Consider the following 144,179-nt stretch of genomic DNA (forward strand, 5'->3'; position numbering starts at 1 on the left):
TGTCATGTGTACAATTCTTGTCAGATATGTATAAAACTTGTCATAGGTTTACATATTTATCATTGGCGGATCCAGGGGGGGGGTGCGGGGGTTCCAACCCTTTTTTTGGACGATCAATGCATTTGAATGGGGACATATAGTTGGAATCCCCTTTTTATAATGGCTGGATCTGCCCCTGGTCATTAATAATATACACAGAATTATGGCCCTTGGAAATATAAAATGATGGAGAATTATAGTCAAGTGTTATCAAAACTTTATTTCTCAGACATTTATTTAAAAGGTTTTAAAGAAAAAACAAGTTATAAATACACCCTAATATGCTATTATCCTTTGACAGATAAAATATGTGCAAAGCGACAAACATTGGAACTCTATTATTTTTTGAAATAATGACAGAATTTTGTTTAATGTTTAGAGATACCTTTGAGCATAAGTGATGCTGCTTTAAATGATTAATTAGTTAATTATTGTTTGTTTGTTTATTGGCCAGTTGCAAATATTTCATGTATTGCTGTTATGATCTTGTTGTTTACCCAGATGATCATCAGGAAAATTATTGTAAAAATTAACATAATATTTGAACAGAAGGTAAGAACCATATGGTGGCTTTTGTGGTTATATGCTCACATTCACAGTCTCTCCTTTATGTTATGTTGAAGATCATGATGGGTCTCACACCAAAAAAAAAAGGTTTTCTGTTTCTACATGTAACATATGGTATATAGGATTTTAAAAGGGGTTTGAAACTGCATGGTAGGGATTTGTTTGGTTTGGATAATGTGACTGGTAATGCTTCTCTATTCGAAGTCAGACATCAACAAATGTTGTCTGCTCTATGGTCCGGTTGTTGTCGCTTTGACACATTCCCCATTTCCTTTCTCAATTTTATATCTTATTTCTGTCTAGTGTAAAGCAGTCTTTATATCTCATCAACAAGTGCCCATCAATCATGTTAATAATTGTTGGAAGACTTTCTTCAGATACTAGTAGTAAACCAACCACACAACAGTGGTAATCTATATTCAGTTGCTTAAACTTGTGGTCAGAAAGGACAGGAAAAATAAATCTAGCTTGATGCACAAGGATAAGCATTTGAAATATGACCTAAACACCTGAAATGTTCACACAAAACAAAACCTGCAAGATTGATACCCAACAGTTCCCAAAGTATGTAAAGACAAGTAAAGCAACTGATATGCATCAGTGGCGGATTCAGGGGGGAGGGGGTTAATCGACGACCAATCCTTTTGAATGGGGACATATGGACCATTCCCCTTTTTATCCTGGGTTGGAACCTCCTTTTAGAAATGGCCTGGTTCGCCCCTGTGCATAGTCTGAAAGTGACCAAATAATGCAACAGAACAATAAATATCAACATTTTCAAGAAAATGGTATGATGGAGTTGCTGATGTTGACAATTTTAAAAATGAATAGAATAAAATTGAGAATGAAAATTGGGAATATGTCAAACTTGATGTCAAAGAGACAACAACCCGACCAAAGAGCAGATAACAGCCGAGGAAACGTTTCGTCTAAAAAAACAACTTTTAAATACTTTCCTGTTATCTTTGCCACTATAATCAATCAACAATAGGACACATTTAAGAAAAACAATCATTAGTATTGGGCAGAGCCAGGTTATCATTAGTATTGGGCAGAGCCAGGTTATCATCAGTATTGGGCAGAGCCAGGTCATCATCAGTATTGGGCAGAGCCAGGTTATCATCAGTATTGGGCAGAGCCAGGTCATCATCAGTATTGGGCAGATCCAGGTCATCATTAGTATTGGGCAGAGCCAGGTTATCATTAGTATTGGGCAGAGCCAGGTTATCATTAGTATTGGGCAGAGCCAGGTTATCATAAGTATTGAGCAGAGCCAGGTTATCATTAGTATTAGGCAGAGCCAGGTTATCATTAGTATTGGGCAGAGCCAGGTTATCATAAGTATTGAGCAGAGCCAGGTTATCATTAGTATTGGGCAGAGCCAGGTCATCATCAGTATTGGGCAGAGCCAGGTTATCATTAGTATTGGGCAGAGCCAGGTTATCATTAGTATTGGGCAGAGCCAGGTTATCATTAGTATTGGGCAGAGCCAGGTTATCATAAGTATTGAGCAGAGCCAGGTTATCATTAGTATTGGGCAGAGCCAGGTCATCATCAGTATTGGGCAGAGCCAGGTTATCATTAGTATTGGGCAGAGCCAGATTATCATTAGTATTTAGCAGAGCCAGGTTATCATTAGTATTGGGCAGAGCCAGGTTATCATTAGTATTGGGCAGAGCCAGGTTATCAGTAGTATTGAGCAGAGCCAGGTTATCATTAGTATTGGGCAGAGCCAGGTTATCATTAATATTTAGCAGAGCCAGATTATCATTAGTATTGAGCAGAGCCAGGTCATCATTAGTATTGGGCAGAGCCAGGTCATCATCAGTATTGGGCAGAGCCAGGTTATCATTAGTATTGGGCAGAGCCAGGTTATCATAAGTATTGAGCAGAGCCAGGTTATCATTAGTATTGAGCAGAGCCAGGTTATAAGTATTGGGCAGAGCCAGGTTATCATTAGTATTGGGCAGAGCCAGGTTATCATTAGTATTGAGCAGAGCCAGGTTATCAGTAGTATTGGGCAGAGCCAGGTTATCATTAGTATTGAGCAGAGCCAGGTTATTATTAGTATTTGGCAGAGCCAGGTTATCATTAGTATTGAGCAGAGCCAGGTTAATTATCATTAGTATTGGGCAGAGCCAGGTTTTCAGAAAGGATTCATTCAATGCATGGAGTATACACCACTTAGCAGAGCAGACCGTCTCCCCTAGATCCGCCATAGCTTTCTTTGCATTTATACAACAACAAAAGAAGGATTGGAGAATTCGTTCTTATAGATTGTTTTTGGATTATCTAATTGTTCATTAAATATGACCACTGTTACTAAAATAGAAATAGTAAAAAAAAAAATTGTAGATACATAGAGATATTCAAACTTATTTTCCGAATGTTGTGATTTGCTGAAAATATATTGATAATCCTGACTAACATCTCAAGCATGTAAGGCTGCTAAGTAAAAGTGGATTTGCTGTTTAGGATCTCAAACAGGGAACGTTGGAGAAATATGGATCGTATCTTTCTAATGTAAAACTACTCGGGCCTTGAATGAATATGATAATTGTCTTGAGCATGATCTTCATATTGACACTTTTATTTTAAAACAAATTAATAGAAGGAAATGTATTGAATACACCAATGAGACGTAATGTTAAGGGCGAAAAATAAAAAAAATATCTTTATAACAACAAACATTTCTTCAACAACAGATGGGTATAATTTATATTTACAATGTGTCTAGCTCCAAATCGTTCCGAGTCAAAAATAGTGAAAAATTTTTCAATAGAAACCAATTAAATAAAGATGTCACCATCACAAAATATTCAAGATGACAAATTAAAAAAAAAAGCACGTTTGTCGCAATAACTATATCAAAGTTTAATATATGGACAAGTATCATAAGTCCCCGATTTGCTCCAAATTTTCTCCTTCTTTAAATGCAGTATATATAATTGAAGATTGCCGAAACTGTTTGCGGCATTAGGATAATCCATTAAAATTTGAAAAGACAACACTTTAAAGTAGTTTGAAAAAAAATTATGTACATATCATCGGTGCACATGTAATCCCCCAGTCAATTCACTACTTACTGTTTCTTTTTTTAAAAGTCGTTCAGTTCAAGTTAAATCATTTGATTGCTTCATTTATGATATTAGAAATGCAATCTTAGCAAATAGTGAGATTATTAAGAATTGAATGCTTCTTTTCGTAAATTTATTGGGGTGTAAAAGCGTTGACCGAAGTACATTTTGTGTGAAGCGCGGAAGCGCTTCATTCTAAAATGTACGCACGGTCAACGCTTTTACAACCCTATAAAGTTACAAAAAGAAGCATTCAATACTTATAATTACATTTTTAGCTATGATCATAAAAACACGAATTTTATATATTTTATTATTTAATTCACCTGTGCACTTTACTGTTGGAACACGTGTTATCATGAGTGAAAAGTTGTATTGAGCAATGCAGCTGCTTACGGAATAACACGTGATGTGCAGTTAGCCAATCAGAATAAAATATTATAATGAAACATACATCTAATGTAATTATCTAGTAATGGTATTTTCTCCAAGATGTCGTTAAATGAAATTGGATACCTAGCTGCATGTATCATACTTTTCAATAAAATCACTGTTCAAAATACTTCCTCCTGAACTATTGAAAACTATCATTCGGCATTGACAATAATATTTTGGCGCAAATTATATACATCCATTCGGCTAACGCCCTCAATGTGCATCTAATACATAATAGTTAAATAGTCTCATCATATATAAAAGGCCGGAGAACGTAATAAAACTTCTGTATACTCAGTCAATTCATAAACGTCATAAACTCATATTCGTACCATAGTTGTTTTTTCCTGGTTGCTTTTATAATGTGGAACCCCGGTTCCCCTTTAGTTTGATCTTGTAACTGTCCGTGTGCTATCAGAGACATACACTCTGAATGAGTTATATCGGGTGATAAACAAAATATAAGCAACAGGGAAAAGTGAAAAGGAGAACCAGCTATACTTAATTAATTAACAATATTTATCGTCTTCAAATTTATTGAAGCTCTAAATAAATGTTATCATCATTTTTGTAGAGTTTCCTGGTGTTCCATTAAAATAATATTGTAAATTTTAAATAAATCATACCCCACCCCAAGCGCTACTAAATTAACTAGTGTCAATATTTATTGTCTTCAAATTTCTTGAAGCTCTAAATAAATTTCATCATCATTTTTATGAAATTTCTTGAACTCATTTAAAATGATATATTGTAATAATTAATAATCATATTATTACATTGTTTACAATATTCAATTAATCCGTGTTCCGCCTCTATTTACAATGATTGGTTGATCAATTTCTTTCAAACACGCCTACTAGAGGTTGATAACCACAGCACAAGCTGTAAACAATATCAATACGCCAGGTGAAAATAGCAAAGGAAAGTGTTGATTTTCATCCATAAGGGCCACATATCATCGATCTTTTTAAAATTTACTGGAGGATTGTGAGTATTTAAATTTCCGATGTTTTTAAAGCAAATATTGCGAATTTTGGAGGAAAATAAATCGGGTTTCAAATTTTCTCTTTTTCACTTAAGAATATGTAAAATATATACAAATCATTGTCCTATCTCACTATACACATCATTGAGCAGACTTGAAGATATCAATGTGCCAAACTGCAAACAGCAAAGCCCAATAATTCTATATGAATCCCAATTTCACCCAATATACCCCCTTTTTAAACAGACTGCATCCCAAAATAAAGATGAAATTGATCAGTTCGCATTTCAATATTAATAGCAATACCTATTTATTTAGTTGGTAGGTATGATTATGAGGTGCATGTAGTAACAGTAGTTTAGATATGATGCTCTCTATGTTAAGTCTCAAGAAGGACATCATACATTAAGTTCTAAAATTGTAAAACTGTATGGATGAATGCAAGAACACATTATAAAAGTGAAAATAAGATACTAAAGCAAATAAAACACAATAACATATATATATGTAATAGGGTAAAGTTTTCAAAACATCTATGGCTTACTGTGTATTGGGAGACGATAGAAATAAATGCTGTTGTAGAATATTTAGATCATCAATTTTGCTCGATAAAACAATTAAGCCAAGTTTATAGTATGCTTTTGTTTTAAGATATTTATTTGTATTGTAGTCCTGTCATATAATGTTGTCATTCTAGTGTTATATTTAACATTGCCATTATTGCGGGAGGTTTGGCTAGCCACAACACCAGGAGTCAACCCACGACATTTTTCTAAAAATGTCCTGTACCAAAAATGGCTATTGTTATCTTATAGTTCGTTTCTGTGTGTGTTGCATTACAGTGTTTCTATAGTGTCGTTGTTCTCCTCTTATATTTGATGTGTTTCACTCAGTTTTAGTTTGAAATCGATTTATGAATTTCGAACAAAGGTATATACTGATCTATACTACTGTTGCCTTTATATATCAAATAATTTGACAATTTTCATCCCTATGATTTAAATGAAAATGTAATGAAACAGAATACATTCACAAAAACACGTTATTGTTTGGACAAAAACAAATATTGGTACCTATGTTCTTTATCTTTTGATTAGATATGATGTTGCATTGATTACCGTTAATAGACACTTTAGCAATCAAAAACTTATCTGACAAAATGGTTTCCTTTTCAATTCAATTTAACACTGTAGACAGTATACATTTTATGTAAGAAAATTCAATATTTTTTAAAATACAACTTAGCATCAACATAGTTGCCTCCGTTAGGAATGAAACAATAGAACTATTTTGTGTACATCCGGAAGTCAAGTAAGATTGAATATTAATCCGCGAACTAAAGGTGAGAGGTGAGTGAGACAATCTTGTCGCATGTTGCATTTGTTTTGATTTTATATTGAAATGCGGCAGTGCGCTGTAGAAACAGCAAGACAGAGGAGTGATACAGTTTCAAAATGTCCACGAACTGTGACTTGACACTGCGCCTTTTAGGTGCGATATGGAATCGAAACAGTGTTATGTTTTTTCTTTGGATTCTGGTGACATTTCTGCACACCTGTTGCAGTTCAGCATCCGAAGTTAACAGGATTATAACTAACAATGAAATAATTGTGCCACACGGTAGATCCTTTTATGTGAATCCAGACTCTCACTTGACTATACATCAAAAAAGGGGAGAACAGTGTTCTGTAACAGTTCTTCAAAATGACCCATTGTCACAGTTACCTGGGAAACTGTTTCCATCTGAATTCCCATGCAATTTTGGACCTAAGGATGTAAAATATACACACTTTGGATCAACTTTTCCCAGTTTTGATAAAGTGCGCCTACTCATTCGCATTGATTCTAGTTCCAATACTCAAATCATTCCAGTAACCTTATCTTTTCGTATCTCATTTCGTCTACCGTTCCAGGTTGTGCTTAGAAATCTTCCGTTAACTATAGAACATTATTCAAGAAGTAGTGATGCAATAAGAGATTTAAATACTCAATTTAATTATGACAGGGATAATCAGATATGTAAAGTAAGTGTTTTGTCAGGAATGAAAAATTTACCACGTTACGGGTATGTTGTAAACAACGCCTCATCAGTATCATTCATTGATTGTGATCAGTTTTTAAAAATGAACTTGCAGTACAAACATACATCAAAGGTAAATTCACCAAACAAGGATTATATTCCATTAGTTTTAGAATTGTTAGAAAGAGATGGAACTTTAGTTAATCAGGAATATTTTTTAAAAGAGGTGGAAATAAAAGATGGTTTACCCAATTCTGCTCCTCGTTTAAATCAGAAAGCTCGTCTAGCAATAGAAACAACCAAAAATGGTATTAATCAGTTCATCATGACTGCAATTTCACCCAAAATACTGAGTGCAACTGATGCTGAAACTGTGAGTGATAGACTAATTTTCAATGTGACGCACCCTTTAGGACCAAATGAAGGTGAAATTGTAAGTACAGATGACCAGAATATTAAACTACATTCTTTTTACCAGAAAGATATTATTGATTTAAAAATTGCTTATAAGCCACCAAATGATGATTCAAACATTCCAAGAACATTTGAATTAGGTTTGGAAATAATAGATGAAGAAGGCTTAAAATCCAATCCATTTTCATTAATGATAATAGTTCATCCAAAGCATACATTGGCACCTATAGCAACAAAAAATACTGGACTGCAACTGTTTGAAGGTCAGTCAAGAAATATAACTTCTACACATAACTTACAAATTTCTGATGAAGATGATCTCAGCAAAGTAAAGATTTCTGTTGTTGATGGAACAAGACATGGCAAATTAGTTTTACCAGGCGGGAGACAATATTTTACACCAAATGATCTCAAATTAGGGACAGTTATATATCTACATGATGGCAGTGACACTCATAGTGATAACATAGTTTTCCGTATGACTGATTCTAAACACACGGTAGAATTTTTATTTCCGATCATTATTTTTCCAGTAGATGATGAACCTGCTACTCTTACTGTCAACATTGGCCTTGAAATAAAGAAAAATGGAATGGAGCCCATATCACAGTTTGTTCTCAGTGCATCAGATATAGATAGTGATGATTCTTCTATTCAATTCATTTTGCTACCTCCCTATTCTACAGAAGGTATTATTTTAAAGCGTCAATTTGAAATTCCAAATGACATTCAAAATTGGCAGAACATTCATGGAATATATCAACGTCCTGTTGACCGATTTACTCAAATGGACATCTTAGACAATAAACTGTTTTATCGACATGTAGGACCACACCATACATCAGTAGTAATTGATAAAATACAATTTTCTTTAATGAGTGGAGAAAAAATAAAAACAGTCTCTGAAACATATAAATTTTTAGTGAAGATCTATCCAGTGGATGATAAACCACCTACCATTGGACCAGAGACACAGCTCAATTTTACTGTCACAGAATTTCAGGTTACACCTTTTAAACGTAAGAACTTATTTTATATCGACAGCGATACTAATGAATCAAAGCTAAAATACCACATCACAAGGTCACCATTTGACCAGGACTCTTACGTACATTTAGATGCTGGACAAATAGTTATGTGTGATCAACTTAACGTAGCGGTCAACACTTTTGAGCAAGCAGAAATCTTCCATCAAAAGATTTGTTATCGTCCTCCATCTTCTGAGCAAGGACTGACAGAGCGTAGAATACAGTTTTATTTTGAAGTAGAAGATTCAAGTGGTAACATATTACCTAATCAGCATTTCACAATAACTTTAATTCCAGTAAATAACCAGCCACCCATTGTGACAAATATGGGCGCAACTGTTTTAGAAAATCAGCAAGTTGTGTTGAACACACAGGTGATTGATGTTCAAGATCCAGATTCAAATACAAACATGATACAATTCACATTGATAAAACTACCAGATTTTGGAAGCTTACTTAAAGGACAACAATTTTTAGATGTGTCCGACACATTTTCCTATGCAGATCTGTTTTCTGGGACTGTAATTTATCAGAGTAAGGATAATGATGAAAAAAGTGATTTGATTAACCTTGAAGTAACAGATGGTGTTCATGTTGTACCCATAGGGGTGCGCATAACTGTTAAAAAAAAGGAGAAAAAACCAACACTTGATTTAAATGGAAAAAAGAAACTAAAATTGGAATTTGAAGTGAATGAAGGAGGATTTGTAGTTTTATCTTCTGAATATATTAAGATTAAAAATGTAATTGAACCAAAAGCGATACAGTTTCATGTGAAATCTAGAGCAGTAGAAGGTTCGGTTGTTTTAGGGAATTGGCCGACAAATCAGTTTACATACCAAGATGTTCTGGACAAAAAAGTACAATATAAACATCAGGGTTCAGATGTGGGATATAATGGTAAAAGTGATAGATTTGTCTTAGTATTGCATGGGAGGGACATGGTAGGAGAAAGACCAGAGATAACTGTTAATATTTACATACTCCCAGTAGACAACATCACACCAACAATATATACTACTGAAACGTTTACTGTATACGAAGGTGAAAAGGAAAGATTTTTACCTACTCATTTAGATGTTGTAGATCAAGACACTAAAGATGAAAATGTTCAGTGTATAATAACAACTCAACCTACCAAAGGGTACATTGAAAATATCTCGCCAGCTCCGGGATCGGAGAAATCAAGGGTCGGCATGTCGGTCACTGCATTTTACATTGAGGATGTAAGACTCGGTCACATGAATTATGTCCAAAGTATTCATTTTGGTGAAGAGCCTAAACATGATTCATTTGCCTTTAAATGTACAGATGGCGTAAACATATCACCAGACGCAGTTACATTCCACATATCTATTTATCCCAAAAATGATGAAAGTCCCAAAGTTTTTATCAGGGAATTTATCGTTATGGAAGGAATGGAACTTAAAATAGATTCTCCGATCTTGTCAGCAGTAGATGAAGACGTTCCATCCGATGAAATAACTTTTATTATACGCACATTTCCTCAGCATGGACAGATAGTACAACAAAGAAGAACCGGTATCATTCCTATTACTCAGTTTACAAAGTCTGACATTGTAAGATCGTCCACAATAATGTACCAACATGATAATACAGAATCGTTTGAAGACTCCGTAGAATTCATTGTCACCGATGGGCTTCACAATGTAACACAGAACATTCCTATTATAATTATCCCCGTGGATGATGAAACACCAAGACTTACAATACATACTGGACTTCAGATTGACAATATTGGTGACAGGAAATTGATCAGTGATAAAGTCCTGAAAGCAGAGGACCTGGACTCACATGATCCAAACATTACATTTATAATACGTAGACTACCATCACAAGGATATTTTATAAAAGATAAAGGTCATGATAGAATTGTCAATATGACATATAGTGCAAATTTTACTCAGTTTGAAATAGACAGTCAGCAAGTTTATTACATTCATACAGGCACAGAAGGTAAACGTGACATCATTAAGTTTGATGTTACCGATGGATTGAACCCGTTGATAGACCAATACTTCTATATTACTATTAAAGGCATGGATTTGAACTATCCTGAAGTTTACAACAAAGGTGTAAAGCTTCCAGAAGGTGGCAGGATCAAACTAACAACAGATTTCTTACGTGGAAAAGACATTGAAAGTCCCGATGCTCTACTCATTTTCAGAGTGACAAAAATTCCATCTCATGGCTTTATCTATAATACTGACAACCCGTATCAACCTATAACTTCATTTACACAGTTAGACTTAGCTGGGAGTAAGGTTTGTTATATACACAATGCTAAATCAGAAATTAAAATGGATTCTTTCCAGTTTGAAGTTACAGATGGACACAATTCTGTTAAAAGGACATTTAGAATTGCCGTTACAGATGTTAATAATAAGAAACCAACTCTTGTGTTTGATACATTATTTGTTGCAGAAGGAGGAAACAAATTGATATCGCCATTTGAATTAAAAGCTGTGGATGAGGATACTATAGATGTCAATATTGAATTTGTGATAACTCAACTTCCACTTCATGGAAATATTCTGTACAATTACTCCAGAATCATTACTATGTTTACAAATGAAGATATAAAAAATAACTTGATAACATATCAACATGATGGAACGGAAACCTCAAAAGATGCTTTCTCCTTCACGGTTACTGATGGAGTACATTCTGACTTTTATATTTTCTCCAACATGGAGCATTCTACCAAACAGCCTCAGACAATACCTATTGAAATAATGCCAATGGACAATGGTATACCTTACCTTAAGATCAACAGTGGCTTGAATGAACTGACCCACTTAGACCAGAATACCATTGGTGCAACCATTACCGATCGGATGTTGTCTGCTATAGATAGGGACAGTGAAATAAAGTCCCTGGTGTACGAGATTACAGTCCAACCAACACATGGTTACATCCTGGTCAACAAAGTAAAGACATCGTCATGGACACAGGGTAAGTTAGTCATGTTAAGTGTCAAGGCTTGCTTATTTACTAACTGTAGAAAAGGGGTACTGTAGATTCATTAATATTCATTGGATACCAATTTTCGTGGATGTCATGGGTACAGGCTAGGGGAACCATGAATTTAAACGTCCAAAAAATTACATTTTTTTAAGAATGTATGCCATATCATGTACATGTACATGCGTATGTAGCCTTTCCAAAACCAAGAAATTAAATATCCGAATATGCAATTTTAACCTCAATCCACAGAAATTGGTTTCCACGTTACAAACTAAATGAATCCCCAGTAAATATATGTAGGGAATCTAATTAACTAAGGGTTTGGTTTTACAATTTTAGATACAATGCTGTCTGGTAATTTTGTTCATCCCATTATATGCAAATACGGAGATGTGATATGATTGCCAATGAGACAGCTCCACCAGAAACCAAATGTTATAGAAGCTAACTGTTTTAGACCACTTACAGTGCAGCTTCTCAACAATGAGCAAAACCCATATCACATTGTGAGCCATAAGAGGCCCTGAAATGATAGATTTAAAACAATCCAAGTAAGAAAACTAACAATTCTGTTCATTTAAGTCTACATGTACATGTATAATTATATTGTGCATGTCAGAGGCTCAGGTGGATTTAGAGGGAGGGCCCTTTTTCCCGGAAAAATTTGGTTGATTATATAGGGAATCACTGAAGCATGACTGGAGCAGGCCCCTTCTCAGGCAGTCAGTGGTCCCCCACTTATGAAAATTTCTGGATTTGCTACTGCATGTATGTCTACTTAACATGCTTAATATAATAGACTCATCAGACTGCAAAAAACTACTGGACAACAGTATGATAATCTATGGTAGGGGCCTAGGCTAGACAGGATGATATTTTTATTACTCAATGAACAAATATTATCATTGTTAAGGGAAATAAGTAACAGCATGATTATTTATTTTCAATTATACTGCACAACTATTTTCATCATAAAGCATGTTAAGTGGGTCAGTTTATGTAAAATTATTTTCAAGCTGTCTTTGGAAAGATAAAATTGTGTACAGTAAATTTGCCAGTTGTAGTGTCATGTTATGATTAATTTTAAATTAAAATAGAATAAGGAACATCCATTGGGACATATATATACATTGTAGAACATGTCTTATCTTAAACCTTCAGAAAAAAAATCTTCACTATAATCAGTTGCTTTCTTTGACTTGGATATGTTACAGGGAATTTGTGAAATCAGTGATTTTGTAAAATCACTGAAATTTCAGGGAATTTGTAAAATCACTGAACTGATTAGTGATTTTATAAAATCCCTGATTTTGACTAGTGATTTTACAAAATCCCTGAAATAATTAAGATCTTTTTTACAGATTCACTGATTAAATTCAGGGAATTTGTAAAATACATTCATTCATTTTTATTAAGAATTTCTGTGAAAAAAAGACTACAACAGTAACACTCAATAAGTTTGAGGTTAATCTAGTCTTTATTTTAATATTAAGTGAGCGGTTTTCATACACAAAACAACTGACATACTGTAGAACAATGGCTCAGGCAAAAATGTCTTGAAATCAAGAACAAACATACAAAAGTTACTTCAAATAATTGAGGTAAAATTAAAGTGCAAAATATGGAACCAGGGAAAATATGATAAACATTTTGGAATATTTTGCCAATGAGCCACAGAAAGAAGACAAAACAAGCTCTTATCACTACCGTGTTTGAAAGAGAGTTACTGATCAAGAGTATCTTAATGCTGCATGAAAATTGATATATAAAAAGCAAATATGTGTTGTATTATTAATTTGCTGCCTACAAAATAACATTTATATTCACAAAACAATAATAAAAAAAGACAACAGAAAATATTGGTAATAATACTTTGTTTTGTACTTGCATGTTTATGAATAGGTTAATCTAACCAAGCAAAAATAAACAAAGTTTTATCTACTTTGGTCATTTATCAGACACATGTTTTCTATCACAAAGTGGTATAACTTTGAATAAGTTTCTAAAATTTCTCAACTCTTTTAATCCAAATACAATAAATATTTTGTTGATAAATGAAGGTATGAAGTTCTTCAATGTGGAGATTTGAAAAAAAATGTTAAAAACAAATGCATCAGATGAAGATGTTTTAAAAATATTATGTATGTCTTGAAGACATGTATAGCATAGTTAGGAAAATTCACATATCAATAGCTTATAGTGGTAGGGATGTCACCCAAACTTGTCTTGCAAAAATAAGCAAATTCAGAGTGGTCTAAATACCCGTTTAATAAATATGCCTTTTAGTCATTATCATTATACACAAGTTCTAGCTCATAGTGTTTATTAAACAAATATATTTCTAAATCATTAGTGATCATTCATTTGGTCTATCTTTATATTAAGAAAAACACATTTCTAATAGCATGTTTTACTTTATTGTAATCAGGGATTTTACAAAATCCCTAGCTCTATTTTCAGTGATTTTGTAAAATCCCTAACAATTTCAGGGATTTTACAAAACCACTGAAACTGTTAGTGATTTTACACAATCACTGATTAGTCCAGTGATTTTACAAAATCCCTGATTTTACAAATTCCCTGTAACAGATATATCAGTATATATATATGTTATACATTTGTATAACAGCAAAAGCAAATCCTTATCATACTCTAAAGCAACATTGTAGGAATTTGTAAAACAGGCCCGTAGCCAGGAAATTCCAAAGGGGGGGATTTGGACCCACAAACTCGACTTTAACAGTCACAATTCGAACAGAACGTTGACTTTAGCAGTGCTTATTTGTTTTTGAACCCCCCTAGCTACGGGTATGTAAAAGAAGTGCTTTTTTAGCACAAAAGTAATATTGTTAAGATACATGTGCTTTGATCTACTGGAAACAAGTGACCTTTGTGTCTACAACTTTTGTGATAAAAATTGAAACAATTAATTTTAAGCTTTGTTTTTTTTTTGTTTTTTTTTTGTTTTGCATTCAGCTATACATGTTTAGTAACATACATTAAAAAATATATTTAGATTAAGGTTTCAGAATTCTCAAGGAAAGTTGAACCTATTTATGAAATTATGAAATTACTTTTTCTTTTTAGCAACCTTTGGTTACATAGCTCCTGTCCTTTGTAGGTCGTCATAATCAATGGGTTTTAAAATATTTGGCGTTTAAATGCATTCCTATTGTAAAAAAAAAAAATGCTTTAATTTGGGTTAATAAAATAATATTTAGTTTTATTCCATTGTAAATAGTAAGATGTTCTTTTGGTTTTACATTTAAAATAGATATCGAGTTAGAATAGATACATGTATACAGTAACCCAATAACACCAAAACACCAAAGATATGGATAAATGTACATATGTAGTGACTAATGTGCTACTGTTTGAAAGTTTTAAATTCAGTTTGGTTTAATTTTATAGTTTAATAGTAATATAAGTATATGAAGCAATTGATGCTTGTCTTTATGTGTCAGTTTTATTAGCCTTTTGATAGCAGCTTTACCTCTCAGATAGTAAATAAAACAGCAGAACCTTTTACAACTTCTTATCAATACTCTAACCTTACTATGTTATCAGTACACTCTCCATACAGTTTACTGCCTATGTCTATGTAAATAAACACAGCTTTATGATAACCAACGACCCTTTAATTACTTACTACTTACAAAGTTAATCACAGATATAAAACAGTACCTCCTTTGACTTACTTCTTTATTGTTTTGAAGTACTTATAGTGATTACTATAAACACATGGCATAGACTTTCAGTACACTTTTTGTATACAGTAATATGGGTGGATCTTTACTATTGTGAGAAAAACAAATTACTCATATTAAAATGGGAAAGGTTTTAGAGGAATATTTAGGTGGGTCATAGAAGGGGTACATGTACTCCTGCTCCAAAAACCATTTCTCCCTTCATTTGATCAGTTAAATAATTTTTAGGGTAAAACAAATAGTTATTAAAACAATTTGATTGCAACACATGTACTATATGTTCTCACTTCCCATGTAAGCAATATGTAGACACAGAATCTGTACTTTCAGCCCCCCTTTTGTGGAAAAAATTGTGGTTCACTGAGTTGATTATTTTGGGAATTAATGAAGCATGACTGGAGCAGGCCCCTTCTTAAGTAGTCAGTGGATATTTCTGGATCTGCCACTGTAGACCATATACATAGCTATTAGCTAGTAATATAATGTCAAATTGACGATTTTATACAATAGACTGTTCAGTCCCTAGATCTTAAATATCTTCTCCTGTCTACATGTAAATTGAATCATTGTCTGGGATTTCATTAAGAGCATTGATTGAGTAGTATTATTTAAATAAATAACATTCAGTAAATTTCTCCTATAATTTTCAAAGGATATTTTTAATATCAAAGAGTAATAACACATTAGTTTTAACCACATCAAAACAACATATGTTTCTTCTGGGAAAACAATTGTAATTTTGAATGATTTTTCATTAGGAAATGTCACTCACAAAAAATATCAAGACACCCTACTAATATCACATCATTATATCAGGAGTTGCTTTAACTTGTGCATGATGCACACCATGTTAGTAACAAGGGGGGATAATCAATATTTTAGGCAACATGGTACTTTTGTGATCTATCCATGTGTACTAACCATGAAGACATGATAATATATTATTTAATTGTAAGTGGTTCTGTAATCCCCTGGGAGACATGTCACCATCTGTCTGTACTGCAGTCAGCTGAGACAGTAAACAGCTGTTCTCTTGTTACTTTATTGTTAATTTATTGGTGCAAATCATTGCTTTGTTTTATGCTTACTGTTGCTTTTATGGTCTCTGGTTTTCTTTTGATGTTTGTAGAAGTTACTTTATTTTATTTGTGTCTTGCTGCTGGTTGGAAGATTTCAGGCTCTTCTATTATTTTTTTTATTGACTTTTAGATTATCTTTTCTACTTTCAAGTGAATTGATGTTTTAATCAAGCTGGAAGAAAAATAAAGATGAGCAAATCATATGTTAGTATTTAGGCTAAAAAGATCTCAAAACTGATTTATTTTAGCAGTAGAATATCAATAAAGTACTAATTTAAAATACTCATTGTTTAAAGGATTACCTTCTGAACAATGAACAAGAGATGAAATTACAAAAAAAACTGTTGAGCTCTGCCAATTTAATCTAATTGATCAAAATGCATACAAATTTTGTAAACTTTTCTGTTTTAATTGTCATCATCTGGATATAGGTTATATTATTGTTATTTTATCCATATGGAACATGTGTCATACAACACAAGTGGCGTCCAGTATGAATATAAGTCTGAGAGATGTGTCATGCTTTGGAGTCTTGTCAATGAGACATGTTTGGAAATTAACTATCCCAGTAAAACTATTATCTTATATTGACATACATCAGACAAGTTTTAATCTTAATGTGAAGAAATTAATTCAATGATTGATTTTGCAGTTGGGGAAATGGACAAGACACATGGTATTGATCATATTTACTAGAAATGGACATTTTATAAGCAGTTATGATTAATGAATATTAAATGAAATGTGCATTGGGTTGTTTGATTCCAAATAGTGATAAGGTTAACATGTATTTTCCATTTTCAATGTATTTATCCTGTTGGTTTTCATGTTTTCTAAGATCTAAGATTATTTGCAAGTTTTTTTTGTCAAACTTAAACTTAAAGCAGTTCTCAATCTATATCAATTATAAAGTTTAATGGACAAAGATTTTTCCATTTTAGAATAGATATGTTTTGATTATTATTCAATGAAGTGAGACAAGCTGTCGAATGCGAATTATTCTTTTATCTATATTCTTAGACTCTCATTCTTCTAGATCTTGTACCCTGGTCAATTTTTTTCTTTTTTTTTCTTGTAAACATGATCGATAGTTTGCATTTGGAAGTATTACAGAGTTGGATCCAGGGGAAGGGTTCCATGTTTTTTTCAACGATCAATGCATTTGAATGGGAACATATTGTAACTGACAGTTGTCATTGACTTTAAGTTTGTTCTGGCAATTAAGGTGTACACATCTTAGCAAGAACTTAATAATATTCATGTTTAGACAGTATTTAAAGGATATTAGATCTGTGAAGTGTGAAGGTTTTGCCATGAGACCATCTGTCACATTTATTTGTATCATTATAAACTCGGACATGACCTTCACCCTTGACTTCAAGGTCAAATTATTATTGTTTAAGCAAAGAAGCTCTTCTTTGCCAGAACCTTAGATTTGACTTTTGTGGAATCATTTGGTTGATTATATAGGGAATCACTGATGCATGACTGGAGCAGGCCCCCTCTTATGAAAATTTCTGTATCCACCACTAAACACAACAATGTTTGTGTGGTATAGACGTCCATTTTATCTTTTGACATTCAGGGATGCGATAACGGATCTTCTTCCCAAAATTCACAAGGTTAACAGCCCTGGTAGACTACAATCAACCATCCGACTGAGGGACTGAGAAAATCTCGGGAATTTGTTGAGTAGGAATCTTGAGTGCAGATCATTGTGATTAAAAAAATAAGAATAAGAAATAAGTACAGATTAAACTTTCTCTACCCTCCCTTCATCATGTCAATGATCCATTTTTCTCTAAATTGGACATAAACATTTGGAGAATGACAGACAAGATTCATTACATCTGTGAACCCCAGCTGTGTAACAATAGTCCAATATCACCTGAGGTTAAACTTTTAGTCAGGACTGGTGACAAAGTGACCATTATAGAGACAGGATCTATTATTACTTTGACAACATAAATTATTGACTATTGCCTTTCTTCTGTTTAGTGTCTGTGTGAGTTTTATTGAATTATTGTTTGTAAAATTGATTTCCACCAAGTTGAACTTGATGTAAGCAATAAACATTTTCTCAAAGCAATTTGAACAAGACAGTGGAATTGTAAGACTATGGAACACAATTACAGTTATTTTTTTCATTCCCTTTAGTGCTCTGACTTAACTAGATTTATGATGGGACTGTTGCAAGAACAGGAAAATAAGAAAAGTCCCATTTGATTGTACCTTATATAAGTGTGAATTTAGATATATATCACTTTGACCATTTTTGAAAGAAATGTTGATTATTTTGATAAAGTTATTTCTGTGATTTCTGAAAATGCTGCAAGCCTGTCAAGTTTCAAAAATAGAAATTGAAATACCTGGGTATGAATTCTAATTTCAGTGGTGCTTTTTCTGTTGATTATTTTATGGGAGGCCTAGCATAAGTATAATATTTTGATTTTAATTCTATGTATTGTCTTCATTATAACAACATATGTTTTATTTAGAAAAAGTACCATCCATATTTACAAAATTCTACTTAACGAGGAAAACTTAAAGCACTCAATGTTCAAAACAAGTCTAAAATGATGTCTAGAAACAAATAGTTTCAAAACTTCATCAACCTTAAAAGTTCATCCAGTCCTTAGTCATTTCAAAGTATGATTTCATTTTCAAAGGTATTTTCATTGCAGGGGCTTGAAAATCTTTGTTAACAAATTAATGTATTTTACATTTCTTATGATTAAGTTTCTTTTCCAAATATTTGTATTTTTGTTAGACAATTATTTTCCCTCTAGCTGTTAATGATTTTTGGCAAAGATAAGGATTTTACCTTCAGATTACAAAATGGATTACGCAATAGTCTTTGAGAGGAAAAAATTCCAAGGATTTTAGCTACCTATGGTTAAGTGCAAAAAGCATGTTGTAAATGAGGAAAGCACTCATATTTTATCTTATTATGAAAATAATATCAAAAGAATTTAGCTTTACTATAAGATTTGTTATAAGGAGTGTTTCATTTAGCATTTTCGAAAGAAACTAAAAGTGCAATTCACAGATCATAATACATTTTGTAAATTTACAAATTTGTATACAAGAATTTTGAAGAGATATATTTTACAAGTCACACCAGGAATATGAGAGCACAAAGTGCAGTGACAGAGTATAACAGTTTTTTGAATGTATCGATACCGAAAACGTACTAATCCAAAAATAGATATATTTCTAACAATGATCATCTGTTCAATTTTATGTCAGTTGCACTTTTAACAAAAAATTATTTAAAGTGGTAGTATATAAAATGTATTAAAAGTAAACAGATATTGAGAAAAATATATCAATCGACAAATTTTAAAATTAAAACCACGGTTTAAAAAATAACAGACCTTTCATTCATTCATTCATTCATATCTTTATTTCCTCTATTAAGAGATTCAATGAACAATCATATATTTAAACAGATCAAATTACAAAAGTTTTCAAAACACGATAATAACACAATATAACATTACAATATGTACATAACAAAATAAAGTTCTGTGCTTATTTATATAAATGAAGAAAATTTTTACAAAAATTGCTCTCACTAACGACGGTTCATGCACTGGCACATTAACTAATCGTTGTTCTCAGTAATCTACTATAAGCAGCGACACAGTGTGCAACGTGCACACGACAAAGATTATGAAAACTGTCGGTGTCTATATTGCTTGTTGTTACGTGCTTCCCCAAGAGAATGCAATATAACTCTTCATCGTCGTATGAATAAAGTTCCACAAATAAATGCAATGGAAATTTTTCCATTATAAACTCCCACCACATATCTCTGATTAAATGAGTTCCGCTACAGCTACAACATGCATGTACATATACATCTAAAAACTGAGTGTTACATAATTCACATGTACCTCCAGTGGTATTTGGAATGTCGGTTAGCAGTTTTGTAATATAATAGGAGTTTACGATTTCTCTGGATGAATTAGAACTTTTCCAGAAATCTGGAACCCTAACCGATAGGTGAACACTTCTAAAACGAGAAAAGTTATTATCGTTATGTAAACGCCGAGTCCATTCGTCAGTTTGTACTTTGTCAACTGTATTTTTCACTATAGCTTTCCAAGATTGCTTCGTTGGAAAAACTCCCTCTCGAAAAAAGTCAAGCATATAGGAATGAAGGCTATATTTATACAAAATGTTCATAATATCAGGAATGAACCCATGATGATTGCGTTCATTGTCAATTAAATAGGTAAACAGACGCACAAGAAATATTTTCTTCGTTAGGAAGTTGTCATCAAGACTACACAGTTTTTGCAAGAAATATAACTTCTTAGTCTCTATAGACGAGGTAATAGTATGAAGTCCAAGTATACTTTGGCACATATCTGATCTCGTAGACGTTTTCAAGTCCAAAATACGCTTGACTATAAAGTGCTGAAATCGATTCAACGCAGCAATGTCGTTTGACTTTAAACTAGTCCACATTTCACAACCATACAGAACAGTAGGTAACACTATAGATTTAAACAGTTTAAGTAGAACGCATGGGTGTGTTGACTTGTCGCAAACACCGTTGAGCGCAAAATAAGAGTTCTTGCCTTTTCTACATGCATTTGATGTTCTTTCTGTCGATCTGAATTTGGAATTCAGCGCAATGCCTAAGTGAGTGTATTCTTCAGCTACCGGTAGAACACTGTTCGCAATATGCCAGTCGTATGTTACTCGAACTTCTCGTGGGTTTAAGGAAAATTGCATAACGCAGGACTTTTTCGCGTTGAAGCAGAACCTCCATCTATGGGCATAGTCAGCACATATATCTAACATACGCTGGAGACACAACGGAGTTGTGCCAATACATGAAATATCGTCAGCGAGAGCAGGAGAGCAGCTAGCTATATGATAAACACCAGTTTTTTTATTACATTTTTCAAGATCAACCAACATATCGTTTATAAATACTAAATATAATAAACCAGATAAAACCCCTCCTTGTCTAACCCCTTGTAATACAGGAAAGAACTCAGACTGACACTGGTTTACAATTACTGAACTCATAGTATCAATATGACAGTCATTAATAACTGACCATAATTTGCCTGTTACACCTATTTTATACAATTTAAACATAAGACCAATTCGCCAGACAGTGTCAAAAGCTTTCTTACTGTCTAAAAAGGCAACAAAAATTTTACTGAATAATTCTAGGTTATGATAAATTGTTTCATGTAAATTAAACGATGCAGTTAAGCAACTAAGGTACTTTTGAAATCCTTGTTGTTGGAGATTCGGAATGTTCTTGTCATACAACACGAATTCAATTAACCGAGCTTTAATAATACTTTCAAATAGTTTCAAAACACAGGACAGTAAACTAACTGGTCTATAATTATCGGGTGAAGTTTTGCACTTATTTCCACCTTTGAAGATAGGAACAAGGAGGCCTAGTTTCCAGTTCTTTGGTATACGTCCTAATCTGACGATGAGATTGCATAAGACCGTTATACACTTCACAACAGGGCTACCTCCGTGACGCAAATGCTCGTTTTGTACTCTGTCATGTCCGGCAGCTTTTCTATATTTTAGCTGACCAATCAATTTAGAAACTTCTTGTTCAGTGATCAATCCACCAGGTAAGTATCCACCTTCAACACCACAGGTTTTAATAATGTCTTTGTATACGCTCTCGATCGAACACTTAAACTCATTGTCAAAGTTATCACTTTCTTTTGGTTGGTACAGCTCATGAAAATACTCAGCAAAACAGTTTGCTACAGACTCCGGAGAACTGTACACTTTATTTTCATACACAATCTCGGGGTATATCTTGGAGGAACGACCTTTAAAACGTTTTATTTGTTTCCAAAACAACCGTATATCGCACTCTGCGGTTTCATTTAGATCATCATAACACTTTTGCATATACTGTTCATTAGCCGCTTGCTGTACACGTCTAAATTCGGACTTTGCTCTTTTGTATATTCGATAAGAGTCAAAATGCATTCCTCGAGGTTGACCATCTAGAACCCAAAGTTTACGCATTGACCTTTCATTGTCGTGTGCTCGTTTCACATCTGCGTTCCAATACGGTTTGGTGAGTGGATTAAATCCGCATTTCGGAATTGCGATGTTCGCAGCATTATGCAATGTGCTAACGAAGTCGTCAAATATAGTGTCAATATCAGCAAAAGAATAAGAGTTCATTTTATCAATTAATATTTCCACGGGGTCAGACAATAGTTTTTGGTATTGATTGATCTGTGCGTCAGTTACCTTATGCCAAGCTGGTAATTTGTCGCTGGAGTTAATAACACGATGTGGGGTGGAGTCCGTCTCAAACTCAATCACTACTGGCAAATGATCGGATGTGCTACTTATTGCCCCTTCATCAAGGATTTCATAGTACCTTAGTTTTCTATATATAATTTCATTACACAAGATATAATCTAACATTGTTTGTTTAGTAACATACGTATACTTTGGCCCTTTACTTTGTATTTTACCACCAGCATACAACAAATGATGCCTAGATACAAAATTTAATAACTCTTTTGATTTATAAATATTTGAGATAGATCTGTCTTTATGTAAGCAGCTAGCATTTAAATCACCTGCAATTATACAATTACCATAAACACTATAGTATGCATATAAACTCTCTAGTATACTCAATTCAGTCTTGTAATTTTCAATAGAGTCATCAGATGGTAAGTACGCACCAAAGATAAAAAGTGAGCCGTAAGACTGGTTTTTAAGTTCAATACCAGCTATTCTACTGGAGTTAATGTCACTTATTTCATTTACAGAAAACTGAAGCGAGGTTTTGTATAATATGGCAATACCACCCTTACCATGATAAGCGTTATACCCTATGGGTAATGCATCAGCTTTACTTATACATTTGTACCCTTTTTCTATAGTAGATAAATAATGTAAAGACCTTTCTTTTAATTTATGTTCAGATATAATACAAATATCACAATCAGTGTCCTTTAACAAATTACTAAGACAAATAGTAGAGGACATGATACCCCTGACGTTCCATGCTACTAACTTAATACTAGACATACAAAACAAAATGAGAAAGACATTCATGAATACTACAACAGTTGAAATACTAGTTCTATTCATTATTAAAGTTTTTTTATTTTTTCGCCTTGTTTCTGGTCGTTTGGGGCCTCGGAACCTCGTTGATACCACGCCTCGTTACTGAGCCAGCACCTACAACGCACACCATTTGGCCAAAAGTTTTCACCTTCAATAATATTAGCACAGTTTTCGGATACATTCAACTTAGCTGACACATAGCGCAAGCTATTCCGCGATTGAAACAATCTCAAGTATGTCACTTGCACGTTTCTACTCTCTAAATATGTCATGATTCCGGAACGGGTTGACTTTGAATCAATTCCTGATAAGTAATACCTTGCGGACCTTTTCCGTGAGACACCAGTAAAGAAATTGTCATCAGTGGACTGAACTGCAGCAGTGGCACCCTGCAAGCGAACGGGTATTTTGAACGTCGTTGGTTCATCATTTTTATGACTGTCGTGTATATTTGCAGGGACATTTGTACGGAGTGTGTCATGTGTTTGTTGTGAGTCTTTAACTGTACCGTTATAAATCTCCGATTCGGGTGATCGCATTTGTAAACTATAACTATGAGTTGTATTATCAGTAGAACTGACCGGTATGCTATCTGGGGTAATGTGTGGGTTCACTTTTGTTGCGTACGACTGTTGACACGACATTTTTAGTTCGTTGAAACTTTTTTGTGCACTTAAAAGTAATTTGCTATGTCGTATCTGTTCACTGTCTATCTGTTTAATTTTTTCCGAATACATGTTGAAATCAAATTCACCAATTGCTTTTGATTGTTGATTAAGTAATTTTAAGTTTGCTTCATATTGTGTGTATTTACGTTCGCTGAATACTAAATGTTTACACAGTCTTTCGTTTGAGTCTTCTAATTCTCGTCTTAACTTCTCATTATCAGTTTGTAATTTTTCAATCACTGTACGGTTAGCTTTACCTAACTTTTCAACTTCGTTTAACCTATCAATAGTCATATGAAGAGTTGTTCTTAATTCGATAAGATGGCAATTCAGTGGTAATGTAGTAGGTTCGCTAACAGATTTAGGTCTTTGTCAGGGTTTTGTATTAATATAAGTATATTTCATATTTCATTTTTGTGAGAAAAAAAATGTTACCGATTGAATCAAACTTCTTTAGGAAAGTCTAGCATAAATTCTACTATTTCTTTGTTTGTAGTTTATTATATGATCGATATATAAAAAAGCTGTTAAAGCATTTAACAAATAAACATTTGTAACATTATAAAGTTCATTTTTTAAATGCAAAGAGCCTTGACTAAATGTTCAGGAGCGATATTATTATTTTAAATGTCAAAAACTTCGATCAAAAGCACTGATAATGTTCTAATTTTGAATTTTAAAGTTGTGATTAATTTGAGGAATGTAGGTCAGACAGTATATTAGGGACAATCAAAATATAAAGCACATTCTAAATATTTATATTTACTGAATTTATACCATTTGTAAGATGCTTTAAAATCTGAGCTGATATCCTGTATTTATTCTGCTTACATTAGACTTAAAATAGGACTAAAATAACCGAAAGAACCCCTCCCTACATTATTGAAGAATTTCATTTGAATTAACTATATCATGCTGTAAGTAAGAAAAACAAACTTGCTCTCATGGGTGTATCTAATACATGTACATGTTGTCTATAAAGAGGAATATTTTGTAAGTCGCATACCAACGAAGGGGACTTTATGTTTGCACTCTGTCCGTCTGTCAGTCTGACAAATCAGTTTTCCAGACTTTTTTCTTCATGCTTGAATATAATGATGTGATATTTGGTGTATTGTTTTATCATGACAAGTTTGATATTCACGATTTTGGCTTTTCTCCTTCTTCAGTTAAAGCCCTTTCCCTATAATTAAATTTTTGATGACACACTTAAATTAATTACTAGATTTCTGTTCAAAGGGAAATAACTCAATTTTTTTTCAAATCTATTCATTTATTCACATTAGAACAAATTTACATTGGTTAAATAACACAAAGAACTATTGATATTATGAGTTATTTATATTATGATAATGGAATTGAGGACTTGAAAGAAGTGTTAATATTATAAATTGAATCATATTATAATGATAATGGAATTGTATGATAAAATGGGGACAAAAACATGTAAATAGGGGAGAACTGTAATGCATGTTGTGATGTTTTTATGCCCCAATTTATACAATTGTAGAGGGGCATTATGTTTTCTGGTCTGCCTCTGTTCCTTCATCCGTTCATTCATCCTGCTTCAGGTTAAATTTTTTGGTCAAGGTAGTTTTTGATGAAGTTGAAGTCCAATCAACTTGAAACTTAGTACACATGTTTCCTATGATATGATCCTTCTAATTTTAAAGCCAAATTCAGAGTTTTTACCCCAATTTCACAGTCTACTGAAAATAGAAAATGAAAGTGCAAGTGGGGCATCCGTGTACTTAGGACACATTCTTGTTCATTATTGGTTAAGTGATAAATAACATTGTGAGAGGAGATTACATAACTCCCAGTTTAATTTTTGCCTTATTTTTGCCTCCGTACTAAAAAAGTAGAATGTTTTTATGTTATTGAAGTAGTCCAGATATTGTTTTATTATGATGATAAAGGTGACTTTTTATTTCTAACCTTAGTTGTTTGCTGTTAAAAAAAATTTGCAATGAGAGTTGAAGCTTAGCACTTAAGAGCCATAATAAAAGGCAATTCTGAACTTTTTTCATGAATATAAGGACATGTGGTATACTTCAACACAATAACAAAAATACAACACAAAACACAGAAAAAAACATCTTCATGCAAACACAGGAAGAGAGATATGAATTCAAAATATTCAGTAGACAATTAAAAGAAAAATGGTCAATCACTAATTTAATTTTTAAAAACTCAATCTTGTAATTAGTTTATTTCTTTTAAATTTAATGAAAATAACGGATTTCTATTTTTGTCATATCTCTCGAAAAAAATGAGATGGCATGTATAAGGGCAGGTGCTTATCTATAAAGAATAAATATATATACCAATCACTATAAATACTCAGAATTAATGACATTGATTGCTTGATGAAGGAACTAAGTGCATTTTGCTTACAATGTATGTGCAATTACTGATGGAAAAGATGTTGACAATCATAGGTACATGTACATATACAAGTCTTTATATCTCTTTGATATTGACAATGAATCATCCTCCCATTCTTGAACCCTATATTGTATAGGATCAAGAGTAGATATAAAAGTGTTGGTTTCCCTTCTTACATTGATTATAATTATTTTTTGTATAGCTTCATCACCACTTAAACTTCATAATCTTAATTTCTTATACAATGGCCTCTTCAATCTCAACACATCTTAGAATATTTCAGATCATTTGTTTTTTTTTCTTCAACTAAGTTGAGGGAGACTTTTACAGGACTCCTGATGTCTATGTCATGTACATGGTGGGAGACAACAGACCTAGATAACATTATAAGATATCATTGTGTAGATGTGTCTGAGATAGGCAGACCATGGCAAATAGACCCTTTTTACAGGATTCAGGTCTTTGATAAAGTTTTTAACCTTTAATATTGATGTCCAGTAACTATTGAGTTACCTACAATCATATAGTATGGTGTAAAGACATCAGGTGTACTCTATTATAGCTAACTTATACAGCTTAATGGTATGGTTTGATCATTGTTGAAGACCTATGGTGACATAAACAGTGGCGGATCCAGGGGGGGGGGGGGGTTCCGGGGTTGGAACCCCCCTTTTTTTTTGGCCGATCAATGCATTTGAATGGGAGCATATAGTTGGAACCCCCCCTTTTACTCTGTGTTGGGAACCCCCCCTTTTTAAAATGGCTGGATCTGCCACTGCATAAAGTTGGTGACATCTATTCTTTTACAATACTGGAAAATAAATGCACTTTAAGACAATCCAATTTGTACCACTTCTATCATCCAGGTGGGGATGTTTGTCTCCTACACATGGTTATAATTATATCTTTTATCACATTGTTGGGGATGCAATTAAATGTTGATTAGGTATAGACTTTTACTTACATTCTGTCTAATAGTTTTTGATTAATTTATTATTATTCAGAAGGATCATTAATCAAAATTATGTAACTGACTAATAGCAAACAAAATGTGGGATGTATATGTTCTTAAAGTAAAGCATGACATAATATTAATAACAAACAAACTTGATTAGAAAGAGATGTTGGGTGGTGAGTGACAAGGTAACAGAAACAGGGTGTGAGATGACTGAAAATATCATGTCAACAAATTCTTAAAAGAAGCAACAATAAAGGAGGCAGATGCCTGACTAAACATGACCCCTGTTGTGTTCACTTATCACAACACTAACCCAGTGCAGAGATTTAGGACCAGTTTAAAACATGACTTATTACAAGGATGGTACTGTTGTTTGACCATTATCAATGATACCAATTAAATCCCTCCTATATACTTTTATCCCTCCTATATACTTTTGGAATGCTTACCAACAACAAAGCATTAACTCCTACCCATTTGACATGGGACCATTATATCCCATGTATTGCTCATGCTTATCATGGAAAAGACTTGTGCTAAATTTAATGTTATTTTTCTGCTTTATGAATGAATTCCCAAAAGGGAAGTATAGTATTATAATATCCTCCCCTTTGTCATGTTTGTGGAACGAAATGCAAAGATGTGTTTGCTTAAATCACTACTTATAATTCTTTGTCCATAAAAATTCCCACGCATAATAGTTGGGAAGAGTTTGTAGGCCTAAATGGATCTTGTCTTGAGATTGAAATCAGTTAGTGATCCTAATTTGTTATCAAATATATCTTGAATACCTGTTACCCTGTTCTAACAGAAATGTATTAAGTGTTTTTTTGGTCTTCAATTATTTCTGTTTATTTGTACTTGATCTTGAGAGTTAAAATGCTAATTCATTGTAGTCTATGTTTGCTGTCAAGACCAAATGTCATACTTGCAGAATGCTCATCACTAGGTTGTGGAATACATGTTGCACACAAACATATTTTTTTATTGCAAGATGCTTGCTTCATGCTAGTGACATGGTAACTGAACAGCCTAGCTTAGATAAACTAATGAATGAACTACTAGCAATATTTAACAACTACTTTCCATTAAACACCCATTGAGTGTGCGGCCATTGATGATTTGTTTTTCTCAGCTGCTTCTTTAAATTCTTTTGTCATTTCTGTGATGTCTTGACTCCATTATACCCATCATCTATAGAACTTTGTACTGTGTGCCGTCAATAATTAATTTGTGGAATTTTAGTATTTTTGTGTGCATGTGCAGTTTTGATTAATTTCCCACCTTGCTCTTAAGGGATCATTAGTGTTTTATTTAAGATAGAAAGTTAACAATACCTTGAAACCGAAGCGAAATTACGTTAAGTTTGAACATTTTCTTGCTGTATTTCCAAAAAATAACTGAAAATAAGTATGTAATTGAAAGTCACACATATATTGTACTAAATGGCTTTTTTTAAATTAACTTTTATTTATATAATTGTTCTGTAATTAACAGAGCCCTTACAGAGGGCAAACAATTACAGACAATTAAACTGCACTTACAAATATTATGAAATTTTGTACTTAAAATAAACCACTACATAATCCCCTGACTCTACTTTGTTGAACTCAAAAGAATAAACACATGTCTATCAGGTTTTATTTGTGTCATTGGTGAATACTTTAATTTTGTTCATTATGAAATGTTGTATATATATTTTAAAATGTAGTGACTTTGAGCATCACCATTTGTAGATCCAGGGGGCAGTGGTGTATTGAGTACACATTTAAACTTGCCACTTTCCAAAATCTTGAATCCACTCCTGATCACTGAAGAAACTTCGATTGATGAAATGTATATCCAATGCAATGAAATTGGTACTGTTTAACAAAATGTTATCATACATCCAGTTTATCAATTATACATATCTGAAGTGCTCATCCATTATAGAGTTTGATACATCAATAGAAGTCAGTGTAACCAAAAGTCAATTTAAGACTATAGTATTTAGAAATTAATATGATTATACTTCATATAAATGATAATCTATATTTTATTTTATCCTTTTATTTTATCCTTTTAATTTCAGATGACATTAACAAGAGAGCAGTAGAATACATTTTGAATCCCAATGAAGATGCCACCAGTGACATATTTTTCTTCAAAATTAAAGATCAGGGTAAGTTTTTAATGTAGCAATTATAACAAAGAATGAAAAGGATGACTCTTGGTACATACAGACAAATAGCACATTTGACTTAATTTAACTCCCCCCTCCCCTTGTTCTCAAACAAATAGATGGAGAGGCAACATAAAACATTATATAATAAGGAGGTTAGGTAATACATGTATATACAATTACCCTACTTTCCAACAAGGTCCAAATGACAAGAATGCTAACAGGCCTAATAATAGGCTAACAATAAGGAGAGCCCAATAGAATATAGTAAGCTTTATAAAACCCCAAAAATATATCCCATAAACTAATTCTGTACATTGTCATTGGTTTGTTCACCTCAAACAGGTCTTGTAGTAGATAGCAGTAGTAATTCCTTAAAATATGTGTATGCTGTCCATTGTACAGACACTCTCTCCTTATAGTATAAGAACCCCCCTTCCTTTAGAAAAAAAAAAGATTAATATTGATTGGGGGGGAGATTGGAAAGTGATTACAGATAATGAGACATATTCTTAAATCTATCTAAAGAAAAGGCCCTAAAATTTGGAAAGAGGTTCAATAGAAAGCATTTTTGTTGAGCCTTTGACTTCAGTCGAAAAAGCGAGACATAGCAATCCTACATTCCGTCAGCGTCCACAAAGTTTCACTCTGTGGTTAAAGTTTTTGAAATTTTAATAATTTTCTTAAACTATAATGGATTTGTACCAAAATTTGGACAGAAGCTTGTTTATGATCATATGATACTATGCACCTATTGTCTATGTACTAGGGTTAAAAATAACTGAATGTACCTATTCATTGTCTATGTAGGGTTAATAATATCTCCATGTCTATGAAGAGTTGTACCTATTGTCTACAAGGGTTAATATGTTTGTCATCAGTAGATGATTGTTATTATCTTGCTACACTCAGATACCAAACAGTAGCAATTCATCATTCTCTGATTAAGTTTGTTTTTAAGGCTAATTAACGGAATTATGATGACTTCCACAGATGCACGTCCCCCATGTGGTATGTGCAGAATGGAAGATGCATCAACGCTTGTGAATCTTATATTCTACAACAACAGGGTTTTGTTTCAAACATCTGTATTTGTGCTGTTATGTTTTGTAAAGAAATATTAATCATGTTTGTTGGTCACAGGTCATTTGAATAATTGGTTAGACAGGTGCCCTTTGTTGGATTTCTGTATCTGTTTGCTTTTAGGTTACAGAATTAAAGTAGAATGTCAAGTTGCTCCTTTCATAATATTTACTTTTATTTTAAATTCGAAAAACATTTGATTTTAACAAAAAGTTTTCCAAGTTTTCCAAAAAAAAATCTTGTTTGTTTTTGTTGGGGGTTTTCTATTTCTACAGTATTTCTGTAGTTGTGATAAAAACGAGATATGATAAAAAAAAAATAGCAGGTATGTATTGAAACTAATTCTGATAGAAATTATAACCACAAGAAGATGAATCAAGTACTTTGTTAATAAAATCTAAGATGCAGAGGCCTACTAAAAAGTTTGTGTAAATATAAAATCCTTTATATAGAGATATGTTGTTTAGGGGGAATCACCTACATTGACCACTTTTATCTAAATTTGCCATATAAATTTTTGTGTCCTGTAGTATGAAAGAACTAGATAAAAAATACTGGAGGTGCAGATCCATGCAGCAACAAGGCAGGGACTGACAAGCCAACATTAGATTGGAGTGGGGATACTGGTACTTGTAAAAAGTATGCACGTATCATGGAGGTTTATAGGGGAGAATTTTTCCCCTTTCTAATTCTACATCTGTAAAGTGACAGAACATGTCACTGAAGTGCAGAACAAAAAATCCTCAAAGGCAATAAAATGTTGTAATGATCAGTATTGTTTGCCAAATCTGATAAACTGTTGAGTTATATCAATCACAATGTGCTATTACTTAAGAAATCAATTGTTGCACAAACCACATATTTTTATTTTCCTATTTCTGCCAAAATATCTTTAAAAAAAGTGATGTATTGTATAGAAAACAACAAGGTATAATGAATAGAATTTCTGCCAAAATCATTTTCTGCATAATTTAGTGTTTTGTTTTTAAAACCATGAGGTGAAGTACGTTTTGAGTATTTTTAAGAGTACATAAACTGGGCAGCTGAAAGGTTGATAGAAGAAGTATAATCTATGCCTAAAACATCAATCATATCATGTATAAACTAGATGACGAGGTGATGAAATATTTTATTAGTATTTTATTCCAAAGTAAATGTTTTACATGAAGAATTTTGCTTGAATGCCAAAACTAATGTCATTGATAGAAATCTGTGGTAGGTATTGGTTGGAATGATAAATGACATCTGGTTAATTCATGGAAAGGTCATTCATGATTTAGGCAACATGAATACACTAAGCTGGTACCATATAAGTATGTTGACACGTCCACATGCAAGATGTCATGTAATATTGGATATCCTGCACAATGACAGCATTTATTCTGCTTTATAGTGAAATAAGTTGAATCTTATACTTAGGAGATAACTGTATTGTATTTTAAGTTTTTGTCAATTGATGCCATGTAAGAAAGTGACGTTATCCAATCAAAATGAAGGTTACAAACGTTGTTGCATTAGAATTAGTTATTAATAATTCAATTATTCTCCGCATGGTATAGCAAGTATTGTCCAGTATAAGGCTGTTCATGGTTTGAAGTTCTATTGCCTCTGTATTGATCTTTAACCCTTAGACTGCTGCATTGATTTCTATTGTACTTTTGTGTAATGCTGAGTAAAATTTTAATCACTGATGAAATAAACATGTTCACTTACAATTGCTGTATCTTTGTAAATATTGAATATTCATCAATAAAAGTTATATAAAAAAGTATTGTTAGATTCTGTATTTTTAATTTATTTTATTTTTGTGTGAGTCTCTGGTCATGTTTTACCTGTACAGGTGCGAAAATAGGTAAACAAAGGTAAACTTATTTTTTCATGTTTTATTAAACGATCCATCAATGTAAAAGTATCCATGACTTCAGAATTGAACCAATATAGTTTAAAATCTCTTTTAAGAACTAAGTTCCATTGTGATTATCAAAAAATAAAAGTTTCTTCTCAGACCAACGGCCTTTTTTATGCAAATATTTTCCGGTATTTTCCTCCAACTTTCACTGCGCCGACTTTTACTTCCATGTACAAATATATTTACACGACAAGTTCATTTTTAAAGCTTTCATCAATATATAATCTTGACAAACTTAAAGTTCGGGTCTATCGATGTTAGTCAATATTGATTCACATTTGAAAGGCGAAATGATAAACATCGCAAATCCTGTTTCATGTCATCCATTTTGAACAATGTCTGGGAATCCCCGTAATTCTCGCTTTAAAAGTCTTCTGTTTGCAGTTTTGATAGAATACTTCCATTTCTGTCTATTATATCTTCGGTTCTCGTCCAAATCCTTTTAATCGTCCGCCGCTGTTAAATCGTTATCATTGAAATACTTCTGAACGTGTTGGCCATTTCTCCAAACAATGTCCGCCATTTTGTCACTTTTTTCATCAAAAATTTTCACTTTCGGTTTATCGCTTATACCTGATTAAAAGTCAAGAGACACTCGAAAGAACGCAGATTTTAAGCCAATCAGAATCCATACAAGTCGAAACTGCCGCAATCTCATGAATATTGACTCCGCCCATTCCATGGTAACTGTGTAAACAAACGAGTACGGAAAACGACTATAGTCGCGAGTAGCAGTAGCGGACTGTCTTATCGGAACGACAATAGTCGCGCGTAGCAGTCTAAGGGTTAAGTCAGAGATAGCTTTTTGGCCTATGAGTTTGAACATCCCTCTGACATTTCTTACTGCCTTTTTAAAGAACTAGTGGGTCAGTGCAACTTGAAATAGGATGTTCTGTGTTGAAAAAAAGAATATGAGTAATGCTTTAATACAAATTTTATAATAAGTCTGACATAAACTCATGGTTTTTATACAACATTTTAGGAATTAGGGGCCAAAAAGGGCCCAAATAAGCATTTTTTTTGGTTTTCGCACTATAACTTTAGTAAAAGTGAATGGAAATCTATGAAATTTTAACACAAGGTTTATGACCACAAAAGGAAGGTTGGTATTGATTTTGGGTGTTTTGGTCCCAACATTTTAGGAATTAGGGGCCAAAAAGGGCCCAAATAAGCATTTTTTTTGGTTTTCGCACTATAACTTTAGTTTAAGTTAATAGAAATCTATGAAATTTTGACACAAGGTTTATGACCACAAAAGAACGGTTGGGATTGATTTTGGGAGTTTTGGTTTCAACAGTTTAGGAATTAGGGGCCAAAAAAGGGCCCAAATAAGCATTATTCTTGGTTTTCGCACAATAACTTTAGTTTAAGTAAATAGAAATCAATGAAATTTAAACACAATGTTAATGACTACAAAAGGAAGGTTGGTATTGATTTTGGGAGTTTAGGTCCCAACAGTTTAGGAATTAGGGGCCAAAAAGGGACCCAAATAAGCATTTTCTTTGTTTTCGCACCATAACGTTAGTATAAGTAAATAGAAATCTATGAAATTTAAACACAAGGTTTATGACCATAAAAGGAAGGTTGGTATTGATTTTGGGAGTTTTGGTCCCAACAGAATAAGGGGTCCAAAGGGTCCAAAATTAAACTTTTTTGTTTGATTTCATCAAAATTGAATAATTGGGGTTCTTTGATATGCCGAATCTAACTGTCATGACTGTGAATGTAGATTCTTAACTTTTGGTCCCGTTTTCAAATTGGTCTACATTAAGGTCCAAAGGGTCCAAAATTAAACTTAGTTAGATTTTGACAAAAAATGAATCAGTTAGGTTCTTTGATATGCTGAATCTAAAAATGTACTTAGATTCTTGATTATTGGCCCAGTTTTCAAGTTGGTTCAAATCGGGGTCCAAAATTAAACTTTGTTTGATTTCATCAAAAATTGAATAAATGGGGTTCTTTGATATACCAAATCTAACTGTGTATGTAGATTCTTCATTTTTGGTCCTGTTTTCAAATTGGTCTACACTAAAGTCCAAAGGGTCCAAAATTAAACTTAGTCTGATTTTAACAAAAATTGAAATCTTGGGGTTCTTTGATATGCTGAATCCAAAAATGTACTTAGATTTTTTTATTATGGGCCCAGTTTTCAAGTTGGTCCAAATCAGGATCTAAAATTATTATATTAAGTATTGTGCAATAGCAAGTCTTTTCAATTGCACAGTATTGCGCAATGGCAAGAAATATCTAATTGCACAATATTGTGAAATAGCAAATTTGTTTTTAATTAGAGTTATCTTTCTTTGTCCAGAATAGTAAGCAAGAAATATCTAATTGCAAAATATTGTGCAATAGCAAGATTTTTTTTTAATTGGAGTTATCTTTCTTTGTCCAGAATCAACTTAAATCTTTGTTATATACAATATACAATGTATATTCACTTTTTACTACCAACTGATAAATTAAACTAATCTTTACCATTCAGTGATAACAAGCAGTTTTTTTACATCTTAATATTTTATGATGTATTTAAATGAGTAGTTATTGTTGCAAACTCCATTAGAAATTTTAATTGAGATTAGTTTTGGAATAAGGGAAAGGGGGATGTGATTAAAAAAATTGGGTTCAATTTTTCTCATTTGAAATTTCATAAATAAAAAAGAAAATTTCTTCAAACATTTTTTTTGAGAGGATTAATATTCAACAGCATAGTGAATTGCTCTAAGAGAAAACAAAAATTTTAAGTTCATTAGAACACATTCATTCTGTGTCAGAAACCTATGCTGTGTCAACTATTTAATCACAATCCAAATTTAGAGCTGAATCCAGCTTGAATGTTGTGTCCATACTTGCCCCAACGGTTCAGGGTTCAACCTCTGCGGTCGTATAAAGCTACGCCCTGCGGAGCATCTGGTTATAATATAAAAAGAAAGTATTGATGTTTATATCTACTGTCTTGTCCTTGTTTATGACTATACACTTGTAGATTATGATATGTAATGGGTTTTGCTCATTTTTGAAGGCCATACATGGACCTGAAATTGTTCACATCCTTGCCCTTTGGTCTTTAGGGATAGTTGTCACATGGCAATCATGCTACATCATTTTATATGCGTAGTTCTAGCACTTGTATTCTTTGCCAAGTTTCAGTCACTAAGACAGCTAAGAAATTTTACAATAAAGATTATAGCACACAAATTCCCAACAGGCAATGATTATCATTGTGAAATAATTGACAAAACATTTATTAACCTGCACCAAAACAAACTTGCTTGATTCTTTTCTTAGCTAATTTATCATTTCTTAATACTCCATCAGTTTATGTCTATGAATGCATGTACTATTTGTTTTTTTACCTCATAATCGGAGGAAAAACAATCAAACTTTCTGCTATGCTTTTGAATGTACTACATAACATATGTTATGTCAGAGGTTTTTAATTTTCACCACACGTTTATCAGCAGAATAGAATCATTAGAATGTTATTATGAGGTACAGGTCTGCCATGCTTTGTTTTATTTCAGCAGGGGGAGTCGTTTGAATATATTTTTTTATATGATAAGTTGTTGTTTAATCACCTTGTAACAAGGTGTTAGCTCTCATTACTTACAAATCCTCAAAATTAATTAAACAAATACAAAAAACATCATGTTTAAGTCAGATATGAATCTCTTAGATCTTTTTTGGCAGTTGGATTCATAAAATTAAGTACAGCATATGTAGTTTTAATGGGTTCAGCAGTTGTAGGGATATAATAAGAATTTGATTGCTCTTAGTTGAATGTTACAATTTGAGGGAGGATGGTAGTAGATTGTTGATAGTATCCATGGGATGTCTTGTTTGTGTAGCCACAGAAGGTATTGATGAACACTTTACCGAGATAGATGGTATTATATATATAATATAGTATTCCAAGTACATTTTCTTTGATCTTGTCAATCCTGTTATTTTCATTCTGTTGATACACTGTGTTTTACAGGATCTTAAGTAGGTGTCGCTTGTATTTTTAAATGATTCTTATTTAGGGGTCACATTATTATATCTTGGCAGGTGTCTGTCTGTATGCATTTCACCAGCTCAGTACATGGTACTGGCATGAAAAAAAAAATGATATGGTTTAATAAAATTTGCTTTTGGAAATAGTTTGAAATGTTTGCATATTGATGTATCTCCTCTAATCAAAGCTGTATGTGAATCCCTGTCTTGGTTTGGGCAATACCTTTATTAGATTTCAAAGCAAGGTCCCTGAATATTGAAAATTTTGGAAAATCCATGAAATTTTAAAGTTAAAATTTTTTGTTAAGAGAAATCCATGAAAAAGAAACTATATATATATACATATAAAAAATATATGTTTGAGCAACTCCTAATTTAGACTGTCTGTTAAGAAGTTTTCAAATGAAATTTACAATTTTTTAGCGAAAGAGGACATAAAATGACATTTGAAATTCTAATCTGTATACGTATGAACCCATGTTTTGTTTTTCTGTATGCGTTCACAACTCTTTTATCCATAAGATTGATGTGTAACACATTGTACTAGGGTGCAAAAGCAATGTTTTTTTAATAATACTTCCATTCCTAAGTTAACCCTGTAGTATAATTTACTGACTAAATTAAAAAAAAATGTTTGCATACAATCAATATGGAAAAATTTTTGCGATTTCAGGAAATGGGGCATACAAATAATAATGCTATTAAAATGGAAATTTATCATTTTGTTATTGAGAAACCTTTTCCAACGTTTATGATCAGAATATCTCAAAAATTAAGAATTTTCAGTACTTCATAGGTTTTTTTCGGAATTTATATTCATCCTAGATTTTTTATGATCATAAGAAAGTATCCAGAAGTAAATTTTATAAAAATAAAATTCCATTTTTTCCGTATTTTACTTATAAATGGACTTAGTTTTTCTGCGAGGAAACATTACATTCACTCTGTGGTTAAAGTTTTTAAAATTTTAATAACTTTCATAAAGTATCCTTGATTTGTACCAAACTTGTTTTGTTTATGATCATAAGATAGTATTAAGAAGAAAATTTTGTAAAAATAAATTTCCACTTTTCCGAATTTTACTTATAAATGGACTTAGTTTTTTTGCCAGAAACAAAACATTCACTCTGTGGTTTAAGTTTTTAAAATTTTTATAATGTTCTTTAACTATCCTGGATTTCTACCAAACTTGTTTCTGATCATAATTAAGATATTATTCAGAAGTAAATTTTGTAAAAAAATATTCACTTTTTCTGTATTTTACTTATAAATGGACTTACGGTAGTTTTTCTTCCAGTTAACATTACATACAGCCTGCAGTTTAAGTTTATAAAACATTTATTAGATTTATAAACTATCCTGGATTTTTACCAAACTTGGAAGCTTTTTTCAATCAAAAGACAGTATCAAGAGGAAAATTTTTATTGATGTTTTTCCTCATTTTTGTTGAGTCTGCAATTAACAGCAGAAGTAGGCTAGACACTGGGTTCCACGGAGCCCTTACAACTTTGTCTTAAACATGTTAAAAGACAAAAACCATAGTTTTGTTGAATATAGTGTTATTTTATTTGGCTTGGTTCACTTTTTTGCTTGGAAGATAATTTTCTCTTCTTTTGATATTTTCTATTATTCAACAGTTGGTTTTTATATTGTTATCTACCTGGGAGTTACCTATAGTCAATTGCCTATAGTTGTAAGATCTATATTCTTTCAGATTTATGCAGGTTTTATCATAACTTTTTTCTTTCTAAAGCTAATAAAACAATTTAAACAAAGTGGTTTCAAATTAATTTATGTTCAATAAATGCCAGAAATATCTGTTCAGTAGTTGAATAAGTATCACATAAAAATTTGTTCTAAAAGTGTATCTCTTCATTTTGCAAGAGCCATTATGTTATATTATACATAATGGTAATTCTGGCACTGATATGATTTTAAAAGTAGACTTAAAATAGTTATGTTTATTATGTTAAAGTACATACTATGTCTGCTTTATTCCGTTCATAATTCTGTAAATTAGCATAGGCATAGATTTAGTAATTTGGTTAAAGGACTGATGGGAATGATATTAATTAAACTCTCTTCCAGTCGGAAGTATTTCATACATTTTTAGGACAATGATCATGATACAAACATAAGATAGGACACAGACACAGGCTTTTAAATACTATGTAGTAATTGAAATAGTATCTAGTGTTTCTTGCTGAACTTTCTAGTGTGAAATATGTCATGCATGTTCAAAACAATAAGTGGATTCATTTATTTTCAAGGGTATTTGAATTTTGTTGGATTGCTGAAAAATAACATTTTCATGAATATTTAATATCCTGTTTTTACCAAAATCTGCACATGAGCCTATAGTTAATTTGATTGTGTACTTCTTTGTGAATTTGTGATTCACATTTACACAAATTCCATAAAAATAAGTATCTAACAAATAAAAAAGTATCCACAGAAATTGGATTTGTTTTTGTATATTCATTCTACGTGTATTAAAAACACTTAGAATATTTTGTATGTCCAAAGGGGTTTCATGTATTACCTTTGTTAGTAATACTCTAAGCCAAAAACAAGATACAATGGATGTTTAATAACTTGAAGAGCAATAAGATCAACATAGCCAAATCTATCTAAAAAACGATATTATATAAACTTGGAATTATTTTCAATTATTGAATTTGCATAATTTCTTGTGCTTGAATAAATCTTTAATAAATTTCATGTTTTATTCTGTATATTAATGTTTTTAGCAGCAAATGACACTTTCCATACAATGTATTGATAGTGTTGGTGCACAGTATAATCTATTGAACATGTGCTACATGTATCTTCTTTGTAATAGAAAGTGTTGTGCGCAGCACAGAACATTAAAATGCAGAATAAACATGGAATTTATTAAAAATTTAAAGCACAATTAATTATGAAATTCCAAAATTAAAAGTAATTCCACGTTGAAATAATAGCCTGTTTATCAACTGAAAATGTTAAAAAAAGTAATATTATATATCATTGTCAGAAGTTAATCCCTGAAAACTGTTAACTTACATGTATCCTTTTTAAAAATTCATTATAAAAATTAAATTTTGGGAAAATGTGAACTTGAAATATAGCTTATTTTTATTGAGATATATTGTAAAGATAATTTAACCTGAAATGTATAGAAGAAAGGAAATATATGATAATAAATAGAGCTAATAATTTGAGGTTTCAGACAGTTTGGGATTAAAGAAAGAGGCACTTTACTATTATGATTGACATCTATAATTCTTATGTATCTTTGGTTAGAGATTAACTTTAAAATTTATGTTCATCTTAATGTGACAGGTGCCATTTTTAAAGATGAAAAATATTTAATTTCAAATAATTTTAAATATACCTATTTTATTTTCCTGATAGGTGTCCAGTGATGAACTTAGAACAGTAATAAAGACGTGGTGGTATCACTTTATCACAATTACTGTGAAATATAGTTGGTATCATTACTGATATGACTTTCATATCTCCAATGATATCTTGTAAGACCATCAGAACTGTTATAATCTTACAGATATTTTGTATAGTTTGTATTTTATATGAAAGATTATATTCTGATAGATAAGATTGAATGTTGTACAATTGTGCAGTTATTTATGAAGATAAGGAACTATGCCTCTGGTGCCAGTTTGATGTTTTTTTATGCTTTTCATTCTGTTTTGAGGTTTTTTTGTGTGAGGTCTGATTGAGGAAGTTACTATTATTTATTATCATATCTTGTCACAACTATCTTGAAATAGTTAGGAAAGTGTTGAATGAAACTTTACACCCATGTTCATACTACATTTTCTTATCTTACCTATTTCTTTTATTTCCTGGTCATGAAAGATCCATGAGAACTTGTTTGGCTGGTTTTTAAGGTGGATGTCATGTGATGACAATGATTGATTGGTGTTTAATTTCTAGGTCCAGTGACGAATATTACATGCATCTTAGGACAAGAACATGTTAATTTGACATGGATATGAACTCACATTGTACTTAACCTAAACTAGCTGAGTCAGATATTTTGTAAACTCTAAAGGCACATCTGAGCACAAACACTTGTTACCTAACTTTAGTGGCGGATCCAGAACTTTTCCTAAAGGGGGGGGGGCTGACTGACCTTAGGGGGGCCCACTCCAGTAGTCATTCATCAGTGATTCCCTATATAATCAACCAAATTTTTCCCACAAAAGGCTCCGCCTATGTTTTTGACACAATATTCTGGATTCAATATAACTTATAAGTCTTGTTTCTGAAACTCTTAAATGCCATTCCCTGTGTTAAGCAGGGAAGCAGCAGATACCAGAGGTAGATCTAAGGGGTGGGGGGCCAGGTTTTTGTGGGAAAATTTAATCTGCTACTGGATGCCTATTTTCAAGTCTGCAATTGGTTACACCCAGGTTGAGATTGGACTTATGATCTCTTACACTTGTGTTGATCACATTACAAGGAGACCACTCAGACCACTTAGACAGACGATTATGTAATAACAAGTGGAACTTTACTTTATATTTAAACTAAAATGATACAAACATAATTTTCGTTGTTATTATATAATAACATCAGTGGAAAAGAAAAGTAACTGAAGACAAATAGAAAGCAGAATTTTAAGTTTACCTTTGGTTAAATTCAAAAAAATAAATTGACCTTTAGGAAGATTAAAGAGCTGTAAATGATGATGTTTGATATAGTGAAACACTTTTGAAACAAAATATTGTCAGCAATACAAGATCTGATTTATATATTTCATGTATACCAAATCTCTATGATAGAGGAAATAAAGTTATATATGCAATAATGACTGAATTAATAAATTAAATTTTTAGAGGAATTTTTTGAAATAACACTTCTTAAAATAATTTCATTGATTAGAGAAAAAAAATGAGTGTTTATTCATTGCAGCAAATATATAGAGGAAGAATATTATTAAAAATTACTACATTTAGAAGAATTCAAATGAAATGCTGAATGCTCATTTCTTCCCTACTTTCACTTTGGCCAAACCACTATTTTCATTTTCATCCGTCATTGTAATGATTTCAAATATATAGGACCCCTTTAATAAATAACTTTTCAAAGCAAACAGTAGCTAGAAAAACCAGATCGTAATACCTTATAAAATACTCCGAAACTATATTCATAGACTATGAAGAAAGGGTGGTTTGAGGGAAGAAACGAGTCTATGATGCAATTATAATGAGCTATTCATGATTATATATTTCTCATGAGAAGTAGTTTATTTTTCAGTTAATAGTATCATATTTTTGTGTCTGTATCCCACATCAAAGGATGTAATACTACATCATTAGTATGTTTCTTTTCACCCTACATTACTTTATCATATCCAATCTACATTGTTTATAAACAATGGTAACCCTAGGGTCAGATTTAATAAACTCAAGGGTCATCAAAACCTCATAATACACATATGTAATCCACAGGTGAAAAATATATGCCCTCTCAGGTGTTCAAGGGTTATTTAAAGTCATTAATAAATAATAATTTGTTCGTTTGATGTGTTTTGTTTGTTTTTCATGTCATTGCTGTAACAGCAGAGATTAATTCCCAGGTGTAATGTATTATGTTTTACTGATCTCCCAGATCTCCATGGCTTTGGATATCTAATGTAGAAAGACAGGAGAAATTTGACAAGCTTTGAGGTACAAAGCTGACTGATATACTGCTGAAGTTTATAAAATTCTCTTTCCAAGTGTTTATTTGCATTCTTGACATGAAGCAAATATTTAGATGTTTTGATAAGGAGAAATGATTATGTTAGGTAATCCATGTTATTCTCTTTTTCTTGAACAAAAAAAAACTTCTCAGAAAATAATGAAGATTTCAAGATGCTTGCCAAAATATTATCAAATAGTTTAAATCAAGTCAAACTCATGTTTCATTGTTTAGGGTGTTTTGGGTTCAGGTTTTAAGTCGGTGTAGAGTTTCTGAGAGTTGGAGCCAATGTTGAAGTAAAATTATTGTCTTAACCAATCAGCATGATTAATTAATTACTTCACCTGTTCGTGATATATTTATCAAGGTGCATGTAATCATCTTAAATTATTGGATGTTTAACAAAAAAAACATAAAGATAACAGAATAGGTGTTACTAATTGCTGATGGAAGAAGTTCTGTTTTTAACCAAACAAAACAACAGTTGATTCACCTCAAGTTTTCAAAGCTGAATTAATACACATTTTGTAATGTGTGGCCCTTTAGTAGCTAACTTTATGTATGGTTTTGCTTATGACTGTGGTGCAAATCTCATTTTGTATGGATGTTCAATATATGGTCTATTTGAGGTCAAACTACATTATAAGCATATACCATGCTCATTTAGGCTCTAAATTTAAGACACATTTTAGATGAATTCTTCATAGAGGAATGCCACTAACAAGTTAAAGCTACTAGGGTCAATAGCCTTAACAAACCTTATGGGTTTTGCATCTATGACATTTGGTCTCTGGTGGCAAGTTGTCTCAATCTCTCCACATAACAGTATCCATATTTTTATCATAGGTAGTCTTGGGGACAGGAACATTTTTTTACTGTCCCCTTTTTTGCCAAAATCCGTTATTTTTTCGTTTTCTATTAATTTCAATTATTTTCGTGTCACTGATATATCACTGATATATTTATTATATCCACTAGTGACTGCTGTGGAAAGTAAACTTGGAATTGATATTAAATAGCAAATACAAGTTATTTGTAGTGTATTTATGTTCTAATGATACAAAAAAACACGAAAATAATTGAAAAGAATAGAAAACAAAAAAAAAAACAGATTTTGGAAAAAAAGGGGAGAGCCAAATAAAATTTGTCCTGTCCCCAAGTACCTATGATTTTATTTGTATTGTAAAGAGAAAATTTTATATGAGTTTTAATTCACACTAATTTAGCCACATATCAATCTGTAATCATTACTGTTTTGTTTTCAGGAGGAAACCACTTATCCAACCAACCATTTACCATACAGTGGTGTTGGGTGTCCTTCAAACAGTCAGAGTACCAAGTATCAGAGAACAACAAGTATCTAGAAATCCAAGTACAGAGAAGAGGATATCTAGGGGAAACTATCTATGTGGGTAAGAAAAAAAGATTTTTTTAGAAAAGAAAAGCAAATAAAAATGCAAGAGAATGACTTCAAAGAAATCTCTTTCATACACGATATTAAAAGAAAAGAAATGTTGACATTATCAGCTGTTCCATCTAACTGCTCTCTTTCAAGTGTAATCTATCCAAATGTGTCTTTAATATTATATCATATGCATCTCAAGTCATAATCTTATATTGTGTCATCATAGATTTTATGCTACATTGTATAACCAATGTTTCCTGTTTTTCTCACAAAAAATACCAAAAAAACAAAATTATACTATTTGCAGCAATGATGTTAAGATAGTTTATAGAAAAAAGAAAACAGCACATCTCAATTATTTTCACAGATATGTGTCGAAATTCAGTATTTTAGAATTTAATGTTCATGGATGTCATTATGTTTTGAAGTTATAGGAGAATTGATCCCATGTGTGCCTCTAAGAGGCAGCTTTGAAAATCTATGTTGTATAATACTGAATCATAACCCAAACATTATCAATTATAGATGTCAGTGGTGAATAGAAATGATCTAATAAAATAGCATGTTGAAATATTTTGATTGCTAATCTTCATCTTGAAGAATTTACTGATAGTAATATGTATGCCTAACAGCTTGCTTTTATAATCTAGAAACACACAATAACTGTGATGGTAAGGGGTGGATTCATGTGGGGTGTGGTAGGCATGTCCCTCTTCCTACACCACCCCTTAAAAGTTGCAAAGCATGGGGTGTCCTCGGCTTAATATAGAATATTTCGAAAATTTTACCTCATAAAATGTTTAAATAATTGAGATTGAGTTCCCCTTACCTAATATCCTGGATCCACCCCTGATGGTTACTTCATTTAACATCATTATTAATGATAAGTGAATATTGTTTTAATACTTTATATGATATGTCATTACAGGTATTACAGCTGAAAATGGAACAGCCAGAATTAATGAAGATGTTGGACGTTGGTATGCACCAACCATACAGTTTAATCCAGGTAGGAATAGCATGAAAAATAAGATGGAATGAAAGTGTGGCTTTTAAAAACTAGGTGGATTAAATCAAACATGTGATACACTGTCCTTCATATGTGTGAATTTATGCTTTGTCAGAGGATAGGGAAAGGATTTAAGTGCTTACAACCATGCTAAACATGCATAACCCTGCCACATTCTTTATGTGGTGTCCCAAGTCAGGAGCCTGAAAGCCAATAGCAGTTTGTCTGCTATTTTTGTTTCCCGGTATTTAGGCAGTTGATATTCATATTTGAAAAGTTTCACATTTTGTCATGCAAGGGCCTTTTATAGTTTACCTTACAGTATGGACTTGGTCATTGTTGACGTTCTACAAATATATAAGTATAAATTGTTATTATTTCTATTCCTTAATGACAATAAGAGTTTGATGTCAGAAGAGACAAACAATTGATGGCCTTGGGCTGTTTTCTGCTCTTTGGTCGGGTTGTCTCTTTGACTCATTCCCCATTTCCATTTTCAATTTTAACTTTTATTATTTATAGTTCTTTCTTAATTTAAAGTTATTTATACTCGCAGGACAAATGGAAAAGACATGGAAGATTCACTTGATAGATGATGAGCGATATGAAGGAACCGAATACTTCAACTTAAAGTTAGATAACCCTGTAATGACTGTAGTAGAACAACCCAAAGAAGCCAGGGTCGTAATAAATGACAAAGAAGATGGTATGATTAATCTAAAATTAACTTGATATCGCTGTTTATTTGAAATTTACGGGAGAAAAAAATAGTGATTCTTATGAGAAAGATCAGCTGTAAGAGAAATAAGTAGAATAGATAAGATTGATTTATCCTACATGTTTAGTAGCAACAAAAACTTGATATATCAAAAAGTGTAATTTTTTTTAGAGGTTATGTAAGATGCAGATATCTTGTATCAACATGCTAAAAATAGAAAAGACAGTATGCAGCTTCTTGTTGCACTTTATTAAAAGTCAGAACAATTTTTTCAATTTTGTGTAAAAATAAAGTTTGGCTCTAAAAACAATTGGGATGTGAATGATTAAAACAGTCTGTCTGCAAATGTGTAATTAGAAGCATGAAAATAATATGCCAGGCAGACAGGGCACAGTTTTCATCTTCTCAATGAATGATTGAGAAAAATATTTATCTGTTTTCTTAAAAAAGAAATAAATATCAGGGCCATCTTTCAAATTGGTAGAAAATGAAACTTATCTTATTCTAAAAATCTTATTTAAGTTGGACTAATCCAAAGGGGTTTATTTAGTTTATATAGTTCATATAAATAATTACAATCAAAGAAACTAAGTCAAATTAACAAACTGAAGGTAGGCAATTTCTATAACAATTTTTCATAAGATAACACCTGAATTAAAATTTGAAAACATTAGAGCTATTAAAAAAATTCGCCATTACAGAATCAAACATGTTGAAAGACTACAGGTTATTATAATCTCATTGTTTGTACACCAAACTGAAAATAACATTACATTATTGGTTGCATTTTTCATTGTTTAGAACGTTTTAAAGCTATCACAACGTTTTGGTGTATGCTTTTAGAAATAGTACCAAGAATGCATTATATTCTTAAACAGCTAATAGGTTCTGTGTATTTATATTTTATAGAGTCAGTGATATCCTTCACTAGTCCTGAATACAGGGTAGCAGAAGATATAGGAGAGATTATGGTCCCTATAAAGAGAACAGGAGATCTGTTGGATGAATTAATGGTCGTCTGCTGTACCAAGTCAGGTAAGAGATTATGGTCCCTATAAAGAGAACAGGAGATCTGTTGGATGAATTAATGGTCGTCTGCTGTACCAAGTCAGGTAAGAGATTATGGTCCCTATAAAGAGAACAGGAGATCTGTTGGATGAATTAATGGTCGTCTGCTGTACCAAGTCGGGTAAGAGATTATGGTCCCTATAAAGAGAACAGGAGATCTGTTGGATGAATTAATGGTCGTCTGTTGTACCAAGTCAGGTAATAGATTATGGTCCCTATAAAGAGAACAGGAGATCTGTTGGATGAATTAATAGTGTTCTGCTGTACCAAGTCAGGTAAGAGGTTATGGTCCCTATAAAGAGAACAGGAGATCTGTTGGATGAATTAATGGTCGTCTGCTGTACCAAGTCAGGTAAGAGATTATGGTCCCTATAAAGAGAACAGGAGATCTGTTGGATGAATTAATGGTCGTCTGCTGTACCAAGTCAGGTAAGAGATTATGGTCCCTATAAAGAGAACAGGAGATCTGTTGGATGAATTGATGGTCGTCTGCTGTACCAAGTCAGGTAAGAGATTATGGTCCCTATAAAGAGAACAGGAGATCTGTTGGATGAATTAATGGTCGTCTGTTGTACCAAGTCAGGTAAGAGATTATGGTCCCTATAAAGAGAACAGGAGATCTGTTGGATGAATTAATGGTCGTCTGCTGTACCAAGTCAGGTAGTCATAAAAAAAAGACTCACCATATCAGTTGTAATTTTAATGAGGTTTGTATGATTTATGAGCTGTTAATTAATAAAAGTCAATAATTAATTCTTACAATTTGTATCCCCCCTCCCCCCTCCATTATACCCTATCTTAGACAACAGGGGCATGCAGTGTTACCCTTTACTGTCGTTTTGTCTTTCTGTACATCCCATGTTTGTTTACACACTCTAACTTAAGTATTATGAGAAACTCATCCACATTGCTAAAAACTAGAACTCACAGACATAGTTTGAAATTTTGGCAATGAGTCACTCACTGTGCTAGAGTAAGACTCCTTTAAAACTTGGAACATTGAAAAAAAAAGTTTCCACAGTCTTGATTAAGTTTTCTTCATCTTGAAAACCAAACGTTGAATTTAGGAAGGGAGCCACTTACAGCTCTAGGTTATGCCCCTTTATAACTTGAAAAATTGCAATTGTTTTCATTTTCTTACTCTAACTTATGTTTGCCTCCTCCAAATTTTATAAAACTCAAACACAATGGGAAGAACCACAGCACAATTTAGAATTTGTGTCTTTAGTCATTTTCTGTTCTAGAGTTAAGTCCCCTTTTAACTTGGAAAATAGCAAAGCCTGGGGTTGAAGTCATAAAACTTTGCTCAGTGCTCGGAGCACAAAAAATCATGCGCGAAACATGAAATCAAGTATTTTGATTGGTTGATTCTCAAGTCTGAGTAAAAAAAACGTGCTCGAGAGTTTTATGACCACAAGGCCTGAGCGTAAGCATTAATTTCCTCAGACACACTCATCTTATATATTCCCAGTTTTTCTTGAATAAACCCTTGTCTTGTTTAAACTATCATCAATTTAATGTTCAAAAGTTGAAATGAAAATAAGAGTGCACTGTTTTATCTTTTAATTCTGTATTTTTTCCACAAAACTACTTTGTCTTGAGATTTGTAATTTACCAAGATTACAAGATAAAGTTAAAAGTAACAAATATTCAAGCAATAAATAATCCAAACTCCCTGATATAAATTAACTTCCCAGATAAACATGAACCTCTTCATGAAATTCAACAATGACTAGACTTCATGTAAGCTATCTTCTTGTTGACTCAATATCAATTAAGGAGGCTATAAAATTCTAAAGATAACATTACGCTATCAATTAAACATAAGTACCTATCTTTTCCTACATGGTTCTGATGTTGATTTCATAGTAAAGCAATGTCATAATTGAAATTTACATACATTAATTCACCAAGAAATTGATTTCTTCTAACAGTTTCTTTGATTTTTATATGTGTATCACAAGTATATGCTGACTGTTGACCTTCAAGGTTAATTGATACATTAAGGAAATGGAAGTCTGAAAAACCCACTTGAATTAAGTAATATGAAAAGGATTATTAATACAAAACAAAATGGATGATTACATGATTAAACTACTATATTGGCACTTTAGGTTAATTACCTGACACTCAAGCTTGTATATTGAGAAAAAAACTATGCCAATGTACGTAATTGGAAGGGAAATATTAATAGAGATTCTTAAGTTGTTCTGATTGCTTATTGAATGAAGTCAGACAAAACATATAGGGGATAGTCCCAGATACCCAAAGTAAAAGTTATAAAACAACAAGGTTTAGAAGGCACACCTTATGTTTCTGACTCCTTAAAAAATGTAAAATAATTTTACAATCCTTTGGTTGAGGTTGTTATGGATTGATTATATTTTGGGATGAAAATTTGCCTACAGAATATCAGCAAATTTTCACTGTTTTGTTATTTTTTTTTATTTCTCTCTTAAGATTCAAAGAATAACACATTATGCATAATTTTTATATCAAAAATTTATTTTGATGTGTTCTTATACTAGTAAATTGTATTTATGTCACTGGTATATTACAACATTTTCAATTAAGCTCTCAGTTAGTAATCTGATCATAGTACACAAAAGAAGCTGTGTTTGATAATTTGCATCTTTTGAATTAAAATTAAGAAATTAAAATTAAACATGCTAAATAACCTGTGATTTCAGTAACAGCAACAGGTACGACAGGAGATATGATAAACTCTGGAGCTGATTACATCTCCCGTTCTGAGGATCACCACAGTACTATCAGGTTTGATGTCGCGGAGGATACCAAATATTGTAAAGTCACCATTATAGATGATTCTATGTACGAGGAGGAGGAAAGCTTCCATGTGATACTGATGGAAATAATGGGAGGCAGGGTCGAGGGTCAGAACTGGACATCTGTTGTCATAGAGCCAGACTCTGTCGATGGTAGGTTTTGATTGGTCACAATTTTGGAAAACAATGAAGAAATCAATGGTACTGTGATTAGAAATAAATTGCATGTATTTTCCTCAAAAACCCAGAAAGAGTTTTTTAGACTTATGATATTTAACGGATTGACATACTGTGGATTCTCTTTTGTCATAGATGCAAGTTTTTGGCAACCTAATACATTTTAGTAGCTATTTAATTTCGTGGTTTTGCCAAAGTCTGCATACAAGCTTAAAGAAAATGTGTCCTTTGTTGAACATTAAAATTCTTGGTCCACCTGTACCCAAGATATCCATGAACATTGGTTTCCAATAAATGATAATAAATCCACATCTGTCTATTGCTGTATAATGTCATTGACCTCTAGTTGTCTTTAAGAGTTATATGTGTCATTGGGTTGCTGCATCATTGAAATGTACCAAAACCCCACATCTTCTTTAAAACAAAATGTTAGTTGTCAATATATCAAGGATTGTAGTTGTGTGTTATTATTTAACTCCCATTTTATATCATAAAACTACTATTATTGTTCATTGAAAAAAATAATGAAATGATTAATCTTAAGAAAGTTGATTAAGATGTTAGAAATCAAAAGGTTTTATGTTTGTATTGGCAGTAAAGGTGAAGCTCATATAACTTTAATATATCTTTTTACATTTCTGGCTAGGTTAAAACACTGATATGCATTCAGAAGTAATACAACAACAATATAAAAGAGATTCAAATAATTTAATTGTTATCAGAAATTATATACTTGCCAGGAATACTTCTAGATAGATTATCATATAAATTCTTTAGTTAAAACAATCCAGTTACAAAGTGCCACTTTTATAAAAGGCACTTTTATTTGTAGTATGTTTTGTATATTGTCTAAAGTTAAAGTTATATAATATCTGCCAACTTTAAAGAAGTACTTAATAAAATACTGGAAAGTACAAAGTTAACAGTATTCACTTAATAAGTTAGATATAGAACTCTAAACCACTTTTACACTTTTCAGACATACATATATTTTTTTTTGTGTCTGCATATTTAAAAAAAATTGGTATGTAAATTGAGTAGTAATGACAGGTTAGGCTCTTGGTCAAATAACATAAATTTTCTGAAGACTTGTATCTAATTAGGGCCCTCCTAGTGGCGGTTTGCCCTACAGTGATCAGTCTCTCTGTTACTCCGTTAAAAATTGTGTCCGCTCTGTATCTAGAGAACCGTTGTAATTTTATATTATATACTTGACATGTATATTATCCAACACAACAGGATGTGTCATAATGTATTTACAACTTAATAGGTCAAAGGTCAAGGTCAAAAACTTTGGTGTCAGTTGACAACCCCAAGTCCTATACTAAAGATCGTTTTGCACTATATCTTGAGAATAGTTATGATTTCAAAGTTTATACTTGACATATATGATAACCAATACCAGAGTGTGTGTGGATTTGTCATTTTAATTAAATTGCCAAATGACACTTTACCTAAAAAACATAGAATAAAATCACTCCAGTGTTTTCCTTTTTTCAATAAGGGAAGGTGGGTGTTTTAAAAAAATCACTTGCAACCGGGTGGTTTTTTTTTAAATGTCCACCCTTTTTTTTTTATTTACTGTGGGTGCACGTGGGGGTCACAAAAATAAAGATTAGTATAATATTCACATTTAATGGAGTTGAACAAACATAAATAGACGTAGTCATATATTAAGTGTCAAATATTCTTTGATTTGATTTTTTTCAACAATTTATCTCTTTTCTCTCTTCTTTCATTTACAATTTTATGTCCTGTTTCTTGCTTTTGTGCCGTATTTTTGGCCCATAGAACAGTAGTATCCTCCCTCTGTGACTATAAGCCATTTGAAGTCTTGCTCATATTTGTCTTCACTTGCGTGTCTTTTCCGTTGTTTGGTTGATTTTTGTTCAATTTCCACAACTTCAACATTACTATCAATTTTATTTAACTTATTTGGTCTAGTATTTTCTTTATCATCATCGTCATCTGCCTTTCTTGTACCCCGATTGATAAATGAAAACATTGAAATTTGACGATTGGACGCCATCTTTGTCAATGAAAACAAATCAGTGAGGCGCGATTAGTATTCAAATTTTAACGGTACGGAACCGAAAAAAATCTGAAATTTGAAAAAAAAGCCGACCAACTCCTAAAATCAAAAGGTGGTCGGCTTTCAAAAGAAGGTGGTCGGCACACCCGGCTTAAATGCCGAATGGAAAACACTGCACTCCCAGCACATAATGAGACTATGTATCAACTCAAAAATCACTACATATCAGCTTATCCATACAAATTGTATACCACATGTTATTTTCAGCAGGGCCCACAGAGACAGCTCCCATCTCAATGATGTTTAGTTTGTCACCGGACTGTCATACTGACACAGTGTTTCTTGTTTGCTGTTTGTTTGCACATCCTTGTCTAACTGACACAAAATTTTAACTTTTACAATGAAACACTACATTAAAATGTATTGATTTAAAAAAACTACTTTAATGTATGATAACTTAGTTCTAAAATTTCAAGATGTATTTTATTTCAGCGCCCCAGTTTTTCTTTAGTAAGAAGGAGTACAATGTTGATGAGAGTGCTGGTCAGTTAGAAATATCTGTAAAGAGAGAAGGAAGTGACCTGTCCAAACCATCTAGTGTGACCGTTACATCGAGACAGACTGACCCAACATCTGCTGAAGGTCTGTCTTAATTATTTACATTTAGTATACTTTCAGTTTTGACAATTTTGAATTTGAATATTCAGTTGTCCAGTAATAAAATACAGTATTTGTAGCTGGTCATTTAACATCCATCTATCTGTCAAGACAGATTAAAACATGCTCTTAAAAAAAAGAAAAACAGAAATCCCAAAAATTATTTGATAGGTGTATATCAGACAACACCCACCACCTATAGCTAACTCATCCAAGAAAATAGATGTACAATCAGAGACATTTACATCGATAAAAAACACATTGTCCAAATGTCTTAATTTGGTAAAGGCATAAAATAAGTTTGGTTGAACAAGTTTTACATGCACACAAACCTCTTCCTTTGCCTAAACCATTTTGTAAACAAGACAGTTTGCAGTATAAGTAAAACACAAAATAAAAAAACAGTCAAATTTTATCTACCAACAAGATGACCACTATCCATGTCAGTGTCTGCAAGTTTTGGTTTTAACTCTTATATTATTAAAGGTAAGCCATTTGTATTATCAGATAACCAAATAAAATAGTTTTCTAAAATTTTATATCATATATTCACAGTTGGCGATGACTATGTAGCTGTCAACAAAATTTTAAACTTCCCACCAGGAGTGTCAATAAAGAGTATAAATGTAACAATCCTGGATGATCTAGGACAACCTGATTTAGAAGGACCAGAGAATTACCAACTTGTATTGAGGATGCCTATGGGAGGAGCTCTAGGTAGTCCTAAAACTGCTACTGTTGTTATAGATGATACTATTTCTGATGGTAGGTATTAATTAACCTGTGCATGACAGGGTGAATAAATTAAACTACAGGGAGACAATTTATCAGTATGTTAGCAGTAATTCAACTGTGTGTATAACTCAAATTTCTCGCTACATTGAAGACCTGTTGGTGACTTTCTGCTGTTGTTTTTTTCTATAGTCGGGTTGTTGTCTCTTTGACACATTCCCCATTTCATTTCTCAATTTTATCTAATCTATACTTGAAGATAAAACAAAATGTTGACAAGTAAAATTAAATTCATCATAACAAGGTGAATGTGACATTTCAAATGATCTTTAATAGAATTGTTTAACAGAACATATTAAAATATTCTTAAAGATTATAAAGATGTGGTACTAATGCAATTTACTTAGGTAAAGGAATTTATCATATGGTACAACAGAATATATTAATTTTAAGTACAGAATATTTTTAATGTACAACTTTTGACCAATAATTTAACCAGAATGTTTTAGTTGTCTGAATATTTTAGTGACTAATTTTATATCTGTTTTATTTTCAGCTCCAGTTATGGAATTTGAAGAATCTATATATTTTGGTAATGAGAAGGACGGCCAGATGACAGCAGTGATTGTTAGACATGGTGACCTAGACCATGATGCATCAGTACGATGTTACACTAGACAGAATACAGCTGCAGTGGCTGATGATTACATAGAAAGACCAGACACAGATCTTTCTCTTGTATATTTTTCACCAGGTAAAGGGGTCCTACATTTTATAATTTAATTGATAACTGGTAGAAAGTTGTTTGTTATGTGTATAAAAATAAGGAGGTGTTGGATGATTGCGATTGAGACAACTATCCACCAAAGTTCAAATAAAGTAGATGTAAGCAATAATAGGCAACTGTATGGCCTTCAACAATGAGAAAAACTGCATAGTCGGTTATAAAAGGCCCTGACATGAAAAAATTAAACAATTCAATTGAGAAAACTATCAACCTGATTTATAACAAAACAATTTATGAAAAAACAAATATGACAGACATTAACCAAGTACAGCCATTGAATTGCAGGCTCTTTACTCGTGGTTTAAGTTTTCCTCAACCAAATGTTATAAAACATCAACTAAATGCTTATCACCACAACAAACAGATCATGTTTAAATTTTAGTGGCATCACTTTGACTGTTTTAGAGTTATGCCCATTTACAATTGAAAAAAAACTGCTTAATTTTCCGTTTCCATTACATATTAAATATATGTAAAACAACTGTCAAAGAGTTAAGATTGCAATTAAATAAATATTGTTCACCAATTTTCATTTCAGGTCAGAGACATGCAGACTGTATAGTAGATATAGTTAACGATAGTGTGTTTGAACCAACAGAACAATTCAGATTAGTCCTGGGAAGTCCTACAAGTTCTACAACCAAGGTAGCATTAGTAGGTACTAGGAATAGTACAATATTAAAGATCAGTAACCCTGAAGATGGTAAGATATTTATTATTGTGGAGTCATTTATTTTTCATGGGTTCCAATTTTCCTGAATTGAGGAACACTTACATTTAATTTCATGATTTTGCCGAAATCGCCATACAAGCCAAAAGATAATTTGTTATTCGTTTAAAAAAATTATATTGTGGTTCACCTGTAGCCACAAATTCCATGAAAATAGGTGTCCAATGAATAACACTGAATCTTTAGTAGTTTGTATAGTTGTAAAAAGGATTGTGATATACAGTCATTTCTCATACAAATAATATCTATGTGGGATGATGATAGCAATATATTTCAATAGAATTTGAATTCAAAAGTACAGATAGAATTTTTAAAAGACTTGAGAAGTGCATTGTCACAGTATAAAAACTCTAATCATAATCTGAATTTGTTGTTTGAACCAGTTTTAAAAACTTGGTATAAATTACTTGTTGACTAGTCATTCTTAGCTGGATTTTTATGCCCCATTTCCATTTATGGGCATTATGTTTTCTGGTCTATGCGTCCGTGTGTCGGTTTCGTCTGTCTGTCTGTTCCGCTTCAGGTTAAAGTTTTTGGTTGAGGTAGTTTTTGGTGAAGTTGAAGTCCAATCAACTTGAAACTTTATACACATGTTCCCCATAAAATGATCTTTTTAATTTAAATGCCTAATTAGAGATTTTCCCCCATTTACATGGTCCACTGAACATAGAAAATGAAAGTGTGAATGGGGCACCTGTGTACTATGGACACACTCTTGTTTAAGAAATACTCAAGTGGTTGGGTTGCTGTTCATTGCTGTATATATTTTCTATTATCCAAATCAATACAGCACAGGTATACACAAATCATAACTCGACAATGTTATGCTAGAAAAATGTAACTTTTATATTTATTGCAGAACCATCAATAGAAATCCCCAGTAGACAGTATGTCATCAATGAACCTATAATTAAAGATGATATTGCCCTGTTGAAGATACCAGTAGTCAGGACTGGTGACCTGTCTGGTCTGTCGGAAATTGTGATCATGTCAAAAGATGGTTCAGCAGAAGCAGGCAGAGATTACAACGGGTTTTCAAAAGGTAAATACCATAGTAACAGTCATAGATAGGTTTATTGACATGTAGATTATATATCGGGGGGCAAGGTATGAAGATGGTGTTAAATGTAAAATGCAGAGAGAAATGTTGATATCATGACCTACTTGGTCTGTCGACTGACATCACTAGAACAGTCAGCAGTGAAGGGCAGAAACAATAATGGATTTTGTGATATATTAAATGGTGCATGATATGAATAATAATTTTATGGAAGCTGCAAAAAAATTGATATATTGCCTTTACAAATTAAATGAGCAAGTGCTCCAGTATTGAGAAGTACTGGCACTCTACTGCTGTTAAAAAAAATTATCACAATGCAAAGGAGGCTATAACAAAATCATAAATCAAAGAAGAACTGATTTAACACATAAACCAAAGGAAAAAACATAAAAGATCATGCAATTGACCTAAAAACTGTACACATAATGGGGGGGGGGGGGGACTACAATTGTAAATAGATCTAGAGGTAACACAAGATCTGTATGTTAATGACACATTGCAAAAAACTGATTCAAAAATCAAAAGACTACCACTGATAATGCCAGAAAATGTTAAATAACAATACCAAAAACTGTACATATATGATTTTAATGAAAAAATTTTATTTACAGCTTTAACTTTTCACCCTGGTATATCTCTTGTCAATGTTGAAATACAAATATTGTATGACAAGATCAAGGAGAATCGGGAAACATTTATTATCTTGCTGACCAAAGACAGATATAATGTGGCTGAAATAAAGGTACAATGTTTAGTGTAATATCAACATTATTTAACTTTTGCATAGAAACAACTGTAAAAATAGAAAAATATAACAAAATATAAATTAAAATAGGCTCTATGCCAAAAAAAAACCCTGCCTGAAGTCTTAAAGGTCAACATAGGATATTCAATATCATTTATAAAAAGTATGTGTACAGTTGTTATGTATCTTTGGAACAGTGGTTCCATTTATACATATCAGATACACTTTGTCCTTGTTATTCTCATGATACTGTTATGAATTCAAAAGCAGAGAAAAACTGGGATTTACATTTGTTAGTTGCTTTGACAACAAGTGACAAGATTTCATTATATATCAATGAAAACTCACCCTATTTTACATCAAGAAAATTTGTATTACCAAAATATAAGAGCCCACCCTACTTATAGATATAAATCTTTCTTTAAAATTTAGTTCCCTCTCTAATGTATAGATATACTAGTTTACCTTTGTTTGTCAGTGACACTGCATTCATTTGACAGTCTATAGCATATATATCTATGGCATTTTTCTCAGCAACTGAAAGTTAGTGAAATCAATAAATCATATAAATACATTTAAAAATATTTGTATATATAAGGAATAATGCACACTGTTCTCTTTGTATATTTTATGTTTACTTTTTCCCAGAATTCCAGAGCTATGGTCTACATTGAAGAAAACAGTAAGATGGCTGATGTAGTTTTCCCTACTAAACCAATAGTTGTATCTCTTAAGGATTATGATGATGTGTCGTCTGCAGATGACAGGATAATCAATGGCTACCCTGTTATTTGTGTCTCTGTAAGTAAAGTTGCATTTGAAAAATTTGTGTTGAGGATGATTTTTATGCTCAAAGGAGGGGCCATTAAGTATTACCTTGTTTGTATATATGAATGTCCTAACCCGATGTTATCCAATTTATGTAGTGCTTATGACCATAAAACAGACTAAGTTAAATTTGGGTGGCATCACTTTTACCATTCCTGAGTTATGCCCCTTTATAACATTATATGCAAGCAAGGGTATCAACTCTGTCCCATGAACACATTCTCTATTTAAATGATTTATTCTAATAGAATACCAAATTTCCATTCTGATAACTTGATATAGATAAATACATGAAGGTTTGGCATAACTTTGGTTGATTCATTGCTAGAAGTCCTTATCTTGTCCTATTGTCCATTAAACTTTTCTTGAATATTATTTTGATCACTTGTTATAATAATTCCTTTCCTTATTATTTAACAGTCATGTAATCCAAGACATCCAGATTTCCCAACAACAGGACCAATGTGTGAAACTCAGGAGATCAATGATACTCTTACCAAATTCCAGTGGCAGGTGGCAGCACCTACAACTACAGATGGGATAACCAGTCCGTTAGAGGATATTGTGTCAACAACATTCTTTGCTTCAACAAGGGGAATAACTCTGGACAGTGTTTATTTCAATAGTGGTTAGTTATTGTTCTTTGTGTTATAGGCTAACTATAAAGTACCAGTTAGATTCAAAAGTTTACTGTTTTATTGAATATTATTGAATATAACCAATTGTATGAATTTTTTTTTTAATGACAAATTGTTTCCTAGATGATATAATGGCTCATCTTGATACCTGGCATTGACATTGTTAAAACATAAAATTTGTGTTTACAAAAATGAATTTGTAAACGAGAAAAAGATTTTTTTTTTATAAATACATCTAGCATGTTTTTGAATTTTACATTTAATTGTACTGCACTGTAAGATGAAAAACTCAAAGAAAAATACTGCTTTCCTTATATCTACAGGAAGTAGAATTAGATGTATTGCTCGTGCTGTCAATGTTAGAGGAGAACCTGGACATACTTACCAAAGTGACCCGGTCAAGGTCAGTGGAAAACAAGGACTGTGTCCACCAAGAGAGGTCAATACAGTAGGAGCTGATCCATTCACAGCTAAACTCAAATATCTAGGTAACTTTCACTTTTATTTTGTTTAATATCAAATCTTTTAAAAATTGCTATGCCATTTTCTTTACATAAGGGTTTTAAAACTCATTTAACATTTAATTTTTTTTCTACAACATTAATTAAAAAAAAAAGTTCTGTGTATAGTAAGCCAGACTGAATACATTCAAAAAGAATGTCATTCAAAGGTAGTTTGCTATGATGACAGACCTTGGAAAATATTTGTTTATGGCTTAGAATTAAAAGATTGGAATGCATAGCAATATATGTTATATCAAAACTCTTATCTGTCTTATCACAGTATTTATAATTATATTGTATGATATTGTAGGACCACAGTATGGCGGCAACAGTGGTAAAGTTCTTATAACAGTGAATGTCCCACACCAAGATGGTATGCTTCCAGTCGTGTCCACATGGCAGCCTTCAAACTTTGAATTTATTCTCAGTCCTGATGCATTAAGGCAAGGCCAGCATCAGTGTTCTAATCTGATAGACTTTTCTGAATCACGCTCTGATTTTGGATTTGTTTCTAACCGGACAAAAAATCCATTTATGATTGGTGAAATTGAACCTTATCAGAATAGTGCAGATCTGAGGACAGCCAAAACTTTGAGATTTTACAGGTATTACATTCTACTCATTATAAGACCAGGTTAAATTTTAAGTAATTTTTATGATGATTTTAATTTTAAAAAAATTTCACCAACATATAAGATCTTGTAGCCTCTAACTTATTTTATTTTAAAAAATTTGCAACAGAATTGAAAAATAAGATATCACATCATGAATTTGTTCATTGACAAATTGAAAATAGTAGAGTTTCTGTAATCATAGAGAAAAATGGTGGGAATAAAAATTTTGAAAGCACAAAATTTTTTTAAATGTTTCTTACGAAAATCCTAACCTACTGACCCAATGAACCATGAACACAAATATTTATGTTAAGTTTCATATTAAATATAAGAAGACAAACTAAAATCTGAAATGTCAAATAAGAGACTACTTTGTGGCCAAAAGAGAAAATGACATCAGTCCATAATACACAACATCGAAAACTTGATGACCAAGCATTACAAACCCCACTGAAAACTTGATGACCAAGCAATACAAACCCCACTGATAACTTGATGACCAAACAATACAAACCCCACTGAAAACTTGATGACCAAGCAATACAAACCCCACTGAAAACTTGATGACCAAGCAATACAAACCCCACTGAAAACTTGATGACCAAGCATTACAAACCCCACTGAAAACTTGATGACCAAGCAATACAAACCCCACTGAAAACTTGATGACCAAGCAATACAAACCCCACTGAAAACTTGATGACCAAGCATTACAAACCCCACTGAAAACTTGATGACCAAGCAATACAAACCCCACTGAAAACTTGATGACCAAGCAATACAAACCCCACTGAAAACTTGATGACCAAGCAATACAAATCCCACTGAAAACTTGATGACCAAGCATTACAAACCCCACTGATAACTTGATGACCAAGCAATACAAACCCCACTGAAAACTTGATGACCAAGCATTACAAGCCCCACTGAAAACTTGATGACCAAGTAATACAAGCCCCACTGAAAACTTGATGACCAAGCAATACAAACCCCACTGAAAACTTGATGACCAAGCAATACAAACCCCACTGAAAACTTGATGACCAAGCAATACAAACCCCACTGAAAACTTGCTGACCAAGCAATACAAACCCCACTGAAAACTTGATGACCAAGTAATACAAGCCCCACTGAAAACTTGATGACCAAGCATTACAAACCCCACTGATAACTTGATGACCAAGCAATACAAACCCCACTGAAAACTTGATGACCAAACAATACAAACCCCACTGATAACTTGATGACCAATCAATACAAACCCCACTGATAACTTGATGACCAAGCAATACAAACCCCACTGAAAACTTGCTGACCAAGCAATACAAACCCCACTGAAAACTTGATGACCAAGTAATACAAGCCCCACTGAAAACTTGATGACCAAGCAATACAAACCCCGCTTAAAACTTGATGACCAAGCATTACAAACCCCACTGATAACTTGATGACCAAACAATACAAACCCCACTGATAACTTGATGGCCAATCAATACAAACCCCACTGATAACTTGATGGCCAATCAATACAAACCCCACTGATAACTTGATGACCAAGCAATACAAACCCCACTGAAAACTTGATGACCAAGCAATACAAACCCCACTGAAAACTTGATGACCAAGCAATACAAACCCCACTGAAAACTTGATGACCAAGCAATACAAACCCCACTGACAACTTGATGACCAAGCATTACAAACCCCACTGAAAACTTGATGACCAAACAATACAAACCCCACTGATAACTTGATGACCAATCAATACAAACCCCACTGACAACTTGATGACCAAGCAATACAAACCCCACTGAAAACTTGATGACCAAGCAATACAAACCCCACTGATAACTTGATGACCAAACAATACAAACCCCACTGAAAACTTGATGACCAAGCAATACAAACCCCACTGACAACTTGATGACCAAGCATTACAAACCCCACTGAAAACTTGATGACCAAACAATACAAACCCCACTGATAACTTGATGACCAATCAATACAAACCCCACTGACAACTTGATGACCAAGCAATACAAATCCCACTGATAACTTGATGACCAAGCAATACAAACCCCACTGACAACTTGATGACCAAACAATACAAACCCCACTGAAAACTTAATGACCAAGCACTACAAACCCCACTGGTTACTTGATGACCAAGCAATACAAACCCCACTGAAAACTTGATGACCAAGTAATACAAACCCCACTGAAAACTTGATGACCAATCAATACAAACCCCACTGAAAACTTGATGACCAAGCAATACAAACCCCACTGAAAACTTGATGACCAATCAATACAAACCCCACTGAAAACTTGATGACCAAGCATTACAAACCCCACTGAAAACTTGATGACCAAGTAATACAAACCCCACTGAAAACTTGATGACCAAACAATACAAACCCCACTGAAAACTTGATGACCAAGCAATACAAACCCCACTGAAAACTTGATGACCAAGTAATACAAACCCCACTGAAAACTTGATGACCAAACAATACAAACCCCACTGAAAACTTGATGACCAAGCATTACAAACCCCACTGAAAACTTGATGACCAATCAATACAAACCCCACTGACAACTTGATGACCAAGCATTACAAACCCCACTGAAAACTTGATGACCAAGCAATACAAACCCCACTGAAAACTTGATGACCAAGCAATACAAACCCCACTGACAACTTGATGACCAAGCATTACAAACCCCACTGAAAACTTGATGACCAAACAATACAAACCCCACTGATAACTTGATGACCAATCAATACAAACCCCACTGATAACTTGATGACCAAGCAATACAAACCCCACTGAAAACTTGATGACCAAGCAATACAAACCCCACTGAAAACTTGATGACCAAGCAATACAAACCCCACTGAAAACTTGATGACCAAGCAATACAAACCCCACTGAAAACTTGATGACCAAGCAATACAAATCCCACTGAAAACTTGATGGCCAAGTAATACAAGCCCCACTGATAACTTGATGACCACTCAATACAAACCCCACTGATAACTTGATGACCAATCAATACAAACCCCACTGAAAACTTGATGACCAAGTAATACAAGCCCCACTGATAACTTGATGACCACTCAATACAAACCCCACTGATAACTTGATGACCAATCAATACAAACCCCACTGATAACTTGATGACCAAGCAATACAAACCCCACTGAAAACTTGATGACCAAGTAATACAAGCCCCACTGATAACTTGATGACCACTCAATACAAACCCCACTGATAACTTGATGACCAATCAATACAAACCCCACTGAAAACTTGATGACCAAGTAATACAAGCCCCACTGATAACTTGATGACCACTCAATACAAACCCCACTGATAACTTGATGACCAATCAATACAAACCCCACTGATAACTTGATGACCAAGCAATACAAACCCCACTGAAAACTTGATGACCAAGTAATACAAGCCCCACTGATAACTTGATGACCAATCAATACAAACCCCACTGATAACTTGATGACCAATCAATACAAACCCCACTGATAACTTGATGACCAAGCAATACAAACCCCACTGATAACTTGATGACCAATCAATACAAACCCCACTGAAAACTTGATGACCAAGCAATACAAACCCCACTGAAAACTTGATGACCAATCAATACAAACCCCACTGAAAACTTGATGACCAAACAATACAAACCCCACTGAAAACTTGATGACCAAACAATACAAACCCCACTGAAAACTTGATGACCAAACAATACAAACCCCACTGAAAACTTGATGACCAAACAATACAAACCCCACTGAAAACTTGATGACCAATCAATACAAACCCCACTGATAACTTGATGACCAAGCATTACAAACCCCACTGATAACTTGATGACCAAGCAATACAAATCCCACTGACAACTTGATGACCAAGCAATACAAATCCCACTGACAACTTGATGACCAAGCAATACAAATCCCACTGACAACTTGATGACCAAGCAATACAAATCCCACTGACAACTTGATGACCAAACAATACAAACCCCACTGACAACTTGATGACCAAGCAATACAAATCCCACTGACAACTTGATGACCAATCAATACAAACCCCACTGAAAACTTGATGACCAAGCAATACAAATCCCACTGACAACTTGATGACCAATCAATACAAACCCCACTGAAAACTTGAAACAAAGTCATTGCTCTTGAAGGATTGTGTTTAATATAAGATAAATAGTGATGTAATAAGTAAGAGCTTTATTTGTCAAGTTTATTTAAATATCATCACGAATGTATAAATGACAACACATATGTAAATTTTTTAACAGAATATTTGGTCAATGATCACATTGAATTATTATGTTTTACATACATCTTACTATTAAGTTATGTTTGTGTTTATTTTTGTCAGTAATTTAGATTATGAGTCCTGCCAGTGGAAGTTTCAGGGTATATTTGATATGACATCTCTTGTGACTGTATGTGAGGGCAAGATAGCTGCAGATGGACAGGTAAAATATTATATTTCGTTTTGATATTGATCCAAGAGGCCTTATTTGTTACTACTTAGTAATAAAGGGTTTCATAATGTGTTTTTAGATTTTCTTTATAACTATATTCATTCATAAGAAAGACGAAGTTTAATGAAACCCATAATATGATCTTAGCATTAGCTTTATTATTCTACCTTGTCAGGACCTTAATGGTCTATGTCTCTGGACTACTCCCAACATTTATAAAATTGATTTGAAAAATGGTGATGTACTCCACCAATTAGCACATGTGATTTCATCAAGGAGCACCTTGATAAAAAAATTAAGTTATAAGTTTTAAAAAAATTGCCTTTGAACTAATGCCTTCATGTAAAGGTTCAAATATTTGATGTATTTATTGAATTGTTGCTGTCAAGAACAAAAGTGTTGGTTATCTCTGTTTCGTTACATGTATTTATGTTGGTTATCTCTGTTTCGTTACATGTATTTATGTTGGTTATCTCTGTTTCGTTACATGTATTTATGTTGGTCATCTCTGTTTCGTTACATGTATTTATGTTGGTCATCTCTGTTTCGTTACATGTATTTATGTTGGTTATCTCTGTTTCGTTACATGTATTTATGTTGGTCATCTCTGTTTCGTTACATGTATTTATGTTGGTTATCTCTGTTTCGTTACATGTATTTATGTTGGTTATCTCTGTTTCGTTACATGTATTTATGTTGGTTATCTCTGTTTCGTTACATGTATTTATGTTGGTTATCTCTGTTTTGTTACATGTATTTATGTTGGTTATCTCTGTTTCGTTACATGTATTTATGTTGGTCATCTCTGTTTCGTTACATGTATTTATGTTGGTCATCTCTGTTTCGTTACATGTATTTATGTTGGTTATCTCTGTTTCGTTACATGTACAGTGAAACCTGTTCAAACCGAACACCCACGGGACTTTGTGTTTTGTTCGGTTTTCACAGGTGTTCGGATTGTAGAGGTAAACGGAAGTCGACACCAAAATAATTTTGGTATTTACTGACAAGGGATAATAGGTGACACAACAGACGACAGTTTTATTTTTGTGTTGATTTAGATGTAAATGTAAAAAAAAAAAAGATGAAGATAGACATATTGCTACATTGTTGTTTTAAAATCAAACGCCATTCCGTCAATCACGCTCCTCGTTGTGAAATGTCCGACCTGGAGCGATTTTGATGTTTATAATTATTTTCTCATCCGTTAATTCACTGACCAATTCAGAATCACAGTCACTGTTGAATGACGATTCCGTAATTGAATCGGGAACGTCATTGTACACACGAGTTCTCGGACTAAACTGGTCACCAGCTGATTGTTACTTCGGCAAACGATAAGAGTGAAACAGCAGCAGGGGTCCAGTTTATTCTCGGACTTAATCGTTGCTAAATAGCTAACGGAAATCTTCGGGAGCATACAAATCAAATATATAGGGCCTCTAAAGGGAATCCAGCAATCGAACTTCATTGACCTTGTTGTGTTGCACGACTTCTAATCCAGTGAAAGACTTTAAAACTATTATTTAATTAAACAGTTTAGCTACAGAATGACAGTTACGGTTTTGTGGCCGTAATTATTTGAGTAAGGTGTATTTAATTGATCTGAGGGAAAGTTCCTTTCTTGTCATTATGGGCGATTGGGGTAGCTGATCAGTTGAACGTTTCTTTACAAAAAAAAATCACTTTATAATGGATACAGACATGCTAATTAGTGTGTAATAACAAATCACAAGTTCATTAACCTAAAATACCCTGGGGGATACTCTGTCATCCTGTGTTTGTTTAATTAAATCATGCAAATAATTATTATATTTTATTGTTTTGATTGCTATCGATCGATTTTGACAGGTAATTTTTATATACAAATTTACTAACGAGCCTTCAAAAAGCGTTCGGAATTCGGTGTTGACAGGGTTCGGTTTTTTCAGGTTAGATTAACGTTAATTGATAGGAAAATTTTGTGGGACTTTGAAAATTGTTCGGTTTAAACTGAAATTTGGTTTTATCAGGGTTCGGTTTACCCAGGTTTCACTGTATTTATGTTGGTTATCTCTGTTTCGTTACATGTATTTATGTTGGTTATCTCTGTTTCGTTACATGTATTTATGTTGGTTATCTCTGTTTCGTTACATGTATTTATGTTGGTTATCTCTGTTTCGTTACATGTATTTATGTTGGTTATCTCTGTTTCGTTACATGTATTTATGTGACAGAATGTTTTGTTCTCAATATGAAGCAGTCCTTTATGACCATTCCATTACCTCTTTATATTTTATGTTTCAGCCCCTTGATATCAAGCAATCCTTTAAGACCATGTGATTACCTCTCTATATTTTATGTTTCAGCCCCTTAATATCAAGCAGTCCTTCATGACTATGAGACTACCATTATATGTGTCCTACGTTTACCATGCTTTGTCTGGAGACAGAGGATGGAGACATATAGACACACAGACAGAATTAGAGATGACCTTTGTGTATAATACAGCTGTTATGTGGGATGATGGGATATCGTCTTCAAGGTCATCTGACACAGATGGGTTGGAAGGGTCATTGTTTCCTGCTAGTATGAAAATTATTAACAACCGTTTGGTAGTGACCTTCAGAACAAAGGCTAGATTCAGGGGACAATTTGTTATGAATTATCCTGGTAAGTAATACAGTAAATGTTTTGGTGTATGATATATTTTTAATAAACATATAAATATAAAAAAGAAGATGTGGTATGATTGCCAATGAGACAACTCTCCACAAGAGACCAAATAACACTAAACATAACAGCTTTATGTCACTGTACAGCCTTCAACAATGAGCAAAGCCCATACCGCATGCGTAGTCACCTGCGAAAGGCCCAGAAATCAAAAATGTAAAACAATTCAATTAAGAAAACTAATAGCCTAATTAATTTACAAAAAAATTAACAAAAACAAATATGTAACACAGGAACACAAGACAACAACTGAATTTCAAGGCTCTTGACTTGGGATAGGAACACACATACAGAATTATGGATATAGAATTAAACTTCAAATATTCTTTTAAACAGGAACAGGTGAGCAAATTGAATACCACTAGTGTTATATGGTTAGGCAGATTAAAATAAAGAAAAAATTTGAAAAAGGAAACAGCAATGAACATACAAGTGTTTATACTTTTAAGATGTGTTTATGAATTATATATAATAGGTATGGATGAAAAAAACAGTTGCAATGGATTTTAGAAAATAACCATAACCAAGGAATGAGGGTTTAATTGCAGGTCTTAAATTTGATAGATTCTCAGAGAACATAAAGAATTATTGGAATAACAAGTTGGTTTTCTAAAAGTTATGTCATGTGTTGCATGACATAGTTGACGAAGAACAAAAGACGATTAACAGGCAGCAAGATTGAAACTTGCATGACAGACTAGACACTACAGATATAAATGTAGAGACATACTATTACCTTTTATTAACAATGATCATTATATGTTGTTCATATAGTAGGTACAGTGCCTATGATACAGGACAACCAATGACAATATTAATTTATGATTTCTTATTTACTATTTTGTAGACTCTCTATATCAGTCATCTGTATCATGTATAGAGAATCCTAAAATGACCTTTACCTTGAGAATGCTGCGTAGCTCTAAAACTTATGATAAGGCTGACCAACTTTGGCAGTTTGAATCTGACTTTTCTGTATGTATATGTTTCTATTTATATTGTTTGAATTTTGATATTAATGTGACTGTCAATTTTTTATTTTTTTTAAAATGAAAAATGCCAATATACTGTAATACTCTATTATTGTTTTGTAACACTTGTCCAGTTTGCTCCTAATTTATCTTATGTTACAATTTGTAAGTGGGTCTCATTGGGGTCTAAGCGTGAAGCGGGATTGCCGATTTTTTTGTAAGGGTGATACGTGAAAGTCAAATGATTGTGCTGTGAAAACCGGAAATGAAGTCTAGCGGGACACAGGAAATTACAAAAAATTAGAATTGCTTCGTACATAGTGTAAGCAGGATACGGGAATCTGACAAAACATTAGGCGGGATCCGGGATCAGAACCCCCCAATGAGACTCCTTGTAAGAGTAAACCATTATAGGTCAAGGTACAGTTTTCATTATGTTTTCGAGAAAAAAAAATCTGCTTAACCAATGATAGCTTAAAAACAGTGGGTAAGATTTTGTTACTTGATCTTACTTTGAAAAAAACATTTAGTCACCTCAAATTTAATTTTTTTAGCCATATATAAGTAGGAATATTCTTATGACTAATTCTATTGCAGATGAAGGATTATTCTGGATTATACAAAATCAATCTGGTTCCGTGTACAACATCAGCAAGACAGGCATATGATCCTCCAATCAAATGTCAACCACAACATATAATGACCTTTGACCTACCAATCAGATTCCAACAAGTCAGTGATCCAGTGCCATCTAAGTACACTTTAAATTCCAAGTTTAGATTGATGAGGAAAAGAGATTTATGGCTGTCTGATAAAAAAGATGAAGTAGATGTTGACATGGCTTTTTCTCCAGGTATTATCATTCAGCTAAAAAAAATATTTTTGTGTAAACAGGAGGAAAATGATTTCTGTTTGCTAAACATATCTAACAATGGTCACTTGAAGTAATCCTGTCCAACAAAACTATCATAACATTGTGTTTCCAATTCAAAGTAACAATCTACAGTGTCAGATGATTTGAACTTTTGTTACATATTTATTTTCTAAAGGTAAACAAGTATGCATGAATTCAAGAGATAAACATGTGTAATACACTGCATTAAATTAAATTGAACTGTTTCAAAGAACACTGATTACTTTGGGAAGATGTAAACCAAGGAAAAGTGATCAATCTAGATTTGACCTAAATAATGCATGTTTTTGTACTAAGTGTTACCCTTGACTGACCTTCTGTCTGTTCAGTTTCTTCACTCTTAACTTTTAAAAGTTTTCCTCATCCAAATATTATGAAACTCACATCCAATGCTAAGAACCACAACACACCTCTTTTTAAATTTGCCAAAAGTTGCAAAGCTTGAGGGGGCATTTGTGTCCTCAAACACATTCTTCTTTTTATTTAAACTTCAAACATTTATTTGCATACATTGTTGTAAGCTTTCGATTTCCGAGCTACATCAATGAAGTTGAAGTTAAGAAGGGGATTCATGTAACAAAGTTTACAACTTTACAAAGTATTTTTTACAAAATATAAACCATTTTTTGCACCATATATCTGTCTAGCCCTTCAGTATGGTAAAGCTATGTTATTTCCTTTCAGGTGATACACTTTATGGTAGAATAGATTCATCAGCTGACCTTGGACAGACAATTAACCTTGGTATAGACAAAGTATTTATATGTTCTGGAAAAGATGGTTATATACCTAGATATGACCCAGAAAATGACCTATATGGATGTCTTGGACCAAGGGATAAACTTGAACAGTCCTTGAAAATACTTGTAAGTAATACAGGTTTGAAACAATGACTGTTCGTGGTGTGTTAATTCTCCATCTGCCAGTCAGCCTATCCATGAAACATTCTTGTGTAAGCACAAATCCTAACATACTTTGCTTGAAACGGAATGAAATTTTACATTTAGTTAAACATAACATATCACATTTTTATATAAGTTGGAAAATATGAAATTTTGAGAAAAAATGTTTTGTTAGCACAATTATCCAATATTGTAGCTTGACTGGATTGAAACCTGACCCATTTCCATTCTCAATTTTACAATTAATTAACATTTAAAATCATTCCGGTTCTCCTACAGAGAACTAAGATATGAACCACAACGATTGATATCTATATGTTTAACTCTCATTTGATTTTTGTAGGATCCATTAGCACCAGATACTGTGGATACCAGTGTGGACGGGATACAGTTTAAAGTTCTGCTAGCCAGAGACGATCCTAGAGCCACATCTCTAGTACAACAACCCGGAGCTGATGGCTTCTCTATTGATACTCAACCTTTGTTTGAGGTTAGTATGAATTATTTATGTTACTTTTGGTACCTTGCACACTACAAAACAGTTTTCTGTGAATTGAATCATACACCTGCATACTGACAATTTCCCTTCAAAACTGCACTGAGCTTTTAAGGTCCTATAAAATTCAAATTTTCACATTTTCATAGTATGAATGATAATTTAGTTTAAAGGAAAGGTATTGGTTTTATTTTGCAAGTTTAAGAGCCTCTTTTGTTTTTTAATGTATTTTACATCGCCTTCAGATTTTGCAGATTTGTACATCTGACGTATAGAATTTAAATCCATGATGAGTTTTTTTAAACAAATTGTTCATTTATCGATAAATTCATGTTTGGGTCAGTACAATTTTGTTTCATGATTTGCAGAATTTTATCTTTAATCAAATTCATTTAATTCGTTAAATTTATAAATTTCGTGTTGAATCGTAAAGAACATATTATTATAATTTTATAATTGTTTTTCAGGCTAATAATGAAAGAGTTTGGTTTTTGCATTCTGTTTACTCATTAAAAGCAGACCGACAGAAGAGAGACCTTGCATCTGAAGGTCAGAACATTAATCAACCAGGGACTGGAACAAACATGATCAGGATCAGAACAACAACAAGGCCTCAGCCTGATGCTGATCTGAACCTTTCTAGAAGTGTGGATGAGAAACAATCTAACACAACACTTCTGCCAGTTTTGATTGGCCTGTCAATTCTATTAATAATTATTTTAATTCTATTAATTTTTTTGATTAGAAGACATAAGAAGAGGTCATCACCGCCACCGTCACCAACCAGTACGATCACGGTGGTTGATAGGAAAGGAAAAGTTATGGTGGTTCATCTACCAGATTCAAAATCTCCAGATCAGAGATCAGAAGTCTGAGAGTGTATACAGAAACAACCTATTTATATCCATGATGCAATGCATAACAAATCGTGAGGTTAAATCATGATAAACTATGGTTGGACAAAACCTGCTAATCAGAGATCAGAAGTTGGAAAATTTTTACAGAAACCATGTATTTATATCTATGATGCAATACATAACAAATTATGAGGTTAAATCATGATCAACTATGTTTGGATAAGACCAAAATAAGATTATTTTGTTTAATATCTTTAAATAATAATTACAGAGATCAATTTTGTTGTTTCTGATTAAACATCATTGACTTGTTATGGTCAGGTAAAATTTTCATCAAGAGTGGCTAGCTTGTATCAGATCAGCTGTATGTATTATGTCACATTGTAAAACACTATAATTATTTTTTATGTACAATGGAATTTGAAGTAGTCTCTCAACTGTGGTGGTAATTATAAGAATCCAATTTTATATGCAATTGATCTCAAAATATGATATTGAATGTTTAAAAGAAAGGGTAAACTGATGTTTAATACTGAGAATGTGTAAAACTATAGCATTGAGAATAGAGGGTAAAATACTCATATATTATAAATAAGGAAGCTATAAAAAAATTATGAATTGTAATTTTGAACTCAATTAGGTATGTAAAATGTGTTTCTTTTCCTGTAAACATATTTGGTGAATGTTTAATTACACAGTTTTTGACACTTTATTGATAAATTCCAATATGCTCCATATAGAATTGAAGTTAAACAGATCGTAACATTCTTAAGTGCCATTGTTTTGTACATTACGGTGCAGTCCGGTGTATCCGCGCACCTAAGACTTATGACTTCACTTCATTCAAATGATAAAACCAAAAATTGGATAATTTTGTGTGAACACATTTATAACATACTTTTATTTCATAAAATCTTCTGTTTGTATGGTTACATCCTTTAGATTTTGTGTAATGTGTGTCCAAAATTAGGAAAACCCCTGTTCTGAGAGTTCCTCCAATGTCCGGTGATTTCGCGCATGCCTTCCAAAAATAGCTTATTTGAAATAAAGGAAAGATTTTATACTACGAAATATAGCTGAGTTTGTACCAAACACACTTCCAAGGATGCAGAGCAAAAAACATTTCAATCTGATATTAATTTGACTTAAATAAAACAAAAATAATCTGATGATGTAATTTTTTTAATGGAAATTGGCCAAATATGGTAAATCACGGGATTGCAGTTATTAATTAATTCTTGAACTTATCAATTTTATTCTTTTTTATCCCTGTGGAAGGCTAAAACAATAACAAGAACGGTTTTGTATGTGTTACTGTGTTGATATGACGAAATCAGCTAATGCGCGATGTCACGGGCCCCGCCGACACCGGGGACTCCACTGTATATATTCTTTTTCTAGAGTTATTTCAGTATTTTTGATACATGGATTTACTCATTCTTATCAAGTTCAAGTGTTCAAATATAGATTAACATAGTTTTGAAGAAGACTTAATAATGAAAGCAATATTTCTCTGACAATCTTATCCTTTATATCGGGTTATTTATATTTTTAAACCTTCCAAGGTATTTGAGAATTTGGAGCATCTGAACCCTATTGGGTAATATCTACGCATATTCTAAATTATTGGTATGATGATATTATACTCAAACTGTTCCCGAATTTTGCCGGAAAACATACTGATTATTATTATTTATTTATTTTGCAATATTCCAATGCCACTTTTCTACATACCAAGCCATAACCTTTTGGTCTCTAATCACAGAAATGCTTTAATTTGGTATTTTTTACAATTTCTGTTTGTTTGAAATTTGAATTTTGTTAAGCTTTATTTCAAACATTAAGCATGTTTGAAATTTTAGCTATGTTAGTGGGTAATTGGTTTAATATATGTTGAGGTTTTTAAATTTTACCAATTATAATAGTACGGGAAAGTGTGTGAAAGTGACAAGTGCTTGTGACAAGTGCTTTATTGAATAGATGCTCAGGATGTATTTATTTTATTTATTTCATTTTCTGTTTATACCAAAGATTATTTTGATACAAAAAAATCAAAACTTAATTGCCAGTAATCCATTAAAGAAATACTCAACATCATTTATTTTTTAACATGTATATTTTAATAACATTGATCATGCTAGAAAAGTATTTAATGATAGTATTTTATAATTAGTAATTACTATGCAATTAATCTTGTGCACTTTCATTCATCAAGTTTAGTTTTTGTGAGTATTAGAACCTGGTATCCATGAATTGTTTGCTCAGTTTTGACAGGGATCCAGGAAACATGAGAAAAACAACGTTTCAATTGGTGGAATATGGTTAAAGTGGTAGTTCATGAAATGTTGAGTTGAAAAATCGGGAATATTTTAAACGCAAGATAAAGACTAGTTAAATATGACTGATAAAAGAACTAATCACAATGTTCATTTCCCTGCAAAATATTTAATTATATATCTATTAATCTCACATAGAATTCCATGCTTAATATATATTTTTTTTTAGTATAGAACATTCCCATTCCATTCAAAAGTGCAATGTTTTTATTTGTTTGTTGTGTAGTTTCATATCTTTTATTTAGAAAAAATTGTGTTATATACAGTGCTTTGCTCTCTGGTTCTAAGGTTTTAGAGGTGAATTAAAAAAAACTTAAACTTGCAATTGAAGTTTCCATCATTGATTCTTAACCGTGGACTTAAATTACTTAAAAAAATATTCCCATGCCCATACTTAGAAAGGTCAGTTGGGAATAGAAGTTTTTGTTCATGTCCATGTAGAAAACATATTTTTATATTGCTGTAAAAGTATTTTTGTTTTCATTTAGGATTGCTCTCGCTCACACAGAAATTGGAAATGTTATTTGCACTCCTTAAATACCATGCATCATGTTTATTTTTCTACAAATTATTCGTTTTTTTTTAATCGTGTGTAAACATTGTGCCATATGTTTTTTATTTTTTGCATGTGTAAAATCCACTTATTTGTTACAATCTTGTGCATCGGATAACAGTGTTTTAAATAAACAATCAGGACACAATTAAATTTATCATTATTTATTCAGATATATATGTTAATCAGTAACATTTTCAAATTTTCATTAAAAAACCATTCATTGTGTATGTAAACTGTATATTACATTGTTATGTCATTGTACTGTTGTGTATGTGTGGTTGTGTTTTTGTAATAAATCAGATGAAAATTATGATACATTATTTGTTTATTAATTAGTTATACTTGTAATATTTACTATGCTATGACTATTGAGCCACGTACATTTGATATTATTTATCACAGAAAGCATCCACATAGTCATTCAAGAAAGAATTGTGTCACTGCAAGGTTAGTGTTTATGTATGGTTATAAACATCTATCATTTTGTCAACAAACTGAAAAATTTGAAGGATTTTTCTAAATATTTTTTATTTTTATTTTTGGTTGAAAAATAAAAGTAATACTATATACAATTTTTATAAATAAAACAATACACAAAATGATTGTCCATTAACACATAGTGACATATTTGTACATTTAGAAATTATATCTTTTTCCTCCACATCCATCATCCAAGTATATGCTTTTACTGTTCACTATGCACCAAATTTAATATTTATTTTTAACAATATTTTGTCTTAAATATTTCTAATAGAAGTGCTGAATGCCATGGTTTGACTGTACATGCCTAATATGGTGATGTAGCTTTTGTTACTTTTAAGTGTTTTGTATTTTTAACATGTTTAATTATGTTTTTGTTAAGAATACTCATAATAATCTACGCATTCACATCATGTCTACCTTTTGTGGATACAGTCACAACTGCAATAAAATTGTTTTACAATAAAAAAATAATGAAATATTTGTGTTTTATTATGACCTACCTAAGGTAGTAGGGAAACATAATTTTTTTTCTCGAGTTTGTGCACCCATTCCTTCTTCTATCATATATCAAAATATAAGGATTGAGGTCGTTTGGAGTCAAATCCAAGTTGAACTTAGTATGCATATTCATAATGAATTGAACTTAAAATAAGGTTTTGACCTAGATTTCAAAGCTCTCTAATCATGGCACATATTCCTGCGATTCACATCTTTATTTTAGATGAGTTTTTGACATAACTTACAATCTACTAGTTGTCTGATTTGATCAGATGTGTCATTGTACTGTCAGCTACATTAATTTTGCCACCAGCCTTTTTGAAACCACTCAGACCAGGAAGCTCAAACATATGAGAATCATTTTTGTCGAGCCTTCGACTTTAGTCGAAAAAGCGAGACTAAGCGATCCTACATTCCGTCGTCGTCGGCGTCGTCGGCGGCGTCAACAAATATTCACTCTGTGGTTAAAGTTTTTGAAATTTTAATAACTTTCTTAAACTATACTGGATTTCTACCAAACTTTGACAGAAGCTTGTTTATGATCATAAGATAGTATCCAGAAGTAAATTTTGTAAAAATAAAATTCCATTTTTTCCGTATTTTACTATAAATGGACTTAGTTTTTTCTGCGGGGAAACAAAACATTCACTCTGTGGTTAAAGTTTTTAGAATTTTAATAACTTTCTCAAACTATCCTGGGTTTGTACCAAACTTGGACAGAAGCTTGTTTATGATCATAAGATAATATCCAGAAGTAAATTTTGTAAAAATAAAATTCCATTTTTTCCGTATTTTACTTATAAATGGACTTAGTTTTTTCTGCGGGGAAACATTACATTCACTCTGTGGTTAAAGTTTTTAGAATTTTAATAACTTTCTTTAACTATCCTGGGTTTGTACCAAACTTGGACAGAAGCTTGTTTATGATCATAAGATAGTATCCAGAAGAAAATTTTGTAAAAATAAAATTCAATTTTTTCCGTATTTTACTTATAAATGGACTTAGTTTTTTCTGCAGGGAACCATTACATTCACTCTGTGGTTAAAGTTTTTAAAATTTAAATAACTTTCTTAAACTATCCTGGGTTTGTACCAAACTTGGAAATAACCTTATTTATGATCATAAGATTGTATCCAGAAGTAAAGTTTGTAAAAAGATTACTCTGTTTTTTTCTGTAATTTACTTTCAAATGGACTTAGATTTTCTTACAATCATAAAATAGTAACAAGAAGAATATTTTTATTGATTTTTTTTCCTCATTGTTGTTGAGCCTGCGATTTACAGCAAAAATAGGCGAGACACTGGGTTCCGCGGAACCCTTACAAATTTTATACATTATATAAAGCATTGAGAAAAGTGTAGAAATATTAACTACTATCACCATTTACATCTAAGTTCTACATAGTGATAGACGCTCCATAGTACACAATACAACTTTAAACTCATTGGGTCTAAACTGACGCTCCATAGTACACAATAAACTTTAAACGGATTGGGTCCAACTTGTAATATCAGTCTTTCAATGTGGAGCACTTGTGTGAAAAGTAAAATCACAAAAACACTGAATTCAAAGGAAAATTCAAAATGGAAAATCCCTTATTAATGGCAAAATCCAAAACTCAAACCAATGAACAACAACTGTCATAGGCATTTCCTTATGTAAAAAATGGTGGATTAAACCTGGTTTTGAAGCTAGCATAACCTCTCACTTGAATGATAGTCGCATCCAATTCCATTAAATTGACAACGATGATTGAACAAAACGAACAGACATTATAGATAAAAATGTCAAAAAGGGGAACAGCAGTCAACATTGTGTTATAATCTTAATCACTATAAAACATTTATCATGGCTCAATAACAATAACAGGATGTATACGTACAGAGCCACGTCATATGTAACAAAGAAACAAAAAAAAAGACATAAATGAAGCATATTAACAAAAATGAAAGACAAGAATACAAAAATTATCATGGAACAATGAAGGGAAGTATAAATACAGAGCCATGTCATATGTAACAAAGAAAAATCAACAGGCATATAGACAAAGCATATTAGCAACAAGGAAGGACACAACTATTTTTTTTTTATCATAGAACAATTACAGGATGTATAAGTATAGAGACACGTCAAATGGATACCACCAAAAAACAGACTAAATCGTGAAAGACATAACCGTACAGGCAAATAAAAATACTTTACCACGTTATTAAGATAATGAACAACGTCAGCACACAGACATAATCTATACTCCAAAAGATATACTTGTAATATGGAATAAAAGATTCTGTTGCAATAATTGAAGGGCATAGTAGCACAATACAATGAGTTGTAGTAATATGCTTTATCTCGAGAAAATTCTCGTAGTCGTGCTGACATAACATCATCAACATAATTACATTTCCATACATCCATTTCGCACTGTATATATTATGTCCCAGTTGTTATCGACGTCGAATCATTCCACATTATTTACATCAAACAGTCGGTAGTGTGATCAGTAATAAAGTCTACCTGGAATCCGACAGAAATGGAAAAACTATTAACAACCATTGCATCTCATGGCTAGTCTTCAATTAAGGAACTGTAGTTCACCTTAATATTTACCTTATGAATAAGAATACACAAATATATTCCGTTAAAGGTATGCTGAACTATACAAATTCAATCAATGGAATTGAATGCAAAACTTCAAGAAAAAGTGCAAAAAAAAAGAAGTTTATAGGGCTTAATAACCGTAATATACAACACAAAAGACTAAAAAAAAACCAATATCAATATATTATGGCGATACATCACAGTAAGCCGACAGGAAAACATTGTATCAGCAATTAAACATAATTGAGCATTAGTAAATGATAACAAAAAGAAAGGCAAATGTATTGTGAAATCAATTCAATTTGTGTTTTAAGGGCATACAATGCAGTTACAGGGAAGATAATGACGTTGCTAACGTAAATTGTTATTTTCACGACGTATAACTATGACTTATCGGAAAAGATGCAGTTTTCGACTGATTTTTATCATTCAAACTTATCTAATTTAAAAACGAGTTCATACACCTCTTTATTTTATAATGCCATTTAGTTTGATAACGTAAGAAGAGTATGTGTGCCAATATTCATGAAAACGTAAATAGTGCATTTAAAAAAAAATTGATTAATATTCAGCAAAAAATGACGTTTTTTTTCTACATTCGTGAACATTTGATAAATATGAGTTATTTGAAAATCAAACTGCACAAATTTAAAGGACATTTTTATAATGTGCTGACATGAATTATCATTGATAATGTCATATTCATAAATTAACTGTTTACAAAACTTTTGAATTTTTGAAATACTAAGGCTTTTCTACCTCAGGAATAGATTGCCTTGTATTTGGTAAAACTTTTAGGACCTTTGGTACTCTATGCTCTTCAACTTTGTACTTTATTTGGCCTTTTTAACTTTTTTAGAATCGTTCGTCACTGATGAGTCTTTTGTAGACGAAACGCGCGTCTGGCGTAAATACAAAATTAATCCTGGTATCTATGATGAGTTTATTAATTAAAGATAACAATTGAGTTAATAGTAATCAAAGGTACCAGGATTATAATTTAGTACGTCAGACGCGCGTTTCGTCTACATCAGACTCATCAGTGACGCCCATATCGAAATAATATAAAAGCTAAACAAACGAGAAATAAAAAAAATATATATATAAAACCGTATCAACCAGAAACACCAATACAAACCAAGGAGGAAATATATATATCATATCCACTTACCTGATTCTCATTATAATTGCGTGAATATATATACATGTTTTGAAAAATATTGAGAACATAATCCGCACACTACTCTGGCATATTTCGATTACAAGTAAGGGTGGAATCCAATTATTTACAACTTTGAACGAATTATTACAAGGTTTCGACCATGGACGCCATCAGAAAATACTGTTATATATTTACTGAAAAGTGACGGTTTAGATTGACCAAATTCATACGTGCCTAACATGTTCCTGACGAAAACGGTCGAGGTGGGTTCCTGGTAAACGATGTTAACTCTAATTATAACGATTTTGTAGGTATAGCATCACTAGTACAGCAAAGTTCTGTTCTTTAAAAGAAGAAAGACACAACAGGAATGTATGGATATGTAAACAAAGTTAATTATAAAAACAAGCTCTAGGAGAAACATGAAACTCAATAGCATTTGGTTTAACTCTCTATATATATTTGAACCTGAAGACCCATAGGTTGCCTTGGAAAGTGTTTTTTTTTATTAGGAATGGTAATAATAGCTTTAACATTTTCCCATTTACACCCGAATGATTTTTGCTACTTTGTTGGTTGATGTAATGTACATGATGTATGTGTGTTGCACTTCACCATATACCTTCTTATTACTGAATTTAATAATTACATGTACATGTAGGTAACTCTGAAATAAGGGAGGTAAATCATGTATAATGAAAAGACTGAATAAACAAAAGGAGATATTCAAGCATGACTTTTTAGATGTCTTTACTACAATGTCTGAATTTTAAAATGACCATTTATCTTAATGCATAACTTTATTGACATTATCTTTTTAATTCAATTTATTAAAACATTACTGTTTACATGTACATAGTTTAATTTTCCAATTATGTTAATAATTCCAATTTCATTAGATAGTTATATCTTCTTTTACATTTATATGTTAATGTTAATAAAAATTATTTCAAAGTAATCGTTTGAAAAAAAAACTTGTGCCCTATGGATATTATCTGTGAAAAAAGTGATGTCCCAACAAAAGCGAATGCGCCAAATGAGATCAAAAGCATAGTTAAGGAAAATAAATCCATTTTCAAACCCACACTGAACCGGGAATAAACAATACGAGACACGTCACATAAGAACAACCCAACGTCGTCGATAACGACGTCGGTAAAGTACAGCATAATGATTGAAGTGACACTGGTAGGTTAATGAACGTTATGGTAAAATTTTGTGAAATTCAAAGAGAATATTAGCAATCGGCATTTTAACAAATGTTATTTTCATTTGTAATAACCATTTGCGCACGTTTATAAACATCAAGTTATATTTTTTCATATACGTTTTAACATTAAAACAGTTTTACGATTTTAAATCTTATTTTGATGTGCCGGAAGAGTAATACATTACCAGGGGCGAATCCAGAAATTTGCCAAGGGGAGGTAACCTCTTAAAAAAATCATAATTTCATGTTATTGATAATAATGTCGTGAAAATAGTAGCATATAGTAGAAAATACTTACGCCAGACGCGCGTTTCGTCTACTAAAGACTAACCAGTGACGCTCGAATAAAAAATCTTTAAAAGGCCAAATAAAGTATGAAAAGTTGAAGAGCATTGAGGACCAAAAATTCCCTTAAAGTTTTGCCAAATAAAGCTATGGTAATCTATTCCTGAGGTAGTAAAGCCTTAGTATTTAAAATATTCAAAGTTTTGTTAACAGCTAATTTATTTTTATGAACATATCAATGATAACTCTATTCAACAATGAAGTGCTGACTACTTGGCTTGTGCTACCCTTGGGGAAATAAATCTCCACATTCAGTGGCATCGACCCAGTGGTTGTAAATAAACTCATCATAGATACCAGGATTAATCTTTTATATTTACGCCAGACGCGCTTTTCGTTTACTTAAGACTCATCAGTGACGCTCGAATCAGAAAATGTTTAAAAGGCAAAATAAAGTTGAAGTAAAGCAAACGGTTAATCAGGACTTACAATTACACTGCTGAATGTGTGTAAAATCGACCGTCAACCCGGTTAAACGTTAGTTTAGTCTGTATAAGCAGTGAAGGTTATGAATGATAAGTTTCAAACCCAAAAAATCATAGTATATATACAAAGGGCTCCTTTTTCTAGAATGCAGTACACACTGATTTGTATTGAATCAGTCAATTCCTCTGAAACAGTCTGTTATTTACTATACTATATATTTCTTTAGGGGAGAGTTATTGTTTGCATCCTGGTTAAAATTTAGCCCTTCTCAAACTATTTTTTTTGTTAATTTGCTATTTGTCGTGTTGATTGCCCCACAAGACCTATTCTGTGTATACATATACATTGTATGTATGTTTGAGATTGTTTAGTGTTTAATGTTTAAAAATATTTTTTTTTTTATGACAGACAAAACATAACTGATCTGAAAGAAACACCATCCTGTTTGCCATTATACACAATATGTGTTACAACCCTAGATAAAACCGACACGGAAATGCATTACCAGATTAACGAAATGTATATTCAAAGCAAAATTTGTTGAATGGTCTAGGGCGTCTTCTCCTAAATTTGAACAAAATTAGATTTTTCTTGAGAAAAAAGTATATAAATATTTTGATATGAGCGTCCCTGATGAGTCTTATGTAGGCGAAACGCGCGTCTGGCATACTAAATTATAATCCTGGTACCTTTGATAACTATTTACACCACTGGGTCGATGCCACTGCTGGTGGACGTTTCGTCCCTGAGGGTATCACCAGCCCAGTAGTCAACACTTCGGTGTTGTCATGAATATCAATAATGTGTGGTCATTTTTATACATTTTCTGTTTACAAAACTTGTATTTACCGAAAAACTAAGGATTTTCTTATCCCAGGCATAGATAACCTTAGCCGTATTTGGCATAACTTTTTGAAATTTTGGATCCTCAATGCTCTTCAACTTTTTACTTGTTTGGCTTTTTTCTTAATATTTTGATATGAACGTCACTGATGAGTCTTATGTAGAAATGTAACAAGTCTCTTATGTAAACCTTGATTGTAAAATCATTTTTTTTCGAGGTCTTTTCCTACTTCAACCATATCCTCAGGTTTTCTAATTAAGGAGTTCCCTATGTCAAGTCCTCCCTCTCGGAGGGCCTGTACAACTAAGTCGCAACAATTATTCAGCAGGAAATGGTATCCTCCACCATCCTTTATTTTCTGGCACCACCTCGATATTTTTTCTACATCTATGACACAATTCCTAATAGAGAATGCACGATTATAGTGACGTCCTGTGAAATGGTCTCTATCATCTTCATAATTAACTGGTAAATGTTCTTAAGTTTTCCCATCACTCTGAAATAACCACCATGAATATCAATACATCTGAAATAATCTCAAATCAAGGTTTCTCAATGTGAATACACCTTTAAGACCTTACAATGACACCTAATGTATGGCAGTGAAATAACTCACGAGGACTTTTTTCGAATACAGTACTTTTATTCTCCGCCTAAGAAAAAAGCAGCGTGACATTAATTTTTTTGCAACCGTGAGACCTACCGTCCAATATCGATTGGAAGTATTGGTTTTTAATTAGGTCTTGGTCACATCAATTTGAATCTTAGAAAACATGTTCATAAAAAAAAATCACTGTTCACTGAACAGTTTTTCTCCCTCTCTGAATAATCCGAATTTTGGACTATATTGAACTCATCTATCCCAGATACAGTTAAGTCTGCCTCATATCTTGACTCAGATTTAGACATTGACAATGAGGGTCGGTTGAAAACAAAACTTAACGACAACAAAGAAGATTTCAGCTTTCCAATTGAGAACTTTCTATTTCTATGTTGCAGCATCCCAGCAGCTCTTGTATACGGAGTACATATCTCCCAATAGATACCATATACCCGGGCTTGTATTTCCTATCATGATTTCCTTGATAGAAGATTGATGCCCACCAAGAAGCTATTAGACCAAGAGTTCAAAATGGTGAAGCTGAATTCATTCCTGCGTTCGTGATTTTTACGGACACCATTACGAGTTGGTTGGCTGTTACGAAATATCTGTTTCTACTTATTTTCTTCATAATATTTGATATCGGATATTTTCCTTATGTCTTACTACAATCCCGTTCACTTTCCAAGAATCCATATTTTTAAAACGGGTTTGTAATAGCATGAGCAACACGACTGGAGCCACATGTGGAACAGGATGTGCTTGCCCTTCTGGAACACCTGATATCACCCTCAGTTTTTGGTTGTCTTTTTCTTTTTTAGTCATGGCGTTGTTAGTTTATTTTTGATCTATGAGTTTTGATGTCCCTTTGGTATTTTTTGCCCCTCTTTTAAAGTTTTGATTTTCTGAGGTTGTCTGTTGTCACATCAAATTGAAACTTTGTACAAATATTCTTTATTAGAAGTTATGTATGGCGCAGAATCAAGGTCAGGCATATTTAAAATATTCAGCATATACTTGATCAGTTTCAACACATGCTAAATTCATCTAACTATATGCTAATATTTTCCTACATGCTGAATTGAATGAGTTTATGAGTAAAAAAAAAGAAAAGACACCAACGCCACACTTGTGAGTCATCTCCTACACCAACTGATTATGTATCTGCATAGTTTACTTAACTAAAACCTCTGCACTTTATTTTTACATTTATTACGAATCGATGACTAAGAATCGACAAACATATTTCATTCTATAATTGTTGATAAATACACTATGACTACGAATTAACTTTTTGGTTTTGATACCGAAGGTTACCGAAAAACAGCTTACACAGAATCATAGAGCACGTGATAACTAAATGATATGTTAGTCCGACGTTTTAGGATGCACTTTTAAAAAAATAACAGCTGTTTCTCAAACCACGCCTCTATTTGGGAGATTTAGAATATTCATAGAAAATTAATTTTGTTTACATACTGGTTCCCAGTAATGATCTCTGTGTTCCATCTCACAGAGACATAACTTGGGAATGTTACCAGTAAATATACATGCGCACTTTGTTTGTTATACATATAAACGTCGAAAATATGCCGCACAGCCCTATATTTTGACCTTTAAAAAAAAACTGCAGTGCATATGAACTTTCAATTCTAGGATAAGATTTTATTCAAAACTTCATAGTAAAAGTGGTACAGTTTAAGCCGTAAAAGAAGTTCCTATGGGAAATTGCATTGTCAATATTCACATAAATGCAACCTATAATTGTTGCTTTCTTTTTTTAATTTCCGATGTTTTCCTACTTCTAATTACTTTTTTCATAATACTTGTTAAATTATTTAGTGAATTAGTTATAATTCTTTTAACAATCGTTTGTTCTCATCTCGATTTTCCCTATGCACTTGAGTTTGATGAAGTTCAAATTAGAAGTGTCACGAATAAGGTCTGCATACGGAAATGATGTTGGCGAATTAGAATACAGGAAGACATTGCACCAATAGAAGTACATTTGGTATGATTTTAAAAAAAAAGAAGGATTTTCCTTTTAAGGTAGATACATGGTATACCGCAATCTTGGATTGAACAATCCCAGTGCAAAATCGGTCTATTTATTTGCCCAATTCTGCAAATTTGGGGACATATTTGCAATTTATTGGTTACACTGTTTATTCATATAAAGAAAACTTGGTGATTCATTTTATAACTCAAACTATTTTTAAAAACAAATATCAAATTTTGTGTTTTTTAAATCATTTTTTTTCAAATATGTCAATTACGGGGAGAGAACTCTTTTAGTAAAAAAATTATATTGGAATGAAATTTTCAATTTTACTTCAAGCAAGAACACAAGTTCGGTGACACCATTTGTTCTTTTAATTTTCTTAAAACATATTATAAAACCTATCTTCTCGCAATATGTTTCCAAAATTCTATCTCATAGAATTTTTTTATACACAAAAATTAGGTAATTTTTCAATGAACAATCTAACCAAATTAAGGCAATTTTCAACGGCTTGTAGCTTGGATAATAGCACGGTGACCAATCCTTTTTATTATATTTTTGAAAGAAACATACTGAAATCTTCATTTTGACAAAGTATAAGAAAATGTTGTCTCAAGAAATTTATACCTATGTTCTATCTTAAAGAAAAGCAATTTAAATATGTATTGTAGTACAACTTAGCTATAAAAGTATATAAAACATATATTTTCCTTCTAAACTTGAAGGATGGTATGGCTGCAAGTAAAATACTTTAATAGATAAATTCAATCTATGAGTTTTATCTGTATAAAGTTTTAAAGTCTTCTCAATTTCGTTTAAACGCATATATTTCACTGTCTATTATTTAAACATTTTGTTAGAATTAATATACCAAACTATCTACCTTTTTTTTTCATACTATTTTTAGATTTATCTTTAGTCGGCCACCAACTTATGTAGGCACTTTTGTCAATTAATGACAGCGACGCATGTCCCTAGCTTCCATTGTTTGCTGTCCATACATACATAACTGCCATATTGGAATCCCAACAGTTTTTAACTCTACTGAAACATAAAGATTGAATTACTTAAAATTCTCTGATTGGTAAAATAAAAAAAGTGTTTGAAGCTTTCTTCTGGATTTACCATCATGAAGAACACTCAAAGCAAAATACCTGGTGGTCATGAATGTACTCGAATCGAAACAGTAGCAAAGATTATTACAAAAAAAAATTAAAATAAACATCAAAATAATAGCCAAGTCAATTAAAGGTCAACTTTACTTGATCATGAGTAAGTTAAAACCTTAGTTTCGTTATAATTTTTAAATTTGTAGATGGACGATTCAATAAGTTTCGTTACAAATCATGTAAGAACCGAAGTACTGACTATTGAGCTTTTGATACCTTCGAGGACCGATTGTCCACCAGCAGCGGTTTGAGTCCCAGTGCTGTAAAACATGAAGAAAATATTACTATGGAATATCATCAGGAATGCTAAAAAGCCTTATATTTAAAAGCATATATCAGGGAATATGTAGAATCACTAAAATTATTAGTACTTTTATATAATCCCTAAAATGACCCGTGATTTTACAGAATCACTGACCATTTTAATAATGATTCTACAAATTCCCTAATATGATTTCAGGGATTGTCAATAATTTAAGGATCTTTTGTGTATTAGACAAAATATCAGTTTTATCTTTCATTTTCGTTCCCAGCTGAAGTAATTTTGCTTGTATACACAGAGAACGATCTTAAAGATATCACAAACACAGTGTTTCGAGATAAAGTTTAAGACTTCAAAATTAATAATTAGGTATAGGAAGATGTGGTATGAGTGCCAATGAGACAAATTTCAATCCAAATTTATAAATTTTTAAAAGTAAACCATTATAGGTCAAATAAAATTGAGAATGGAAATAGGGAATGTGCCAAAGAGACAACAACCCGATCATAGAAAAAAACAACAGCAGAAGGTCACCAACAGGTCTTCAATGTAGCGAGAAATTCCCGCACCCAGAGGCGTCCTTCAACTGGCCCTTAAACAAATATATACTAGTTCAGTGATAATGAACGCCAAAGTACAGCCTTCAACACGGAGCCTTGGCTTGCACCGAACAACAAGCTATAAAGGGCCCCAAAATTGTAAAACCATTCAAACGGGAAAACCAACGGTCTAATCTATATAAAAAAACGAGAAACGAGAAACATGTATAAATTAAATAAACTAAAATTCCTTTTATAGCAATAACTTTACATGTATTGTTTGTTTACTAAAAACAAAATGGATATTCAAATCCACAGATCATGTTATTTGTGGGATATATAAAACAAATGGCGAAGAAGATTATGGGACATCTGTTTTGTGTTTTTTTTGTGATTTTTTTTAATCAAATGAACAAGAAAGTTAAACTGAGAGAACTAAACTTATCTTTTATCTAAATGTATAGAAAAAACAGGCATAACTAAGGATTGACAAATATAATTATGTTTAGAGGAAGTTGTCATTTTGTGTAATATTCAGAGCAGGGTAAAACAGAAAAGGGAAACCCGAAAAATATAATGGCAATTATTCACAAATAGTCAGAAAAGGACATCGCCTGGCCACAAAGCATGGAATCTTGCTCAAACCAGTTCGAGGTTGTTAATTCCATTTTTTAGGGGTACCTTCAGATTGTTTTACTAAACACTTTATTTCTCTTATGCATGTCGTAAAATCTGATTCGAAATTTGAAGGATTTTTTTTTAAATGTTGATATTGTGGTAAAAACAGATGTGAAGCTTATTATTTTAATATATTGTGTTTAACATTTTAATATATAGTGTTTAACAGTTTAATATATTGTGTTTAATATTTTGATATATTGTGTTTAACAATTGGATATATTGTGTTTAACATTCTAATGCATTGTGCCTAATATTTTAAAAAAATGGGGTTATCATTTTGATATAATGTGCTTAACGGTTTACAATTTATGTTTATAAGGGTGTTTAAATATGATTCTATAGAATAAATTATTTGACCTTTATTCAGTTTCTTTATAAATAAAACTATTTCCACATTTCAGTTATTATGTATAATCCCTGACGTTTTTTCTAGTGGTTATACATAATCCCTGAAAATCTTAGTGATTATATATATTTCCTAAACCAGCTTTCAATTATACAAATTCACTGTAATATATAAACCTTGTTATTTTGCTAAAGCAATGCTGTTGCTAATGTTATTAAGATTCATTTATTCGATCAAACTCATTATCGGACAATCATTATTAAAGGTTTGTTATAAATCATGTCAGTACCAATGTTCTAAAAAACTGACTCCAGCTGATGATATCCTCACGGATTCGTAGTTCTCCAGCAATAGGATATTACAAAAAAGACCCTTAACATCATATATTTTGTAACCGGAACAACAACGAAATGTGGTATTCGACAAACAGGACGTAAATTATCAAATGAACAAAAAACCATCTACATCTGTATACCGGTTCCGTAGGCCGTAAAAATGAAAAGTTTGATTTATCAACAATTAGAAAAATACAAACACATAATTAATGTTATAAAACTAAAACTCCTCAAAACCGTCCAGAAACAACATGTTACATGGGCAATCTGATAAACCATTTTAACATTCCCGTTAATATTTCCGAAATGTCTTGGATTAAACTGCTACATACAGCTTATGCTCTATAACTTAATGACAATATTGTGGGACATGGAAACAAATCCAAAACTTTATTGATATCATGACTGTTGTTGATAGATTTCCAAGTAACCATGTGTCTCATATCAATCACATTATACATAATTAACGAATAAGCATCGTACTAATATTGGCTATATCTAAGACAATGGTAGACATCAATTATTACATAAACTTTGTCAAATATCAATTTTTAAATAACGTAATGATAGAACGAGTGTTATACGATATAGTTTTTCATTCCAAGATACGATTGTATACTATCAGAACAGCTTTTTGTCACCATTGAATCTTCTCTCGTATTGACAAACATGAAAATCACAGCAGGCATATTTACAAAAAGTACGCAAATATAGTCCTCCTTCGAAAAGAAATTGGAAAGAGTTAAGTCAGGTTTTATAGTTGATCTTTAATTTCATTATTAAGGATGTTTGCTACTCTGTCTAAAAATAACAAGCTTTTTAAAAGACTGTTATAAATTGAAAGCATATAAATAAAGAAACTAAAACAGCAGAAAAAAAGGAGGGTCCGTGTGCTTGTTTTCGAGATATAAGCCGTTGAAAATTTGGCGGGAAATAATTCTCTCTAGATTTTTCTTTCACTTAACATTAGCATCTTTTTTTATTAAAAAAAACCATGAAAAAATAACAAGGATTTCATAAGATTTTGAATTATGGCTTTTTAAGTAATATTTAATAAAAATATGAAAAGAAAAATAGGGGTTAGTGAGCAAATTTTTTAAATGTTAACACATGGGTAAAACCAGAGGATTCCGAAAATCTGGCAATAATTCAAAAAGTAGAGAAGCAAACACCCTTAAAATGTGTGCAAACTGGAGAAATCTGCAAAAAAATATCTCATACTTTCTACTTGAATAAATGTCTCAATATGGCGGATATTCGAAATTAATAAAAAGGTTAAAACAGCAAACAATGTGGTAGTGGTATGATTTAATGCTACACGAAAGTTTTTATGAATGAAACTACGTATTAATTCTTCTACATTCAAGATCATGCGCTCTGCAAAGAGTCAACTGGTTAATAATTATGTCACATTCTCAGCTTAGTGCCTCCTCTCAATATTTGAAGCCCCCTCTTATGTATTAACTACCTATATTACACAAAATACCTTAAAATATCGGTTCATATCGGTTCAAGTAAAATTATAGAATGGACTAGAATGGATCAATATATTTTGTGATTTCAAAAGGTAGCCACAGGATTTTAAAGAAACATTAAAACTCATTAGTCGAAAATAAACTGACAACGCCATGCATGACTTAAAAAGAAAAAGAAAACCAGACAAACAACTGTACACATATAAATATAAAAACACGTTTTGATGCCTTTAATAAATAACATACTGTTAACAGTCCGTTATAAAATTCGGTTGACAGTTATGGCTTTTTGTCTATGTACTCTACACCTCCACACGATCTTGTTAACCAGAACTTTATTTTTTTTTAAAACCCTTTAATTGTAAATGTATTTACTGCAAATCATATAAAGCATTCTTATGTAATGAAAAAATGGAAATATTCTTTATGCACTTACGGGGGATGTGATGATATTGTAACAGCTGTCAATATTCCATATGGCATTATCATTATATTTTGCATTTTGGTAATATAGCTTATCGACAGGTTGCAGACATTCCTGTGTGCACCAATTTCAGCCCTTTAAGGAGGCTCGAGGGTATAAAAATTTCAGAAAAAAATTAAACATTTGTTTTTCTTTACAAATTTTATTTATTACCTTTTGTAGTTGTTATTTTATCATATGGTACAAAAATCATTCAAAACAATCAATTCGTGTTGGCCCAAGATGCCTTTAAAATAAATACATCATTGAAAAAGTTCCAAATTATCTCCCTTTGGTGGAAAAATGCCATTTTCTGGCTTTAAAATTGAAATATCTTCTTTAACTCATCGGTGACCTATATTTTTTAATATAATTTCCATATAAGCTGTACTTAAACTAAATTATTGTAAAATTTAAGCGAGTTCTGTAATAAATTTCCTTTTTTTATTTCGATATTAACTTTATTTCTCCTATTACTTCAACAGAAAAAAAACACCTTTACAAAAATGTATGCTTCTTTCGAAGGCAGATTGTGAGCGAAAATGAACGGTGACCCCACTTTTTTATTTAATTTTTCTATTAACTATAAGATAAAGTTCATTTATAGAAAAATATAGAGAAATCCTATATAAATGATTTAGACCCGCGAACCCCCTTAATAGCAGACTTGTTTCTGTATTGTTATAAATCATAGTTTATGATCAAACTCCATAAGTATTCGGTTAAATTGCATTTTCTGCCACCATTTCCGTATTTTGATTTACATCTATGACCCCATTCCCAATAGAGAATCAATGAGTATAGTGACGGCCTGTGAAATGATTTTTTCCATCTTCATAATTAACCCATAATTATCTATAGTTTTTCCATGACTCCTAAATAACCACCCTAAATATTAATACAAAGAAATAATCAACAATGTTTTCCAACATAAAACTAGTATCATACGCTACAAATCTATTACTTTGGGATACCAAAAAAGGCATTTTTTGTTAATAGTGAACAAAAAGGTAAAACATGCTACACAGAGAAACAGGTGATCAGTATGCTGCGTTTCTTTTTGACAACATATTTGTTGAATTTGGCGGTAGACTTTTTCAACAAGTCATTGGTATTTCTATGGGCACGAACTGTGCGCCTCTCCTTGTAGACATCTTCTTATTTTTATATTAGTCGGAGTTCTTTAAGACACTTGTCAAAATCAAGAAGATCAAAGTAGACAGATCATTTAATTTCACATTCAGATATATTGTTGATGTTCTTTATGTTAACAATCCAAACTTTTCTGATTGTGTTCGATATGTATTCTCTAGAACTAGAAATTAAAGAAACAACAGACACGGCTTCCTCTGCCTCACCTTTTTACTTATACCTCCAGTTTGACATAAGTGGTTATCTCAGTACCAGAATCTATGACAAACGAGACGATTTTGATTTAGAAAGTATCAATTTTCCCCAACCTTAGTAGCAATATACCAACTTCACCTGCATACGGAGCATACCTTTTGGTAAATATTCAGTATCAACTTCATGAATAATACACGATGGTCGTGAAGTATATATTCATCCTAATACATGTCATAGAATTCTTTTATTTGTCTTTGTAAATTACTTTTACTGTTTAGTCTATGTTTTGCAATATCCATTTGACATGGCTCTATACTTATACATACCGTCATTGTGTTATGATGCTATGGCAAGTTTTTGTATTCTTGTCTTTCATGTTTGCTTATGTGCTTTGTCTATTTGTCGTTTTGTTTTTCTTTGTTGACATATTTGCTTGTTTTTATAGAGAGTAAGACTATAACAACATATTAACTGCTGTAGCCTTTTTTTTTTTTACATGTTTATACCTATTATGTCTGTTTGTTTTGTTAACATTGTTGTTAAAATAAGAGAATTTTATTCAACTGTCATAAAGTGAGAGGTTTAATTAGCTATAAAACCAGACATAATCCACCATTTTTTGCATAAGTAAAGGTTTGTACCAAATCAGGAATATGACAGTTGTTATCCATTTGTTTAATGTGTTTAAGCTTTTGATTTTCCTCGGAGTTCGGTATTTTTGATATTTTACTTTTCACCTTTCATTTCTTCTTTGTTTTACAGTTCCGTTTAATCATTTGGTTGCCTTTCAGGTGTAAAACCACCATTGATTTCACCCTACTAGTCTTTGTTATTATTGCAATTTTCAAAAAAATGTGCAGAATTTATTTTTGTTTCAAGTAAAGAAATACTTGGCATCATGAGTAAAGTTTTATCCTGTCCAGTACTATAGAAAAAGTATTCTCGAGGGTTTTCCCTTCAATCTAGCGTATTCTCCTATATTTGAAATGTTCTTGTGAGGTTAAATACACTTCTGTAATGAAAATATGTAATCCCCCAAAAAAGAAACCATGATAAAGGAAGGTCAATGCCTTTTTAGAAAAAAAACAACAATCCATAAAGCAGATCACTTAAGGGTAAACACACATATATATATATCACCATCACTGCTGGTGATCCGATGGATAAATCTGTTATAAAAATAATTGTTTCTGTGACTGTATCTTACATTAATCGATCTTGTACCTTTTTATTTTTATTTTTAAGTAAGAAAAGTGCTTACTGTCGGTCTTTCATCTGATTAATTATGCGATGTTGGTTGTTGGTATTGGGTTTTAGACAAGTATTTTAGATGCGAGCATCACTGCAGAGAAATAAATTGCCGATAAACTTATTGTGGTACAATCAAATTAGTACAGTTATTAGTAGTACTAAACCAATGAAATTAAAGTACCAAAAACGCTTCAAGAAACAAGCAGCGTAATTCATGAGCGAAAGTTTTACTAGCTCATTTCCACTCTAAAGCCATCAACACTTAACTGGATAGAGGTAATCACATGTTTATTACACCAAGACATCGTCTATATAGAATCATAAATCAACACCAGTTGAAGAGAAAGACCATGAAATGATCAAAATAGAAACTGATACGTTTGTTAAATCATTAATTAGGACAAAACACGAATGTATGGATATGAAAAATATATTTTGGACTAAAGACAATATAAATTACAGCAAATCATATACCAACATGAATACACTTGGATAACAATAAAATTAAGACAAATGATTAGAAAAATGGACAAAATAAATGTTTTTTGTATACAATAAAATGAAAAGAATGAAAATACGTAAACAGTGTACAGAAAAGATCCTTCCTTATTATTTTAAACAAGACTTTAGCTATATTTGTCGAAAGCTGGAAACCCAATTTATACAGATCTTAGTGTTACTGATCTATAACTGTTTTTGTTACTGGTATTGGTAAGATGTTGAGAGTCAGCTGAAAAACAATCAGTTTTATTGTTCCTATAAAATAAGGAATGAGTAGTTTACCGTCAAAGATACAAAAACGGAAGGAAACTGACGAATTCCAAAAGTAACGAGATCGATTGCGTCAACAGTGTAAGCGTCTCTTGCTATGTATGCATCACCAATCATGCGAGTTCACAATTGGTTATAATGTTTTAATCTTGAAAAGGATACAACCGGTAAATTACAGACCAGACGACTATACTGGTATCCAAAGATACTAGACTGAAAACTCTAAGAAAGTATCATACAAGGTATGCAATTCATAAGAGCGACAAGAAAGCACCATATAAAACTAAGATCGATGTTATGAAATCTTTCGTTAGACCAACAGCAGAATGTGGAGCGATCATCATCTGGGATCCCTACTCACAAGACAACATAGACAGAAGACCAAAGGAGAGCATCACAATATGCATACAACGGGTAGAACTATGAATACATTATAACAACCATGTTTAAGCAACTAAATTAAAGGATTTGCTTGCTTTACAAAATGATTAATGAATGAGTAGCAAAACCATCCAAACTACATATATATGTAGAACTAAAATCTATGGTGGGTTCCAGACCTATGGCAGATTCCTGATATGGTGAATATGACGTCATGCCATCCCCAATCTATGGCAATTGTTTTGTTTCCTAATCTATGGGGGATTTTAAGTTTTTATAAAATATGACAGAATATTTGCAAAGCGCGCACCAGTCAGTACATATCTGACCAATGGTTTCAAAGTTGCCTTAAACAAGTCGAAATGTCAAAAGGTACCGACAAAGCTGCTTTCAAATAATTTTTTTTTTAGAAAAACGATCAGGAGAACGACTAGGAAGCATATCCGTAACCTTTTGTGAACTGAACACATATTAGGGTTGAAATCATGTGCCCCGCAAGAATACACATTTCCTACTCTGTGCATGGTACCTGTTTGACCCTTCATTTAACCAAGTCCCTTAACAACCCATAAATCAGTTTGCATATTTATGAATTATGATTCTTAAAAACTGTCGTTTTTTCCCCTTCTATTTACATTGTAACAAAACTGTCGTCGTTAGCGGCGGCTTATACGTTACATGACGTTACTTGATTTTGACAGAAATGTACGTAGTTCCAAATCCAAATCTGCCATATATTGGGAAAAAACAAAGAACTGCCATATATTTGTGATTTGTTAAGCTTTTGTGACGTCATATATACCATAGATAAGGAATTTGCCCTAGATCTGGAACCCACCTTAGATTTGAGTCCTAGATATATAGTACTATTGTCAGCACAATTTACATACTACAATCCATGCAATTTACCGTTTACCATTTACAGTACAAGACATGAGCACTCCAAGTACTCGTTCTTTTCAAGGATAATCAGTGTCAGGAAGAAACAACTTCATGTGACAGTGAAAGTTTTCAGTTTTTAATGTTCAGATCACTACGATGCCATGAAGGGAATAATTCTGACAAAATACAAATATTTGTCCTCTGCTTCGCTGAAACATTTCTTTTGTAGTATGCAAGTTATTCTATCACCGAAAAATGATATAATGAAAATTAACCACGCTTGAATATATACTTGTCAGTAACCAGTGGAGTGTTTAACCACGAATACAAAATTTAAGACATTCAAATGGTTCATTCATTTTTTTAACAACGTTAGAAATGTGGATGCATTTGTAATGGTGATCTGATTGGCTTTTATCGGTTGACAGATTTTCCAGGATCTTGATATATGATAACTAAATAATATCATGTGTTTTTTCATGACATAAAAACTTTCAGATTGCAATGATTTTTGCAGATCAATTTTAATTATAAACGTGTTGCATAACGCTGGAGTAATGTAAATTGCATTTTGAAAGATTATAAACATGTACGTCTCATATATAAAGCTACTTAGTAAAATCATTTTTTTTCTAGATCTTTTCCAAGTCCAACCATATCATCCGGTGTTCTTATTAAGGACATTCCTATTTCTATTCCACCCTCCCGAAGAGCCTGTACAACTGCGTCACAACAATTGTTAAACAAAAAATGATATCCTCCTTTATCTTTGATATCTTTCCACCATTTCCGTATTTGTTTTATTTTTATGGCACCTTTCCTTATGGTGAATCGATGAGTAAAATTGCGACCTGTGAAATTATCTCTTTCATCTTCATAATTAACTGGCAAATGCTGTTTTGTCAGCCCATCTGTCTGAAAAACATAAATAACAAAACTTATATCCGTGTGTGTCATTTCTAATGACTTTTATGAACACACATTTAAAGATTTTTAATCTGTGGAAGTAAAACTACTCACGAAAATGTTATTGTATACAAATTTTAACCATCACATATATTTTCATGTAGAGGGACATCATATTTTCCGCTCCATCCGTCAGTCCCTGAGTCTGATATCAGATTAAAGATCCTGTTTATGGTAGGTCGCGGTTATATTAATTCAAAACTAAATAAACATGTTCAATAACGATTGAAAAATTACAGTTTTTGACTTTGATATCACTGATCAATGAATTGCTTAAAGTTTTGGATTTGGGTTTCGTATGGTCAAGTCAAATTGAAACTTTAGTACATATGTTGACTATTTAGATAACTGTCACCTAAAGCTTTTGACCAAAATTTCCCACCTCACTGAATACGGAAATGTGATACTAGTAATGCCATCGGCGTCATTTTGTCGTACGGACACTTAGTATAGTTTTCCGACTGTTTTTGCCAATGTATACTCACTGTCAATCTAATTTCAATGTATTGTATACCATCCACATTGATTTAACAATACTTGGTCGATGCCACTGCTGATGGACGTTTTGTAGTTATATAGTCATTTTTACAAATTTTACTACCTTAGCCGTATTTGGCATAACTCTTTGGAATTTTAGGCCCTCGGTGTTCTTCACCTTCATACTTGTTTGGCTTTATAACTATCATAATCTAAGCATCACTGATGAGTCTTTTGTATGCGAAACGCGCGTCTGGCATATCAAATTATAAGCCTGGTACCTTTGATAACTGTTTACAACTCATAATACCAAAGAATTACGTCATATCCCTTCTGGTTTCATTAATGAGTTTGAGTACATGTAACTTGCATATACGTTGGAGGCTGAAAGGGTATATATGCTAAACTAAATTATTCCACTGCAGGTGGAGTTTGTATTCCCCGAGGGTATCACCAGCCCAGTAGTCAGCACTTCTGTGTTGACTTGAGTTATCATTTAGATGTTCATAATTATAAGTTTACTGTTTACAAAACTCTTAATTTTTGAAATACTAAGACTTTTCTAATTCTGGAATAGATTATCTTAGCTCTATTTGATCCGCATTGCTCTCCAACTTCGTACTTGTTTTGGCCTTTTTGACAATTTTTTATTCGAGCGTCACTGATGAGTCTTTTGTAGAAGAAACGTGCGTCTATGGTTAATATAAAATTTCAATCTAGGTATCTATGATGAATTTATCTATAACGTAAAACCGACAGATCGATTTTCCCTATTCACTTGCAGAGACATGTCTCAAATAAGGTCACTTAATACGGAAAGCTGTTTGCAAATTGGAGTACAGGAAGACAATATTTCAATGATAGAACATTTCTGAAGATTTGAATTTAGTAAAGAATTTCCTTCTCAAAGAAAAGTCTATGTACATATGTTTTATAATACAACTAAGTCAGTAAATCACATGAAACATATCAAATGGTTTTTATAAAACTTAAAAGATCACAAGAAGATATGGTATGAGTGCCAATGAGACAACTCTCCATCCAAGTCAAAAAATAAACCATTATATGTCAAAGTACGGTCTTCAATATGACTTCAAGTAAAAGAAAATTGTTTAAAATAAAGGAGTAGGTCTGGTAAGGGCCGGTTTTGGCCTCAAATTTCAAGTTCATCTGACGAAAAATTGTGGCCACTTTTTAAACACTTAAATGTCTATTTCAATCGATTCAATTATTTTTTGTGAAAGATTTTAACTGTTTCACTCATTAAAAACGCTCCGATTCAAGCTTAAATATGGAAAATATATCAAATATGCCAAAAACTGTCACTTTTCATATGGTTTTTGTCAAAAATTAAATTGGCCGCATCCGTGTTCATCCTCGACCTTTATATATGTTATGTATTATCATTAAACACAACTTACATTTCAATATCATGAATTAACACGAATGCGGCCACTTTCATTTAAGACGAAAACCATCTAAAATTTAACTAAATTGCTGAAATTTTGAAGATTTCAGTCATTTAGCACGACTTAATGATGCTAGGACCCGATATATGTGCATTGTAATGCCAAACACAGCCCATAATTATGTAGCAGGGGCATTATACCTTCTAAAAAATAACTAAAAGTTTACATTTAAACAATTTTGTAAAACTGCTATATTTTGGGGCCAAAAAGGGGTCTTACTGAACCTACTCCTTTACTTAACAGTTCAACTGTAATTACATGGATTAACACAGTTGCATAAATCAGGCTTAAAATCGATGTTAGCAAACAGTACTAACCCCCCCCCCCCCAAAAAAAAAGAAGCATGCAGTCTATGGTCTCTTTTATTTGATACAAAGCATTTGGTCAGTGTTTTGTCATATAGGTTGGTTACGTTGAGTCATCATGCGGCATACTTTATTAGAAATATCCCCTATGCGTTTTAGTAGCGTACGTAAACTGACAATAACGCAATGGTGTAATAAACGGATAAACAAATACTTGCGTAAAAAGTGAAACAGCAATAATGAATCAATTTATCTATGCTTCTTTGATCACTTTGATTGAAAAAAATCACTTTTTTATAAAGATAGAGTGTAGTTGAAGAACAAACAACTTATATTGCTAAGCAAATAATTGATCGTTCCTATGAATGTAATTTCAAACAGTGAGTAGTAACAACTTGGCGTCTACAGCTTGTCTAAAAATCTTATTACTCTCCGTGATTTTGGTCGTTCATAACTTTTAAAACATGAACAGCAAAACATAGGCAGCGATATTATTTCTAGTAATTAATAAAAATCTTCGAATGTTACTTTCTGAAGAAATATACAGAATTTTTAATGTTATTTATTATTGACCTATTCTTTCAACACCTTAATTTTAGAATTTATGGAGGAAGTTCTTATCAACCAATTTAGGACAAGTTAAAGTTCTTTTTTCGATGTTGAAGTTCAGTAAGCAGCTTCATAATATGAAGTTTATATATATTTTTTCAATTTGTTTGTGAAATTGCTGATCTTTTCTTGAAGGGTCTTTGTGGTAATAATAATTCTTTGCGTGACCGATAACTACCTACAAAACCAACATAGTTTATATTTTGTATTTGCAAGAACGACTTGTAACGAAATAATACAAGTATAAGCTGGGACTTTCTATAGAAACACTAATCCATTTGTAGGATTCTGAACAAAGTTGATTGAAAATGAGTTTCAGATTAATTGCTTGATAAGTTGTGCTAATAGTGGCGGTCAGTTTGTATTGGTGGAGGAAGCCGCAGTACCCGGAAAGAACCACCGACCTTTACGTTTTCAAAAATATATTATTGAATCTTATCTATAGGTCAATTGAACTTACTATGATTGATTCTTTTGTTTGATTGGTTGGCAACCTTCAGCACTATTCTGTTAGTTCGTGGCGGTCAGTTTTGATAAGCGGGAATGTTCGAATAGAACTGCCGACCTTTTAGTTTAAGAGACTATTGGGTGTTTTATATAGATGAATAAATCTTTATATGACAATACAGTGATATCAAACTAAGGATGAAAACAAAACACAAAAAAAAAACGACCACCGAGGTTTCATCGTTATGTTCACTTTGACAAAACAATAGAAATACCGCTGTTAATGTAAGCCTCATAAGATGATTCTTTTAAAATACAACAACTTATACTTGTAAGTATGTTGTCTTTTATCATTTGAATGAATATATTTGCTTATGCTCTTTTTGTTTTTACCTATACCCATATGATCCCATATCATTAACTGTCTATCATTTAGGTTAGAATATGTAGAACAAAGTAACTACATGTACCTTTTTCTTTTTCATACTATTTTTAGATTTATCTTGTGTCGGCCACCAACTTATATAAGCACTATTGTCATTCAAGGACAGCGATGCATGTCCCCAGCTGTCACTGTCTTCTGTCCATACATACATAACTGCCATTTGGGAATTTCCACTGTATATATATTAACTGTAACATAAACCTTTATTTACTAAAAATTCTATGCATTGCTTATTTAAATTAAAAATGTAATGCTTTTCGGTATTGATTCTACGATATGTTTTTGTAAGTTCCTGTTGAAATTGAAATGATTGAGTCAGATTAAAAAAAATTAAAACAATAGCGATCTAAAACACACTATAGTTACACTGCCACTTGTTTGCGTGCCTGTTTAAAGTTCAATACCCGATATAAATAACTTAAGTGATATATTGCGGGGGGGGGGGGGGGGGAGGGCGTATTTGCTGTTGATGGGCGTCATTTGTTAGTTTCGGTTCATTTGTTCACTTTTCTAGATTCGAGGCGATTAAAGGCCCCTTATAGCTGACTATGCGGTATGGGCTTAGCTCATTGTTGAAGGTCGTACGGTGACCTATAGTTGTTAATTTCTGTGTCATTTGGTCTCTTGTGGAGAGTCGTCTCATTGACAATCAAACCACATCTTTTTTTATATTGACATATTGTATAGAAAATGATATCTTTACGACCGTCTGTTGAATTTTAGATAATGTGTAGATATTATGCCTCAATGCTTCTTTTTCATTCACACACAAGCCCGATTTCCTTTTATTAAGATATGCTTGTCATTCCAAAGTATATAATAGTTCTTCTAACTGGATATACAAATCTTTACACCTCCGTGTAACGTAAAAGTTAACAATACGAACGATGCCCGAACCATGTACGGACGATGCCCGAACGATGTACGTACGCTACCCGAACGGTGTACGAATGCAAACGAAACGCCGATCGAACGTTGTACGGACGCTGAACGAATGATGTACGAACGAAACCATGTACCATAAACCATACCATAAACGATAACATAAGCGCCCTTCTATCGTATATCCTATGGTTTTGCGTTAATCGTTTCATTTAGCGTTTACCGTATCGTTTAGCGTACATCGTTTCGTATAGCGTATATCGTATCGTTTAGCGTACATCGTTTCTTGGCGTGCATAGTTTCGTTTAGCGTATATGGTTTTTATTAAATATAAAACATGAATTGTGTTCTGTTAAATCTTTTTATATAGGTGATAATATGCGTACAATTCGGATCAATCAACATTTTTTTGAAAATAGCCTAAGGTATTAATCTTTTTTTTCAAATGAACAATTCAAGTTAGCACATACTTTCAACTTCTCGTCCAATCAAATTGCTTGAATTTGCCTTCCAAGTTTCATAGTACATACTTTTTCCGTGTACTAAGTAACTACGCATGAATGACCACAAGGGTAAGATTTCATTGTATTGTAATCAAGATATTAGAACAACAAGAGTGCACACGCTGAAATGTCTCGCCTTCTTTACTTATCATTGATATTATGTTGATAGTCCTAAGTATAAAGCTTTATTAAAGACTGTCACATAAACTTAACATTAACCAAGATAACAAAACAAAGACCAATGAACCATGAAAATGAGTTCAAGGTCAGATGAACCATGCCAGGCAGACATGTACAGCTAACAATGCTTCCATACAACAAATATAGTTGACCTATTACTTATAGTTTAAAAAAAATAGACCAAAACACAAAAACTTAACACTGAGCAATGAACCATGAAAATGAGGTCAAGGTCAAATAAAACCTGCGCGACTGACATATAGATCATAAAATATTTCCATACACCAAATATAGTTGACCTATGGCATATAGTATTAGATAAAAAGACCAAAACTCAAAAACTTAACTTTGACCACTGAACCATGAAAATGAGGTCAAGGTCAGATGACATCTGCCCGCTAGACGTGTACACCTTACAATCATTCCATACAACAAATATAGAAGATCTATTGCATAAAGTATGAGAAAAACAGACCAAAACACAAAAATCTAACTATAACCACTGAACCATGAAAATGAGGTCAAGGTCAGATGACATCTGCCAGTTGGACATGTACACCTTACAGTCCTTCCATACACCGAATATACTAGCTCTATTGCTTATAGTATCTGAGATATGGACTTGACCACCAAAACTTAACCTTGTTCACTGATCCATGAAATGAGGTCGAGGTCAAGTGAAAACTGTCTGACGGGCATGAGGACCTTGCAAGGTACGCACATACCAAATATAGTTATCCAATTAGTTATAATAAGAGAGAATTTAACATTACAAAAAATATTAACTTTTTTTTCAAGTGGTCACTGAACCATGAAAATGAGGTCAAGGTCATTGGACATGTGACTGGCGGAAAGTTCGTAACATGAGGCATCTATATACAAAGTATGAAGCATCCAGGTCTTCTACCTTCTAAAATATAAAGCTTTTAAGAAGTTAGCTAACGCCGCCGCCGTAGCCGCCGTAGCCGCCGCCGCCGCCGGATCACTATCCCTATGTCGAGCTTTCTGCAACAAAAGTTGCAGGCTCGACAAAAATTGCTACTGGCTATTTTGAAATAAATGATGTGTTCCAAATTTAACTAAGAAGTTTGTAATTAGTTTTCAAACAGATTTTTTAAAACATCCTACTAATCAATCTTTTGATATAAATTTTGTTTTGACAATTAAAAAAGTTTCTTTCATTTAAATAAAGAGTAATAATAATGGTGCTTTATACCTTGATTAAAGTACAACTCAATCTAAAATTTGTAATCCTTTATCTTCCATGCAATTACTTTGTACACAAAAAGAGTCAACCATGAATCTTTTGGAGGGAAATTATTAATAAAGCAATTTGATATATTTAGTCATAAATTGGTCGATAATTGGTTGCCTAATGTCCAGTGACAAATATTTCATGCATATAAACTATCTACTAGACTACCTATGGGTACATACCAGGGGCAGATCCATCCATTTTTAAAAGGTGTTTCAACCAAAGATATGGGAGGGGGATCCAACTGTTTGTATTAAGATAGTTTTAGGTTTTATGTGAAATTAAAAAAATGTTTTCAAGAATGTAAAGCTTTCACTGCAAATTAAGAATTTTCTGCTCTTGGTCTTGGTCAATTCATTTTGTCATCTTACCATGTAAATAAGTACATGTATAGTAATACAACGCTTCGTTCATATCAATAAACATACTTACACCAGCAGCTACCTTCTTTACATTCTAAAGTCAAGGGCTTTTTGAAAACCCATTTTTACAATGATATTATAGTGAGTAGATTTACAAAACTACGTAAATGAGCTACACCCAGTCAGCCAAAACATATCAATAGACTAATTACAAGACTACTCAAGTTGTAAATATGTGCTAAATTGGATATTGTATAGAAAGGTAAAGCCCCTCGCTCAAATTTTCATAGTATATACCTTTCTATACAATAACCGAGACTTATTTTAGATGGAAGTCGGAATTAATATAATATTCTTACAAAAATATATTCCGTGTCTTAAGGTTGAGTTTTTGTTCAAAAAGATTGTTAAATATTTTTTATGTATTCTCTTTTAGAGCATGTCTTTTAAAATCGACTGAATAGCAGTTTTATCTATATATGTCGTAATTAAACCATTTAGTTTTGTATTATAGTTTTTTTTATTCATTTTAAAATCAGACGAAAAAAAACAAAATATTCGAGAAATTTCAAACAAAAACAATTACTCATTATGTGCCTCATCAACTCTTAACATAAATCCCTACCAATGTACAAACGATTGTGTATTATTTTACCTATAAATGCCCTTTACTTTAAACAATCATCATTCAACAATTGTCCGGCAAAAAACTAAACCATTTCCTTCTATTCCTGATTTTTCTTATACCATTTTCCTTAATTTTCTTTTACCATTTTCCTCTGTTCTTTATTTTGCCCGATATACTCTTAGACTATTCTAATTTTGTATTTTTTTTTTCTTTATTTTCCTGTATTTATACCTCCTTAATTCGGAGCAACCCACCTTAAATATACATATGATACAGACGGTCTATAGGTCTATAGGTCAAAAAGAAGCATTCAATACTTATAAATGCATTTTTTTAGCTAGGATTATGAAAACACGATTTTTATCAAGTTTTTATTTAATTTACCTGTGCACTCTATTTTGGGACCTCGTGTCATCTTGAATGATACATTTTATTGTGTAATGAAATTGATTAAGGAATAACGCAAGACTGCAGTGTAGCCAATCAGAATAGCGTATTATAATTCAATTCAAATCTTTATTGCCATAAAACTACATATTTATAGTATGTGACACAACATATAATGACACATACATCTAATGTTAGTATAACATTGTAAATGTCCTCCTTATGATACATCTAATACTTACCACTGGACATTAAACAGCTAACTATAAATTCATAATTCATATTCTTAGTTTTGTTATAATGTGAAAATCAAACAACATGATGAAACACTAATTATTGCAGATTTTCACTAGGGAAATAATGGGAAATAATTGTAAACAAAACCACTCAATCACATCCCTACGACACAAATTAAAGTCTAGCCTTTTCACATTAAAATACGTTTTATTTCTATCTATTTCAATCTATTCTGAATAATTTTAAACAATTTCAAATCAAACTGTCAAAATGCTCATTGCTGGCGAATGTTAAACATTGATCTCTAGGTTTTCAATTATTTAGTTGTTAGGTTACTTTCTGATCTCGCAAATCTGACATTTTATGGTCATTATTGTTTGCATCCAATTGCACCAATGCATTCAAAAGATATAAACGCAACACCGTACAAGAGTCGTTATTTTACATAAACTATTAGTATGTTTTTTCTTTAACGAAAACGAAATACGAAATCACTTCTCGCAATTCGCCTAGGGGTTATTGTGCTTGTCTTTTGACAAAATATAGCATTGTTTCAAAAACAAAACGTATAAGAGTAATATATAAAACTGAACTAGAGTGAAGAGTTGAGAAGTAGGAATTCCGAATTTTAATTGAATGTTCTAAATCTTAGTATATTTCTGATATATGTCACCGTCACCAGCTAATAAAAGCAAAATGGATAAACATTATTTATGTATGTGCCTGTCCCAAGTCAGGAGCCTGTAATTCAGTGGTTGTCGTTTGCTTATGTGTTACATATTTGTTTTTCGTTAATTGTTTTTTACATAAATAAGGCCGTTAGTTTTCTCGTTTGAATTGTTTTACATTGTCTTATCGGGGCTTTTTATAGCTGACTATGCGGTATGGGCTTTGCTCACTGTTGAAGGCCGTACGGTGACCTATAGTTGTTAATGTCTGTGTAATTTTGGTCTTATGTGGATAGTTGTTTCATTGGCAATCATACCATATCTTCTTTTTTATATAGTAGATCTTTCTAATTTTAAAAACAATATTTCTCTTGCTTCGTTGATAAAAGGGCACTTACAAAATAGTGAATACTATCCTCACCAAGATGACCATAGCTGCTTGCGGTATTGGGTTTAATATTGATAATATTTAAATCTGCATTTAAATAACTGGACCATTTTACTCAACTGCACTGGTATTAAACTGATAACCGTAACTGGAATTACGACTATCCCAATATGGCGACGGCAGATATATGTAAAATCTTTACAGCCATTTTTCTCAAATGTAGCATGTTTTTGTCAATAGTTAGTCAGCTGCAAGGTTTTTCTATACCACTAAATCGTATTTGAATCGTAACGGTGCACTGTAATAGTCTAAGCGCTTTGAAAATTGCCGTTGAAAAATTCTGCCAAGATCTGTTACAGAAAAAGGTTGTCAAAGTTGAGAAAAACGCTTGGTACTTTTATATACTTTGTGGAAAGATAGAAAAAACACTATAATTTTCGTCAGAACTCAAAGATTCTTCGATATGTCCCATTGTCTTCTGAATACTTTTTAAGATGAACAATTCAAAATTTTTATACCAAACATTTAAAATTTTACTCGCTGTTTATAAATAGCATTGAAAGTACAACATGTTATAAACGATAATCATTGATAAAATTAATGTAAATGAGCCACTCTTTCTCAGGTTGAGATGGAATATGTTCGTTATTTGATTTAACGAGTTTAACAATCGAAACCCCTGCAATATCGTCTCATGACAAGCACGAAAAATGGCAAAACTAAACTTCCAACAGCGGACAATGATTTCTAATTATACGATATTCTTGCAATGGATGTTTTAAATGCAATGCAGAACTTATCAAGTAAGACATTTCTTATCCCTTTTCAAATATGAAGTCACATGCACGAAAAAGTTTGTCTGACAGCATATTTCATCTTGGCCACAACTCCCCCACCCCTACCCTGTAAAAAAATAATGGTATCTCCCTAGTGTTGATTTCGACCTCGAGCTTTAATTGTAACCGCAGAGAAATAGTCAATTGTAAGTCGATGTGCCTCTATCCTCTACCAACACAAAACCACAAGCTGAGTGAGGAGACTTTCTTGCTATAAGACGTCTAGAACTATTTTCAACCTTGTCGTCTTATTTTTAAAATTATGTCATTGATGATCTGATCACTACAACGCTTTAACAAAATATTCGTTCTCGTGAAAACTAAGATTTGTTTAACTTTCAAATTTTATTGTGGTCTCTTCTCATGATATAGCGGCTATTTGTATGTTGGCTTTACAGCTAATTTCCTTATGCATGTAACGCGAAACTTTGGTTAGCTTGCTTGCTTAGTTTGTATATTTTACAATTGTAATTGGGATAATGTCCAATCAAATTTAAATATAATATATACAGATTAAAATATACCTCTATAGGGGGAGGGTTGAGATCTCACAAACATGTTTAACCCCGCCGCATTTTTGCGCCTGTCCCAAGTCAGGAGCCTCTGGCCTTTGTTAGTCTTGTATTATTTTGATTTTAGTTTCTTGTGTACAATTTGGAAATTAGTATGGCGTTCATTATCACTGGACTAGTATATATTTGTTTAGGGGCCAGCTGAAGGACGCCTCCGGGTGCGGGAATTTCTCGCTACATTTAAGACCTGTTGGTGACCCTCTGTTGTTGTTTTTTATTTGGTCGGGTTGTTGTCTCTTTGACACATTCCCCATTTCCATTCTCAATTTTACTCTATATTGTTTGAAGATGTCAATGTTATTTACAAAGCTTGAATCCATGTTTATACAAACTAAGCAAGGAAGCATATCAAAGCTTTACTCTACAAGCATTAGAAAATTAGCTGTAAAGTCGACAAGATAACAGGTTAATGTATTCAAGTGTATTTAAGGTCGGTTGCAATTACAATGGTTCAATCAATCTTATCTTTGATGTGCCATATTAGTACTGCAACTGACATGGAAAAGACGCTTAGTTAACGAGTTTAATGGTCCGGAATAACACAAGGCTGCAAATTGTTTTAAATGATAGAGTAATATCTATATTTTAATTTCCGTCGGGTCGTAAAAAGTTTCTATGGTCACATTTTTGTATTTTATCCCTTTAATGGGGGTACCCCTCAATTTACGGTTTTGGGTAGTTACTGAGATGTTCTTGCCTTTTAAGGGGACTAAATAAATAGACAAGACATCATTACAAACACGTCTTTATTCTCCATAAGCACGTTCATACTAAAGAAACATCAAAAACAGCATTACGGGTCTGACCTTACACCCTTACCTGGAATAGCCCCGACCTCGAACAGAATTCAACCCTAATACATAACATCCCCCCGCTTAGCAAAAATTTGGATAATTTTTTTCCACAGGTTGAATTCAGTTCAAACCATAATACTATGTAAATATCAATTTATAAAAAACAATCTCCAGTACAATACGACTCCATATGCAAAAATCTTATTGAAATACGTTTCAACTCTTTGCTCTACAATCTCACATCTTACTCATATCCTCTAGTAAAATTTGATAACGTTATGAAATCATAATACAATTATTTGTAAAATAGCATATATATAAGTGAAACAATGTTGTCATGACTGTAGCTGTTTATTATACATCGATAAGGAACCAACAGAGACCGCTACCTCTTATTGAAAATGAGCTTTCCACAATAGATTTCATCCACCATAACTGTTTCTCTCACACTCTCATACCCCCACCCCCCTACTCTCTCTCACAGACTCGTGGATCCGTATTTATAGTTAATGAAACATGTTTCAGAAAAGCAACACCTCTTAAAACGGCAATTTATGATTTCTATCACACCGCTACTGACAATATTCCACATGAACATTCATTCTACTATCAAATGATTTCCGTTATTATGAACAAATTTGATGAAAATCAGTTATGTGCAAATAGTGAAAACTGATATGCAAATCTTGAATGAATTTATGCACACTTATTAAAAAAAAATGGGCTATTCCAAGTCAACCAAAAATATAATGAAATGCAATAAATTTGAACAAACGATTAACATTAATAAAGTGCTTCAATTAACAGTTCAAATTTATCAAATTGTTGGACATCTATACAGTCAAGAATACGAATGACGGCGAGATAACCCTCACACAAATATCAGATGCAACAGAGATGATGCTGCTGATTCTTTTCTTTTCTTTTTCTTACATTACTTTGTTACGCAAACTTTATCTCTGGATACTTATGAATTAGCGGCAGTGAAAATCCCACACGCTTATGCAGTTACGAGCAGACGCTACTTTGATCATTTATTTCATTGTAAGCGGCGGAATAATTTCCACACGCCCAAGCTATAATACACTTAATTTATTATAGGCGGGGGCCTTTTACTAATAATCTCTCTGGCTTTAACGTTGAGATCAGAAATATCCATCCAACGTGCGTTCTGTGCAGGTTCGCCACAAAGATGAACTAAATATTTATGTGTTCCGTTCACTATTTTACAAGCTAGTATACGTTTGATTTTAACATTGTCTTTGATATGACTATCTGTGGACGATTCAGGTGTCGTAAAATTAGTGTCTCGGAAACGCATGGGCTTTCTGTGTGTCCTTTTAGAACGTCGCACGGGTAAATTATTTTCTGATGTGCCTACATCCGGGACATTGGATAATTTATTTTCGGATGAAACAAGATCATTGCATGGACTATCGTTCCCGCTGTGTTCCGAATGTTCATCTGATAGTAAATCGTGTTCTACTGTGAACTGATTGACATTTGTAATAACTGGATCCATGAAATAGTTACACTGATTAGGTTTGCGAACATAGGCCGGCTTTAGTCTGTTAATATGGATTGACGGGAAAATTTTAGATGTAGTCTGGTCTTTTAATGTATATAAGTGTGGACTTTCACAATTTTCAACAACATATGGTCCTGCAAATTTGAATTTAAATTTATGTCCTGGACCTGTCGGGTCTTTACTCATGTATACAAAGTCGCCAAGTCTTAATGTTAAGTTATGAACTTTTTGATTAGCGCGTTCCATCATTGCTATTTGCGACTTCAGTGCGTGATCCTTTACTTCATTCCGAATAATATCTAATCTTTCGGAAAATTGTTTAAGATAGTCATGATAATCTTTTGGGATTGACGCTAAATTCAAATCACGAACGTGTCCCGACAAAGGAAATTTAGGACGACTGCCGTAAAGAATTTCAAAAGGTGAATATTTTACACTGTCATTGGCAGTTGAATTTAATGAAAATAAAATAGATGGTACCATATCCTCCCAATGTTTTCCCTGTTGAATGTAAGGCGTCATGCGTTCTGCAAACGTTCTATGCGTTCTTTCACACAAACCAAGACAGTGGTGAGTAAAACTCGGTGTGTATTGCTGATTTATCTCCAGTAATCGACACACTTCCTTAATTGCACGAGCGGTGGCTTCCGAACCACAGTCACTGATCAGAGTATCGCAAACTCCATATTGAGATACAAGTTTAAACAAGACTTCCGCAACTGTCAACGTATCTTTGTTTGGTATAGACTCTGCAACTAAAAATTTTGTGAACGCATCGACGGCTGTAAATATATAAGAGTTTCCTTTTGCTGACACTGGTACAGGTCCGTATAGGTCCATTTGCCAAACCTGAAAAGGCGCTTCAGGTGTCTTAAAAGCGACGATACCTGCTTTTGTTTTAACTTGAGTAACTTTTCGGCTCTGACAATCGTGACAACTTCTAACATAATCCGTCAAACTCTGTAATAATTTCGGGAAGTAATAATGTTCTTTTAACATGTCCGCTGTATGTTGAATGCCACCGTGTCCACCTAACGGTGAGTCATGGTACAATCGAAGAACGGTTTTAATAGCGACCTCTGGTAACGCTAGTTGATACGAAGTGAAAAGTTTTGTCCGTTTACACTTTGCTGTAGGAGTATGAAAAAGCAATCCATCCACCATGTCATAATTTGGAGTTTCGAGTAGAAGTTTTCTAGCAGCTTTCTGTGAAGAGGGTAATTTATTCTGTTCAAAATATGATATAAAAGGTCCAAAGTATGGGTCCCGCACTTGCAGTTTTTGAAAAGTGTCCTTACTAAAATCACCATGTCTAAAGATTTCAATTGAATCAGTGAATTTAACTTGCGTATTGTTCTCACTTGTAGCCGTTTCTGTACTAAGATTAGTTTGGGTTTCGTCACCATCGGTATTTAATGTTGTAAAATTTGAATGATCTTCCTTTTCCGTAGAAATTTCTGTATCCTGATTTTTAGCACTTGTTTTGTGATCGACTGATTCTGACTGATTTTCAGTGTCAATATTTTGAGATGAAGTTTCCGGTATATCACGGTTTCCTGTATCTGCTGTTATATTACGGTCTTCAGAGTCACATTTGTCCGTGAATTGTTGATATTTTATGTATTCTGGTAACTGACTTTTTATTTTGTAAATTGTTTGATCTGCTACATCGTAATCTTCTGTATCAGCGTCATATCCAAAATCTAATTGTTTGTTTTGAAATTGTTTACTGCGCTTCAAATGTTTTAAATTCCTAATGGAGTCGTGACTTTGCATTACGTTGTTAACTTCCGGAAGATTGTGTTCTTGAAAATCAGTACTTTCAGAATCCATAAAATTCGGAAATTTAACACGCTTTCCTTCAAATTGTATATCACCAACATGTTCGGGAACGTACGGAAAAAATGGGTCCTCTTGATCAGGACTATCAATACCTTCACAACTAGTCAATCGAGTTGACCGAGATAAAGCGTCTGCAACCTGCATATCTTTTGCCGGTTTATATCGTAGTTCAAAATTGAACTGTTGCAATATTGCTACCCAGCGTTCATATATGGCCCCTTTAAGTTGTTTTTGAAATATCGGCCGAAGGGCCTGGTGGTCGCACTCGACAATAAATTTACGACCCCTCAAATACATTGCGCAATCTAAAATAGCTGTTACCATCCCTAGTAATTCTAATTTTGTAGGTCCGTACGATCTTTGCCATTTGCTTAATGACTTAGAACCAAAACGAATTACACTGACCTCCTTACTATCGCTAGCTGTCTCCTGATACTGGTACAACATGTATCCTATACCTTTAGAACTGGTATCCACTGCTAAATAAAACTCAGTATGAAAATTTGGAAATGCTAAGATCGGAGAATTTGTCAATAAAGATTTCAACTTGGTAAATGCATTTTCTTGTTCTGATGTCCAACTAAATTTGGCGTTTTTCCGAAGAAGTTTGGTTAGAGGTTCTATTTCAGCGCTAAAATTTGGAATAAATTTCTTGAACCAGTTCAACAGACCTAGTGCACGGCGAAGTTCACGTACTGATCGGGGTGACGGATATTCTTGAACTGCTGTAATTCGATCAGGCGGTGGTTGTATACCGTCTTTAGAAATAAGGTGGCCAAGAAACAAACAAGATTTCTGTGCAAAATGACATTTCTTAGGGCCCAATTTTAGGCCAGCGGCTTGTAAACGATTAAATACCTCATGTAAATCACTAAGGTGTTGCTCAAAGGTTTCTGATGTTATTAAAACGTCATCTAAATAACACAGACATGAATTGAATGTTAACCCATGGAGCACTTTGTCCATTAAAAGTTGAAATGATCCTGGCGATGAACTTAAACCCATTGGTAGGCGGAGAAATTTATATGTACCGTAACAAGTGTTGAATGCGGTATATCGTTGGCTGTCTGGAGATATAGGCATCTGAAAAAATCCTGAACTTAAATCGATATGAGTTATGAAATTCGGGGTCCTGTTTGAGAAAGACTCTGTTAAATCCTGTAATTCTGGTAGTCCATAAAAAAACTGCTGAGACTGAGAATTTAAATAACGGAAATCGCAACAAAATCTGAACTGAAAGATAAAATTGAGAAAGGAAATGGTGAATATGTCAAAGCGACAACCACCCGACCATAGAGCAAACAACAGCCGAAGGCAACCAATGGGTCTTCAATGTAGCGAGAATTCCCGCACCCGTAGGTGTCCTTCAGCTGGCCCCTAAAATATGCATAATAGTACAGTGATAATGGACGTCATACTAAACTCCGAATTATACACAAGAAACTAAAAATTAAAATCATACAAGACTAACAAAGGCCAGAGGCTCCTGACTTGGGACAGGCGCAAAATTGCGGCGGGGTTAAACATGTTTATGAGATCTCAACCCTCCCCCTATACCTCTAGCCAATGTAGAAAAGTAAAAGAATAACAATACGCACATTAAAATTCAGTTCAAGAGAAGTCCGAGTCTGATGTCAAAAGATGCAACAAAAGAAAATAAATAAAATGACAATAATACATAAATAACAACAGACTACTAGCAGTTAACTGACATGCCAGCTCCAGACCTCAATTAAACTGATTGAAAGATTATGTCTTCATCATATGAATATCAGGTACAATCCCTCCCGTTAGGGGTTTAGTATCATACTATCATAAAATATATGAGAAGAACATAACCAGAGACTGTTTGAAGACTGATTGAAATCGCTATCTTGGCTATTTCGGGACTCCTTGGCTCTTTTTGAAACTAACACTATGGGACTTGTGATGGGTATATCTTCGGTTTCACCAACCGGGGAAATTATTCCTTGTTTTAGCAAATGATCGAGATGATCCCGAAGTACTTGTTTTTTATCTGGGGTAAGGCGATACGATCGCTGATATTTTGGCTTGAAATCCGGTTTTAGTATAATCTTGTGTTGCACTACGTCCGTGAAACCTAAAGCAGGATTTTCATCTGTTAAAAATATGTTGTCATGCGATTTTAAAAACCCTTTCAATTGTCCTTGTTCAGACTCAGATAAATGTTTTGGAATATCAAAATAGGAGAAAAATTTTGTCCCACTAAGTTCCCCATCTTCACACTTTTCGGTCGAAAACTGTACATTATTAACCTCTGGATTTTCTCTATTTCCTATACATGTAGCTATTAAATCAGAGTCATTGTCAAGTATCTCAAATTTCGCAACAATCTGACCCCTTGGAATATCAACTATTTCACTTGTAGAATTAAACAGTTTGACAGGCACCAGTTTATCTTTATTTACAGAAACTACCGATTTCGCTGTCAAAACACCTAATTTAAACAAATAATTATGGTTCGTGCATATTCCTTGCATACCATGTAAAATATCATTATGAACTTTGCCCCATACTATCATCTCAGAATTTGGCAAAACTGACAAACGCTTTTGATTTTTCACTTTACAGAAACGGGAACATACGGTCAACTTTGAAAAATCTAGCATTATTTTCTTCGAGACCAAATAGTCTGTGCCTAATAATAACGGATGTGATGTTTGTGAAAATACATGTACTAAAATCCAATGTTTTCCTTGTGGAATTTGTATTTTAATTCGTGAAACACCAATAATGTTAACAGATTGGTTATTAGCTAAAACAATTTTCTCACTAGTTGAATTTACCCATGACTTGTGAGTTTCAGGTATTGAATTAAATAATTGTTGTGAAATTACATTTATTGAGCTTCCCGTATCTACTAGGGCTGCAATTTTCAAATTCAAAATCTGTACAGGCAAATAAATAAACTTATTCCGGCTTTCCATATTTGATGTAGAACACTGCATTTCATCATCGGAAGTTTGAAAATGTTCAGATTGAACAGTGTTAATAAATGACCTAGAAGGCGAACGACTACGACATCTGGCACCTATATCAGTTCTCCCGAAAGACCGTGCCTGGTGTCCCCCGGGACTGTTCAGTTTCCCGAAAGTCTCTTACAATTAACCGCTGGATGACCAATTTGGTCACACAACTGACATGTGATATCGGAACTGCTAACTCCTTGTCCGTTCCAGTTGCAATAACGTTTAATGTGATTTGGCGAATTACAATTGAAACAAAGATTGTTTGTTGCCTGAGGGAGATAGGTTGCCTGCTGACGACTGTTTGTTGCCTGAGGGGGTAAGTTGCCTGCTGACGACTATAAGCAAATCGATCGGTACGTCTGTTTTGTTTTGTACTTTCATCAGTTTTAGATGTAGTTAAATATTTTGGACTGCCTTAGTGAGAGTGTCTATTTGTGACTGTAAGGAGGCGAACTCGGAGTCACGTTTATCAGTAGGTTTTGCCTGTTTACTTGCCGCAGCTACTTGTAGCTCAGCCTTCCTATACCCATAAGCTTCGCCCATTTTAGCGGCTGCTAATGCCGATGGACTGTCTCTATGGTGACCGGCTCTTACAAAAAATGCTAGTTGTTCGGGTAACCCTTTAATGAATTTAACTAAAATTTCCAGGGGTTAAAAAATCCACTAGCCCGACGCCCGGGACTAGATCATTTACGCCTCGGGCAATTAAAATGTGTAATTCGATATGCCCGACGGACTAGTAACAAAAAATATTGACGTTTCCAAAATAGAAAGTGAAAAATCCTTTCATCACTATTTTATGTGAGCCATTTCGATTCAATTAAGTCATCCAGGATTCCAAGAATTTGAACTGGTTTGTACAGGTCCTGTTGTACATATTTTAAAACTGGAAGAAATAACTCTGGCATGTCTGGGCGGCCTGGTATCACGTGTTGATTGCAATTCTCGTACTTTAAATATCGATTTCTCATATCATGGCTTGGGGTATTGTACATTGCTTATCGTGCCGAGATTTTCAATTAACGGTATTTGGGGGTATGATGTATTGATTGGTATTGACCTGTCTTGTTGCACAGCTCTTGAGCACGAAACCATGCAACAAAATATTTCTTAATATTTTAGTACGGGAACCCCAGGAACTTCGTCAGTTTCAACACGAAAAACGGTAGATGAAGGGAGTAACGAGGCTGAAAATTCATCCCCCAAAAATGCTAAATACGATAGGGAAAAGCCGCGGAAAAAAATAATAGTGTCCAGGACAGCAGGGCTGTCAAGTCTTTAGCGCGGGACTCACACATGTTCATGCTTATTTTGTGGCATTTTCCTTTGATCTATTGTTTTTTTCTCTTTGATCTTTACAATTTGGCCACAAAATCACGCATTCACTTCCTGAAAAGTTGGCAGAACTGGGACACAATGATTCCCATGGCAAGGTTGGCTGTTGCTGATGAAAAAACAGACAATGCTCTGTGAATATTGCCGTTAGTTGCCCTAAGCACGCCAATAAAAAGTCTGCTTTGAATGTGGGAACAACTAAGTTAGGTTAAGCACCAAAAGAATAAATAACAGATCAACAAAAATTATTAAATACAGTGTATAATGTCTCCTTCAAAACAACGGACACCCACTTTGTATTATGCAACAAACTCCTGATTTTAAAGGCATACTAGGGCTAGCAGGTCAGTTTTGATGGACTAGCAGCTCTTCCAACAGGGCTAGTAAAATCCTGCTGCCAATAAGTCCTGGGCTAGTTAGCTGTAACAAAATTTTTTAACCCCTGATTTCGTGATCAGGTTTTTTCAATGTATTTGCTTTTTCCACAAGTTGGCAATAAAAATCATCAATTGACTGGCCTGACGATAAAGACATGTTTTCAAAGATTTCACTATCAAGCATAACTGTAGGATTTTGCCAGTCTAAATCAACATATTTATCTGTGAACAAATGTACTATAGCTTCCCATGATGCCTTATTTTCAGACGATAGTGAATTAAACCAGGTTAATGCTGGACCAGTCAAATGTAAATGAAGCGCCGCTATTATGCGGTTGTCGTCCAGTGATGAAATGTTATGTAGGGTTGCATATGATACAAACTCAGCAATAAATAATGCAGCATTTTCATGGGGATAGCCGCCAAATTTCCGACAGTTTGCTAGTTTTTCCATCGTGTCTGAAATGGCAAGATTTGAATTACATGTTGAAAAGTTCAAAGGTAGTTTTGGGGACGGAGTAAGTAAATAATTAATATCTGGCTCCCGAAGCTGATTTAGCGACAAAAATTCGTCTGATATAACAGAGTTTGGTTGTTCAAGTTCAAATTCTAGGGAATCGTCAGAGTACTGGGACAATGGTGATATAGAAACGGGTAAAGGCAGTAGTGGGGTTTCAGGTGACTTAATTGATATCAATCCAAATTCGACCTCACTGTCGTACTCGTCATCAGAAAAATTTGCCGAGAGTTGATTTGGAGTCATTTACAAAATTATGTTACCAACGATCAGGATTACCCTATACATGTAGCGAGTAAATTCTCACATACACATTCATAAGATGCCATTTTAATATAAAGAGCAAAAATCAACAGTTGTGGGTCTAGCGAGCTAGAATGATATTACGCTTTTATATGTATACTTCAGTCTAAATGTATTACGCTTTGTTCAATGCCTTGTGTAGCTTAATTCTCACATACACTGAACCACTATACATACAACCATGTTTATGTATCAATACAAAGAGCAGCGAGATAAATTCTCACATACAAAACTGAAAATCTGTGAAAAACATACCAAGCAGTTAGGTAAATATTTTAATTACAATCTTTATAAAGCCTTAAACAAAGTCTGAGAAGCCAAAGCTTCGCTAGTGTAGGTGACGGATGAATCCCATCCAAGTACAGAGCGAACGATGTACTATAACTCGTTTGCAGATCGTAGTGCCGCTTTCTGGATGCCAAAATGTCCAAATTGAAATCAGGTGAGTTTTGTCCTAAAAATTCGTTTAAAGTGATGATGTACTTATTCACTTCTAATAACTGCTCATGTAGAATATCGTCCTTCTTTAAGAACTGGTCGGGGTCAGGGTGGTTATGAAACTTGTTCCACCAGTAAATAGAATAAAACGGAACTTGAAGAAAAATAAGTCGCACTGTTGGGAACTGGTGTATAAAGGTGTAGATATCCCGAAAATCCTGGCAAAGATCTGTTACCACTTGAAAATCAGATGATTTAAAAAAAAACATATTTACCAGTCTTGAATGTTAAGTCACAGGTGCCCAACCATATAAAAAGAGTAATGTGTATCTGCCCTAAGTCCTGAAATGTCTTCACAGCTTTTTCTTTCAACCATTGTAAATTCTGTTGTACTGTCGTGCCGGGATGTATCCACCATACAATTTTCCGTTCAGGGTGTTTATCTACAGTCTGATCCTTTAAATACCTTCCCTTACTGTCAGATAAAACGACAGGTATATTTTTCAAAGTTCCCACATTTTCTAACCTCGGACTTAAATTGGTGAGATTTTTCTCGGCTTTAGAAATAAGACTCATTCGGGTACAAAAATTTCAACAACCAACGGAAATAAAATTGTCTCTGTGTAAAAACCATGTGCTTGCCGCCTACATGTAATGTCACGCTTCAGTGCACGCCAATCGATCCTCGTGGTAATTCACAAAAATATTTCAGTTACACAGTATAAAATTGAAACAAATTGTCAAAAGCGGTTTACAAAACAAATTAATCCATTTGAAGTCCTCCACCATGAGATGTTCTTGCCTTTTAAGGGGACTAAATAAATAGACAAGACATCATTACAAACACGTCTTTATTCTCCATAAGCACGTTCATACTAAAGAAACATCAAAAACAGCATTACGGGTCTGACCTTACACCCTTACCTGGAATAGCCCCGACCTCGAACAGAATTCAACCCTAATACATAACATTACCTTAAAATCCAAAAATATATTTTTTGGTTAATTTTCCCGCTATTTTCGTAAATATTTTCTATGCACATATCATCAAGGATCATCGGAATGATGAAGACATAAATATAATACCATCTCCAAGTAAAACTTTCAAACTTAAAGTTGGCTGATTTTTTAGATAGAAATTTAACGCGTTTTTCTTTGATTTAAAAAACAGTATTTGACATTTGAGAGGACATTTAACATATTATTGCGATACTGTCTGCAAATTTTTTTGGGCAAATTCCAAACAATTTTGTCAAAAACTCAAAAATAAAAACATCATTAATTTTGTACCTTTTTTAATTACGGAAATTTCCTATCCGTCAATCAGCTCCACCATTTATTTTTTCCTTCACAATCAATTTGATAGTTTCGATGTGATTATGTAGATTTTGTAGGAGAAGTTAATTTATTTTTGAGTGATTTGAATATATTTAGTAGTTCTTTCGTGTATTTTCTGTAAAAAAGTTATATTTTTGTTAATAAAATTTTGACTTTATATAAAAGTTAACCAAATCCTTCGGATAAGAGGTTTTTCCGGATAATGACTATAGTTGACATTGTGTGAAAATACATTGTATATCAATGTTTAACCTCAGAGCAATTAATATGCATGCAAGTGGTCGGGGGAAAAGTACTATTGAAGTTTCGCAGAGATTTGGTGTGTGACAAGGTGATGCTAAAACCAACTTCTCTTGAAATTCTGCTTTCCGTGGGCGAATCATCAGTGATGTTATGAGACTTGCACCAGAAGGCAAACTTGGTGTGCATCTTTAAATTAGATTGATTGATTGATTGTTGGTTGCTTAACGTCCAGTGGCAAATATTTCATGCATTTTCAGGATGAGAACAAGTTAACAATAAAAGCAATAGGTAGGTTTTGTCATAATAGAGGCCATTCGGGATGATGATCGGGAAAATTTAGACTGCCAATGGAAAATGATGGTATATTGGATTGGGACAGAAATTGTCCATTGCAACATGCCACCTACGGACCCCTCAAAGAGTTGATGCAAGGGTTTTTAACGTGCAAAGAACGTGACACTATCTTTACACGAGGCATCGGATTTAAGGATGTACTTAGGTGAGGTTAGGTATAAAAATTAAGAAATTAAGAAATTAAAATTGATACTATAAACTGGTAGAGCATCAATTAAGGATAAATATAAGCTAAAAATATTGATAGGTCATGGACCTCCTTTTCGAGATATTTGAGATTTAAAATATGGCGGGAAAAAGACTGACTCGGACTTTTACCTTATATTTGCATTGGTATTATTTGGGTCTCAAAACAAAAGAAAGCAAATCAAGAATCTTCTAAAATTTTGGTAAATGACCTTTCATGAGCTATTAAGTCTTATATGAAAAAATAAATGGGTGTTATGGGGCAAAATATTTTACATTGTATTGTATGGAAAATCACCAAGGAGTCCGAACATTTGACACAAATTCCAAAACCTCACCTAAGTACATCCTTAACGTCCCCATTCTGACCGGACGTGACTGCGAACTTAATACATCCCGCACAGCCAAACGGACGCCCCACTTCGTTTTACTGCCGGTCGGGGGAAGACCAAGTGACCATATTTCGTTTCCCCAGCCACCCTTGGGGAACATCAAATTAGAAACAACAGAAATCCATATATGTGATCAAACTAATCGACATCTATCCTCACAACCTGACACTTTTATACGATCTCGCGCTCAGTTGCTTCCTTGTAGTTTGGATATGAAAACTGGGTTTTTGTGTAAAAGAAAAACCTTTAAAAAAAACCCAGAAAACTACGCTAAACTGAGTCCTTCGAACGTGTTGACAGTCTTTTAAGTTGTGCTTATTAATGTGAGTAATCATTTATCCATGCATAACCAAGTACTTATTGAAGTCAACATCTGTGCAATTAAGTAAAACAGTTTCTGAAAAATTAGAATTTGAACTTGCTGTCAGTTCATTAATAACGATTGTAATTAGTGATGTGATTTGTTCTTCCATAAGAAAAAGCCTTTCTCATGTAGCACATCCTCTATATATACCGATCAATGTTATCTAAGATTGTCTCTGATGCTTACCAAACTGTCAAACTCCAGAACTAACTAGATATTCAGGGCCGTAACTAGCCTCTTATAATATTGAGGCAAAATATATTTTTGGCGAGGGGTCTGGGGGCCGCCCCCAGAAGCTCTGAGAAAAATAACGCAAGATGGTGCATTCTGAGCGTTTCCCGGACTCTTTCTTACATTGAAACGCAATTAATTTTGAGTTATTTCTTTCGACAATATTCTTGTCTCAAAGCAAAAACTCATTGTAATTTAAGACTTTTAGGTTTTACGGGGACAACATTAAAAGTAGATCGATATGTAGGATAAAGCAAAAACCGAAATTTTCATAATCATTATGTCTGTCTGTTCTTGTCTTGTATTGTGCTTAATTCAGACTTTGGTGATTTTTTTATGACTAGATTTAAATATAGTGACAGTGCAGTATTATATTTTAAGTACTAGTACTGCTTAAGTCGACACTAAGGACCATCTTGACCTTGTTTTACGGTATGAATGATTCTTTTATGGTTGAAGACCCTCCTTCAACTATCAAGATGAAGAATAGGAAAAAAAACTTTGGCCATTGATCATTTGTACTTTTTCTCTGCATTGACTTTGTTTGAGATAAGGTCCTGTGCACGTTTACTCAATATTCTTTTATTTTCTGTTTAAGAGTCTGAACACGACTTCATGCAAGTTTAATCCTTCAATGTAAAAGGTCATATGGCAATACATTGTTTTTAAAGATGATTTGATACCGGGAAATTGGTGGTCTTACTTTAATTTAAACCATGTCAGCTATCTAGTTTTATCTCCAAAAAAAGAGCCAGTTTTGTATTCTTTGATATCAAGTTCAATTCTCCATGCAGAAACGACAATTTTTGTTTATGTCCAGTAGCATCGTATATTCTTAAAATAGTTTCTCGTACAATGTCTGGACATCGGTGGGCATGCAACATGGCAAAACCACAGTTTACAAATGAAAATCAACACTCTGCAGACTATAATTATAAAGTAGGACAATAAATGAACAAAAGACAAACCCTGGACACAGAAGTACAAACAATTAATAGACCATCAATTCTGAAAACTGAAAGTAAAATAGAAACATGGATCACGAAAAACATGCAGGGGCAACATCAGAGAGACTTGCAAGACACTTTCCGTGAAAAAAATTCAGGTTGATATAAAGACAATCTTGTTTCATTTTTTTTTTTTGAAATTTCCAACATGAGGCATTTGCCTCATTTGCCTCAATGTAGTTACGGCCCTGATATTGTGACACCATACAATACAGACACAGTGGGGCCAAGGGATATGAAATATGGAGTTTAGCTCTGAACTCAATTTAGGGGAAGCCATATCTGCTGCAGGAAAATTGAAGTCTATGTTAAGACTTTCAGAATTACACCAAGGTGTGTCTGAAAATATCAAGGATACATTAAAAGAAGAACAATTACTTCACCCTGCCACCAGTGCTCTTATGAGATATGTCAACGTTTTGGTATTTCTATGGAAATGATGCCCGCATAGCTTGTTAATAGATATAGGAAGATGTGATATGAGTGCCAATGCTACCATTAAAGGTCACGGTCCGGTCTTCAACACGGAGCCTAGGCTCCAAAATTCATTTGTTAGTTAATTGATGAAAAATAACACAAAGGCGCTTCTGAACCGTATATTGTCCCTAAAGATAACAAAAATTCGTAAACGTATGGCTATTACAAAATCAATCGTTTCTGTAGCAACATTCGCCCCATTACATTTGGGATTGGCAGTTACATTATGCATATGCATATGGGAATATGGGTCACAAATATTGATCGAAACTTTGTACTCACATTTCTTTTGTGTTTCCTATGCAAAGGTAAGACTATATCTGACGAGTTTGACCGAATCATGACGGTATTTACGCTCCAGATAGCATTTGTACTCAAAAACTGTGTTTGCTTTGAACAAACTCTGTCCTGCGCCTAACTTGTTCTTATAAAAAAAGGGACCTCGCATTCGCCTCGGGTGACTATAGTATATTTTGTGTTATAACTGCTCTGTCCAGACTTTGCAAAAACACAATATGTATTTATCTATAACTAGATACTAATTTTCACAAAATACACAACCTTTAAGATGCAAAATTAAAAACACTGTTTCAGCGCTTGAATTTTGTTTTTTTCAAAGATAGAAAAAATATTGAAATAATTTGATAAAGTTGTGTTTTAAACTTTAGAAAATAATTCTGTAATATACTATAGTGAAATACTATACACAATATGAAAGTTTATCGATGTGAAAAGGTCAAGGCCACTTCTTCTTTTGTTGTGTCTTAAATGGAAAAAAATCAGAAGGTTCCAAATCAACGCCATTTTGAAATGGCAGCTCTTCATATAAGTTGTCAAATTTGTCGTTTTAACATCGTTTATAGCATATGCTTATGATTGAATCGTTTTTGTAGCATTCTATTGAATAAATATCAGAATATTTCTCCTTTTTGTCCTTGTGGTTGAAATATTGATATTTTTAGGTCTGACCTTTGACCTCAATTTCACAAAATTGTGACCACTCTGGATTTTTACGACCCAACTTTTCTTATTGTACACGTTTCCCTCTTTCCATCGATATATAATTTAGGTGTGTGTTCTTCCGGACCATTAAAGTTTTAAAAAATGAACTCTGGTTGCAGTACTATATTGGCATCCCTATAAAATAAGACAGTCCATGCGTGACCCATGGCATTAAATAGCATGCATGTCAGTGGATATTTTCTTTGTGAAGCTAGCACTAATAAGTAAGTAAGTAAGTAAGTAAATTATTTATTATAGTGACATGTGTTTTTCACAAAATATTATATAATACAGTGAGATATAAAAACAATAATTAGAACACCCGACCCTTTGGGTCTATAAGTCACATTGGTTCACTTTAAAACATGAATTACAATGGTACGACGAACAAAAATAAATAAATGTTATCGAAAATTTGCATCAAACATTTTTTTCTCTTCTAATAACATATATTATTAACGTGTCTGAAATATTTTGAAAAATGAAATTAAACTCTTGAACAGATCATTTATGAACGTCGTTTGTGTGAATTGACTTTTTGGGATTCGAGGAAAAAAACATTTAGCATACACTGTTGAGGAACAAATAAAAAAATAATTCTGTATCATAAACTTAATTTGTTAATATTTGCAACTCTTAAAACCAGCTGATATTTTTTTTTATTTCTTCATGTTAAATAACCTAACAAATGGGGATACATGTATACACGACTTCCCAAATTTAATCTAAAATTCAACTACGTTACCCAACACTTTTAATTTTGAAACAATACAAGATATAAATATTTTTTTTTATCAAATTTGAATACTAGGGGCTATCTGAAGTCTGTTCATAGGATCTCAGTCTTAAAATAGGCGTGGCAATCCATCACTTTTATCCAATCAACTGTCCTTAATAATAAAGAGTGACGTGCAATTGTGTCTGTGTCAAGTCAGATAAATATAATTATTCATATTTCTGGACGTACATATGTCAGAGTTTAGGCTATTTCATTCGATAGTAGTAGATGAAAAAAAAAGTATTTTCTGATATTCTATCTATAACTGAAAAAATTGGCATTATATCGTAGAGGCAGTCCCACTTCATGTAAAGAATAGAACGTATTCAGCTTTTTTAGATTTTCTTCTGTCCACTAGCAAATGTCTGTCTGTACCACTGAAAATATATATAACTTCAGGACTAGCGAACACAGGCAACCCAGTTACTAATCTTCCTGCTTCCAACTTCCAGATTGTTGGAATCTTGATCTATTTTAATATCATCTGGAGAAGGATTACAGGAGAATAGCATACTAATAGTCTTGTTCCGATTAAAACCATTAAACCAAATGAATCCTTATACCATACTTAAATTTGTTCTAAATCGCTATTTAAGACATTCGCTAATTTGTTAGGACTAGTACTTGAATAAGAAAAGGATTTTTCATCAGCACACAATCCAGTTAGACTTATCAAATTACCAGCTTTGTCATATACATGAATAAGGAATAGTAGGGAACCTAATACAGAGCAATTTTACAATTTTGTGGAACTCCTGCATTAGTATTCTCAAAAGGCAAATATGAACTTGAAACAGAAACGAATTTGTATATTTGAAATACAGTGTATAACTAATTAAGTGATTAAGGTGGTATGGGAGTCTAAAATAAAAATGATAGAATTTGTTCATACTTTGCCAAAATGTTGTATCTATTGATACATGTTGAAAAATATAATAAAAATGATAGGTCACCGCGCATTTTCTCAAGCTGCAGGACGGGACAAAATGACACATTTTGTATGGATTATACAGGAAAAAACACCATTTTGTGATTAGAAACTAAACAAAATGATAGAATTGTTAAATACTTCAGGAAAAGATAGCTTTCAGACACTGCTTTGAGAATTTCAAAAGAAAAGATAGGGTCACCGTACGTTTTTTCCGGCTAAAATACAAAATAGGAAAATTCCATACAGAATCCTTCAGAAAATGCACTTTTTTAGAGTTACCTCCCCTTAAAATGCCAATTTACAAAAAATTTAAAAACAACCAAAAATAATTAACATTTGCAAAAATATCAATATTTAGAAGTTATAATCCTATAAATTGGTACTTTTAAATGAAAATGTACATTAAATATCTGCATTCCTGCATCAAATTTTGCCTACTTGATGGAAAATCTGGACCTTTGATTCTCTGTTTTTTACAATCCAAGATGGAGGAAGACACCCATACCACCTTAAATACGTTTTTAGATACAATTTTTATTTCAAATTCTTTGCCCACTACTGATAATAATGAGATTGGTCTAAAATTGGAAATCAGTGATTTGTACCCGGTTTTGAAAATAAATAAATGCTCAAAGTCAACTCATTTTAAAGAAGTTTTGAAAATAAAATGGTCAAATGCATTTTTTTTACATAAAGCACAAATAAATTTACATGTTACATTATGAGATCAAAATACCTTAAATACCCCAGTCCAGAGATATCGTGTATATTCGACTGAATATACCATACATGTATCGAGAATTTTACATTCATACTTGTTACGTAACAAGATCTGGCCCCAGGTTAAAAGATCCAGCAGGTGGTGTATATTCTAAAGTGTTTATCGCCTTCCATTATACATGCTGACGATGACATTTAGCTTTAGGGCCATTTTGTTTTCGCAAAGACAAACAAAAATTAAATAATTTTATTTATATAAAATATTCTGTTGAAACATGTTGTCATCATTTTTTTAAAATAAAAGGTAAACAGGTAAGCATAACGTCTTCGCAATTTCTTGTTCAGATCCATGGACACAGATGTCAGAATGAATAAGAAAACACTAAATTCTTAAACAAATATATTGTAAAATGGACACCAAACACATTTTGATAGAATAGTGTACTGATAAATTTTCTTGTGTATTTTCTATGTTCTGGAAACTTCAACATCCCATCAACAATACTTAAATTAAAGTCCTAAGTTTAATAAAGTAAATATATAATTTTTTTAATATCATTTGCAAGGCTGCATGCCCATTGCATCTATCGTTTTCATATATTTCTTTTCCGCCATGCATAAGTTTAATCTTTACTTTTACTTTATTCTATATATATATAATTTGTTTCAGAGATCGATTTATGAACTTTATGCTTAAAATAATTAACTGACCATATATGTATATGGTATACGGCATATATACATACATGCATAATAATAATCCCTTAAATATATTTTAGTTGATTGATTGTAAGTTGTTTTGTGTCCAGGGTAAACTATGTCAAACATTTTTATGAAGAAAAGAGTTTCTAAGGAAGATTTTATAACATATTTTGCACAATGTAATTTAAAGTATTATTTCCTTCTTTCAAAGTAAAAAATTTTTTTTTTATTTTTTTTCATATTTAAAAAAACGTGGATTTGTTTTGTGATCAATAGAACTTACTGCGACCAATTAAATTGTATTTATAATGAGGTTTATATTTAGGTCTGTGCCAAATAGGGAAACAATAAACTGGTAAGTTGGTGACCATTTAGACTTCGTTTAGATAACACACGTCTTCAAAATTAATAGTTTGAAATAAAATTTTGGGGAGTTAAAAATTGAAAAGTGAAACGCTAAAATGTATATACAAACCTATTCTATCACTTTCCTCTGAGCAAAGTCTTAAGGGAAATATATATTGAAACTGTAGGAGATCATAGTGGGTTTAACTACAACGAGCCAGCAATCAAACAACAAAAACACATAAGGACAGCTAGTGGGTCACATATTATTATAGTGTTCACTAATAGATAGACCTGTGTATATGTTCCGGACCATATGAGTATTTGGACCATACGCGTATGGTCATGACCATATGGGTATATACTCATATGGTCCGACCATACGCGTATGGTCGGGTAATTAACACGTTTACTGTTAAGACTTTACTTTTAATAAGGTATGATCCTTCTAGTTGTCACGTCATTGAGAAGACGCTATCAAAGGTCGATTAATTAATTAATTAAACAATTATCTTAATAAAAATAAACAGTTTCATATAGTAAATTATCATGATTCTGTTGAGAAACGTAGGCGGCTTGATATAGAGGCAGATATTGATTGCATAATCCTGCATGATCTTTTGACAGAAGAAACTGATACAGTATCAGAAACATTGTCGTTGACAAGTGTCGACTCAACACATGACAAAATAAGGCAAATAGTGGAGAAAAATTATAAACACTCTGTTCAAAACACCATGCGTAAGTACAATAAGAAGATGACAAAATCGAATGCCCATATCGTAAAAGGCTGTTTTGTTACTGTGCGTATACCGGTAGTTGATAAGGCGTCTTGTGATTTTCCACGTTTATTATGCAAAGTAGATGACGTCACCGGCAAAGACCAAATGCCAATTTCTAAATCATCCCTTATTTCTTTATCATTGTGAATAATTTATCCCGGAAAATAGAATACATGTACTACATGTCTTTGATTTAACAAATGATAAAAGATCTGGCGTAAAAACGTGATTCTTAATATAATTTAAAAATTGAGGAGAAAGCCAGAATAAGAAAGTTATACAATTTAAAGAATATCAATCTTAAAGTTTTACTACTTAGAGGTATATTGTCCCCCTTCTTTTAAGGCAGTGGCTATTCGTCCGGCTAGCCGGACAAATAGTAAAAAATGTCTATTCATCCGGCAAGTCGGACAAATAGCATTTTTACGGATTTTCACTATTTGTCCGGCCAAAAATATAATATAATGATGAAGATATAGCATTGTGTTTTGAAGGTTTTAAATAAAGCACGAGTTGTCTTTAAATAATTGTATTGTCTAACATCGTTTTATGAAAAAGAACTCATTCTAATAAAAAAAAAAAAACGAAAAAACTATAATACATTTGATTCAGATTTTTTTTTATTCTAATATTCTATAGGAATTTGGGTAGGAGGGGGATGATTCTCTCTTTTGTAGTTCTGCCTATGAATTTCATTTAAGGTAAATAGTCGGGCCAATCATTATTGGCTTTATCTATGATTCCAAAAGATCCTGAATTTATTGTTTCTGTGAAGTTTGGTAAAAGTAACGTCCCCATATGATTATGCACGATTCTTAATTAGCGTAAACGTCAATTAATGGACAAGCAACCCAACGAGAAAAATATAATTTAAGGGCATATCCAACAGTTTCAGGGGAGGTAATAACAAACGTAACCGTCGTCTATTGTTTTCCGTAATTTCACGGTGTTTCAACGACGTCATCATGGCCGTCTGGAAACGGCGGTTTCTTTCCTCAAAGGAAAGGGTACGGCGGGAATCGGCAAAAAAACTCATATGATACAGTATATTAACAGAACTAGAACTCAAAACTTAAAAGATATCTTTGTCCTCTTGGTCTATTATAAATGAACTGCAATTATCTTGATCATTACTAGACCATACTCACTTAAGTTTCCGTTTTATTAAAAATCTTCATTACAGTAGAAAACAACGAGAGCAAATGCGCAATGATTTATTATTGCATTAGAATGCAACACAAACTTTTCCGAGATTTTGTCATTCAGGATAGAAAACTCAAAGTCTGGTTTTACTTGAGAAAGATGAAGAAAAAAATGGTTTCTTGAGAAAAATAAAATACGGCGTAAACTAACATTTATCATGTTTCTAGCTTTGCATTGAAGTGCTAATATATACAGTAGCTCTTTAAATGAATACGACCTTTAACCGGTAAACAATGTAAAACAAAAGATGACACAGTATTCAGATTTGTGCGTTTTTCGATTTACGAATAAGTCAATAAGATAAAAAAAAAAAGTAATTGAAGCAAAAAAAAAAGATACATGAAATAAAGAATTAACATAAGTTAACAAATACATACCTAGGAGCATTAAATTTTAATAAACAATTTGAAATTATTAATACATATTTTTACATATTATTGTAATTTATGTTTATGTTCCCGATATGGATTTCTTCTAAAATTAAAAATCACTTGAATGGGTATTTCTGGTGTATTTATATGTATCACACGTGTTATCTACATGTACAATATACGGAAATGACACGACTTGGTATTGTAAAGTTACTGAATGAAGATTACTGTTAGGTGTATATCCCCGGGCGAAGAATGTACTGGTTTGTCAAAACGGTTAGGTGTAATTTGTCATATTGTAAAGGTTTGAATCGCGCTCATCTCTTCTTTTTTATAATATGAAATGCGCCAATAAATGGAACTTGACACATTCCCCCTTTCCATTCTCAATTTTATTAATTGTGTCATATTAAACTCGAAACGATTAACCTATTTACACGTACATGTAACATTAGAATACTGACTTCAACTGTTAAATAACTTTATAATTACTAAAATTACTAAAATTTGAAATTATGTACTTCTCCTTCCGTATGCCATGTTTTTTGTGTCAATTCTATCTTTCCATCAGGTCCCTAGTGCACTATTTTGTTCTAAGTGCACTCAGGAGGCCCTTTCAGTTTACGGTATCTTTTAAATACCGGAAAAGGACCTCCTAAGTGCACTAAGAAGAAACATTTGAAAACAAGTCTATAATATTTGCGCAATTAAAAATGATTGTTTTATTGGCGCAAATGAATGTTGCAGTTTTTACAATAAAGTGATGCAAAAAAAAAAAGGAATTGGCGTAATTAACTGGTGGCGCAAATTAATTCTTTTTTAGCGAAACTGGATATCGGCCTTCAAAACATTGTGTGTACAGTTGTACACAAACAAAACAGTATTCATCTTTCACGCAGTCTAGCCGGAGAATAACAGTTTTTACAATTTGTGTAGGATTTTAATTTTAGAATTTAAATAAGTAAGAAGACCGTTAGAAACCTTAAGTGAATCGGAAAATGAGCTATGCACGATGAAAGGGAAAAGTTTGGTGCGTCGATACAAAATTTCATGGATGCATGTGATAATTATAAAATGTCAAGTCTTTAAATAACATCCATTTGTAGAACTGATTATTTCGATCCTTCAAATATGTGTAGAATAATAATAAAAAAATATATTATTTAGTCTCTTTCATATAAATACTGTAGATTTGTATTTGATCATCGATTGCAAACATAACGTCCAGTGAGAAATATTTCATGTATTCGTACAAAGAATAAATCAACTTCTTTTAGAATACAATTGATTGGTTATTTAGGTAAATGATTTGCGACAGAATAAGTGGAACTTGGCCAGAACCTTACCTCTAAAATAAAGAAATATAAAAAGGGTGGAGTTATTTTTTAATTCTGTATTTTAATCATAATGGACTTAAGCACTTTTTACAGTAAAAAAAAAAAAAAACAGTTTTAACACCGACAGCAGGAATCACAAGCGACGCTGGTTCCATAGATATCTTCAACGAATTCTTATATACCCCTGGCAGTTTTCGGTTTATATCAGACTCTCACATTGAGGAGAACAAATACCATGGATGTGTTGTCTTTTTTTTAATACATTTAGATATGAAACATGTACTTCATATAAAGCATCATTTATAGAACGTTCTTTATAATTTATTGTGTCAAGAAAATATTTGGATCAGAGAAATGTTTGACGGAGGAGAGAGAGAGAGACATAGAGAGCCTTACTTATATAGCGGTATTTGGTCTCATGTTATTCATGTCAAAATGTGATTGGAGGAAACGTTTCCCATTCGTTTTATATATATATATTCCATAATGATATTAGTTAGAGATTTAATCCAGGGTTTTCGATATCACAAACTGGTCAAAACATTTACTAAATTTTATCACCGGTATAAGGAAATTATTCGTAAATATAACTCAACATGCAGACATCTTATACGTTCAGGTATTTCACATCCAAAATTTTATGGAAACAAAAATGTCAGTATTCTCCTCAGAAACTAACAAAACCTTTAAATAGACTTATTAAAAGGGGATATAGTTACGATACTGTTGTCAGGTCATTAAAGATTGCATATTTTGGCTTTAACATTGATTCACTGATAGGGTCTTTGCATCGGAACTAAACACATTTATTTCTAAAAAAACAGTTGTTGGCATGACACGGGTTATGTTCTTCTCATATATTTTATGATAGTATGATACTAAACCCCTAACGGGAGGGATTGTACCTGATATTCATATGATGAAGACATAATCTTTCAATCAGTTTAATTGAGGTCTGGAGCTGGCATGTCAGTTAACTGCTAGTAGTCTGTTGTTATTTATGTATTATTGTCATTTTATTTATTTTCTTTTGTTACATCTTTTGACATCAGACTCGGACTTCTCTTGAACTGAATTTTAATGTGCGTATTGTTATTCTTTTACTTTTCTACATTGGCTAGAGGTATAGGGGGAGGGTTGAGATCTCATAAACATGTTTAACCCCGCCGCAATTTTGCGCCTGTCCCAAGTCAGGAGCCTCTGGCCTTTGTTAGTCTTGTATGATTTTAAATTTTAGTTTCTTGTGTATAATTCGGAGTTTAGTATGACGTCCATTATCACTGTACTATTATGCATATTTTAGGGGCCAGCTGAAGGACACCTACGGGTGCGGGAATTCTCGCTACATTGAAGACCCATTGGTTACCTTCGGCTGTTGTTTGCTCTATGGTCGGGTGGTTGTCGCTTTGACATATTCACCATTTCCTTTCTCAATTTTATTAATCCAATCCAAACTAATAATTGTTTTTTTTTTATCCCACATCTTTTTATATTAAATCACTTTAACTCATAACTTTAATAATTGAAATAACTTTCTGAAATAAAACCCTAACATTATAGGATTAAACACATTTTTTCTAGAGGTTATTGATGTGTAAACCGGGGCGATTAACTCACAAACTGAATAAAAGTCGGAAGGACTTTTATGTTGAGTTTGTGAGTAAGAGCCCCGGTTTACACATCAATAACCTCTAGAAAAAATGTGTTTAATCCTTATAATTCTTCAGCCAAACATTTTTTTTGTTGATGGCTACTATATATATTTACCAATCAAAAGCACAATAGCAAGTCGTAACCAAGGAGTACGCCGCCATCTTGACTTTCTAAAAACCATAAATGTCCGATAAATACAACGGAATCTTAAATGAAATAGCACCTACCTCAAAAACTTCATTTTAATTAAATTTTATCCGAATTTGAAGCGTGCACCTAACGAAATAATCCTTCCCTTGAAAACTTCCATTCGTATGACGTCGTGTTTTGCCATGACGTAAATTCGCCAAATCCTTCATGAAATTTCGCGGAATCTTATTAAATTTAATTTTTGTGTATTTTCGTAGCTTTAGTGCAATGAATTTATTTATTTTTTGGTTATATATGCACTAGAATAGTCACAACTGCTATGCAATTGTTTTTTAATCTCAATTTGCTGAAAATCCCGGGATCACTGCAAGATTGTGTATCGCGCATGAATAGATTACAAAAGTAGTTTCGGAAACATGGTTTATCGAAGTGTAAACTTAGAGAAAAATTCTAATTGACCAATCCAATTCTAGTATTTATAGATATGCAAATCATATAAGAATTATACGTGTATATCAGACTCTTAACAAAACGATATACCATACGATTGGTGAAACGCTAAACGATATCATATACCATACGATAAACGAAACGCTAAACGCTAAACCGTACCATAAACCATACGACAAATAAAACGATTAATGATACCATGAACCATACGTTATACAAAACCATCAACGGTGACATTTACCATACGATGAAAGAACGATGAACGAACGCTGACCGAACGTTGTACAGACGCTATACGAATGATGTACGAACGATGACCGAACTCTATACGAACGATTACCGAACGCTGTACGTACGATTCCCGAACGAAATAAGTGTTAACTTTTACGTTACAGGGACTGTATGGGCGCTTGTGAAAATTTTAATTAAAATACAGTTTTAGATAGCTCACACCATAATTAATTTACAATTATGAATAAAAAAAAATACTGGTATTTATCTGTTGAAAAAATCATTAAAAAAATAGAAAAAAATCACTTGAAAACTTGCAATAGTATATCACCACATTTGATGATAAAAATTGTCTGTGTCAGCAACATTTTAAACTGTATACACTTTAGATAATATGGAAAGTGAAAATACAAAGATAACAACACTAGATTCATCAAATTTTCCATTTAAACTCGAAATAAAATGATTCTCACAAATATTGTAATAAGTTTTAAATTTTCGATCATTTTTAATCATTTATACCGATAAGTATTAGATGAAAGATAAAGTATACAGCCCTGAAAATGAAAATATCATGTGTGCATCAATGAAATGATCTGTAATATCTACTTTCTTTTTGCTTCACTTTAGCATGTCACTCGTCATGAATGCATTACACAAATACATTTTAAGTTTTGAAATAGTTCATATTTATAACGTGAAATGAATGATAATGTGCATACATGTCTATGTTTTATTAATTACTTTATCATAATCATACAATTCGGTGTATTCGTCTGTATTTAAAATGTCATTGTGCAAATACATACTCTCAAACAATAAAAAGTTTATTTGGGCATTTAGTTGACATATACATACATTCCTCGATTGTTTTTTTTTCAATTTTCGAGTTCAACTTGAAAACTGTGAGGTATTTATACAGGACATTAAAAATAAACAACACAAAGAAGTTTAGTGTATAAATCGTACTAAAGTTTTACATATGTATTGAACTTTATAAGAAGTTTGTTTGATAACAATGGCAAGATTATCTTAAATGTTCTAAATGCAGTCGATTAATTAATTTAACATGCTTACGTTCATTAGGTTTTATTGAAGTTCTTGTTATAGCGAGACAATAATTTGAAGCAAATAACGTTAATTTGAAACTTGTTTCGGTTTTCTTAATTGCTTTCTTCTTTCAAATTTAAAAATAGAAAACAGTGGCGGATCCAGAAATTTTCATAAGTGGGGGCCCACCGACTGACCCAAGAGGGGGCCCGCTCCAGTCACGCTTCAATGATTCTCTATATAAGCAACCAATTTTTTCCCAAAAAAGGGGGGGGGGGCTGGGCCCGGGCCTAAATCCGCCTCTGGAAAAATGATATCGAGAAGGGTTGCGTTTAAATTATGTGTTCATATATATTCATTATTAAAAAAAACCGAGAGAAGTACATCAACTGGATCGGGTACCCAATTATTTTCACAATTAATTCATTGCAATTTTATCCAAATTGAAGGGCAAATTTTTTAATTAACTATATAAGATTGCAAAATTTCAGTTACTTCATTATACTAGTAGCTCCATTCATGCTGTCTTGGAGAATTCTCGTAGTGGATGAAAGATAATGTGTTCAGCCTTGAAAATAGAAATATCGTGTTTACATCGATGGAATTGATCTGTAATATCTACTTTCTTTTTGGCTTCATTTTAGTATATCACCAGTCATATCTATGCATGAATGCGTAACACAAATACATTTGAAGTTTTGAAATAGTTCATATTTATAACTTGAAATGAATGATAATCCATACATGTCTATGTTTTATTAATTACTTATTATTATACAATTTGCCATTTTGGATCGTACTAAGGTACACATATGTATACTGAAAATTTCGTTTGATAACAATGACAAGATTATCTTAAATGTTTAAATGCATAGTGAATTAATTAATTAAACATACTTACGATTATGAGGTTTTATTGCAGTTCTTGTTACAGCAAGACAATAATTTGAAGAAAAAAGCGTTTCTTTGAAGCTTGTTCCGGTTTTCTTAATTTCTTTCTTCTAAGAATTAAATGTAAAAATAGAAATATTATATCGATATCAAGAAGGGTTGTGTTGTTGTTCTGGGTAACTTAAAAAAATCAACAGACTTTGCAATGGTTGTTTGTAGGATTTTCCGAAAGCTCGTTGTTTTTAACCCTTATATTCACAATTGTTTTTGTTTTAATCGCAGTTAAAATAATCTTATCACATTACTGAACTTTAAAAACGAAAATTCAGCTGAGGTTGCAACAACAACAATTTTGCAGAAAGGTTTGGAAACGTTATACTATGTTACTAGTAATCATATGGGAAGGAGAAGGTACTTTTTGTGGTCAATCTATGATTTTCTCTATATATACTAAAATTCAATCAAACTAAATCCACAACAAAGGACTGACCATAAAGAACGTATTAGTAAGTTTCAAAACTTTATATAGGTATGTGGAGTACGCCGGTTAGGTACAGTCAAACATCATATGTATTAGTCAAGAGAGTTCCGAATGGTCGGGGATTCCCTTAGAGTTAATATAGACGGCCAAGCTGACAGACGTGTTCCCTGATCGTAGGAGCCTGGAATTCGGTGCTGTACACAGACCCGTGTAACTCTCAACCTAAGAGTACTCAGCGACACTCTTGGGTAAGTCATATATATCTATAGTATACTTAAGTCACCACAATTGGTGTCAGAAGTTGTTTGACGAACTCACTGTTTGTTTACATTATCTGGCGGCAAATTTTTCAAATTTTGGAAAAGAGAAAAACTTGTTTTCTCTTTTATTTAAAGAGATATCTGATAAAAGTAAGAAGTATTATTCACTTTGTACTGTGTGTATAACTCATGCATTATATTTAATACAATTTTTGTTGTTTTCAGTAGTCCAGTGACATTGAGACCCCCCCCCCTTTTCCCCCAGTTACTATAGCTTGATAAGATACATCAGATGTTCTGATGTTTCCGTTTTGATATAGTATTTATATCCTTTACCTTTATATATTCCCTGTAAGGGTACATCAGATGTTCTGATGTTTGCTTATTGACATATTCTATTTCCTTGACCCCCCTTTTTTTTGTTTACTTGTTATTTTTTTTTTTTGTCGTGATATTATTTTGAATATTACGCCACATTTTGATTCGTAGTACGTACTTCAGCATTTTGAGATAGCGTATACCATTTTTGCGCGTTGACTTATTTTGATCATTACGTGACACTATCTGCACTCGTGTACGTTTTGATTTTGAGATTTTGAGAAATCGCATATTTTTTGGATCGTGAATTTTTGCGTATATATATTTTGGTGTCAACAGAATACTACAAAATGTCGCAGCCAGTAAATATCAACACTGCTACTGTTGAAGAACTCAAAAGTATTAAAAGTATTGGCATAAAGAGAGCTGGGATCATTACAGCTGCTAGAGAGGAGAGAGGACAACTTACCATAGAAGATTTGAAATTGCTTGAAGGTATTCCTAACACCATATGGGATCCTTTGGTTGACGAAGGAGCAATTGTTGTGGAACCACTGGAACGTACCAAAAAAGACATAGATCCAAAGCAAAGAGTTCGTGAATTAGAGGAGCAAATGAGTGGCATGAATGCCATAATAAAACAACGAATGCAAGAAAAGCAAGTAGCACTACAAGAAATGCAACATCAAATGGAAACTATGCAAGATGAGTTTGAAAAAAGATTAACTGAACAAAATGCAAAGTTTCAGAAATGCATTGAGCAAATGGAACATGACCATAAAGAAAATACAGACGCACTGTCAGTAGACTTTGAGAAAAGAGAAAATGAAATGCGTGAAGAAATCAGGATTAGAGACAACAAAATGAAACAAGCAGATGAAATGAGACTCACCACTGAGAGGATTGAGAAGTTATTTCCGTCCGGAATTTACAGTAAACAAGAGGACAGGAAACCATTGATAACTGCATTGAAGTCAAGCCCTGGATATACTCCAAAAGGTAATTTACAGGACAGGAGTGAAAAGAGAGTTGAAGGACCATCTGCTCCAAAGTTGGCAACTTATGATGGAAAAACAGATTGGCGACCTTATTTCCTACAGTTTAGTCACATTGCCAACAGATACAAATGGACACCACAACACAGGCTTGATAAATTGATAGAATGTTTGAGGGATAAGGCACTGAAATTTTACAGCGTGAAAGCCAAAGGAGTACAGGAAGATTATGATAAACTCTGCAACAAGTTAAATGAACGTTTTGGAAGACGGGATCTACCTCATATAATAAGGAGACAGTTGCAGGACTTGAAACAGGACCAAGATGAGACACTTGAAGAATACACAGAAAGAACACAAGAAATGGCAACAGATGGGTATCCTGATACACCAGAGGCATTTGTAGAAATTGTAGCCATAGATGCATTCCTGAAAGGATGTCTAGACAAAAAGGCAGCCCTCACAGCAATGGACAAGAATCCCAATACATTAGATGAGTCAATGCAGTATGTAAAAAGTGCCATAACTAACCAGAGAATTATCCTTGGAGCTAAAAGAGTCGAGATGAAAAGGGTCACATTTGATGACGAAAAAGAAGAAATTCCAGCAAAATCAGACCTTTGCATAAGAAATGTGAAATTTGCTGATCGGGAGAATAATCCATCCATTGTCAATTTGGACCAACGACTGAAAAAGACAGAAGAAGGATTAGAAGAGACCAGAACAATGGTTAAAGATATCTGGAAACTGCTGACCAGCAACAGGTCAAAGTCACCACCTCGACAGTTCCCAAATTCACCTGTGAACAACATGGGAGGCGGCAACAGAGACACAAACTGCTTTAGCTGTGGTAAACCAGGACATTATGCAAGAGATTGTAGAAGTAGAAGTAGAAGCAACTCACCTGGTGGGAATCGGTCAAGGTCACCATCACCAAGCAGACAGTTAAACTGGAACGGACTGAAGATATAGGCCGATCTTCAGTTCACCAATCAGATACTGGCCAACCACCACCTGTGACGATCAGAGAAATATACATGTATAAAGGAAAGGCGCAGATTGAGGCAAAAACTATGTATATTCCAGTACTTGTAAATGGTTTTAAGAGTCATGGAGTAATTGATAGTGGTGCTCAAGTGTCAATACTTAATACAGAGCTATTTAGAAAACTACAAACCAAGCCAAAGCTATCGGATACTGTTGTTGTTAAAGGTATCAGTACAGCAGGAACAATTCAAGCAGAAGTTGCAGAAAAGGTCGCTCTACAAATAGGTAGATCAAAGATAGAATGTAACATGCTAGTAGCAGATATAGAAGATGAGCTAATTCTTGGTTTGGATTTCTTAGAAACTAACAGAGTTATTGTTGACCATGGACAATATACAATAACATTGAATAAAGAAATAATATCGGCGACAGAGATGTCAAGTACTGAAATAGGGGACGTTAAAGTGTATAGAGCAGTAGTAGCGGAAACGACTGTTTTACCACCATACAGTTCACAATTCATCCAAGTGAAACTTGACACCAAACCAGAAGGCGATATTGTGATACAGCCATCACCAAATCTTGGAAAAGTTTTATCACCAAACTCCTTGTGTAAACCGGAGGCAGACATGTATCTCTTAGTAAGGAATCCAACAGACAAAGAGGCAACTCTAAAGAAAAAACAGTTATTTGGATCAGGAATTGAAGTACAGATGCTATTTGGTGAAGAAAGATGTGAAAAATATTCAGCAAAGATCAGAAAGGTGAATACGACACACACGGCAAGCAAACAACTGCCAGACCATTTAACTGACCTGTACAAACGGTCTATACAAAAACTTAACGAATGTGAAGCAGTTAGAGTTAGAAATTTGTTGTTAGAATATCAAGATGTTTTTTCCAAAGATGACTTTGATATAGGTTTGTTTAATGGAGATGTGAAGCACAGAATAGATACAGGAGATGCAAAACCAATTAGACAAAAGCTTCGTAGAACACCACTCCACTTTGAAAAAGAGGAAGAAGAGCATCTTAAACATATGTTGGAGAAGAATGTTATACAGGTATCAAACTCTGAGTGGGCAGCTACTCCGGTATTAGTAAGAAAGAAGGATGGCAGCTTGAGGTACTGCGTTGATTATCGTTCTTTAAATAAAGTAACTATAAAAGACGCATTTCCGATTCCAAACATCGAATCTTGCTTAGATACACTTGGTGGAAATGTATATATGTCATCGCTGGACATGGCCGCAGGGTATTGGCAGTTGCAGGTTGACGAAAGGGATAGACACAAGACAGCATTTATTACAAAGTATGGTCAGTTTGAACATGTAAAATTAGCCTTTGGTCTGTGTAATAGTCCTGCTACTTTCAGTAGAGTGATACAATTCGTCTTGCAAGGACTGGCATGGAAAGAGTGTTTGGCTTATCTTGATGATGTTCTAGTTCTAGGCGACAGTTTTTCAAATTATTTGGAAAACTTAAAACAGGTATTGGACAGATTCAGGAAATATAACTTGAAGTTGAAGCCAAAAAAGTGTAATTTATTTCAGCAAGAGGTTAAATTCTTGGGAAAGATTGTCAGTGCTGAAGGAGTAAAAGTCAATCCAGAAAATGTTGAAGTCGTTAGAAATTGGCCCATCCCAAAGAATAAAAAAAATGTAGAGTCCTATTTAGGTTTTATGAATTATCATCGGGATCACATACCTAAATATTCAAGTATAGCACTACCCCTCCATGAGATTGTAAGACTGAAAGAACCTTTTATTTGGCAAGAAAGGCACCAACAAGCATTTGACACATTGAAGAAATGTTTAATTGACGCTGTTATATTACACTACCCTAGCTCACATGGTACATATATATTAGATACAGACGCTTCTGATGATACAATAGGTGCTGAACTTAGTCAAGTGCAAGATGGAGAAGAGAAAACTCTAAGTTTTGCAAGCAAGGTACTTGCACCTGCTCAACGTAAATACTGTACAACAAGAAAAGAACTTCTTGCTATTATTGCATTCACCCGACAGTACAGACATTATCTTCTTGGTAAACCCTTTATTGTTAGGACGGACCACAATAGCCTTATTTGGCTATTGAACTTCAAAAACATAGAGGGACAACTAGCACGTTAGATTGAGGAACTTGCACAGTATCAAATGGTTATACAACATCGAGCTGGTAAACAACACACGAACGCCGATGGACTATCAAGAATATCTGATACACTACCAGCCTGTTCCGAATATCAACCCATCATTGAATTGAACCAGCTTCCTTGCGGCGGATGTGATTTTTGCACAAGGGCCAGGAATCAATGGAAAGTGTTTGAAGAAAAAGTTGACTATGCGCAGACTATAGCAGTCCGACGTATATCGCCCGAAGATGGAGGATGTAATTGGATAGAGGGTCATACTTCAAAGGAAATCAATGAGGAACAGAAAAGGGATAAAGATTTAAAATGCCTCATTGAATGGTTTGAAAGAAATCATCAACCTACCATCTTAGAACTTCAATTAAGCAGTCCAGCAGTTAGACATTTTTGGACCTGCCGCACCCAATTGAGAATGGTAAACGAGGTGCTTTATTATGAATGGGAAGACCCTGTTAAACCAAGGATGCTGTTGATGGTTCCAAAAATTATGAGAAGGCAGGTATTAGAGTTGTGCCATAATTTGCCGTTGTCGGGTCATATGGGACAGACTAAAACATTAATGAAGCTTAAACAGTACGCTCTTTGGCATGGAATGTCAACTGATTCCAAGATATATGTTAAATCCTGTGGCATATGCAACAAAAACAAGAGAGCAAGAGAACATTCTAGGGCAAAACTAGGCCAATATCACTCTGGAATACCATTAGAAAGAGTACACATGGATATACTTGGTCCTTTACCACTGACAGAACAAAAGAACAAGTATATATTAATGGTAATTGATCAATTTACCAAGTGGATTGAGTGTTATCCCTTGCCAAATCAAACTGCAGATACTGTTGCGAGAGCCCTGGTTGATGGATTTATCTCTAAGTTTGGTTGTCCGTTGGAATTACATACTGACCAAGGAAAAAATATGGATGACGTTATGATCAGAAAACTATGTGATCTACTACAAATAAAAAAGACCAGGACAACACCATACCACCCTTCCTCTAACGGACAAATCGAAAGGTACAATAGCATAATTTTACAGGCTATCAGATGCTTTATTAAGAAACAGCAGAATAAATGGGACAAATATTTGCAACTGCTTGCAGGGGCAATCAGAGCAACACCGAGCAGACAGACAGGTTTTTCGGCCAACTTTTTAATGTTTGGTAGAGAGGTTAATCAACCTATTGATTTATCTTTTGGACTTTTGGCTGTAAACCAATGTGAAAAAGAGACTGTAGAATACATACAAGATCTGATTATTATGCTGAATTTGATACATGATATTGCGAGGGATAATCTTAAATCAGCACAGCAACGACAGAAGAGAGATTATGATCTTAGGGCAAAATTTAAAACCTACTTCAAAGGGGACGCTGTTTACAAACGTGATTCAGTTACTAAAATCGGACAATCCAAAAAACTGAAATCTCCATGGAAAGGACCCTATATAGTCACTAAAGTGATAAATCCTGTTTTGTTTCAAATAACCGACAGAAAGAAACACTGGATCGTACACCATGATCGATTAAAAATATGTACGGACGGTGAACTTCCGGTGTGGCTACAACGGAAAAGATCTGACCTATGTAAACAGGTTCAAGAAACAGATACCACAACCCCAGAAGATACAGAGACAGATATGAATCTGGAGCCATTATTTGATGAGTCGAGTCTTATTACATCGGAAATTCCGATGTACCGTGAGGCGTCAGTAGAAACATCGGATGTTCCGATGTACCGTGATACTGCAGTTGAAACATCGGATGTTCCGATGTACCGTGATGACACTGCAGCGAATGACGCCTATCGATTAAGAGACTCACTTTATCTCCAAAATATGTCGAAAGATGGCCACAGAATCGTTGTTAACAGTTTGAGTGATATTGATATTATTCCGGAGATGGATGATACAGTTATCTACGATTTTAACAACGATGACAGGGATGGTAATATACAAGAATATTCAACAAAAGGGTCAAGAACAAAACGGAAAGTTAAGAAGCCCGCTTATTTGTGCGACTATGTTGAATAATGTACAGACAAGATATTGTTCTATTTGTATATATGTATAGTGATGTTTTGTGTTTTGTAATTATACTGTGTTATTCAATAAATATTGCAGTATACGTATCTGTCATGTATATTTTGTCATGTTTATTTGTATTGTTTTTGTGCGTCCTATCTGTCCTATATGTTTGTCTGGTATTGTAAACGGTTTGATTTGATTTTTTTTTTCTGACGAACTATTCAGTAGTTTTTTTGTGCATGTTTGTTTGCGTTTCTATGTTTACGTATAGATTCAATATATAATATATATGCATATTTATTTTTATATATATAGTCTATTATAGATGATGGACGATTTTGAACCAGACTATGAACCAATAGAGGGTGAAATTCCGGAACCTCGTTCGACAATTAGAGGCAGTTCCAAACGTAAGAGTAAAGTGCAGTCTTGTCCAGTTTGCCAAGGCAGATTTACTAATGTTAGGAGACATGTTATTTGTTCCCATCTCCCTTGGTATACCTCGCCACTCACAGCATGCTGGACCTGTAAACTACAGTTGGCACAAGAAAAGTTGGTACAGGTTCATATAATAAACATACACAACAGCCAGGAGGAACCACATAAATTTGATACTTTACAGCATGGGAAAAGATGGACATATCTAATGAATGGTTTATTAGATGATATTGCTAAACGTATACCAGTTAAATTTGAAGGTTTAATCAAATTTGTTCAAAAGCATTCAGATTTTTCAATTTGTTCCGGCGGGGTACATCATTGGTCAGATATGCCGTTATTAAAGCTATTTAATGAGGTAAACATATACAAGCCGTCGCATCTTTTACATTCAGCCTACCCACCTACAGATCCCCATTCATTACTTCATTGGAAAATTCTGGCACTTCTGATAGCCCATACAGAATCGGGAGAAAATTTAGTCACTTTCGAAAAAGAACTAGAACTGCATCCTACTCGAATAACAAAACATTTAGTCTCACTTGTAGATAGCCATTTTCATCTAGATTTATATTTAAAAGAGACCAGACATTCTGGTCTACCGTCATTAACATGGGATGAAACAGACAGACACGTGGAAATTCAGTTCTTGATTTCAAACTACTGCTTTCCGCGTAATTGGCCATCCAGCAAAGACCGACACCAGCTGAGAAAAGATAAAATATTGCTGTTCACTTTTGGTATTCACCCAAGGATGGTATCAAGGGAAACAAAACGACAGATGGAGAGCTGGTTGTCGGACCTGGAAGTGTTGGTCGAGGCAAAAAAGGTATGCGCAATTGGGGAATGTGGGTTGGACGCTCAACAAGCATCGGAGCGGGATATTAGCAGGCAAATGGAAGTTCTGGATAGCCAGCTACAGTTGGCTAAGGTAAAACAGCTGCCAGTAGTCATCCACTGTAGGGGATTTTCTGGAGAAGATAGTACAGACGACAAATGCTTAGGAGTTATGAGGAAAGTGTTGGAAAAGGACCATCATATACATAGACATTGTTTCGGGGGTAACATTGGTATGTATAGGAAATGGAAAAGTTACTTTCCGAATTGTAAATTTGGGATTTCCCCTTTTTTGTTGATGGAAGAGAAATATCCTGATATAAGATCGACAGTATGTAACATGGATATCAACGATATTATTATTGAGACAGATGCGCCTTACCTAAGTAACAAAGGAGGAAGAACAGGTTGTCCATCTATGACTTATGACATAGCTCAAAAATTGGCAAACTTATTTAATGTATCTCTCATGGAGATGGCCAGTGTTACAACTTCAAACGCTCTGAAGTTGTACAAAATAAAGCATTAGTTCATGGATTCATGTGATTTTAAAACTGTACAAAGCCTTGTTTAGTAGATATTCCTTTAACTTTTATGTGTTCTTTATATGTGTGGGATAAAACATTTGTCACGTTTGCGTACCTGTATATATGTTTGTGTGTTCATGTTTTAACGGCTTTAGTTAATCTAAGACTTTTGATGTTAGATAATTTCTGTCTTGGATCTGCAGAAGAACTTTATACAACTCTTAATTCTGAAAACTTGAACGGTAACGAAATCCTATCAAATAGAAGGGAGAGGAATGTGGAGTACGCCGGTTAGGTACAGTCAAACATCATATGTATTAGTCAAGAGAGTTCCGAATGGTCGGGGATTCCCTTAGAGTTAATATAGACGGCCAAGCTGACAGACGTGTTCCCTGATCGTAGGAGCCTGGAATTCGGTGCTGTACACAGACCCGTGTAACTCTCAACCTAAGAGTACTCAGCGACACTCTTGGGTAAGTAATATATATCTATAGTATACTTAAGTCACCACACTGTATACACTTTAGATAATATGGAAAGTGAAAATACAAAGATAACAACACTAGATTCATCAAATTTTCCATTTAAACTCGAAATAAAATGATTCTCACAAATATTGTAATAAGTTTTAAATTTTCGATCATTTTTAATCATTTATACCGATAAGTATTAGATGAAAGATAAAGTATACAGCCCTGAAAATGAAAATATCATGTGTGCATCAATGAAATGATCTGTAATATCTACTTTCTTTTTGCTTCACTTTAGCATGTCACTCGTCATGAATGCATTACACAAATACATTTTAAGTTTTGAAATAGTTCATATTTATAACGTGAAATGAATGATAATGTGCATACATGTCTATGTTTTATTAATTACTTTATCATAATCATACAATTCGGTGTATTCGTCTGTATTTAAAATGTCATTGTGCAAATACATACTCTCAAACAATAAAAAGTTTATTTGGGCATTTAGTTGACATATACATACATTCCTCGATTGTTTTTTTTTCAATTTTCGAGTTCAACTTGAAAACTGTGAGGTATTTATACAGGACATTAAAAATAAACAACACAAAGAAGTTTAGTGTATAAATCGTACTAAAGTTTTACATATGTATTGAACTTTATAAGAAGTTTGTTTGATAACAATGGCAAGATTATCTTAAATGTTCTAAATGCAGTCGATTAATTAATTTAACATGCTTACGTTCATTAGGTTTTATTGAAGTTCTTGTTATAGCGAGACAATAATTTGAAGCAAATAACGTTAATTTGAAACTTGTTTCGGTTTTCTTAATTGCTTTCTTCTTTCAAATTTAAAAATAGAAAACAGTGGCGGATCCAGAAATTTTCATAAGTGGGGGCCCACCGACTGACCTAAGAGGGGGCCCGCTCCAGTCACGCTTCAATGATTCTCTATATAAGCAACCAATTTTTTCCCAAAAAAAGGGGGGGGGGGCTGGGCCCGGGCCTAAATCCGCCTCTGGAAAAATGATATCGAGAAGGGTTGCGTTTAAATTATGTGTTCATATATATTCATTATTAAAAAAAACCGAGAGAAGTACATCAACTGGATCGGGTACCCAATTATTTTCACAATTAATTCATTGCAATTTTATCCAAATTGAAGGGCAAATTTTTTAATTAACTATATAAGATTGCAAAATTTCAGTTACTTCATTATACTAGTAGCTCCATTCATGCTGTCTTGGAGAATTCTCGTAGTGGATGAAAGATAATGTGTTCAGCCTTGAAAATAGAAATATCGTGTTTACATCGATGGAATTGATCTGTAATATCTACTTTCTTTTTGGCTTCATTTTAGTATATCACCAGTCATATCTATGCATGAATGCGTAACACAAATACATTTGAAGTTTTGAAATAGTTCATATTTATAACTTGAAATGAATGATAATCCATACATGTCTATGTTTTATTAATTACTTATTATTATACAATTTGCCATTTTGGATCGTACTAAGGTACACATATGTATACTGAAAATTTCGTTTGATAACAATGACAAGATTATCTTAAATGTTTAAATGCATAGTGAATTAATTAATTAAACATACTTACGATTATGAGGTTTTATTGCAGTTCTTGTTACAGCAAGACAATAATTTGAAGAAAAAAGCGTTTCTTTGAAGCTTGTTCCGGTTTTCTTAATTTCTTTCTTCTAAGAATTAAATGTAAAAATAGAAATATTATATCGATATCAAGAAGGGTTGTGTTGTTGTTCTGGGTAACTTAAAAAAATCAACAGACTTTGCAATGGTTGTTTGTAGGATTTTCCGAAAGCTCGTTGTTTTTAACCCTTATATTCACAATTGTTTTTGTTTTAATCGCAGTTAAAATAATCTTATCACATTACTGAACTTTAAAAACGAAAATTCAGCTGAGGTTGCAACAACAACAATTTTGCAGAAAGGTTTGGAAACGTTATACTATGTTACTAGTAATCATATGGGAAGGAGAAGGTACTTTTTGTGGTCAATCTATGATTTTCTATATATATACTAAAATTCAATCAAACTAAATCCACAACAAAGGACTGACCATAAAGAACGTATTAGTAAGTTTCAAAACTTTATATAGGTAATCCTGATAGTAAACACATGCCTTGAAATACCGTATGACCATAGAGTAATATACTCAATATCAGAGGCCGCTGGAATATTCAGAGAATAGATGTATTATGACGATTACTTCAGAAACATCAGTTGTCCGTAATAAACCGGTATGATATACTTCAAGTATTCAATTTTTGACCTGTTTTCAAATTCATCACATTAAGAAAGATCTATATACTTGTTTTGAACAGCGTTATACTACTTTTGCCTTTATTTATAAATTAAAGCAACATTATAGTGCCTAACAAGATTTTGTGTGGGAATTCGATGTTTGCTATACCACTGTTTATTTCAACGCACTTTATGAGAATACTTCTGTACCAATCGAAATGAAAATTTTTGCAGTGTTTTGAGAAATTATTTTACTTTGTAGTAACGAATCGTTTTGGAAACATGTTATGTTTTAAAAGGACAAATTTTCTGAATAAAGTCAATAATTATGTGGACTTTTGAAGCCCAA

The 144,179-nt window shown here is 33.0% G+C and overlaps 1 protein-coding gene and 2 long non-coding RNA genes across 4 annotated transcripts; 2 read left to right on the top strand and 1 right to left on the bottom strand.

The window, feature by feature from the left end:
* The first annotated feature begins 6,407 nt into the window (after positions 1–6,407).
* On the top strand, positions 6,408–74,002 carry LOC143085233 (extracellular matrix protein 3-like). Its single transcript, XM_076261470.1, has 24 exons — positions 6,408–11,541; positions 29,520–29,609; positions 43,554–43,700; positions 44,622–44,702; positions 45,259–45,408; positions 46,330–46,455; positions 49,179–49,427; positions 51,976–52,125; positions 52,696–52,905; positions 53,429–53,626; positions 54,198–54,362; positions 55,249–55,431; positions 56,061–56,191; positions 56,843–56,995; positions 57,443–57,650; positions 57,984–58,148; positions 58,474–58,768; positions 63,202–63,301; positions 65,659–65,962; positions 66,870–66,997; positions 67,591–67,846; positions 68,591–68,772; positions 69,152–69,298; positions 69,772–74,002. Exons 1-24 carry the CDS (start codon positions 6,558–6,560, stop codon positions 70,177–70,179), a joined length of 9,210 nt encoding a protein of 3,069 aa, XP_076117585.1. The 5' UTR covers positions 6,408–6,557; the 3' UTR covers positions 70,180–74,002.
* Positions 74,003–93,633: 19,631 nt separating this feature from the next.
* LOC143043154 (uncharacterized) lies at positions 93,634–132,151 on the bottom strand. 2 transcript variants are annotated; one of them, XR_012968225.1, is made up of 3 exons: positions 132,065–132,151; positions 97,870–98,032; positions 93,634–94,041 (listed from the first exon to the last, which is right to left on the bottom strand). It is a non-coding gene; the product is annotated as an uncharacterized LOC143043154 (long non-coding RNA). The 2 variants fall into 2 exon arrangements; XR_012968224.1 differs by lacking the exon at positions 132,065–132,151 and adding an exon at positions 101,097–101,182.
* A 453-nt stretch (positions 132,152–132,604) lies between these two features.
* LOC143043155 (uncharacterized) lies at positions 132,605–140,569 on the top strand. The gene is made up of 2 exons (XR_012968226.1): positions 132,605–132,783; positions 139,589–140,569. It is a non-coding gene; the product is annotated as an uncharacterized LOC143043155 (long non-coding RNA).
* Positions 140,570–144,179: the final 3,610 nt, after the last annotated feature.

This window comes from Mytilus galloprovincialis, chromosome 8, assembly GCF_965363235.1.
Source record: "Mytilus galloprovincialis chromosome 8, xbMytGall1.hap1.1, whole genome shotgun sequence".
NCBI classification, from domain to species: Eukaryota; Metazoa; Mollusca; class Bivalvia; order Mytilida; family Mytilidae; genus Mytilus; species Mytilus galloprovincialis.

Bases quoted from the DNA above. Each gene is read 5' to 3' on its own strand.
- LOC143085233 (XM_076261470.1), top strand. From the start codon at position 6,558: ATGTCCACGAACTGTGACTTGACACTGCGCCTTTTAGGTGCGATATGG. The intron at 52,906-53,428 runs GTAGGTATTAAT...TTTTATTTTCAG, and splicing joins AGATGATACTATTTCTGATG to CTCCAGTTATGGAATTTGAA. The intron at 56,192-56,842 runs GTACAATGTTTA...ACTTTTTCCCAG, and splicing joins ATAATGTGGCTGAAATAAAG to AATTCCAGAGCTATGGTCTA.